Source organism: Canis lupus, chromosome 1 (genome assembly GCF_048164855.1).
Source record: "Canis lupus baileyi chromosome 1, mCanLup2.hap1, whole genome shotgun sequence".
In the NCBI taxonomy this organism is placed as follows: domain Eukaryota; kingdom Metazoa; phylum Chordata; class Mammalia; order Carnivora; family Canidae; genus Canis; species Canis lupus.
The window spans coordinates 98,368,320-98,512,498 of NC_132838.1; the positions used below are offsets into that span (position 1 = coordinate 98,368,320).

Genomic DNA, 144,179 nt, shown 5'->3' on the forward strand with positions numbered 1-144,179 from the left:
CTCCTGTCATGTCTGGGTAACGTCTCTGCTGGTTGTTGCTGTGAGTCCTTCCTGGGACAGGACAGGAGATGGGTGACCGATCCGTGCCCCTGGTGACCCTGAGAGAGCTCAGGCCCTGGGATGCACTGAGAACCCTGCCCGGCAGCCCCGCCTCTGCCTTGCGCTGGGAGGTGCTTCCCCAGAGCCCACAGGGGGCCCAAGCTGTGGATGGCAGCGCCAACACCCCGGGGGGGGGGGGGGGATCTCGCTTGGTCTCACATGCACACAGGCCAACCCAGAGCCCCCCAGGGAAAGTCTGTGGATCATGAGAAAACCGTGAAATTGCTGGGCTTGCTCATCATCTTAATCGTCATCTTAGCGACACCCGGCACAAGGCTATGACCCCAGAGACCAGAGGGCACCCGCTGTTAAGGAAGATCCGAGTCTTCAGTAACGAGGTCACAAGTCTGCGTGCATGTAAGTTCTTGGCCAGAGACATCTCCCAACCTGGGCGCTATAGGGCCGTGGATGCACCGCTCCTGCTTTGATTCTGTAGCTCACCTTTGGGTTTATGATTTTCCTGTAAAATATGGAGTTGTCCTAATACGAACAGCCACGCGACCTGACCCAGGTTGCCAAGCAGTGCTGCTGCAGCAACCTCCGGCCTCGGCCTCGGGTCCCAACCACTCGCCGGCTTGGGGCTGTGGGCAGGGCCGGGGGTCCCTCGGGTGTCGGCGGCCACACGAGGAGGGAGGGTACAGGGCAACTGTTGGGGCAGACGTGACTGGAGCCAGCACGTGGCGCGCGGCCTGGCACACTCCGAGAGGAGGGCACGCTGCCTCCTTGCAAGCCTGTCAGGCCGGGGACCTGCTGGGATACAGTTCCATCCCCAGGTACAACTGCTGAAATCTGCTTACCTTTCTCATTTTTATAGAGAAATCGCACAGCAGCCTTTGGTTTGCCGCTGTGAGCCTGCGGCTAGGGATGCCGGCTAGGGGCAGTGTCCCCGTCACACAGCGGGCCTACTGCTGCCGCGTGCAGCCTCCGGCTGAGCAGGTCACAAGCTTGCTGCCTCTGAAACCGTCTCTCACCACAGTGGACAGGGGCTAGGGGGGCACTGGACAGGTCACCCCCGTTGAGTAGCCACAGAGGATCCCACACGGAACAGGAACGCAGGTCACTGGAACACCCACAGTCGTCCCCTCCTCCCCCCAGGAAGCGCTGCAGGACCTTCCTCCCCGCGCTGGGTCTCTCCTGTTTTCAGAGCAGCCCCCACATGAGCTCACACACACACACTCTCACATGAGCTCGCACATGCACGCAGACGCAGTCACACACAAACACACACACGCAGAGCTCACACACGAGCTCTCACACATATGCATACCCACATGCACATGCACGCACACGGAGCCTCAGCTCTAAGGAAGGTGGGCAGCAGCTGCGTCTGCAAGGGCAGAGGGGCTTCCCTGCCAGGATAAAAAGCATGAAAACACAGGAGACACTGCCCTCATGCTACCAGCTGAAACAGGGCAGCTGTGCAAACCCAAGCGATTGGCTTCAGGGCATGCGTCCAGCTGGCCCTCTGGCGGGTGTGGGGCCACAGCAGCAGCGGGGCCTCAGCGGGTGAGCTGCTGGGGAGCCTCCAGCAGGTCCTGGGAGGAGGCCCTGCAGCCGGGCTCACTGAACACCCAAGAACGTTGGGGGTGGGATGGTGGGGAGGGCCGCCCTGGCCACAGGCCCCCAACAGCCACAACCCACTCCATGTCCCACAGGACAGAAGACCTTCCTAGAAGAGGAGAGACACGCCCCCTCCACAGGGGACTCTCGGGGTCGCCAGCCCCACCCCCCTGATGTGCATACACACCCCCTGGACCACCTGTCACCGGGAGGCAAAGATGCTGCTCCTCAAGGTCGTGGGGTACCCTTCTGCCCCACAGTTACGGCCACCACCTTCACCCAGAAGCCTCCTGCACCCAGCGGCGGGGTCGGCCTTCCTCACTCTGCCCCACGGCGTGGAGCCCACTCACCGTCTAGTCTTCCCTCGTCAGGACAGGCACGTAGGCGGATTCACAGGCTGCGATGGCCTCCAGGTGCTCCCCCAGGCTAGTGTCTGTGCTCCCAGGCTGCCTGGCATGCTCCGGCCGGCAGGAACATGCCCCACATCCCTCTGGGGCCCACAGACAACATGCCCACACCTGGCTCATGGGTTTTCTGCACACGAGTGCCTTAGGTTGTCTAGTGGATTCCCCAGGAACCTCCCATCGTCCTCTGTGTGAAGTCTGTGTTAACGTCCTGGGAATGAGCTACAGCCAGCCCAGCAGCGGGCAGCCGAGGCACAGCTTTCACCTGCCCTTCCCTAGTGACTCGGACGCCAAGCAGCTTCCCTGGGTTTCCTGGCCCTTGTGGACCTTCTCCAGGAGACCGTCCACGGCTCCTTCCCTTTCTCACTTGGGTTGTCCTCTTGTTGGAGCTCCTTCCACATTCTGGGCACCAACCTTCCACCACCCAGACATGGCCGCATCTGCACCTTCCCTCACTTTATCAGCAGGTGCTTACGAAGTACGCACTTCAACCCTGATGAAGCCTTATGTGACGTCACCTGCCTTTGTGGACTGTGCTTTGGGGGTCCCACGGGAGGTTCCACAACCCCAGCGTCATGAAGACTCTTGCCTAGGATGTCCTGTGGGTTTCCATGCTGGCTCTTACTTCCAGGCTCACCCACAGTCCACTCTTTAATATTCGTATATAAAGGGTCTAAATCCACGTTTTTGCATGTGGACATCGAATTCCTCCAGCCTGGCATGCAGGAAGGACCGTGAGGTGCCGTGGCACCTCTGAGCAAGGTTGGCTGACCATGAGTGGTGGCAGGTTTTGGGACTCTCCTGTGTTTCTGAGTCAGAGCCTTATACCAGCACCACCCTACCTTGGGCCTATCTTACCACACATTTACAGAAAGCTCTGACATCAGAACTTACCCAGATTTTCACTTTTCAACAGTCTTTTGAGTATTTGGAGTCCTTTTGTACATCCATAAAAATTTTAGGCAGCTTGCTTACTTCTGCAACAAACTGGCCAGCTTTCCGGGAGAGATGGCCACAGTAACGAGGACTCTTCCAATCCACAAACATGAAATTTCTCAGTGTTCATCTTCGGGGCATAATCTTGCTTTTATTAAATTTATTCCCAAGTAGTATAGCCTTTCTGATGCAGGAGTGGAGGGAATTAACTTCACTTGAGATCACTCGTACTGTACATAGAGACGTAGATGACTTCTGCATAGAGATCTATGGAACCACTTTGCCGAGTTCGTTAGATCTCAAGTTTTGTGTGTGTGTATCCCTTGGGATTTTTGACACAGAATCATGTCACCTGCAAATAAGGATGGTTTTATTTCTTTCTTTCCTATCTGACTGCAGCAGTACAATGTTGAGAAGTGATGAGAGTGGAGGCCCTTGACATTCCTAATCCTATGGGAAGCCAGGTACAATGTCACCTATAGATTTCTTATAAAAAAAAAAGATTTTAAGTCATCTACACATCTGACACGGGACTCAAAACTCACGATCTTGAGATCAAGAGTCACCTGTGTTCCCTACAGAACCAGCCAGGGGCCCCGGCTATAGATTCTTCTCAAGGAGGCCCTTCATCAGGTTGAGAAATTGCTTCCTACTCCATGTTCCCCGAGTTTTTGTTATAAACAGCTATCACATTTGGTCAAATAATTTCTTCCCACCTCTAGAGCGGATATGCACCTTCTGTCCTCCACTTGCTAATGTGGTGACACATACATTGGTTTTCCGATATTAAACCTCACTTGGCTGTGCACCTCAACTCTTCTATAGACACACCTCATTTTATAGCACGTCACAATTATTATTATTTTTTTTAAATCAAAGGTTTCTGGCAACCTCAGAATGTAAGTCTGTCGGCATTTCCAACAGCATTGGCTCATTTCCTATCTATGCAACATGCTTTGGTGATTCTTGCAGTATTTCAAATTTCCTCATTATATTTGTTACAGTGATCTGTGATCAGTGATGAGGCCTCCTTCAAAACTCAGATAATAGCATTTTTTAGCAATTAAGTATTTTTCAATTAAGGTACATACATATTTCTAGACACAATGCAACTGCACATTTCACAGACTAGGTGTAGTGCAAACATGACTTTTAGATGTACAGGAAACCAAAAAATTCACCTGATTTGCTGTACCGTGACACCGCTTTCTCTGGGAAAGCAGCCCACAGTGTCTCAGAGGTGTGCCTGCGCATTGCTGGATTTGTTAACGAATCTCCACGTGTCCCCAGAACTTCCGAAGGACACTTCCTGGTCCACGGTCCCCTCCTCCTGGTTCTGTGTGGCTCAGAGCACACAACTGGCAGGCATCCCCCATTCTCTTTCCTGACACCATGAAAGACACACATTACTTACTTCTGTACACGTTCAGTGGCATCACCACCAAAGCCATCCACTCTTTGGCTTTTTGTTTCAACATCTCTCCTTGTCACAGGCCTTCTGATATTCCCCACTGTGTCTGCCCACCCGTCTCGGCCATTTGTACCCAAGACCTTCCCACCTCCCTCGAGTCGTCCGGCATGTGGCATGAAGCTGTGCACGTATTTCCTCACAACGCTCATAACTTCTGTAAAGTTGGTGGTAATGTCTCCTCTTTCATTCCTGACGATGGCAATCTGTGTCACCTCTGTCATTATAGCTAAAAGTGTGCCAAACTCATGTATCTTTTCAAAGAACCAACTAGTTTTTGGTTTCATTGATTTTTTTCAATTGTCTTTGCTTTCCTGTGTCATGGTTTTCATACTAATCTTTATTCTTTCCTTCTGTTGCTTTGGATTTATTTTGTTCTTTTGCTAGTTTTTTAAAGGTAGAATTTTAGATTCCTGACTTGAAATCTCTTCAGTATTTACAGCTGTAAATCTTCCTGTGAGCACGGGTTTGCTGCATCTCATAAATTTTGATTACACTGTGTTGTGATTAACACTAGGAAGTAATATTCTATTTACAAACACCTCTTTAATGACCAATTACGGTTTTTGCTTAAGTCAAACTCCAAGAAAGTATCAAGGAGTTCAATATAAAACATAGGTTGTCGGTTAACTAATCCAAGCTCTGTAGTACATGTACTGAAAGGAAATAGGAAGCATCTCAGTCTCTCTTCCTTTTTCTCTGCACATAGTCCCAGAAGCCGGCTTATGAGAACTTTGTGCAAAGTACACAGGGATATGCTTGGTACTAAGCCGCTGCACAATCTATGTTATAACCCAGATGGTCTGTGGACTGAGTTCCAGCCTCTTAAGGACAAACATGAATTCTGTGGAACACACAGCTGAGATGGTTACTCGGTGAAACTCCAAGACTACACAACAAATGCTCTGTGATACTATTATTTTGTTCCCATAATTAAGCAGTGGTTTCTTGTAATAAATAATACGTATCTTCCAAACTTACAAAACATCATCTTCCAAAGTTGCATTAACATGAGGATGCAAGAGCATCTTGCAAGTAGAAGTCATTTTGTGCAAAGTACTGCTCAGGCCTGCAGGTTTCCCTCGTGTGTTGCTCTAAAACGTAGTGGGTGTCCTTTCTGGAAGAGAATGGAGCTATCTAGGAGTTACATTTCATTTCAGCATCATTAGGGTGCTGACACTGGAGGGCCGAACTTCGCCCAGAAGGCATTCCTGAAAGGCAGCAGGAGACCAGGGCCACCTGGCGGAGGTCACAGACGGCCCACGGCCTGGCTCGCAGATGGCAGAACAGACATGCCACACACTGACAATCTGAGCAACCAACCACAGAAAGCATTCCTAGAACTCCAAACGCAACTTTAACCATCTCCAGGATCCCAACATCCTCTAAGAGTAAGATTCTTGTATTGACGTAAAACGTAATCTGGAGGTTTAAAACAGAAAACTCAGGTCACAGTCAATAGAAATGTAAAAGCTATTTTCTCATCACCCCAGAAATCCAGCTCTGCAAATAGGAACAAAAACCCCACGACTTTCATGAAGCCCTGAGCCCCAAGACAGCAAGTCTCCGAGGTGAGCGCAGCACACCACCCTGGGTTTGGAGAGGCGTTTCCTTAGACTACAGTTTCCTGGGCCCAAATCAGCGCCTGAAGCCCAGGAACCTGCATTCCCAGTGCATCTCGCCCAGGCCTCAGCACATCCTGAGGCCAAGTCTCACAGCGCACCCAGGAACACTAGCCCAGGGGGTTAGCATTTCATTCCTCTTACCATTAATGATTATTCACTTCTAAGGACTCTCAGACTGACAAAATCTGCAGGCAGTGAATTCCTATTTCTTGGCTCTCATCCCAGAGCCATGTCAGATGCCAAGGAAAGGACATAAAAGCCACCTTTTAGAGACAGAAGGTAGCCACAGTTTTCTAGAAGGGCTTAGCTAGGCTTCTGACAACCATGTTCAGTGGCCTATGGAAAAAGTGCGTTTGGCATGGACAGCACGAGGGAGATGAGAGCAGCCCCATCCACTGGCACGCCGCTGCCTCGCATGGTGCTGCTTGGCCACTTGCTCTGACATGCAGCCTGGGGCCCACTGGCCACTCTCTGCGAGCCCTGGTCAGCACTGCGTGGTGGCGAGGTGCGGGGGCAGTGAGACCCCCACCGCTCCCCAGGACCCCTCAGAAAGAAGCCCCACGTCACAGGGTGGACACGCTCCCACGTACCACAGCAAGCCACACCTGCACACACTGCTCCACAGCGACAGGCGCAGATGGCCATGGCCTGCAGCTCTAAGTCCAGCACAGCCACATGGGGCTGGGATCTGGTACTTCTCCTCGTAGACCCCGACTGCCACCAGCAGGGCCATTCTAGGGTGAACAGCCATGTTCAGGAACAGCACCATGTGTGCAGGAAGCGGTCTGTCCTGGTCCTCTCTCCGCCCAGCAGCCTGAGCAGAGGCCATACGGCAGGGCTGAGGCAGGTGGACCTCATGCCTTCTGGGTCTGCGCCCCTGCTGACCACACAGCCATTATCACCAGGACTACACTCATACTGGCCGCTGGGCTGCAGCAGAGACTTCACGACAGCAGTGCCAGGTGACCATGCCAACACTTGGGTGGCCAGGGACACTGGTCACGATGTTATGGGAATGCAGGCTGGCAGCCAGAGCTCCTGAAGAAGAACAGAACAGCTGGGGCACCTCCCGACTCGGCTGAGCACTGAGCTTCGCAGGAATGCCAATGCGCTTGAGGCTGGCGGGCAGCTGATGGGAGCAGGGAGCCGTTAGGATGGGCTCTTGGGTGACCCCGGGGCACACTTGCTCCAAGCGTTCCACCTCGGTGCTGCATGGACGACATGCCTCCTCCCGCCAGAGTGCTTCCAGGAGGATGCTCTAGACAGAACTTCCTGTGAACTAAGTCGTAACCATCTGAAAACATCCATTACACGAGATTCTTACAATCTTGCCTTTAAAGGTCATAAAAAAACACATCCATCAAGCATAAAATTCCATTACCATGATCCTTAAGAAGGATCCCTATTAAAGGCATGATCGTTTTACTTTGATTTATAGACCTTATTGGTTTCACAAAGTGCAGAGGAATTTCAGCAGGATGTTTAGTTACATAAGGAACTTTATTGTCTTGAAAAGATTTAGCAACTAGCCTCAAACTAAAGCGGCTGATTATAATGGCCTCTCAAATCAATTCTGAAGAACTTCTACTTTACCTTCAGCTCCGTGCTAAATCAGTATGTGAACTATTCAGTAAAACTCAGCTTTCTTTCCCAGAATAAGGAAAACATTAATGTGCCTTGGTTTTCAAAAGTCCTATTTTAAGTTTCTTTCTTCCAAATATTTAAGCTTTTTGAAATCCACCAAATGGAGCGATATCCCCACCCGAAAGGGAAGGCTGGTCTTTTCCTCCGAAGGAGGCAGAGGTAACGATAGAGGGAAATTGGGCAGCTGCCGACAGGATGGGTGTCCAGCAAAACCACAGGCAGCTAGGTCTTCAACCCGCGGCCAGCCTGGCACTGCAACCTGAAATGTGAAAACATGTGACACAGTTTTAGGATGTTTAAGATAACAAAGACAGAAAAACTAGGGAAAAAATTTCAGGGTTTTCTGCCGGTAACGGGAAACGAGGCGATGGCAAACAAGGCGACGGCTGTCTCTGGGATCCACGCTGGGGCTGCCGGAGCATGCACGCATCCTGCCCCGCATCCCGTGGAAGGTCTGGGCCTCGGACCCACTGGACTCCACACTCCCAACACGGGGTTGGCTCCTGGGCAGCTGGGAGCAATGCCAACGGAGGACACGCTGCAATCTGTGCCTTGCTGTGTTCCATGCTGCTCTCTGGTTTCAGAGAAATGAAATGTTTACATGGCAGTCGGCATCTCCTCCGGAGAGCATGGCACAGTGGGGAAGACATCAGGAACAAATGTCCCCGCGGCCCTGTGTCCATCAGCCAACGCCCAGGCACAAGGCAGCTCACTGGGCAGGGGGGGCACGGACGGCCTGATGCAGTGACACTGGGGCCAGCACCAGCTCCACCGCCATACACACAACATGGTCTACCACCTTCTGAGCTGTTTTTGTGAACACTACTCATCTTTCCCAAGTGCTCTAAAGAAATGGGAAATCGTATTCTGGATAAAAAATGAGAAGTTTGGAGAGGTTAAGACAAACCCTGCAAGGAAAGACACTGGGACATAGAGAGGTCTGCAAATAGAACAAAGACCAGATTCCACAGCCTGCCAGGGTGGTTTTCTCGGCCCGGGGAACCGGCCCCACAGCACGGTTCCTGCAGCTGCTGTGTAACCACGGATCCGGTGGCCACAAAGTTTAGGAGTAGTTCTGGAGGACTGCCCCCCGAGGTCAGACCACAGCGGGGGCACCCCAGCACTCCCATGTGTGGTACCGAAGAGCAATGTTCCACGGCTCTGCTCACAAATCCACCACTCAAGGATGCAGAACTTTAAGGACAAAACTAAATACACCCGTTGGCTCCGTGACACGTCCTGGGGGCTAATGGAATCATGTGTCCATGTCTATACGTACACAACAGACCAGAGGGTGTGTGTTTGCTGCTGTCTGAACAGCATCAATGCTCAATCAGGTCAGAACGGACTTGGTGACGGATCAAAGATCCGTTGGACAGCAACACCGGGGACTCCCCCATGAAGTCTCATCAAACCCTCACCTCCAGTTTTGACAGAGACTGAGGTCCAGAGCATCCCCTATGCAGCTGTCCCTTCATCTCTCTGCTTCCACAAAACCACAACGACGTGCCCTGGGAGCCCATGCACTCGGTCTCCCCGCCTCCCATAGAAGACGATGCTCTTACACACCAGCTTCCAGTCTCTCCTGTGAGAACCTTTGTGTTTGTGTCTCTGGAGCAAACACATCAAAACAGAATGAGATTCTGCAGCATTTTAAGTAAAGCAACAGGCTTTACCTAGAAACCATGAGGAGGGGGCGCCTGGGTGACTCAGCAGTGGAGTGTCTGCCTTTGGCTCAGGGGGTGATCATGGGGTCCTGGGATCAAGTCCCACATCGGGTTCCCTGGATGGAGCCTGCTTCTCCCTCTGCCTGTGTCTCTGCTTCTCTGTCTCTTCTCTGTCTCTCTCACAAAGAAAGAAAAGAAAGGAAAGAGACAAACCATAAGGGGATGAATATTTAATGCCCAAACCAGAGAGGCACCTGGTGGCTCAGTCGGGTTAAGCATCTGACCCTTGATCTCAGCTCACAGCTTGATCTCAGGGTCATGAGTTCAAACCCCAAGTTAGGCTCTACACTGGGCACTGACCCTACTTAAATTAAAAAAAAAAAAAAAAAAAAATCCACATCAGGAACTTAATGAACAACGGAGGCCACAATCACGATGAACTTTAACACCTGCAAATTTCTCGTCCCCTAGAAACCTGGTCAACTCTGACAACTTCTCTAAGAGGGAGCAGTGTCAGACATTATCAGAAAGGGGAAGAAAAGCAGCCACTTGGGGGATGGCAAGGTCCACTCTTGCCATCTTGAGCACATCTGCCCCTTGCCGGACATCACGGCCTCTTCTAAAGAGCACGACCTCCCTGTGTGGCAGCCACCATCCCTGAAACAAGACCTGCTTTGTAAGTAACAACTCATGGGGAGCCAGTGGCCACCACATCCTCCACCACTGCGTCTCCAAGAGCTGTCAGGAGCAGCGTGAAGCTCAGGGCCCATGACAACATGAAAACACACGAAGATTCCCATACACACCTTTATTCGTGTCTACTTCTCAGTCACCATAAAACAAACTGCAGAACACATTGCCAACACCTCCACGGTGCTTTATGGCAACGAAGTGGGCAGACGCTAGAGTTCCGTGAAGGGTACCGATGACAACTTGCCCACTGTTCCAGGATATAGGACCTGTGAGCCGAAGCCAACCATGGAGAAGGGAACATGGCAAGGCCTGAGGGACAACGCAGCCTCTGTGAGGGCAGCAGACCATCCCTGCTCAGTGGCTGGTGGCCTCCACGTCAGGTGCATGCTGCCCTGGACCCAGGAGGCCGGCCAGGGCTCTCCCAATGCACAGGTGAGGGCAAGGTCAAGGGCAAGCTGACCTGCCTGGAAGTGCTGGCGGCCACACCTAGAACTCTATGATTTCTCGCTTTTCAGTGTGTGACATCTACCCGCGCCCCTTTTATACCAGAATAGAACCTCAGTTATCACTCAGAAAAGTCTGTCAAAAATAACACCCCACCAGTGAGATTTCTTTCCCATTAGGTTAACAGTAAGAAAGCCCAACTAAATGTGGACATGGGCCGTGGGCTGCAGGGTGCCCCCCAAACTACACCCCAGGACCTCGGACCTCAGAAGGGGACGGCGTGTGGAGATGAGGTGCTAAGGAGATTGCTGAGGTTTAATGAGATTAGACGGGAGGGACACGATGCAGTATGACTGTGTCCTTATAGACAGAGGGAAGGCCACATGTCTACACAGCCAGGAGAGGCCTCAGGGGAGCCAGCCCTGCCCCACCTGCATCCTGACCTCCAGCCTCAGCCCCAGGAGAGCACCTGCCGTTAAAACCACCTTGGCCTGATGCACACAGCAGGAGGGTGCTCTCACCATCGCCCCCCATGGCCCACTGTGTGGTCAGAGCACGGCCCTTAAGAAGGCCGGTGAGGGCAGCTGAGACACGTCTGGGCTTCTGAGTACAAGTGCGAGTCCAACAAAGGGCCCTCTGGGAACAGGGCCAGGACCCCGAGTGTGGACGTGACCCCTCCAGCTGCTCAGGCAGGAGTCCCAGCTGCAGGATGACATGGACAGGGCTCCATCCCCTCAGACATGCTCCTCAGCCCCTGACCACTGCTCCCCTGCACAGGGCCATTCTGGAGATGACGGAGACGACACGATCAAGGGGTGAAGGTGACTGGACCCGAGCATCACAGGGCAAGCCGAAGTAACATTCTGCTGAAACGAGGCCCCCAGTCGGTGACACGCACACAGTCCCCAGTAAAAAACTGCTGGGACAGAGCCCTGCTTGTCTCCCTGGTGGGGATGCCCCCTCTGGTCACACGTACACACAGCGCCTGAACAGAAGCCACCAGATGGCTCACACATCCGGCAGGACACAAATTCAAGGCAAATCTCTAAAGCTACTTCTGCCGTCTGCAGCCGAAGTGTCGGCTCCGAATTCGGGATTTCAATCCAGGGCAGCCAGCTCTGCGTTTGCACCAAGGTCCATAGAAGGCCTGCCTCTATCCTGTTTGCTCACACCCGCCACAGCCATGCCAACACAAAGACAGTTTCCCAGGTAGGTGTAGGTGCTGATCCATGAAGGGCTCTGGTAGCTCACCTGGGGCTTCGAGCCCTGTGCTGCCCGAGCACCCAAGTCCACAGCGTGGAGCTAAGGGGCACGGGGACTCACCCACATGGCACACGGCGCCCTATCAGCCGCTGGAAACAGCTAGCAGAAGGAAATGTGAGCCAGGGCCTGCACCTCAGTGTCACCATCGCCTGGGCTGGCAGGGACCAATGCACCACCTGGTCTAAGCAGAAAGACGCAGGCTCACTTTTAGCAAAATGATATGCCAAGACAAAAGAACCCAAAACCATCTGTCACAGAGATCTCTAAGCTGAAAGATTTCACGGCTAATACAAGGGCCGAGAGACTCTAAAACATCCACAGAAATAACGCAAAGACTCCCCTAACCCTGAGGCTCAGCAGCCTGGGAGCTTACAGACACGAGGTGAGACCATGTACGTGGGCTCAGAAGCCTCAGTCTGACGAGAATACCTGGACATGTTCAAAGTATCTTTGAAACAGAAAAAAAAAAAAAGAAAGAAAGAAACAGAAAATAGTTCCTACAATCCTGTAATGGAAGCATACATTTCTTCAGCATAATTTGAAAGTAAGAAAACACAGTTTGCCATTGACTTAGGAAGGAAGGTCAGAGAGGTGTCCAGAGAGATGGCTGGGCTCTGGGTGCCCCAGGACCCCACAGCCCTCTCGTGGGCACCTCCCACCGACCTGGGGTCCCACACCATGATGGCCGAGGGCTGTGGAGTACCTCCCACACCTTACTCACCACCAGCGCTGTGGCTGCGCCAAGGACAGTGGAACCGGCTGGCTCACCCACAATCCTCCAAGCCGGGACTGCTTCAAACAGACCCACTCGCAGGCTTGTGGCCAGCGGCCAGCGATCACCCATCCTGGGAAACCTGCCGCCCCTCTCAGGGAAACACTTCCCCAGCTGCGCCTGCGGTAGCACAAGGGTTGGTGCATGTCAGGAGGACATGAGACCTGCCCTCCACCGGCGGTGCCAGTCCGGCCCCCGAGTCCCCAGCACTTGCCTGCAACTCCACACAGCCCCGGCACCCGTACCCAGCCACCAGCATAGCAGGAAGGTGGCCTGTCCCGCCCCAGCCTTAACCACGTGATCCGTGGGCCCAGCTCAACAGGGAAACATCAAAAAACAAATCTAATTAAAGGCACATCATGAATACTCTTTAAACCTGATTAAAATTATACCCAGGAAGATAAAGCACAGAACACACATGCCGTTTGCGTCCCCGTCTGGAGATATGGAGCTCTGCCCCTGCACTCGCACTGGTTGGTACTAAAGTATTAACAGCATTACAAGCAATATACAAAGCAAAACTAGATGTGAAAGTACAAAATACGCATTATTTAATTCTATTTAAAATAATTAAGTTTAAAATTTTATGATAAATTTCTCATGAATGGCAAATCACAAACTTGATTATTTTGGACTACGCATCTGGAGTGTCGCTTCCTGCCCGTCTCCCCTCGGGGACTGCCAAGTGTCCTCACGCAAGTAGGAGTTCGACTTCTTCCCGTTTCTGCGTGCGTCGGACAGTTGACACGTGGTGAAAATGGGGAAAAGGTTACTCAGAATCATATAATAAAACTTTAGAAACTTTTCCAGAAGCAGGTTTAACACATCACATTTTGCTCATGAGCACAAAATTTACAGTCAGAAGTTGCACATAAAGGGTTTATTTTAAATGTTTTAAGGATAGGATAGAGTTACATCATAATTATAAAAATTACTTACAGAATTAACAGATTTATATTGTTTATACTTCTAAATGCAGAGAACAGGGAACTGTCTACACATCGTATAAAATAAAATTAAAATTAAAAATGAATTCAAGCCTGAAAATGAGGTCATTTACCTAATTGCAAGATGCGAACACGACGACCCCTGAACTATACACATCCGCTCACACCGCACTAATGGTGGAAATACAAAAAGCGCAGCATTTCCAAGGAACCACAGACATTTCGACCATAATTATTTTGTTATAATAATTGTTCCTGTTTTGTCTTTGGAGAACTTTCTTTTTTTTTTTCTTTTTTTTCTTTTTTTTTTTTTTTTTAAGACAATCAGCTTAAGAATGTTTTCAGGCACTACAATTTGTGACAATCAGAACAGTCCTCTAATGGGTCCACAGCGTTCAGAGATTCAAGCCCAATGCACTTCGGGGTTTGGCACGTAAAACAAGGACAGGAATGAACTCTGGCTTAGAAGTAACTGTGAGGCTTCGAGAATGCACAGTCCCTTCAAATGCTGCACGACAGAGCTGGGAAGTCACCTGCTGCTGGCACTGCATGGCTTCGCCAGTGCACTTTCATCCTACGACCACTAAAACGGCACAGGAAGCAAATATACAGAAAACTGAAAACAAATAAAAACAAAGATAGAAAACAAAAAACCTAAATATCTTTCACATGCAAGTTCAGTTAGTTACATTGAACATCCTACTTAGAATAGAGCATGCAAAAAAGGATGGTCTGCGTCTAAGGTTCTCCTCGGAAGCTTCACGTGGCAGCCGGACGTCACACGCACACGACACGAGAACACTAGAGCAGGTCAGTGAGGAAGGCCGGGACATTTTATACAGGTTCAGGTCTTGTGTGGTCACAAGTCCCACGATAATTTTGGAAACTCATGTTGGCCTCCTAGAACAAGGAACCAACATTCTGATAGCAGGAAAAGGCAAGCAATGCATGCAGATCTGAAACGTGAGCCTAGAACGAAGCCTGAAATACCGGGCGAGGGAGTGCAGTCAGTCACCGCGCAAGTGTGGGCTGAGCCACCAAAAGTAAAAAGAATGGGGGGAATAAAGAACACAACAAAAAAACCCCTTCCCCTTCCTTCCACCCTAAAGGCAACACATGGAACACTGATTAACATAACGGTGATCGTCACGCGTCACGTTCGTCTGGGGAGTGGCACACCACGTAGTACTGAAGCTGCTACAGGTACTTGCAGGAAAACCCCAATGCAAGTCACCAAGTGACCCAACCCTCAGGACACTTCCCAAGAACACTGGTTTTCAGCCTGAAGCCACCTCATCACGTCTGGGTGCACACGCTGGGCATACCCACTCTCTGGGCACACGTGTCCACATGCGCTTGGGAGCTGGGCCCAGCCTGGAGATTCGCATGCAGGGACTGTGACGAGAGCCTCCAGGGAAGGAGGTGACAGGTGTGCAGCATGACCCCTGTTCAAGCAGGAGGAGCGTCTGAGACCAGGTGCTCACCACAGGGAGACAACCTACACAGGCCGGGCGCTGCCCTGCTAGAGCGCGCGAGGTCACCACCCCACAGCACCACAGCACACAGCCTCGCCATGCAGACATGCATTCCGAGGCCACAGCTACAGAGTCTCTGAGGCCTCACGATCTGGGAGCTGACTCCCAGAACTCAGGCAAGTTTTCCAATCTCCACAAGAGACTGGTCTGACGTCCTGCCTCTCTCCTGGCTTTCGTACGGTCAGGGCTCATCCAAAACAAAGGGACAGATGGCCGTGTCGCTGGCACACTAACTACCTCTGCGGGTCTATTCCGGTGAAGCCCACCTTGTGGGAATCAGCCACGAGAGGGTCGTGCAGCCATGGGCTGCTTCCAGGCACACCCGGGGGCTAGCGCAGTGACCGGCCCTGACGTGGCAGGGCCCCTGGATGGGGAGAGCCCACATCAACAGCACTCGAGGAGCAAGACCGTGCAGCACCACAGAAGGCGGCCGGGGACCTGGCTGTTGTGCATCTAGATCCTCTTGTGGGGAAAAGCCTTCTGACCACAACCATGTACCAGTAAGAACAGTAATAAAAATAAGTGTTCCAGAGAACCTGCTGGCAGGCGGCAACACCATTCTGAAACTTGTATTTCTAATATAAAAGCACTAGGTTCTGCCAGGAACTTACCACACACACACAAACCACTGATGCACTGCTGCCTCTCAGATCCACGTACTAGAATCCAGACTGATTTGTACACATGAACGGACCGCTTGGGCCACCCAAAACACACCTGCACCACTGTGTGTGCACAAGTACCTGGGCTTTGCTTTAAAACAGAAAGAGGATTTATGATTAAAAAATATGTAAACAAAAATTTACAAAGCTTAGAATTAAAGGCAGCTTTTGACCCAGATTTCTAATGTTTTGTTGAATTCTAATGTGGGTCCAGCAACTGTTCTCAAGGGATTTATATTTGGACTCATGATTTAAAGCCTCCAGACTGAAACAGTGTCTGAACTTCCGACTTCCAGAACATGCTGAACATCCTGATGTTGTCTCCTGTGCCCACATTTAATTTTAAATAGACAGCAGTAATATACAAAATAGGACTGACTTAGGACAAGCACTCCTGTTAAACTGGAGAATATTATTGAACCCCCACCCCAATCCACAAAGAAAGGACTGCCAAGGAAGAGTGTGTGTGTGTGTGTGCGTGCGCGCGTAGTGCATATGGACACACACAGAGCTGGACAGGTAGATAGAGATACATACACGTCTCAAAAAAGAAGGCAGTACCGACAGTACCAAACTACGCTTGCAGTGTGGCAGCAGAGAAGGAGAGCTATGGTGACGGGGAGCTGGGGACGATCCAGTACAGTTCTATACGACCGCAATGCTAGCTTAACTTGCACCAAACTTGCCTTAACTCCCCTCCAGACACACAGACTTCTTTTAAGAGGAAGGAGTTCCTTACACAAAATGCTTTGTGTTCACATAAATCTGTACTATTCAGAACAAAACCAGTTCTGCTGGCAGAGATTGTGGGTTCGCAGGGACATTTAAGCTTTCATTAAACTGGAAAGCAATCAAGTCTTTATGTCTACAAATTATACATTTAATAGTTCCACAAATTTGGCAAAGTTCATGATGACATCTAGGATGTTTTCACCAAATCGTAGACATAAATATGGAAATCGTCATCAAACTTGATGAAATAGACAGACGGTTTGGCCTCCACTTGATGAATGACCATGCCAGTCCTTTTAGAGCCGTCCTCTTTGGCATATTCCACTTGTTTGCCTACCAGGCTGTCCACAACTTCTCCTGGTTCCCTTTCTGCTGGAGGAGAATCATCTGTGTTAAAGAGGGGAAAGAAAAGAATTTAAAGTCAAATTTTAGGTATGTACCAATTCACATGTCTATTTTCATAATAATTTTTTAAAAACTTCACATCCCTGATTATCTAGGGCAAGAGTCGGCAATGTTTTCTTCAAGGGCCAGATGGTAAATATGTGAGGCTTGAGGCTGTACGGTGTCTGCACAGACTACTCAGCTCTGCCAGTCACAGGGGAGCAGTCGCGGGGGTGCCTAAATGAAAGGTGTGGCTGTATGCCTGTAAAACTTTATTTATTAAAACAGTGTGCCGCCCCCCAGGACCAGGGTGGGTAAAGGATTTTGAAAATCATAAGCAGAAATTCCCATGGCTCCTGTGTAGTAACAGCTGAGAATGAGAGGTGAGGGCTCAGCAGGGCAAGACCAGGGAAAAGCCGAGCCCCACAGGACTTGCCACTGGTAATAGCGCCCCCTGGGACGCTGAGAAGACACACCCTCCTGGGCTTTCCCAGGTCACCCCACCACACAGTCTCCCCCAGCTCAGCTTCTGAGTAAGAGTTCCCGTGCTCTGATATGAGTTCCCGCGCTCTGAACACAGGTGCCCAGCGCCACCCTCCGGCCCAGACCAATCACAACGGGTCCCCCGGGTCCCCCAAGATGACAGAGGTCCCCTCTGCCCGGGGCCTGTTGGGTGACCCTGGCAAAGCCACGCCACGCCACCCTGGGCGAGAACGGCTCGGAGCACAGCAACAAGCGACCACCGGCTCCCATGGCGAAGCTGGGAGCAGCAGGGCAGGTGCGGCGAACTCTTCAGCCAGGAGCAGCACCGGCCTCCCACCCCAGGCGCCTTGCTCACACCACATGGAGCACCCTCAGTCTCGCAGCCCTGAGCCTGCCACCTCGACCAGCCCACGCCCAGCCTTGTTTCAGCGGGTCTCTGAGCAAGGAAGCCTGGCCAAGCCACAGGGCCAAACCACACACTGTTCCCTTGCCAGGCAGTGGCGCCAAGCCCACCTCACTTTAGGAACACCTCCAGTTTAGAGAGCTTTGGGAGCTTACAGAGCTTTAGGAGCTGGGACGGCCGCCACCTCAGCAACCCCAGCAGGATGTCAGGGCCTCTCGCCGAAGCCCCCCGCACAGAGGCCCCTGCACAGCACTCACACCGGAGCATCATCACTGTGGGCCAAACACTTGCTGAAGCAGTGTTTGGGATGGGAGGAAAAGACTGAAAGGGCAAGGGGGTCTGGGGGACACCACACACAATGCAAAGGCCCACGCTTTCCAGCAGTGAGGCAGCAGTCCTTACTGTGGGTCCTTTTCTACAAAAAAGTTAAAAACCCAACTTCATATAGGCTGGAGAAGTGCTCTTAAGGAACACTCTCCTGATAATTAAATTCCTGCCCATATAAATATTTTCCATTACAGACTTATGACAAACCCTAAGACAAAGAAGGTAGAAAGTCAGGGCCAGATGAGCACAAGTGCTGGAGGAAGAACCCAACGAGAACAGACATGCTGTCACCCCATCCAGGCCTGGGAGCCCAGTGCTGGAGGCAAGGCTATGGAGCAGTTTAAAAAAGAACAGGCTTACCACCCAAAAATGAAATTAAGAGAATAATTTCATTCATAACAGTATCAAAAAGAGCACAAAATTCAGGAATAAAACCTAACAAAGAAGTACAAAACTGCTACTCTGAGAACGTCAAGACACTGTTGATAGACATCTGTAAATCTCAGCAAAGCGGAGAGTATTCCTGTGCTCCCGGGTTAGAAGGCTTCATATTGTCAAGATAATCAGATTCAATCCCCCTCTGAGTCCCAGCTGACTTCTTTGCAGAAACTGACAAACTGATTCCAAAATTCATGAAATCGCAAGGAACTCAGAAAAATCCAAACAATCCTGAGAGAGAACATAGGATTCAGCACTGCCCAACATCGTAACTTACCCCAGAGCCGGGTAACCGAGTGTGGCACATGTCCCCCGAGGCACAGGCACACAGAGCAGCACCCAAAGCCCAGGAACACAGCTGTCCATCCACAACCAGCTTCTTTCCACCACCAGCAGGGAAACAAGTCTTTCCACAACATGGTGCTCAGACAACACGTAGAATGAAGGTGGACCCTCCAGCACATCATGAAAATTAATGCAAAACATTTCAAAGATCTAAATGTAAGAGCAATGCCTACAAGACCCGTAAAAGAAAAGAAAGAGGTAGGTCATCATGACCTTGACCTTGGCCTTGGCAAAGACTGTCAGACACAACACCAAAAGCACAAGGTACAAAAGGAAAACTAAAGTGGCCTTCGTCACAATGAAAAACTTCTGTGCTTTGAACACCACCAAGACCGTGAAAAGAAACCCACCGAATATGAGAAAGTGTCTGCAAATCCTACACGTCAGGAGATCCGCACCAAGACCCAGACTTGATAAACACAGCAACAGAATGGCGGTGACGAGAAACAGGCAGACAGCACCAATAGGCTTCTCCAAAAAAGACATAGAAACGGCCAGTAACACACAGAAGGCCGCCTGGTGTCTGTAGCGGTCAGGGAAATGTAAACCAAGCCCATGGTGAGGTAGTGTTTCGCAACCAGGACAGTTAGAGCCAAAAGTCAGGTAACACGAAGTGTTTGTGTCAGAGCCCTCAGACACAGTTGACGTGCATGGAGAAGGGTACAGCGGTCTCGAAAACCAGTCTGGCGGTTCCCCAAAGATTCAGCAGTGACCACACACCCAACGGTCCCAGTCCTCAGCAAGCACTCAGGGGAACTGAAAACAAACGTCCACTGAGAAACCTGCACACAAAGGTTTACAGCAACATCCTTCATCATCACCAAGAGGTGGTCTACAACACACGTGCCCATCAGTGGATGGGTGAATAAACGTGCATACAGTGCAATTGTACTTGGCCATTAAAAGAAATGAAGCACAGACACTTGCCACAACACGGATGAGCCCTGAAAATGCTGAGCTAATAAGGAAGTCACTCACGAGGAGTCTACATGACACACTCCACCCACGGACAAGTCCACACCCAGGATAGGACACCCAAATAGAAAGCACAGGACTTGAGGCAAAAATGCAAAACTTCACAACCTATGCTTGGTGCATGACTAGAAGAATAATTTAACCCTCAAATTAAAATAAAAATCAAAATAAAATAAGATACATGTACAAAAATAGATCATCAAATATCTCATTCTAAAATTCAAGTTCCTTTGGAATTATCAGAAACAAAGATTGCCAATGTACACTTACTAGAATCGGGCATAATGCGAAGGTCGCCTTCTTTATAATCATCTAGGAGCTGGTACATGTACAAGACGGGATCCTTCTCGTAGGTGATGTAGAACCACGTGTTCATGATAGGGGCGCGCGCTAGGACCATCCCCCTCCACTCGTCCTTGGAGCCATCCTCCGTCTCAAACATGTGCTCTACCGCCTTGCCGATCATCGTGTCGGCCAGGTGTGCATCACTGATTCGAGAAGTCGCTGTGGACAAGAAGCAAACAACGGTTCACATGGGGGTTTTACAAGATCCGTACTGTGGAGACTGAGCTCCGGCAGAGGGACAGCCTGAGACGTGGTCCACGCACCACAGTAGTGGCACAAGGGCCAGCAGGAGGCAGCAGGGGCCAGGCCCACAGTACTGCTGGGGGCCCAGAGCACGGGCTCCCATGGCACCTCCTGGTTCTGTCCCCAGGCAGCTCCTGGTTCTTCTCCTGCACTCCTCTGCCCTACACTGATTCTACCTGGAACTTCCAATGGTTTTATTCGAGGTATAAAGTGTTTAGTGTTAATGGTTACTTTATATACTGAGTAATCACAGCCTCACTCTAACTGCAGAGCAGGAGCGGTCACATACACCGTCACCCCACTTCCCTTTATTAACACCTGGGTAACACAAGCCAGGGGATGCAAGCTAAGAAATTTCACCCATGCCAGGCCAGAGAGGGGACTCTCATATGCATGGTGACCAGACTGCGCCTGGCATCAGTCACGGCAGCCAGCGCTTTGGCTTAAAATGCCCCAGTGCTTCCACCTGGTCATGTGAAAATCAAACCATTTCCCTGGGCCTGGCAGCCTCCCTTCTTGGCCTGTCCCTCTGCCCCCATGGGCCTCTCTCTCCTTCCCACCAGGCTCCTCTGTCTCCAGGACCACAAGGTGAGATCAGCCCCACACCAGCCACCTGTCGTGTCCTCCACTTTACTTATTCCCTAATGACACCTGGCATCACCTGCAGTGATCCTGTTCCTGGCTCAGACAGCGTCTGCATTCCCACACTGAGACCCCAGGGCGTCAACAACTACCGTACAAACTAATTCTCAGGCCTGCTCTGTGTGAAGAGGCAGGCGGACAATCACAACCTTCCTTTTATTAATAGTGGGAAAATCATGAAGGATCCTAATGATGCAAAGATTTCTCTTGTCCTCACATTTTAGACAACTGTCATTAAAAACAAATTAGCACTTCTATTTCATTCATAATCGCTTCTATTTCTGTTAAAATTCAAAGGAACAGATTGTAATTTCTTGCTCAAGATACTGTTACCTAATTTTATTAGAAGGACACTCCAAGCACATATGGTGGTTCTCTCCACTTACACATGCAGGAATTCTCCAAAATTACACAAAATTCCCCACCGCACACTAAAACAAAGCCTACTACACTCTTTGGGCCAGAAGTTCTCAAAGTTCGATCTCCAGACTCCTATATTCTTAAAATATTTCTGAGGATCTAAAACTGCATTTTAGCAAAAATAAATAAATAAATGAATGAATGAATGAATAAATAAATAAATAAATAAATAAATAAATATTAAAAATGCACTTTAGCATATGGATAGCTATCAGAATCAGCTGTTGGAAATTATAAATGACAAATCTACAGAATTCATTTCTAACAAAAAATAACTATATCTTCTTATAAAAATGTAGTAGGAAGTGTGTAGCTTCACATCTCTGTACACCTCCTGATACCCAGCTCTACAGGGCAGCCAGGTTGTCCTATATGCTCCAGTAATCAGTCACATGCTCTTCCAGTGGACACACAAAATCCAACCTCACAAAGCCCTGCTGCTGAAAAGGGGCTTTTCAGGAAACCAGATGCTCCCCTATGATGCTACTTGACAATCAACATGTGGTAGCTCCTTCATGGTTAAGTGTGGTGCAGAATCTGGAATTGTTATCAGCAAACCTGTCACAGTCACAATAAAACTGTCTCCAGAAGAGATAAAGAACTTCTACAACTCAGCAGCAAAAAAAAATAATCTGATGGAAAATGGGCAAGGATCCGAATAGATTCTGCAGAGATGACAGACAAGTGGCCGAAAAGCATGTGAGAAGATGCTCAACATCACTAAATGTCAGGGAGACTCACATCAAAACTGACAGAGAGGGGGCAGCCCCGGTGGCGCAGCGGTTTGGCGCCGCCTGCAGCCCAGGGCATGATCCTGGAGACCCTGGATCGAGTCCCACATCAGGCTCTCTGTATGATGCCTGCTTCTCCCTCTGCCTGTGTCTCTGCCTCTCTATCTCTCTCTCTCATGAATGAATAAATAAAAAAATCTTTAAAAAAAAAAAAATGACAGAGAGGGACGCCTGGGGGGTTCAGCAGTTGAATGTCTGCCTTCGGCTCAGGTCATGATCCCAGAGTCCTGGGATCGAGTCTTGCATTGGGCTCCCGGCATGGAGCCTGCTTCTCCCTCTGCCTATGTCTCTGCCTCTCTGTGTCTCATGAATAAATAAAATCTTAAAAAAATAAAACACAAACGAAAAAAAAAAAAAAACACCCAACAGGGCACGCCAAGGGTTGGGGAGGACAGGAGAGAAACCAGAGCCTGTGCCTGCAGCTGGGAACCCAAGATGCTACGAGCGTTGTGAAGAACAGCACAGGGACACCCCAGCAATTCCACCTGGGGCACTGTCCTCGAGGGACAGGAAAGCAGGGGCCCACCACCTCCACAGCAGCATCACCCCCCGCAGCCCCACAGAGGGCGGGAGGCACAGAAGGGGTGCACGTGAGCACGGAGGCATGGTGCAGCCCTAGAGAGAAGGGGGTGCTGCAACTGCAAGGGCACAGTGAGGTCACAAAAACACAAATACTCTACAATCCCATTTAGGAGGCATTTCAGGTGATCAACACCACGGAGAAGGGGGGGGTGGTAAAGAGGGACAGAGCTACAGGCCAACAGGATGAAGACTTTCTGGAGACCTGCTCCATGACTGTGTGGACACAACTAAACACTCGCTTAATTATGGACACTTAAGAATAATCAAGGTAGCGAACTGCAGGTCACATGTTTTCTCACCACCACAAAACCAACCTGTTGATCGTCCAATGGATCCTTTACCAGCACATGATCTGGTCCCATAGAGAAGATGCTGTGTTTGCTGAGTGATGCAGACCATGAACACTGCCTCCTTCCCAGTGGAATGAGAGTGACCGCTACACAGCTTTCCAGACTGAGGTCCACAGGGAATACCGACATTAACTAGCAATTCAAGTCAGCACGCGATACCCTGGCTTGCATAGCAGCCTTTGTATTTCCTTGGTAAGACTCTAGAAAAGCAACCCTGCCTCCTGCTGGGAACTGCCAAAAAAACAGGAGGCACTCTGAGTCCATCACCATAAATACTTAGAGATTTGGGGCTATTTTGGTTTGCTCAAACCATGTTTTTACCAACATAAAAGGACTTCCTCTGTCCTACAATGGCAGAAGAACTCAGGAGATCTGGCACAGGCCACGCAGCAGAATGCAGGTAATCTCACGTGGGCTGGCAGCCTCGCCCCAGGAAGGAGGGAGACTAAACTTCTGGGTCACAAGAATATGTGATCACTACCCAGCACAGACAATGGATATAAAGGTTTGGACATTTTCAACACCTGAAGGTAAGACTCTTTGATGTTTGTGTCCTACATTGGAAATGGGTGCACATGGGGATCAAGAAGAAACCATGGCATCCTACGGGGGGGTGGGGGGCGCTCAGGAACAGGTGAAGATATGACAGGTGCCGAAGATGCAACACCGCTCAGTGAGGTACCTTGAATAAACGGATAAGAAAGATGGAAAGCAAGATCTCTGTGAGAACTGAGCTGTCCTGACAAAGACAAATACACAGCACTGCTATCCTCAGGGAACACCAACAAGAAACCTGCTGACCTGGCAAAGAATTAACTTGGTGAGGGAAGTGTGTGTCCTAAGAACACAGGGGCAAGAACAAAGGGGACAGGGGACTGAGGAGCGCCATCTCTTGACAACCTGGCCCCTCCAGGTCCACCTCTGCTGGGATGGGGTTTGTTAACACGGAAGCTTCTAAAGACCATTCCAAAAGCATAAACAGATATATGCTCGTACACGAGTAGCATCACTGTAATAAGGAAACATTTCAAAGTGAACACTCTGAAGAAAGTAAGGTTAATGCAGATGATCTTAACAATAACATTTTACTTCATTCCTAAGGATAAAATCAGTCATTATTATTTAACGGACACCTTGTGTCTTGAGGAACACATCAGGGGGACATTTAAAGACTCCCTCCCACAGTCAATGCAAACAGGGGGTGGCTGCCTCAGGTGTGGCTGCAAATGCAATGCCACTGACATTACACGATGAAAACTACACTTCACATAAGGCTTCTAATAAAGGCATAAGCTACCACAGTCTGATGAAACAAGTACACAGCATAGTTGAGCTAATAAAATATTCTTACCCATCAGAGTCCACATGAACAGTGAGCAAAATGTAGGAAATAACCATGTTAGAAATGATCAGATTGTCAATTTCTTCACCAATAACCTGATACATCTTTACATCCCTAACAGTTCCCTGGACTGTGCTTTCAGTGACTTAACTGTGTACCGGGAGTGCCTGCACTCCAGTAAAAATAAAAACACCAATAATGCAAAAGAATCATCAAAAAGCATCCATTTCGATAATCATTTTTAAAGCATACAACGCACAAATAGTAAAGAGAACTTACCAACTCTATCAGGGAGGACTTCGAGCGCAGAAACTCTTTCATCTTTATTAAGTTCTAGTCCATAAACACAGTCAAATCCATCGTATTTTATAAGATACAAAGAAGGATTTACAGGCACCTGGTCCAGAACGGTTCCTTTCCACTGGGTGACAGGGCCATTCCCCTCCTTCCACCCATGCTGAATCCTGCAGCCTACGATGTTCCGCCGGGGCTGGGAAACAGGTTTGCTCGGCCCCACACTGCTCCGATGTTTTCTGCATTCACACATATACACACGTAAGGGATCATCTCAGAAGTATGCACCCCTCGATCCAATGCTACCGCTAGCTAGCATGCTCTCCTCCAGGTAATCCCAGGCCTGCGCTGGCTAACGGTGCCATGTTCCCGGTCCAGGTGCCTACAGGTGAGCCCCCCACCCCCATGGGGTGCCATGTGCACATGTGCACCCCATGTGCACATGGCATGGCAGCCACAGGGCTCCCCATGTACCCACTGTGGACAGGCAGCAGGGCACACTGCCCATCAGCCCTCGTACTGAGCATGAGCATCCTGTTGTCAGCATTCCGAGTCCCCTTTAATGCAATCAATTCACAACAATCCCAGTTAATCAGAGGAAGAGAAGGGCTGACCATGTGAATTATGTAAACATACACATGGCTTTACAGAGCATGAACCTGTTCCTTGTCACACGAAATGTGCAAACGTTCAGTGTCACCCACAGTGGTGGCCACATCTCGAGCCTCCACCACCTGAAGCAGTGAAAAGACACTAGACATTGAGTTTGTCCCTTCTCCCTGGCCAGCAGTCCAGGCTGGCTGGCATCTCGCACCGTCAGACCCCCACACGGTACCATCAGGACATCTCCAGAAAACATGCGATCTTACACACTGAGATTTGGGACAAATACTTAATGTAACGTTAAAAAGTGTTAGAGCAACATATTCTTCCCAGACTAAAACTGAAAACTCTCCGCATGGTGTTTACAAGCAGTACATGTGGGTCCTGGGATCCTGGTTCTACCTAGCTCTCCGCACATAAAGGACGGCCCAGCCCTGCCCACGCTGCAACAAGAACCTTCAGTAGACAGAAAGCTCTTGCTGCGGCAGCACGAGCGCAAATGATGAACGACTGGCACACACACAAACGTTGAAAAGGAAAACCATTTATTGGAGGCTGTAACATTTAAAGCTACAGAGGTATGTATTTCCAGTAGAAGAGTCTGGCAAGCCCAGAGTTCTGTGAGACGGAACAGGTGCCAGCAGAGCACGGCTGCCTGAGGAGACCGCGTCAGCTGCTGCAGGCTTCACCTCAGCCAGAGGCGCCGGCCTAGGAGAAAACCGTCTCACGCTGGGCTGGAGAAGGGGTCCTGAGGTTCCGAGGTTCCGTGCAGGGCTGTGAGGACAGCAGCAATCATAGGTCTGCCCCCGACCCCAAGAAAGCTCGGCAAGCACCCAGCAAACCTGCCTCCCAGGAAGGTGGGGCTTGCCGTCCTCTCCAGCAGAACAGCACCATGAGAGACAAAGAGACAACGGGGACACGTCACAGAGACCTCACAGAGACACAGGGGCTCTGAGCTCGACAGCAAGGACAGCCATCGAGGAGTAGGACCCCAAGGGAAGCATACCCCCAAAGGTATCTGCAACCATCAGACATACAACAGAGCCCAGAAAGGAGGACTGAAGCGTCCAACAGACACTGGGGGGCACACCTGGGAGAGAGGACAGAGGACAGTAACAGAGAGACAGTGACAGACACCAGTTCCAGCTTCCAAACAACAGGACGACACCATATAACTCTAGAGAAATGCCCCAAATCTGTGAAGGCCACCCTGGGAAAGTGGGCCCGAACCACAGACACTGACATTCTAGTAAGACAAATGGACCTCAAGGAACAGAGCATCTTGTGGGCATCTGGGCAAAGGGACCACAGCATGTATAAGCAAACAAACTGGGAACGTTGACAGTGACACTGGGGCCACCAGACAACAGAGTGACAGGGGTCAGATTCTCAGGACAGAAACATGAGCCGAAGGCTCTCCACTGACCACTGAGGCCCAGGAAGACCGTCCTCACCAGCACCTCCTGAGAAGTCACAGGAGCACCACAGAGGCCAACCCCAGGCGGAGGTCAACCCCCAAAACTGTCAACTTCAGGCCTCTTCACAACCCCTGGGAGCATGCCGCTGTACCTGATGGGCCCCATGTGGGGTGGACGGGGAGCAATCCTGCTAGCATGGCATTTCTTCTCCATCAGTCCATCACCTACTTCTTGTGACATTTAGGCAGAGATCCCAGTGATGCACTGTATACAGGGTCAGGCTTTCTGCACACAAAGGCAGAGGCTTGCTCCCAAACCCCAGTGAGGAAGGAATGCAGTCCCACGCAGCATTTCAGTGATCCACATCAACACTCTGCAGTCGCTATCAAAATGAGGGCAATACAGCATCTGCACCAATGTCATGGTTTAGCTAACTCTGTCAAGGTGGCTGGGCCACAGTACTTGGGTATGTGCTCAACCATTACTGTAAGTTTTTCTGTGAAGGCACTCTTCTAGAAGGACATGTACATCAGCAATGTAGGTGGGCCTCATCTAGTCAGTTGAAGGTCATAAGAAAATGTGGTCTCACAGGGAGACGCAATTTCCCCCCAGACTGGAGTGGCAACACCAGGTCTTCCCTGGGCAATAATCTCTGTCCTTGTGTGCATGTGTACCTGTACACACACACACACACACACACACACACACAATCTCCACTGGTTCTGTCGGCTTACAAAAAGAAACTACAGCCAGCAGATTTCTATTCTAGATTCAGAGGCACGTAAGGGATCATCCTCTGTTCCTGTGATTCTCAACAAAACCAACCTAAACATGGCCAAACAAAGGGCAGCTGGAGACTCAGAGCAGCACATATCAGCTTGGCCACGCGTCCCCCACGTCCCCCATATGCTCACAAGTGGTGCTGTGCTGTGGCTTGCAGCCATTCCTGAGGGAGCATGCCACGGCGCATCATTGCAATTCCAAGCAGAAGACCCTTATCCTGCTGTGTCCAGCAGCAGCGCAGGCCCTCTCCCTCATGGGGAGCTGCTGGGTAGTCCTCTCCAAAGGGGCTCCTGCACCCGTCACCCCGGAACACGGCAGTCCTTTCCTCCGCCTTCATTATGGGAACTGGAAGCACCAAGTCCTGCTGCCGTACACAGGAAGCCTGGGCGGGTCCCACATCTAGTTCTGTGTCTGTGCAACACGGTGCCTTCACTTCCTTCCGTGGTATCTCCTTTTGTCCGTGTGGCTGATGACGGAGGCTTCTGAGCCCCGTGTGCAGCTCTCGCTGGAAGCCACAGAGCTTAGCTCTGGTCTTACAGAAGCTACCTCTAACCTCTGAAGTGCTGCATTTAGATTTAACGTTTTCCTACTAAAACCTATAATTAATCAAAATCTATGCTTTCTTTCTTTCCTAGCTCTACCAAGAACAAAAACAAGCAAAAAATTCTTAGTAAAAGAATGAAAATTACTGAAAAACACCTTGGCACATAGTAACCCCACCTGACATGCTCAAACCTGGGCTGCTATTCTAAATCGTTATTTTTCATTTCATTCTTATCTGAATAACTTTTTAAATACATTACCTTACTTAGAAACAAAGAAGGATTTTTGTTGCTTCTGGTAACATTCCCATCTCATAGACGTTTTATCTTTCTAGATACATCCTCTGGTGAAGACGGGTTCCCAGAGGCAAGTACACGTTCCCGCAAGCCTCCCAACGCTGTCCTTGCACCCGTGTCTACACGTCCGGCTCAAGGCCCTCCTCCCTCAGGACCTGTGTCAGCAAACACTATGTTCACTGTCTCCCATCTTCCAAGTTACAGAGAGCAGGCCAATCAGTCCTTCATTTTAACCAGATTTTCTGAGTTGCTTTTAGAATTTTCTCTGTTCCTGCAATCAGAAATGTCAGAACTTGTGACTTGTGTTTTTAATCACCCCTCAACTAGCACTTGGTCCATATAAGATGTGCAGAATATCTACCCTATTTATTCTTGATCCTTCCCCCTCCATCCCTTCCTCAGGAGAGGTATGCAGTGCTTCCAGGTCGATCCACCATCCACCTTCCTGGGGTTGCTCATCTTCCTGAAAGCCTCAGAACCAAGTTTTCCTGAATCAGGTAAAATAGGCTTGAAATTCAGCCTATCCGTTGAATACCTTACATAGTATCTTTAATTTCTAGAAACTGATTGCTTGATCTCCTCTTGAACCACTAGTGACTCTAAAGTTAACAAGCCTTCTGACATCAAGGGTAAGGTTCACGTCCTTCCTGATACCCTATGAACTCTGCAGGTGGGCCCTGTTCATGCAGGTGGGTGCAGTGTGACTCTCCTCCATCAGTGCTCCTCAGGTGCCTGGTGCTTCTGTGTTACATGCAGGCCCAGACCAGAGCATCTGTAGTGGGAGCACTTCCCTCAGGCCCGGGGGAGCCCTGTGATCTGGGGAGGGTCTGATAAGCAGCTGTGGTGCAGGGGGCTGCAGAGTAGTGGGGAGGCAAGGGAGCCGAGACCTTGGGGAGGGTGGCCAGGGACATCCTGGGCATCTAGGCAAGCTGGATCCCCTTTCCGGCAACCTTGGCTGCAGCCAGCCCTGGTGGTCTCTAACCTACACAGATTCCAGGGCCTACTCTGGTCGTCACTCTTTGGAGTCCTCCTTTTCACCTCAAAGTGGCAGAGTATTCCTCAGCTCACATTTTTATATAAATCTGCTCCAAAATGCTTTAGGTCTCCCAGAAATTTCTAGTGTTCTGGCCTCCCAGTAGAATAATGTAGGATGAACTTTCTAGTTCATTAGCAACAAAAATTCAAAGTTTGAGGAGTTATTTTAATGTGAATTATGGCAAGGCAGGTCCTCTATCTGCTTATGGTACAGATACAGTTCTCCTAGTGATTCCACGTGCAGGAATTTATCTGCAGAAGGTAGTGGGCAGACACCAGGTCATGACGGCAGAGCAGAGAGTGCGCACGTTCGACAACAGCCCCCCTGATATAGCGGCTTGCAGCATGTGTAAGAGCACTCTACAGAGAATGGAGGAAATGGGACAGGGAAGCCTTGGATACATAATTACATAATTATCCATACAAATATGGAGAAATAAAGACTTCTAAAACAGTCACTAAAGTACTAAGAGCTGTGAGTAATCCCTGGATGGCATTAGAAATACTTGTCTTCCTGTGTCTACCTGTGCTTTTAAATTTTCCTACAATGACTTAAAATCAGTTCATTTTTACAGGCAAATGAACCGCAATTTTTAATTTAATTACTGCCAAATTAATGCAATGAATATCTTAATTCTGCAGGAAACTACATATAAAAACAGATTTATGCATGTTACCGTTACCAATTCCGAATCTCACTCCTAGTGCCTGCATCTAAGTCACAGATAACTCTACCTAGAGAGCATCACTTCAATGGCTCTGAATTAATAAGTAAATAAACAAGAATCAATAGCGTGGCTGAAGAAGTGACAGAGATGGCTCTCCCTGAGGGAGCCCCAAAGACAAAGATGAGTAATTAGAACAACACGCTTGTGTTTCAAGCCAGAAGTCAAGCTCCCCACCTACCGGGACATGACTCTGCAAGCCACCTGACTGCCCCTGCAGCCAGTTTACAGAACAATATTCTAAAATATTTTTATACATGTTAAAATATCAAATTTAAGAGTGCACAAATATACATTGTTTATAAACTGATTTAAGTTCTTCCAATCAGCATCGATCTGGCGACAAGTTTGGGAACTTCCCTGGGTAACAAGCTTCATGCTCACATATCACATTAGTCTATTATGGGCCAAAATGCCAATAGTTGCTGACGCTGGCTGACAGGGTGCAGTACACGTTACTCATTTTTGTGTATGTTTTAAATTGTGCTTTTAACTAGAAAGGTTAAAAATTGTATCCTAACCAAGTTGTTAACTCTTATTTTAATTGCTAATCGCTAATTTAGATAAAAATCAAGAACTGTAATAAAAATTAAAGCTTATTTTCACGAGCTGAGTACCTATAAAAGCAGACTCAGAGGCTGATTCCTGGAGAAGGTCCAGATGCAGACACACCCTTGGGTCATCTCTGGGTAGTTCAAAGAGCAGCACACAGGTGGGATATTATCAATGGAAACAACTTTAATTTAAAAAGAGAGCTCCCCTGGACACACGTTTTTAACCGCCCTTAACCTGCTGTATGTTCTGGGGAACGAGCCAGCCGCTGCCAACTGGTGCCTAGATGTTTCACTCTGGGCAGAAAGCTGGGACTATGGCTGAGCACAAGGGAAAAGCCACCCCAAGTCGGGATCCAAGGAGTAGAGGATAAAGTGGAGAGAGCAGAGGTAAGCACGGATGACTACTTTGCTCGCTCCTGATCTCCAGAAGCCATCTCTGAAACAATTGGTTTCAGGCTCTGGTGTCTGGCCTTGGGAGGGACGAGCTGCCATGTGTCCCCACAGCGAGGACCGTCAGGGAGAGTGGACGGGGGCTAGCCCCTTGGCAGACAGCCACTCTCACTGCACCAGCAACACCTATTCCATGCTCTGATGGGCGTCGAGGAGCCGCAGCCAGGAACAAGGGCACCAGAGCGCATGTGGTAGGCCCACGCTGGCCCTGACTCCATGATCCCACAACCTTCTAACCTAACAGGCTCTGCAACCTGGGGGAGCACAACTCGGAACCAACACAAATTTCTATGCACTCGTGTTCGGAAAAAGTACACCAAGACCATAGGGGGCACTTCTGTACCTTGCTCAATGCTTCAGGTAAGTTCTGAATCGACCACTCCACTTGTTCTGTCATCCAGAGAAGAAATTCTGTGTTGGGAGACCTTCCACTTGTTTACCTAGGCTCCCTCCATGCCTGAGACCCACCCTGAACTGCCCCGAACTGCCCTCCAGGACTGGAAGGTCTTATTTCAGTAGCCAGTAGTAAAGGGCTCACACGTCCTAAATCCAAATTCAACTACCACAGCACTGAACCAGTAAATGCCTGTCCCACAGTATGGACTTTGTACTTTGACATATAAATTCATGACACTCTCTCTTTATTCTACTTAGTACTGTCCTAGAAAAGCAGCTCCCTTGCTCTGTATTCTAGCAGAATTCAGAAGAAAATACCGATTAAATCAACACGGCTGTCTTTTGACAAGATGCACAGCAGCACAGAGAAAGAAGACTGCTTTCCTGTAGCCGTTGCTTTAATAAAAGTTCCACAGCTGCTATGCCACTGCCGGCGTCACAGGACAGTATCAAAACAGGACAGGGCAAGTGCATCTTCCACCCAAATTGCTATGAGTTCTGTGGCTGTTTACATGCTATGCTATGGCTCTAGGAACTAGCCCTCCCACCACTGAGGGCCTTCCAGCACACTCTCCACCTCACTGGTTGAAGTGGTGATTCACAAGCAGATTAAAAAGTCTTGTAGGTTTTGATCAGTTCAAGGCCCTCAGCACCATGTGGGCTCCACCTAGATGGCTGCTCCACTGCCCCTGTAGTCCCCGCGTTTATGATGGACACCCCCACTCTTCAACGGGAGGCAGGAACACGCTCCCCATGGAAACACGGTGTGCTCGCTGGGTACTCCGTGCGGGAGCCCGGACTGGCCACTCAGCCTCTGCAGGAAAGGACTCAGGGTTCCCCTCGAAGGGAATGCCATGAACAGTGCCCAAGGCCACCCAGGGACTCGAGGAAGAGGAGGGGGAGTTTCTGTCATTGTCACTGTCAGTGACCTAAATCTTAACAAATGGAACAGCACTCCCTGGAAATACCTCTACTTAGTATGTGACAGCTCTGGTCCATTCTCTAATGTCCATTAGCGGAAAATATACCAAAACCCTGGAAGTGGAAATGCATCCACTCTTCAAATTAGGGAAGAACCAGATGTCCATTTAAAAACTGAAACAGGGACGCCTCAGTGGCTTAGCAGTTTAGCGCCTGCCTTTGGCTCAGGGCATGATCCCAGAGTCCTGGGATCGAGTCCTGCATTGGGTTCCCCACAGGGAGCCTGCTTCTCCCTCTGCCTGTGTCACTGCCTCGCTCTGTATCTCTCATGAATAAATAAATAAAATCTTTAAAAAAAAATAAAAAAGAAGAACTGAAACAAAGAACAACTATAGCTAAACTCACCTTAGACGCGCCTCAACTGTACCTTCCCTTCAAAAAGTACTCCTGAGCCTTGAACAAAAAGGGATTGGGGCACTGACCCCCACATGGTCAACAATCTGGATAAAACTCCTGACCTACTCAAAATGGAACAGCTTGACCAGAATCCTTACTGGTAACAGAACTATCAATTAACACCTATTTTTTATGTTAGCTGTATCATATGCCACATTTTTACAATCACGTAAGCTGGGGAAAAAGAGACGGTTGTGAAGACAACCATAAGGAAGAGAAGATAATTTTCAGCGCCGTCCTGTGTTTATGGAAAGCAGCCCAGTCCACGTAAACCCATGCAGCTCTAGGCCCAGGCTGTCCTAGGGCCACCCGCACTTTTACCGTGGGTGGGGCCGGGAGACGCCTGTCACCAATGTGCTCCTAGAACACCATGAGAGGACTGGCCAGCAGTAGGCACGCACATTTGTTCCGTAGCTCCACAAACTTCTGGGGGCAGCAGTGCTCCAGCACAGACCTGAACCCCTGAATCCTGCTGGTACCCACAGGGACAGGGGCCCCACCGTACTCGTCTGCTGGGTGTCTCTGTGCCTCTGTCCAGCAGTGGGGTGTCTGCTCAATCTCCCCCAACCACACGGGGTGCGGCGTGGCCACAGATCAATGGGTTGCGTGCTGGAGGGCAGCAGTGCAGGAAGCACAGGGCAGAGTGAGGCTCCGGGTCTGCTTCTCTGTACGTGGCTTCCACACACATTTTCCTTGTGGAAAGGGACCATCCTGGTCCACAGGAGGATTTTTAGGTATAGAAAGTGGTACGAGGCAGGTGGAACAAAGTGCCGAGGCGCCCAGCAGAGCCATCCAGCATCCCGCTTCGAACCAGCTCCTGGCCCAGGGCTACTCCACCAGTGTTCTGGCCCCTCCAGAGGCCACTTGTTGTGAAATGTGTACACTCGTGCATCGTCCCTCTTTTCTCCATCTTCAGATGTACGCGGCAATTAGAAGACACAGGCATATGGGACCGCCGGGCTTTCCTTTCTTCCTGGCTCCCTCTGGCTACAAAGTACCTTGGTCATAGCCCTCCACTCTTTCAACTGGAACAAGCACTAGGCCAAGCTAGTGCACCAAAGAGCACAGGGGACCAGGGCTTTCAGCTGGCACATATATAGACTGCAAAGCTTTAATAGGTAGGTGTTTATTCCTCGTGCTCCAGGGCAAGAAATAATCAGCACCTCAGAGCCAGGAGTTAACAAACGACAGTGCTTCCGACGGGGCTCGTGAAATCCTTGCACAAACCCAACAGGACCCAAAATCCTGAGTAAAGGATCTTCTAGTCACAGACACCCAGGAATGTGTAAAACAGGATAAAACTGAACGCACATTACATTCTTATAGCCCAGTATTAACTGACTGGCAAAATCTGTTTTGTGGGAACTGTTCTGGCCTTCCAGAGTTAACATTGTGCTCTGCTTCTCTCCCCTGCTGTATTTATGTTTCTGTCGTTACCTAATACTTAAGGCTTGTGTTTGTTTTGTTACCTTCTACTTGGGTCAAGGGATGGTTTACCATTTCCAGTGATGCTATGGTTTGATCACGAAGAGCAATTTATTAGATGAAGTAGATCACTGGACGTGACAGAACGATGAAGGTAATGGGCAAATCCACGAAATCTGGGAGGTGCTTTATCAAACCTCCAGGACACACGTACTCACCTCAACATCACACTTTATATCCCAAGTCATCTGCTGACCCTCGCACTACAGATATTTACATGTCCACGAGGAAGCACGTGTGCTCTGACCACCGAGCGTCAGAGAAAAGCACGCTTACACATCCAGAGCCTCTGCAACAGCCACAGTGTCTCGTGTTCTTCGCCCACAAAGGGTGGTGACTGAGGTGCTTCACAAGCCTTTCAGTATGAATAATTTGGAAAGAACTGCTGTACGGAGAGGCTCCGGAGGTGGTAGCTAGGACCCAAGGGTTTCTTCCAGGGTTAGGAGTCTACAATTAAGACTCAAACAATCAGAACTGGATCGTTAAGAGTGGTTTCCGTGGGGCAGTAGCAACGACCAGAACCTGGTGGGTTCTGTGAAACTCATTAAATGTAATTCAGTACAAGCACGGTATTTTCATTTAAGAGAGGGTCTCAATGTTCTTTTTAAATGAACTATGTTGTATGCAAAGACTTGAGGGAGAAAAGTGGCTTTTTATTCTAGTACCTATAGAATTTAGGATTTATGACATACCAGTCACTTAAAATACAGTTTTTTCATTTGTCTTTCAACATGCATATGCCTTTTCTAAATTACAAGCTTTTCATTTATTTGGAGACATTATAAAGCAGTGAGCAAGTGCCTGTCAGCATGCTAGGCAGGCCCTCAAGCATGAGTTCAGGCCTCTGTCCCCAGGGAGCTTCTTGTCCAGCAGCAGATCTGAGAAGAGACCCCACATGCCAAGAACGTGCAGCCTTTCCGAGGACAAAAGCAGAAGAGGTTCACAACACACCTGCCACCCGCACCACAACAGTCTAGCCCCATGGAGCTGGAGGGGAAATCATGGGCCAGGGGCTTTAAGACAGGGAAGGCCAGGCCAAGGCCAAGGGGCATGACTGCATGCCTGTCCCCAACATGCAGCGGGAGACGGCATCACACTGGTGTCTCAAACTCTATGCCACCTAAGGCCACACCTGCTAGCTAAAAGCAAGTTTCAGAGTTGCTTACTTGTGGGATGTCCTTTTCTTCATCATGCTTGCAGACACACCAGCATGGCCTAAAAGAGAAGTGAACATAAGTCAATAAAAACTGGACAGAAAAGACTTCAGAACTTGGGAAAAAATAAATTCTGAAAAGCTGCTATATAAAGCATGAAATGAAAATAAACCATAAACAGCCAACATATAGAAAGCCATTTACGTATCTAACTTTTAAAAAGGAGATAAGAGGAGTTCTGGGAAGATAAAATGACAAGAACAACAGCTTACCTCCCTAAATCAGCCACGAAAAACCACCCAAAATCACATGGACAGATATTACAAAAGTGAATAAGGATCCTGCGTGAAGTTAGCAGGTAGAGAAACTGTGTTCTTGCTACCAGCCACTATGGGTGCAGCAGACAGACCTGGGTGTCGGCCATTGGGACGATGGGCAGGGCAAGACCCGGGATGAGAAGGCCATACGGGGCCCCATGCTGACCCAGACCGTGTTCCCAGGGCAACATGCGGATGACAGGAAGAGAAGGAAACCAGAAGCAGTTGGTACGCCAAGCTGAGAGCCAGAGCTGGGAGGACAGGGGGCCAGGGGGTCTCAGAGGGCCTCCAAACACCTGGAGGTGGGGGGAGCAGGAAGTTGTTCCAAGTCCAGCTAGCCACCTATTTGAACCTGTGGGCCATCAGTAAAAGCCACAAAGAGATGGCCCCTCAGCAGGAAGGCTGAAGGAGCCCTACGAATAAAAACTGCTACTGCCCATCCTGGCATTTGCTGACCCAACAAACTCAAGAGGCCAAGGGGATCCCGATGTGCCACAACACATTACCAATGGGGAGCGGCACCATGCACCACACCCAGTCAGTGTAAGTAACTAGCAGAGGTGCTAAAAGTGCTGTAATAAATACTCTCAAATACATAAAGGAAGATACAACTTAAAAAAAATATGAGAAAAGAAAGGACGGGAATGACCGGGTGGAAAATAGATGCTCTGAAATGAAGATGAGCAGATGTGGTGAGCCACAGGCCAGGCCCGACAGACACAAAGACCAGTGCTGCTGTCCAGCAGCGGGGAACGGCCCTGGTAGCCTGCGGGCCAGTGTCGCCTGGCCCCAGGTACAGCGAACTGCACCAATGACACAGGGGGCTGCATGGCAAAGAAACAACAACTCTGGAAGAAGGGAGCCCTCTCGATGCAGTAAGTGCACAACCACGTGGCCAGCAAGCTCAATGATGCCAACGATGACCAGACGAAGGCACATCCTAAATCACGTTTCTAAAAACCAGCAACCAATAAAATACTTTTAAGACAGCCAGCCAATGAAAGAAGCATTAAATGTATGGACACAAAGAGAATCCTGGCTCCAGATTCACTGTCAGAAAGAGCGGAGCCAGGACAGAAGAGTGTGTGTGGGGCTAGCCTGAGGAAGCCCTGTGCATGGACTTAGCAGCCTCCAGCCCCAATGGAGCACACAGTTACAGCACACATACACACACCAAGAAGCCACATTTAACCACAGGCTGCGTGTGAACCTTGTCCCAGGACACTGAGGTACACGCAGCAAGACCTGACAACCCCGGCAGGAAAAATCCCCCGTTCCCTGTACACACTTGAATTCCTCTCTCGGTAACGGACATAGCAAGTGGGTAGAAAATTGGTGGGGACACAGAAGACCCGAACTCCATAAACAGCCAACGTGCATTTTTTCGAGACGTTCACCCCGACACACCACCTGCTCCTAACACAAACCCTCCATACACTTAACCTGAAATCATAAGAAGTTCGTGCTCTGACCACATCAGAATTAAACCAGAAATAGTATCCGCAAATACCTGTTTTTTTGAACATTAAACACCAAACTTCTAAAAGTCCATAGTTCAAAGACAAAAATCACAATGAAATCAGACCTTGAAGAAAACTGGAAACACAATCCATGGGATGCAGCTATCACAGCAGGTACTAAGGTCATCAAAATTCATGCTGAGCAGCAAAACTATACAGAGAACAAAGAGCCTCAAGACCACAAGCTCAGGATGGTGGTTCCCTGGCTGAAGGAGGAAGGCTTGTGGGTTATCCCCAAAGCATTCTCTCCTTGGCCTCATATTGAAGAGTGTGTTTTAACACACATTTCCTAATACTACATTTATAATTTTAAAGTTAAGTAAACAGGGAGACAGACGGCCGACCGGTCTGTGCAGGACTCTGTTACTGTTCATAGGTGACGCCAGAGGGACATCCTCCCGACCTCGACCCAGTCCAGCCCCCCGGGAAGACACAGCCCGGAAGGAGAGCAGATCTCCCTGAAGCATCCCCAGAACATCTCAAGGCCTGGGGTGGATGGGCTGAAGAGAGCAGGTAAGCAAGCAGACATGAAGGATCGCCCAAGGTCTGTTGGACCTGCCACAGGCATCTGCACCCTCCCCTCCCACGTGGAGCACTGCAGGACAGGGCAGCTTAGCATCTGGGCTGTGCCATCTGCATGCCAAGCAAAGCTCCGGCCCACAAGTCACCACACACCCCAGCCAGAGGAGGACCACGGTGGACACAGTCTTCTCTTTATCACTCAAGAATCCCCCACCTGTATGCATGCTCTAAGACGAGCAGCTCGCTGTTCATGGAATGATCTCAGAGCTATACAGATGAAGTGAAAGAACTGGTATCCTCAAGAACCCTGAGGCCATCACAGTCACCACATGGGAATAAGAGGGAAAGCAAGAGCTCCTGAAAACCGAGCGTGGTGGGCAGAAAGGACGGTTCTGAGGTGGCACCTGAGGAGCTGAAGTTTCCCTGCCCCCTAACCAGCAGAAAGCTGAACAAGATGAAGAATCAACAACTCTTCTTCGACTGGCCAGAGAAGCGAAGTCACAGGGTGAACCACTGCTCCCCAAAGCAGAGACAGACCTGGGGATATGGACAAGGAGACAGAACTAAGAGGCAGAAGCTTCTGCGGGAACCAGGGCAGGGACGCCCGAGCGACAGGCAGCTGGAGCCTCTGTGTGGACAAGTCTGGGACAAACCCTCCAGCCACCAGTCTTGCTGAGGGAACGCAGGGCTCCAAGCTTCTGCAGGTTTCACCCTGGGAGCTCCACCAAGTTCTCAGGAAAGATCAGAGAAAAATCTCCTCCTGCTTCCAGCAGAGGGAGGGGAAAGTACACATGTAGAACTCAATGAAGCATTCAAGTCTTCACAAGGCCTGCCCTCAAGAGCCTAACCTCTGGGGTTCATACCCAAGCCCAGCTGGCCTGAGGGAAGGGACATGCAAAGTCCAGCTGCCTGCTGTCCTACCCCACAGGAGGAGGTGGTCATCCAGTGGCACAACTCACAAAAGGAGACGGGATCACAGCACCACAAACTGTGCAACCCACATGGCCCGTCGTCACATCACTGCAGACTGATGGGCTTCCTTCTTCCGTACATTGTGTCTTAGTCAAAAAATTATAATGCACATTAAAAAGCAAACAACGTGGTTTGAGGAGAAAGCAAGCATTCAAACTAGACCCAGGGATGACGGGGATGGTGGAATTATCAGACCAAGAATTATAAGTAACTATCAATAATAAGCCAGGGGCTCTAACGAAAAAAAATGTAGACAACACGTTAGAAAAGATGAGTAACGTAAACAGAGAGAAGTTATCAGAAAAAATTAAAAAGATATGGCAGAGATCACACCATAATGGGAATGAAGATGTGTCTGGGGGACTCACCATGGAGAAAGTGGCATCATGGAAAGTGCTTGATTAAAACCATACAAGGCAGGGGAGAGTGGAAGGGAGAAAAGGAAGAAAGCCCGAGGGCAAGGACCAGGAGCAGTGAGAAACGCAGCCAATATGAACCCAGCAATCACTGATCGGGGCTGAGGAAGAATCCTGGAGCTTCTGGACATGCCAACAGAAACCCCCAAACCTGAAAAGCTAAGAGAAAAAGACCAAGACAGGAAAAAATAAATCAGAATATCCAAGCACCTTGGGACAACTTCAAAGAAGTAACACAATACAAGGGGAATACGAGAAGTAAATGAAGTGACTATTTCCCCAAACTGATGTCAGACACTAACCCAGAGAAGACCAGGCAGGATAAGTGCCCCGAAACCACAGAGAAGTGCGTCATATTCACACCACCGCAAATCAAGGACACAGAAAAACTCCTGATAAAGCCAGAGAAAAAACATCTTACGCGTGGAGGAAAGGAGCAAGAATCACATCCAATGACTCCTCAGAAAGCCCACATAGAGCAGATTGAGAGACCTCAAGTGCTGGGATAAAATTAAAAACCTGCAATTTTATATTCTGCTACCCTTCAAGAGTGGAGCTGATGATGACCTGCTCAAACAAGCAAAAGTTAAGAGAATTTGTTGCCAAGACACCTGAGCTACAAGAAATGTTAACAGAAATTATTTAGAGAGAAGAAAAAATGATACAACTGAGAAACTCAAATGTGTAGAAAGATCATTAGAGATGGAATCAGTGAAGGTAAAACAAAACCTTTTGTTTTTATTCTTCTTACTAGAACTGGTTAACATTTTTTTCAGAATACTAACAAGTACTTATTATAGTAGCTTACCTGTAAGTGAATTGGATTAGTTATAAATGTATCCTGCAAACTATAAGACAGTCTCTTAAAAAATAAAAGAACAAAACAAATATAGCATATTAATCCAATAGTCACCTTAAGTATGTCTAAGTACACCAATTAAAAGACCAAGACTGCCAATGTGGAACAAAAAACAAGACCATACTATATACTCTCCACAATAAATCCACTTTAAATATAAAGACATATTTAGATTAAAAGTAGAGAGAAGGAAAAAGATATACCATGCTAACACTGATCAGAGAAGCGAGAGTAGCTACATTAATTTCAGAGAGATTCCAGAGCAAGAAAAGTCATCAAGGAAAAAGAGAGAGATTATGATAAAGCAATCAATCCTCTAGGAAGATAGGACAATCCCTAACATGTGTGCACCTAACAACAGCACATCAAACCACATGAGGCAAACTGTCAGAACTACGAAGAGAAACTGAGGAAACCACTATCATACTTGATGCTTCAATACCCCTCTATCAAAAATGGGCAGACCCAGCAGGCAGAAAATCAGTGAGGACAGTCAAACCCAACACTACCACAAATCAAATGGATGTGATGGACATCAACAGACCAACAACAGCAGAATATACATTCTTTGCAAGCTCCCATGAAGCATTCATTCCAGATCATAAAACAAATCTTAACACATTTAAAAGAACAGAAATCCTAAAACTGCTCAAAAACAATAAAATCAAAATAAATTCAATAAGAGAAAAGTAGCTGGAAAATCCCCAAATACTCAAAGATTAAACACACATGTAAATACAAAGTTCAAAGAAGAAATCACAAGACAAACTTAAAAATGTTTTGAACTAAATGAAAATGAAAATACGATTTACAAAATTTGTGGGATGCAGGGAAAACAGTGCACGGAAAGAAATTTATTTATTTATTTATTTATTTTTTCGGAAAGAAATTTATAGCACTGAATACACGTATTAGAAAAAAGGAAAGATCTAAAATAAAAAATCTAAGCTTCCATCTTAAAAAACTAAAAGAGGAAACCATATTAAATACAAGCAAAAGATATTATAAAAATTATAACAGAAACCAATAATATTTTAAACAAGAAATCAATAATATCAAAAGTTCATTCTTTGAAAAGATCAAAACTGATAAATCTCTAAACAGGGTAACAAGAAGAGAGAACAAATTACTAACATGAGAAATCAAAGAGGAGACGTAACTACAGACCCTATATACAAGATAGATACGAGGAAAACTATAAAAGTGGTGAAAGAAATCAAAGAACTATCTAAATGGAAAGATACTAAAAAAAAAAAAAAAAAAAGGAAAGATACTCCATATTCAGCAACAGAAAGACTCAATATTGTCAAGATGTCAGTTCTTCCCAACTTGATCTATAGATTCAAGGCAATCCCAACACAAATCCTAGCGAGTTATTTTGTGGCTATCAATAAACTAGTTCTAAAGCTTATAGGGAGAAGAAGATCCAAACAGCATACACAATACTGAAGGAGGAGAACAAAGAGGACTGACAGTACTTGACTTTAAGACATATTATAAAAACTACACTAATCAAAACAGCATGGTACCTGCTAAAGAATAGACAAATAGATCAAACAGAAAACCCTGAAAAAGACCCACATATGGTCAACTGATCTTTGACAAGGAGCAAAGGCAATACAACAGTACGATACAGAAAAGACAGTCTTTTTTTAAAAAAAGACTTTATTCATGAAAGACACAGAAAGAGGCAGAGGGAGAAGCAGGCTCCCTGCACAGGAGCCTGACACAGGACTCAATCCCAGGACCCTGGGATCAATGCCCTGAGCCAAAGGCAGATGCTCAACCACTGAGCCGCCCAGGTGTCCCAAAAAGACAGTCTTTTTAAATAAATGATGCTGGAACAACTTAGACATCGTGTGCAAAAAAATGAATTTAGACACAGATCTTACATGCTTCACAAAAATTAATGCAAAATGGATCACAGACCTAAATGCAGAGTGAAAAACTGTAAAACTCCTAAAAGTTAACATTGGAAAAAATCCAAATGACCTTGGTTATGTTGATGACTTTTTAGATAATACACCAATGGCCTAATTTATGAAAGAAATTAATAAGATTATGAATTATAATGAAATTGGATTTCATTAATATTAAAAAACTGCTGCTCTGTGAAAGACACTATCAAGAAAATGACAAGACAATCAGAAGAAAACTGATGTAGACTGTTATCCAAAATATACAAAGAATTCTTAAAATTCAACAATAAGAAAGCCACCTGATTAAACATGGCCCAAAGAGCTTAACACTAAAAAACAGAGATGGCAAAAAAACTTATATGAAAAGATGGTCTATACATCATATGTCATGAGGGAAATGCAAACTAAAAACAATGTGATACCACTACACATCTAATAGAATGGCCAAAATCCAAAACACCAACATCAAGCACTGGAGAGGATGTACAGCAACAGGAACTTGCATTCATGGAGGAAAGAAGGCAGACTGGTGCAGCCGCACTGGAAGACAGTTTGGTGGCTTCTTACAAACCATACTCTTACCATGTGATCTAGCAATTATGGTCCTTGATATGTACCCAAAGAAGCTGGAAACATGTCCACACAAAAACCTGCCGATGGATGTGTACAGCAGCTTTATTTAGAATTCCCTAAACTTGGGATCCCTGGGTGGCGCAACGGTTTAGTGCCTGCCTTTGGCCCAGGGCGCGATCCTGGAGACCTGGGATCGAATCCCACATCAGGCTCCCGGTGCATGGAGCCTGCTTCTCCCTCTGCCTGTGTCTCTGCCTCTCTCTCTCTCTCTCTCTGTGACTATCATAAATAAAAAATAAAAAAAAAATAAAAAAAAGAATTCCCTAAACTTGGAAGCATCCAAGACATCCTTTAGTGGGTGACTGGATAAATACACCATGGTACGTCCACAAACGGAGTATTACTCACTACTGAAAAAGACAAGCTATCAAGTCATAGAAAGACATGGAAAACCCTAAGTGCATACTGCTAAGTGAAAAGAAGCCAATCTGAAAAGGCTACACAGAATTCCAACTCTATGACATCCTGGGAAAGGCAGATCTATGGATACAGTAAAAGGTCAGTGGCGGCTAGGGCTTAGGGGGAGAGAGAAATGAATAGCTGGAAAATAGGAGGATTTTTTAGGAAGTAAAACTACTCTGAATGATACCAGAAAGGTGGATGTGAGTGATTATACATTTGTCAAAACCCCACAGAATATACAGCACCGAGAGTGAACCTTAAGGTAACAATGGACTCTGGGTGATCATGACATAGCACTGTAGTTGCATCAGCTGTAACCAATGTACTATCAGCTGGGAGATACTGCTAGTAGGTGAGGCCAAGGGAGAGGGCACCAGGAGTATATGAAAAACATATATTCCGCTCAATTTTGCTGGGCAGTTAAAACTGCTTTAAGAAAAATAAAGTCCTTTTTAAAAAGTCTTTTTTAAAAAAATAAAGAGGTACCAGACATACTCTTTCATCATCAACCAGAAAGCAATACCCACAAAATGGAGGCAAAAGGACTTTGAACCCAGACTTCCATACCTTATGTTCACATGTGGCCTCAAAAGTTACATCTCCCACAAATCTCTGGAAGTCACTGGAGGATATTCTTCAGAAAACAGGAAAGAAAAGATTCACAAAGTAACCACAGACATAAGCTAGGAGTGCAGAAGTCCAGCATGGCTTCTGTGACGGAGGCTGAGACCCACGTAGATGGGAACAAGAGGCCAGGGACTTAAGCAAAGTCCTCTCCAAGGAGCCAGCGCCACACAGCGGCAAGGGTTAAGAAATAACTCCTATCACAAAGGTTAGTAACTGACTTTAAAAGAGCTTCTAAAAGTAGAAGAAAATCAGGGGAGATAAGAACAGAAAAGGGAAGGGAGAGAGGTGGGGGATGGGGTAACTGGGTGCCGGGCACCGAGGAGGGCACTTGATGTTATACTACGTGTTGGCAAATTGAATTTAAAGAAAAAAGAAAAAACAAAACAGAAAAGGGAAGGCCCTACAGGATGTGATATTCACCTCATACATGAAAGTAGAGATTCCTTCCTCACCCTTCTGACAACACACTACAGCACCAAGCCTGGGGGAGACTTGCTTCGACTGCCTAAGAGGACAAAATGGTACAAAGTCCACAAATACCTTACAGAATTGCATATGCATTTAAGATCTGAGTCCTTCTCTCTCTGGAAAGCTATCCCAATGACAACACACTGGCAGGACAAACAGACAAGCCTATTTATTGTAGTCATCACGTCTAATAAGGAAGAGCAGAAAGAACCTTGATGTCCAACTAAGTGGCCTCCGAACAAATGAGTGGGAATGCCCGAGCTGTGAAGAGCGGTAAGGAGGCACTCTCATACTGCTGAGGAGTGTCATCAGCACACACCATGCAGGGGACAAGTAACAGAGGCGCCCTGGTGTCAGGGTGGCATCAGTCACTTGATCACAGATTGTCCAAAAGAAAACAGAACAAGATCCTTTACTAGGTGCTACATCTATTTGATGATTGAAATGTGAAAACAAACAGAGGCATAATTTACAAAATAAACTGTTCTAGTAGACTCAGAAAAGTTATTGAAACTGTACTAAACTGTGACACCTAAGAAAAACTACATTCACTCAAACTGCTTTAACAGAAGCTCATTTAGGGATGGATGTTCCAAAAACACTCACGCCTCTTATTGAGCCTCACTTTACTGTGCTTTGCAGATACTGTGCTTTTTACAAACCGAAGGTTTGTGGCAACCCTGCATGGAGCAAGTCAGCGTCATTTTTCCAACAGCATTTGCTCCCTTCGTGTCTCTGTGTCACATTTTGGTAATTCTCAGAATATTCCAAATCTTTTCATTATTACAATATTTATTACAGTGTTCTGTGATCAGTGCTTAAGACTTGCTGAAAGTTCAGATGGTTAGCATTTTTTAGGACTTGACTTTTTAAAATTAAGGTATGTACACTGTTTTGTAGACATAACGCTATCAGGGCAGCTGGCTGGGTCAGTCTGTAGAGCATGTAAGTCAGTCTCTGGGCTGTGAGTTCAAGTCTTACACTGGGCATGGAGTTTACTTAAAAAGGGCGGTGGGGGAGGGGGGCCTGGGTGGCTCAGTGGAGCATCTGACTCGGTTTCAGCTCAGGTCACGATCCCAGGGTGGTGGGATCAGCCCTGCATCGGGCTCAATAGTCAGTGGGGAGTCTGTGTGATTCTCCTCCTCTCTCTGCCTGTCCTTTCCCCCTCCTCATGCACTCTCTCTAAAATGGATAAATAAGAAAAACAGACATAACACTACTGCACACAGTAGACTGCAGTAGAGCATACACATAACTCATATACACACCGAGAAACCAAGAAATTCATCTGACACATAGTACTGCGATATCTGCGTTATCATGGTGGTCTGGAGCTGAAGCTGCAACAGCTACCAGACAGGCCTTTTACTAGTTGTAAATTTCGAGTGGACTCAGATTTCCCAAAGATAAAAACCCTTTCTGTTCCAGCACCTTGTTTAAATTAGGAATCCTCACCAATCTCATCCACATCACATTCAGTGTCTCCAACTCTACCAACTCACACAGTCCTCCCTGGGAACAGCTCTGCATCTTGTGAAATCTCCCTGGGAGGCTGAGGCTGTCAAGGGCACTCTCCCTGCTGCTGAATAAATCTAGTAAGCCCAGTTTCATGTGACAAGAAGTGGTCTCTGGTGGCAAGGCTTCAACAGATGTAAAGGTACAGGACTACAGAGGAGAAATCAGGGTATCTGAGGGTTGATCAATATTCTCTCCTTAAACTGTCAGGAAATCTAAAAACCTATCTATAGAGAAAACACCCCCAAATATTGACACTGGGAGGCCCCAATAATGTAACTGAAGGCCACCAAGCACCACTTATACACACAGCTTCCAACTAACTTTTTTGTGCCTTGCTAAAGGATCCACCTTGGAGCTCAGGAAATTTGAGGAAAACCTCCAAACAAAACAGACTAAAAAGCAAATAGATACAAAGACACTCCTAACAGGCCAGGCTAATTCAAAAAAGTCTTTTTAAAATTACAATTTACAGCCACAGAATACTTGCATCAATGAAATTATAGGAGAACAAAAAAGGAGCTCATAGAAACTTAAAATGCTCACTGAAATCATTTTTAAAGGTTGGAAAATAAAGTCAGTAAACTTCCTAAGAATGAGAAAATGGAAATGAATAATTGGAGAGGTTTAGGGAAAAAAATAGAAAGCCCAGCCTCAGAAGCAGAGGTCCCAGCATCATGCATTCCAGAGAAGAGGAAATGAGCACATAAAAGAAGTAACACAGAACTCCCCCCACAGGGGGACAGACATGACACGGAAAGCCCAAGCACCGAGTCAGAAAGGCCCACAGAGACACGCACTGTCATACATTCTCAAGCAAAGGAAAAATCCAGCCCAGAGGTTTTCAGAGGAGAGGGAGAAACCCCTGGACACACACACACAGGTTCAGAAACAGCATCCAATTCCCCAACAGCAATGGTGGGGTCTCAGAGACAAGGAGGGCAACAATGCCCGGAGATTCTGAAGCAACAGTGATTTTCGACCTAGACCTTTGGCCCGACCAAAGACTGGGCAGGAGAGAAAGAAGACAATGTTGATGTGAGGTCTCAGAAAGAACCTCACCTAGGTGCACTTTCAGAAAAGTCTATTAGAGACCATTTTACATAGGCAGAAAAGTAGAGAATATGACCAACTACACATTCCACTTGTCATTTTAAAGGTTTCTTAAAAATTTATTTGAAAGACAGAGCCAGAGAAAGAGCATGAGCGAGGGAAGGGCAGAGGGAAAGGCAGAAGCAGACTCTTAGCTGAGCAGGGAGCCCGATGTGGGACTTGATCCCAGGACCGAGCCGAAGGGCAGATGCTCAACCACTGACAGGTGCCCCTCCACTTGTCACTTTAACCATGAATTCACTCACTGTCTGCTCTGGAAGCTTCTTGACTCTGTACCTAGGCAAGCATACACACCAAAAACAGGAAGGGCACAGCAACCAGAAATGAGGAGAACCCAGCTGCAGACAGGAAACAGACGTTCCAAGAATGACAGCACAGCCGTGGGGCTAGAGGACGCAGCTCACATGACAGGCCGGAAAACGGGAGAAGAGTTCCAAAGGAAGCACGGACAAATGGGCTGTCTATGGCGTCGGCCATGTGGCATATTATACTGACAGTTCTATAAAGCTGTTGGGAGTATTTAAGAGACTTCAAGTTGCAAAGAAATTTAAGCAAATAGAAAAAAACAAGAAATCGCTAAAACTCCAAGAAAAAAAATGTACCAAAAAAAGAAAAAAAGAAAGTCATCTCATTGCCTTACTTGGTTCAGCACTGTCAGATTCAAGAGAAATTTACCTACTCATATTATTTACAAATGGTAAAGGTAAACATCAGAAGGGACAGAGTGCCTGCTTTTTGTTGTAAGTCTTTTGACACTAACTTAACTTTTTCAACAATGAATTTTTATTAATTTTTATTAATTTTAAAACCAAAGTTTTAAAAATATTTTAACTAAACACAGCAAAAGTAGTTGCTAAATCTCAGTATTAGACACATGGGTATGTATTACTGTTCCTTGTACCTATCTGTATGATTCAAGTATATCCTGAAAAGGGAAAAACTGCAACCTTGGATAAAGTAGTAAAAATGGAGACTAACTCTAGGAAAAAAACACATGAAAAACATTGTACCATATAATAGGATTTGGTGCCTGTCTTTAAGTGTATATAAATTACTATCTTAGTAACCAATTTAATTCCAACATAATTATATAGATAAACCTAAGTTATTTTAAAATAGAAATTCCTGGGGCGCCTGGGTGGCTCAGTTGGTTGAGCCTTCGGCTCAGGTCATGATGCTGGGATCTGGGATCAAGCACTATCGAGCACTTGCTGAGCAGGGAGCCTGCCTCTTCTATTCCCTCTGCTGTTCCCCCCACAACTTGTGCTCTCTGGTTCTCTCTCTGTCAAATAAATAAATAAAATCTTTCAAAAAATTAAAATAGAAATTAAAAAAAATTCCTAATATGTTGAACTAAATATATAAAGAGCAAGAGCATGCAAACATTTGTTTTTCAAGTTTTTATTGATCACCCACGCTCCATGTCAACCATAGAACCCAGTACTAGGGACTGCCTACTGATCTACTTACCACGGTGGCACATTTAAGGCATGGCCTCAAATTCCTCACCCTTCTCCCATCAAGCATGGTACACGCTCCCTCCCTAGTGCCTGGCCTGGCTATTGGCTATGCAGCAAGTCGGCCAGTCAGTATGAGTCCCAGGGCCCCAGGCTCCACGAGGAGAGCCTCACAGCTGTGCCTATCTTGGGGGGGGGGGGGGGGGCGGGCTTTGTGTTAGTCCAGCCCCAAGAGGCCCAGAGAGGAAAAGAAAGGTCCCTCCACTGTAAGCTGAGATGGAATCCGCCTACAGGCATAGCTGAGCCACTGTACCAATCCTGGAATGCCTACCCAGGCTTCTTGCTCCACGAAAAAAAGACACCTCCCTTTTGGGTGAATTTTTTTTATTTGTAAATGGGCACATTCATAACTGACATAGGGATTTAAAAGCAACAAAACCCTGGTCTATGTAAATTGGAAGAATGATTTAAGACAATTTTATAAACAATACTGATCAAGGGGTCAGCAATCTTTCCAAAATACGATCTGTCACACAACAGTGGGAAACAAGGGACTCCATGATCTCACACTGAAGTATCAAACAACGGGCCGACGAGAACTTACAAGAGTACCTGCTTTGTCTTTAGCCGTATGCCAGGTGCTCTTAGAAATGTCCAGGAAAAAGAAAATCTAAGATCAAACAAAAGTACTGGCTGTATGAACAATCTCTCCCTTAAGAGCAACAGCATCACTTGGTTTAGATCCTTCAGGCATTTATACCATGGGACATAATCAGTGTAATTTGCTCGCTCTCCTGACCAAAAGGACTTAAAATCAATGAAGAAAATGGGAGAAAGAAAGAAAAGAAAGAAAGAAAAGAAAGAAAGCTGAGTGCACCTTCTGCACTCAGCTTCAGAAAGAAAGGAAGGAAGAAAGGAAGGAAGAAAGGAAGGAAGAAAGGAAGGAAGGAAGGAAGGAAGAAAGGAAGAAAGGAAGAAAGGAAGAAAGGAAGAAAGGAAGAAAGGAAGAAAGGAAGAAAGGAAGAAAGGAAGAAAGGAAGAAAGGAAGAAAGGAAGAAAGGAAGAAAGGAAGAAAGGAAGAAAGAAAGAAAGAAAGAAAGAAAGAAAGAAAGAAAGAAACGGGACTGCTGAATTTGAAATGGTGTGCATAAAAAGAACCCTGGAAAATTAATCACTATTTCAAATGACAAACATGGGAGGTTTCACTAATAAAAAAAAAAACTTGACAGCTTTTTGCAATCAACAAGATAAAATTTAAAATATTTTATTGTAAATAGTATGATCATAAATAACAATGCTTTCTGTAGGACAGCTATTAATGCACCAGGCACCCAACTAAGCCCCACCCCGCCCATCCCGCTTCTCCCAATAACCTCAGCAGGTCCATACCACAGCACACCCCTACTTAAGTGACAAAAACAAAGGCTTGAGAAGATGTGCAGCGTGCCCATGTCTATGTGGCTGAGAGGGCCAGGATAAGATAACGTAGTCACAGATGGCTTACACTTCAGTCTGTCATCTCTGGCCCAACATATCTTACTGACAAATCCTGAACACTGAAATCAATATTATCTTCACAAAAGAAGAGCTAAAATAAAGAAGAGACAAGGGGAACTTAAAAATCTTAATCCTTGTGGATCTTCTAAAAAGGAGTTCCAAATAAATGTAAGAAAGAGTTCTAAATCAAACAGCAACCATTTCTGTAGTATTATTTTACCAGCAGAATTCTCTCATTTATCATAGAATCTTAAAATGTTATGACAGACTTTTTTCAACATTCAAATGTATTACTGGAGAAGAACTTAAGGCCTAAAGGAAATATCACTTACCTATTCCAGAATGTAAGCCTGTAAGATTTTACCTTTGCTTCTGGGGTGAGTAAAGATGATGCAAAGTCTAACCTTCTATCTTGTTGTAGTAGCTGTGTGCCACAAGAGTTCGTGTCTAGTAAATATTTGTCTCATTTCCACCCATTTCATCCCAATAAATTATTTCAAATAAACATACAAAAGCTTTTTTCCTTAAAATCACTAAATAGCCTAACACTCATACTGTTCTAGTCAAATCACTTTCATTTCTTTCAAAAAGAAATGATAAATCCTTCATTTTATAATCCCATGAGGTAAGTATTTATAATTCACTTGCTGTATTTAGCAGACATCTGTATTTACCAGAAGGTGAAAGACCACAGAAAAAAATATTAACATGCTCCCTGCCTTTCAAAAAAGGGACCTATTATTTCCCATGTATGTGCCTGGAACCCTGGAAAGCACAAAGTTTTAAGAACAGCCAACCAGTAGGAGCCATGTGAGAGACTCCTGGATGTTCATGTTCCACACGTAGTAACGAAGGCAGGGGCCGCCTACCTGCATCCGCTCTGGACCGCTGGCCAGGTGTCTTCCCGAATGGGGTCTTCATTCATCTGTATTTAAGTGAGCAGCACAGCTGCTGGACTAGGGTGAAAAGTGGATACTCTCCGATTTGAAACTTTTCACAGAATCTCAATGTTCCTGTTAATCCATCATCCAAGTGCCTTTTTTACAAGTTCAGCAAAAACATGTGAAATCATAAGGACTCTGTAAAACAGTGAAGTAATGGTTCGTTACTAGAGCATCACAAAAGCAAAACTACCCGAGTGAGCCACCAACTAACGTAAAATTTTAAACACATCAGCCACAAAGTGCTCTGCCCAGAAGCAATTAGCCTGACTTCCTCAGACCTGGGCACCAGGGGCTGCACCACCCACGGAGGCCGTGGGATCGCCCACACTGCATCTGCCTTCTGCACTCAGCCCAAGACCCATCCTGCCGCCACAGCCATAAAGGGAAAGCACCGGGGTGGCAGTGAACAGGGTTCTCCCTCAGAGGAAGGGGGCCAGCAGGTCAGAGAGAGGAGCACAGCCAACAGGACTCAAGTGCCCTATCTACTCCCGAGCTTCCAGAAACCAGAGGGAAGAGCAGCAACTCCTGTACCCATGCAAAAGTTGGTCATCTTAGGGAAGCAGTTTATCCCTTAAGGTAAATCTGATTCCCGCTGCATCCAGAGTAACACATATGTGGAGACAACGCCCCCTGCGTATCTCACAGATGTACAGCACTACCCTGGGCCTCGTGGGGTTAGTCTTCATGCAACCACGGCCACGTGTTCACAGGTTCAAGAACTGAAGGCAGTGCTGAATTAATTTTCGAGACAAAAATGTAACAGAATAAAATGATTAAAAAGCCTTATTAATCATTAAGCATTAATCAGGAGAGAAGAATCCATTTAACGGATGAAAATTCTTAACTATATTAAACTTTTCCATATTCAAGGCAGACTTAAAAATGACCAGATGTTAGAACTCACTCAGCGATTATGGCCCCCCACTGGGGCTCAGGAGCAAAGGAGGCAGCACACACCTAAGTGAGAACATGCCGCGCAGGAGCAGCACCTCTTCAGGACTTGGCTCTTCCCCCTTGAGGTTCTAGGGCTTGCAGCCTCACCATCCAAGGCCTGGGGAGCCCCCGCAGAGGCTGCCACCCATCTCCCAGGTCCACCCGCAGCCACTCCAGCAGCCACTCCAGCATCCTACACAATGCCCCCACCCTCTAGAAGGCCACAAGCGGCCACTCCTGCCCACAGCTCCCCATCTGCCACCCACAGGGCCACCAGGCCACAGCGCGGGAATATCGTACATGCCAGCCTGCCGCCTGGGCCTGGGGTCGCCCGAGGCCCCCATGCCCAATCCCCTCCGCCGTGCCACCACGTTCACCATGCCCTCAGAACGATGCACTCCTGCAGTCTGCCCCCAGGTCTCTGACACCCTCCTTTCAAGACTGCTGCCCCCACCCCAAGCTCCAGGGTCACAGCTCACACCTTCTGACCACCAAGCCTACGAGAGCTCTGGAATCCTCACCGCAAGGACCTCATCTCAAACCACCTCTGATCGTCCCCCTCCCCTTGCATGGATGCTCTACCCCACACTTCCCTGGTGCGCCGGGGCCTCAGCACTGTCCCACAGTTCGTGGGCATCATCGGGGCCAACCTGCCCCCTGCAACTGCTCCAACTCCTCGGATATCACCCATGAAAGCTACTCCCCTGCTTGCCTCCATTTTCTCACCCCTCTTGTCCTGTACCCTTGGTGGCAAAGCCTCCAGTGCCCACGGCTCATGCCACCAGGTATGGACAACCAATGGAGCAAGCAGGCAAGCACGTGGCCACCTGCCAGGGGGACAGCCCTGCATGAGAGAGGACAACCCACCCTCACACCTCCGACCCCGAGGGCGACGTCAGCTCTCTCCTGCCTCCCCTACTGGCTCCCCCTTACCGCCAGAGCATCCTCAGTGGTACTTGACAAACGATGCACCATCCCCCAACCAGAGAACATCCACCCCTTCACGGAGCTACCCGAAGACTGAGGCAGGTTTTCATCTATACAAATACCAATGTATCCTCCCTGGTGAGTAAATCTGCTCTGCACCATGAGAAACCCAGCTTCCTGGGGTCCTGAAGTGCCCACCCCTCTCCTGAGCACACTCAGGGTCTCCCGGTGACATTCCCTACTGCACAGATCACCGGGATGAACCTGTCACCCCTGTTCTACTTCAAAACAGTGCAATGCCCGAGGTGAGAGAGCCATTGTGGGGAAGGCTGCAAGGAGCTTTCTGAATAAGCTAAGAGTGCAAAATTTTAGATCCAGGTAGGTTTTCCCCGTTTTTTGAGACACAGTCAATATCCCAACTACCTCATCTACCCAGACGCCTGCGAGTCCAGAAAGAAAGGAGAGCCTGAGTGAGAACACTGCCCGGCGCCGCCTCGCGCCCCTGGCTTTGCTCTGTTCCAACAGCTGCCACAGAATGCTTCGAAAATCTCTCCTAAAACAAATCTCACTCTTCTGTCTGGAAAGAGACAAATTTAATTTGTTCAAAAAATTTTTATTTTATTTTTTTACCTTAATAAACTTTCCCTTGAGTTACTCTATTAAGTGGTTAATTTAGTCAACAAAACAAAAAAATTATTTTTAAGAACTTTAAATGGTGACAGAGTAAAAACCCCTTATTTCTAGGAGAATGGGAATTCTAAAAGTTTTTTTCCAAGTATTACAGAAAATGCTGTCCCAGGCCACAGAAAGGCAGTCCTAGGTCTGGAGAGGCCCAATGCTGTGGCCGCCACAAGGGGAAGGGTGCCACAGCGCCACAGGGCCAGGTGGCTTTCAGCTGCAAGGCCACTCAAGCCAGTGCCCCTCACATGAGCTGGGCATCCCCCAACAGCCTCCAGGGGCACCACTGCTCACACGACATTGTCAGAAACCCTTCCTCAAGCCTCTGGACCTCAGCCCCAGTTTACGGTGAACTTGGGTGACACAGAAGCCACACGCAAGTGTCTACAAGGCAAGCAGGCCCCACTCTGCTAGACAGCCACATACAGCTCCAGCCTGGACTACAGGAGCCGTGATGTGCAGGCTGGAGTGGAGAATCTGATGGACACTCGGGCATTACTGACGGCCCCCTGCACACACTTGTGACGCTGGGGTTGCACAGTCATTCTCAGGAAACACACATGGAGATTTCAGAGGCAGACTCCCATAAGGTCTGAAAATGAATTTCAAATGGTTCAGGAAAGAAAATGAAATACACAGAAGAAAATGAAAATAACATAGTACCAATTCTCAAATCTAAGTGATGCGTACCAATGCTATTCTTTGAACTCTTACTTCAATTTGAAATTTTTCAGAATAAAAAGCTGAGGAAGAAAGGATCCTGGATTTTCCTTTGCTAAATCCATCTTTGCTAAAATAAGGCCAACTATCCAGGTTTGCAATCTTGCTAAACAATCTTTAAAATGTGTCATTAATTTAGTTTTCAAACTCAAAATCCTCTCTCCGTAATAATGGGGACAACATTCTCACAAACAGTTTCACAGAAAAAATATGTCCCAAGGCACACACTGTGCGTCCACACACTGCTGTGTGTGCATCTGCTCAGGCACCTCACAGCCACCAGGAGGCACAGACAGTGACCACACTGCAGCACAGAAGCTAAAGCAGCTTGCACATGATCACACAGACTGCAAGGAGCACTGCTTAGATAATTTCCTATTTTAACAATAAACATATAGATTGTTCCCATAAAGGAAGAGTGTGCCACAAAATTCAATGCCACTAAATCCTATTTCCAGAAAGCATAAAAAATGAGTGTTTCAACATTTCAGACAAAAAAGAATAAATACAAGAAGTTACATTATCAAAGTATTTGCTCCCAGCTACCATCAAGCCGTGCTGTTCATAAAAAGAAATCTCCTCAACTGTTTAAGCAAAGATGTTAAGTCTCAAAAAGGTCTCGATACCCAGACCACTACTGGAAAAGCACAGGGGAGCACTAGTGGCCAAAATACACCAGGGTGAGTTGAAGTCTGAGCTGCCCCCAAGTTGTCTTAAAGCTACTGTCACAGAGGATTCCACATGGGTGGGAGGAATGCGTATTACCACGAACACGTAAAAACTGACATACAGCTATAATCTCAACAGGGCCTAAATATTAAATAACCTTTTTAGTTAAAATATTATAGGGAAAAACATCCCTAAGAAGTGTTGTGACGTCTGCAATTTACCATGCAAGCTTTCAAAGGGCTCAAAAAAAATTAATGTAGCAAAATATTAGCAAAAGAATCTCAATGTAGGGCATATGGATATAACTCAACTACAGTTTCAACTTTTATGTGTATAGAAAATTTCATTTACGAAGTCTAGGTGGAGGAGGCCTGGGTGGCTCAGTGGGTGAAGCATCTGCCTTTGGCTCAGGTCGTGATCCCAGGGTCCCAGGATGGAGTCCCACATCAGGCTCCCCTGAGGGAGCCTGCTTCTCTCTCTCCCTGTGTCTCTGCCTCTATGTATCTCTCATGAATAATCTTAAAAAAAAAACAAAAAAAGAGGAAAGGAAAGGGAAAAGGAAAAAGAAAAGGAAAGGAAAAATTTACTTCCTAAAATGTACTAGAAAGTCCAATGGAGGGGCACCTGGGTTGCTCAGTCATTCGGGAAGCTGGCCCTTGACTTCAGCTCAGGTCGTGATCTCAAGGTTGTGAGATCAAGCCCCACACTGGGCTCCACACTCAGCACAGAATCCTCTCCTTGAGGATTCTCTCTCTTCCTTTGCCCTTCCCCTGTTCACTTGTGCTCACTCTAAAATAAATCTTTAAAAAATAAAGGAAAGAAAGAAAAGTTCAATGGATGGCACCTAAAGACCACATTACAGAGGCTTCTAGTACAGGCTGTCCCTTTGACCCAAACCTCAGGATGAAAATGAAGGCTGTTGCACACCCAGTGTTCAGCTAGAATGCCAAGTGGGTATCTGAAGGCCTCCAGAGCCCCACACTCTCATATACCAGTATGAGCAAAATTACTGAACAGCCAAAATCCCTACACATCTAAATACCATGTCCTAATATGGAGCTCTGAACCACGGACCTAATGCATGGGAGCCAAATCTAGATGGGGAAAACCTGTCTTCATTTTCCTAACCTTCCTCTAAAAGACAGCATCTCCCTCCACCATGAATGTATACAACAAACCCCAGTGTTACTAGGAACTCTGACTTCTTCAATGGGAAACAGTATTTCCATCCCACTGAATGTGTTATAGATACCAAAGTCACTTTTTAGCTCATTAATACTTTTAAATGATGTCACGTGCTGCAGAACAGACTGGACCAGAGCAGACCAGCTGTTGGGTCAGCAGTCCTCCAAGTGTGAAAACAGAACTGGTGATAGTGTTAGACAAAGACCTGGCCAGCCCTGGTCCAAATTCCAGGGAGAATCCCTCTAAATCCTTGGAGCTTCTAGAGTGACGGGAGTCTCTATGATTCATGGTGGCCCCTAGATGATTTGTGCTCACAAGATGTCTCAGAATGGGGTTGGTCACACCAGAAAGACCAACCATGGGCCTGGAGGACTGAGGCTCTGAATCCCATGATGGCAGCCCTACTGCTAGATGTTCAATTCAACCTGACGGCCAATGATCCATCAATCATGCTCACATAATGGAACCCAAAAGAAACTGGACACAGAGTTGAAGTGGGCTCCCCGGTCAGCAATGCTCCCAACTCCACGGAAGATCACTGCAAGCTTCTCATCTGGACCCTCACAGACCTCGTCTTGTGTGTGTGTATTTCCTCTTAGGATTGTTAAGATTTGGATCCTTTTCTGCAAGTAGATATATACCTCGGATCCTGCACATTTGGGTTCCAGACCACTGCAAGTCAAGTGAATTTTTTGTTTCCCAGTGCATAAAAATGCTATGTTCATACTCTACTGTAGTCCATTTAGTATGCAACAGAATTAAGACTAAAAAAAATACCACCTTAATTTGGAAAGTTTGTTGCTAGAAACTAACCATCATCTGAGCTTTCAGCAAGTCATAATCACTGATCAGATCACTATAACAAATAATGAAAAAATTTGCAATACTGCAAGAATCACAAAAACAGAACACAAACACAAAAAGTGAGCAAAGACTGTTGGAAAAACGGTGCTGCATGCTTGACAGAGCTGCCATAAACCCTCACCCTGTAAAGAACACAGTATCTGCCCAGCACGATGACGTGAACCCACTAAGGTGAGGGATGCCTGCATAGTGCAAGACGTTCCAGTAAATCCTCAAATCTAAGGGGGCCGTGGGAACCCTCACATTTATAGCTGGCTGGTCATAACTGCAGGAGGTTGGGGGCCCCCAAGCCTGGGCTGAAGTCTGCAGTGAGGGCAGCTATGTGGTCAGGGACGTGTGACCTCACCCGAGAAGCTGGTGTTGGAGGCTGTGCTGCAGGCACCACACAGGTCTGCACTGCTCTCTAGTTCCTTCTCACTGAATACCTGTTGACCAATATGTGAAGGAAGAAAAGGCAAAGACCACCTCAATTTACTTTTTTATGAGTGTCAAAAAGCCATCATTCAAGTATCTTAAAATATAAAACTTTAATGATGCATATATTAACAATACCATCCTGTACTTAAAGTCATAGTACCATTAAATTTTTTGTATTTTTATAACCATTTAAATATAACTGACTTCTTTTATGGTCCCTTTTATTTTCTCTACTGTATTCAGAAACACTGCCAGAAAGTATCCACAGGTTTCAGCAGACTGCCAAAAGGACCACAACACAACTAACCCTGTCTAAACCACTGGCAATAAGCAACTCTGAAACCTTTAAAGGTCACCTGCAAGCACCAGGTAAAGAATGGACAACTCCTGGTAGGGAGGACTAGTCACTGAGAACACTCCTCTGAAAGCTAGAAAATCAAAACAAAATCTGAAAGCAATTACTATCAGGAACCAGGGTTTCTTACAGAAATGGTTACTTCCAGGGGCATCTGGGTGGCTCAGCAGTTGAGCACCTGCCTCCGGCCTAGGGCGTGATCCTGGAGTCCTGGGATCGAGTCCCACATCGTGTTCCCTGCTTCTCTCTCTGCCTGTGTCTCTGCCTCTCTCTTGGTGTCTCTCATGAATAAATAAATAAAATACTTAAGAAAAAAAAAGAAAGAAAGAAAGAAAAGAAACAAGTTACTTCCAGGTCAGGTTCAGGACCTAGAGGAGCAGCCTGGAACACCTGGAGGTATAAGAAGCCAGGAAGCTATCGGAGCCAGGGAGACATCCCTGGAGGAGCGTCAGACAGGTTCCCTTAACCATTAAAGTTCTGAATATGACTGAAGACTTCCACGACAAGATTTGGAATGCACAGTTTGAAGGCATCGAAGGACACGACTGTTGCACTCACAATGGCAGGATCTGGGGAGGTAAACCCCACATATGGAACGACTCGTATCCCTGAGAGCAAGGGGTGGCAAAGGCTGACAGCTCTGCAAGGAGCTGAAGACCAGAAGCCCAGGATGATCAGGGACCAGCACACAAGGGGAGGCTGTGAACCTAGGCTGTGGTGACCAGGAGATGGTAGGAAGGCAGGCTAAGAACTGCGGTGTGCCTGTAACTCATCTGCACTCCGAACACGGCGCTGGGGGAAGCACTAACTGCCCACTCCCTCAGGTGTCTGGCAGGAGCAAGCATCAATCAATCTTCCCTACGAATATCATCCCAGACTCCAGACTATTTCAAACAATTTTAAAAATGTAATCTGCTGATACACATATGTGCACACTTACAAACTGGCCCACAAGGAGACAAAAAACAGGCAGAAACAACAAAACAGAATGAAAAAAGGAGACCCACAGAGTTGCTGGGTACTTGGAGTTGCAAAATCATACTTTAACGTATGCTAGGGGGAAAAATACATAAATATAATTACTGTTAAATGAAAAATAAAACAGCTGTCAAGCATCATGCTCCAAATGGTAAAATCTAAGAGAAAAACTGGTAGAAAACTTTTGTTAAGATGCAGGACAGCCGGCACCCAGCCTTGAAGTTCCCCTGAGCAGATGGCACCAGTTTAGTCATGCAGGCAAAACTCAATTTGGCTTATTTATTTTGCAAGACTGACTGGACCTGGGTCATCCCTTGGTGGGGCCTCTGGACATCATGAGCAACACGTGAAGTGTTTTCCCAAGACTGGTATGAGGTAACCGCTGGCCAGTTCCCGATCACTGGAGATCATGCTAGCATCGTGACCAATCCCCGGGAAGAAGACACAGTCACGGATGTCTCACCAGAGAAGCTGCCCCCGAGCCTCACTCCACATGCCAGCTTGCAAACTGCTATTGGAGTGTGTGCACAATAAGCTGCATGATCCACTGTCTGCCTTTGGCTGTTGTGAGCCTCTGACCTTTCACAGTATCAGGAGTGGAATGCAAGTGAGGCTCCCAGAGCTCTGGGACCCTCAGAGTCCCCTCCCACCCAAAGCCCTCCCTCCCCACCTCCCCACTCCTAGAGGCTGGAAGCTAAGTCTCTCTGGGCTCCAAGCTCTCCCAGCTTCTTGTGCACTTGCTTCCTGTCCCTGCGCTGCTCTCTGGTTTCTATTTCCCTTTGTGGAAACTTCTGGGTAAGTCACCCCTCCTGTTCACAGGGAGGAAACACGTGATTCCCGGTGATTTGGAACAACTGTCAGAAACTAAGGCCCTCATAGCTCAGGCGTGTTAGGGAATCCAGAGGCAAACAGGTTCCACCTCGTCCCTGGACCAGGCTCTCCGCCCTTCCTCCACAAACAGGTGAACTGCAGTGGTCACTGAGGGAACCTTTCTTTAGGTGAGTCCACCTTAAGAAACACCCTTAAAGAGGATCCCAAACCTCCATAGATAAATGGAATGCTCTGTTTGACTGGTATGCAGGAGCTTCTAAAACACAAAGATGACTTCAAAACCAGTTCTAAAAGGATCCTTACAGCATAAAAATAAAATTGAGTAAAATCTCTGGCCATCTGAGCAAGTAACCTTTAACCTACTCCATCTGCCAAAAACAATTTGGATCCAACTATTCTTTTGAGTTTTTTATCTGGGACATGACTACAATTTATTGAAACAAAAGCTGTAAGATCTCTGTGTCTATCTGGAGATTTATGATGCCTGTGTATATGCTGTAGATGTGATTCATTTTCACCTCTCAATGATACTGCCAGAATTAATTTTAAAGGCTCTATTCAATTGGCTTAAAGAAAATTGGGCATTTCTATATATTAGGTATACCCCTAGAAACACAGATACTGGACAGCCCCGATGGCCCAGCAGTTTAGCGCTGCCTTCAGCCCGGGGTGTGATCCTGGAGACCTGGGATCGAGTCCCACGTTGGGCTCCCTGCATGGAGCTTGCCTCTCCCTCTGCCCGTGTCTCTGCCTCTCTCTCTCTCTCTCTGTCTGCCATGAATAAATAAAAAATTTAAAAATTTAAAAAAAAGAAACAGATACTAACCCAAACATTCTTCAAGTTCATCAGATCTGGATAATCTCTGATAAATAAAAGGTAGTTGAAGTTTCTTGGTTTAACAAAAACAGGCATGTCTTGAGAGTGATCAATACTGAATGTGATACAAACAGGAAACTTTCCTATCCAGGTTTACTGATCAGGTAAGATCACAGGGTCGCCAAGGTTACAGAATGTATCCACAAGAAAAAACTTAAGATGATGGTTATTTAATGTATAACCCAAGCCTCGTTAGACGCAGGCAATTTAAATAAATGTAAATGGGAACAAACTCTCTACTGTTAAACTAATGGATTTTCACTGAATATCTAAATCATTTCTATATTAGATAAACATTAAATGCTGAATATCGTTAATTCTGGCTTTTGAATTTTTATAGAGACAAAAAAAATTTGTTTTTAGATGTATGCCTGGGTGGCTCAGTGGTTGAGTGTCTGCCTTTGGCTCAGGGCATGATCCCAGAGTCCTGGGATCGAGTCCCACATAGGACTCCCCTCGAGGAGCCTGCTTCTCCCTCTGCCTATGTCTCTGCCTATCTCTGTCTCTCATGAATAAATAAAATCTTTTTTAAAAATTTGGCTCTATTAATAAACATGTTTCATACCACACTGAAAAAAGTTGAGACAAAATAGATTAGAAATTTTGGAATGCATGTATCGGTTTGCTCATCTACTACTAGAGGATGCTAACATATGACAACTGCTCACAACACCCACCTCCTGGTTTTCCCTGAAAGCAAGGTTAAGATCTGTTAAAAGTTGCAATAGAGGCTGAAAGTGCAAAGTGCACCAGAGAAAACACGAGAACACTTAAAGTACTGGCACAAATTAACTCTGCACACGCTATGTGCACACAAGGCAGCAGATGCCCTGTGCAAGGGGGGGCAGCACCTACTGTGGAGTAGTTACTGTAACTTCCTGTTTCTCAAACTGTGGTCACAGACCTTTGGTGAGTTGTCATTAACATTTATTGAAACAGGAAATAGAGGGGCACCTGGGTGGCTCAGTCAGTTAAGCATCTGACTCTTGGTTTTAGCTCAGGTCGTGATCTTGAGTCCCTGGATCAAGCCTCTTGTCCGACTCCCTGCTCAGTGCAGAGTCTGCTTGAGATTCTTTCTCCCTCTTCTCCCCTCATCTGCCCCTCCCGGGTCTCACATGTTTTCTATCTAAATAAATAAAATCTTTTAAGAAATAAGTAGGAAATATACACATTATTAGTAGCGACCTATATAAATGGATTATATTCAATTTATCTATGTTACAAGTGAATTATAAACTTATCTACAGATAATTGAAAGATTCTCAAAGAGTGCAAGAGTACATGCATAGCATAAAATAGGAAATACATGTCAGTTTATTAAGCTCTTATTTAGTTACTTACATGGTATCCACATACATATTTAGTATGTGCTGGGCCAAAATATACCTGTATTTTTTGTTGTGTAATTATCCAAAATGTTTTAAAGTCACTGCTTTCATGCGGTCTACTGAGCAACAAAAGGGTCTACACAGCCAGTTGGAAAGACCAATACAAGAACCACCACTCCTGCTGTCCTGCACAGTGACAGCCCCCCAAGGACAGGCTGCGAGCACTGATAGTCTCACATGTTCTTGCCTTCTTCTCAGCCAGGCAACAATCCGTATTTTAAAAAACTTCTATTGCTTATAACTAAAATTCACCCTTAAACAACACTGGGGTTGGGACACAGACTGCCAACACTACTGAAAATCCACATATAACTTATGACTGCGAAAAACCTTAACCAGTGATCACCACCATTGACTGGAAGTCTTAGCGATCACATAACACATTAACACATTCTGTAAGTTGCAAGTATCATATGCTGTATTCTTACAATAGAGAAAAGATAACATCTCTAAGAAAGTCGTAAGAGAGGATATTTTTACAACACTGTCCTGTAGGTGAAGGGCCCATGTGGTTCACAGTCCCTGTTCAAGGGCCAACTGAACTTGAGGGCTGTGAGTTCCAGGGGCAGATCCACAGGATTTACAGCTCTATCAATTTAGAAGCCAAGTCTCACCTTTCAAATCTTGATTCTCCCTGTCGGCAATAATGAGGGATCTGCGGCCCCCACCTGTCCTATCACATCCACCCTGGCAGAGAGATGTCAAGAGAACCATACACAGTCTCACACTGTAATCTCCAGAAGGTATATGGTTCACATTAATTCTGTACAGGGAACTTATACTCACTCAGTGTACTATACGAACACTTTTATTATCCTCTACCAATAAGCCTGTCATTTATTCTGTAACAACTGCCTTGCGAATTTCTTTTCTAGGTAAGAGTCGCAAGTTTTAGAAATTAAGATCTGAACTAATAAAATTGCAACTGTCAGCAAAAAATATTTATCTGTTTACTTATTTATATGATTTTCATTCATCATGATAAGTGAACTCCTTAATCCCCACCACTTATTTTCCCCACCTCACCTCCCCTCTGGTAATCAACAGTGTTCTCTGTAGGTAAGAGTCTGTTTCTTGATTTGTCTATCTCTCTCTTTTCTTCTTTGCTCGCTGAACTCCCACATGAGTGAAATCATGTGAAATCTTTCTCTCACTCATTTCACTTAGCATAATACCCTCTAATTCTATCCACATCGTTGCAAATGGCAAGACTTCATCCTTTTTATGGTTGAGTAATATTCCATCATATTTGTATATTTACCACACCTTCTTTACCCATTCATCTATGGATGGACACTGGGGCTGCTTCCATAATTTGGCTATTGTTAATGCTATAAACATTGGGGTACGTGTACCCCTTTGAATCAGTAGTTTTGTCTTCTTTGGGTGTTTACCCCAGTAGAGCAATTGCTGGATCATAGGTTTTTTTATTTCTGAGGGACCTCCACACTGTTCTCCACAGTGGCTGCACCAGTTTGCATTCCCACCAACAGTGCAACAGGGTTCCCGTTTCTCCACATCCTCACCAACACTTGTTTCCTCTGCTTTTTTGTTACTTTGGTGTTGAGCTGTATCAGTTCCTTATATATTTTGAATACTAATCCCTTTCTGGATATGTCATTTGCAAGTATCTTCTCCCACTCCATAGGTTGTTTACTTTTATTGATGTTTTCCTCCACTGTGCAGCAGCTTTTTATTTTGATGTAACTTACTTTTGCTTCCGTTTCCCTTGCCTTAGAAGACTTATCTAGAAAAATATTGCTATGGCTGATGTCAGAAAGATCACTGCCTGTGTTCTCTTCAAAGATTTTTATAGTTTCAGATCTCACCTTTAGGTCTCTAATCCATTCTGAGCTTATATTTCTATATGGTGAAAGTGGTCCAGTTTCATTCTTTCCCATGATGCTGTCCACTTTTCCAAACACCATTTGTTGAGAAGGCTTCTTCCCACTCCCTTGTCCCATGTAGCCCTCTTTTGTCAAAAATTAATTGTCCACATAATTGTGGATTTCTGGGTTTTAAAAAAAAAAGATTTTTATTTGAGAGAGAGAGAGAGAGAGAGAACAAGTGGGAGGGGCAGAGAAAGCAGCAGACTCCCTGCTAAGCAGGGTGCATGACTTGGGGCTCGATCCCAGAATCATTACCTGAATTGAAGGCAGATGCCTAGCCAACTGAGCCAGCCAGGTGCCCCTGGGTTTTGTTTTATTCCATTCATCTATGTATTTTTACATCAGTACCATACAGCTTTAATTACCACCCACGTCTAATATAACTTGAAATATGGAATTGTGGTACCTCCAGATTTCTCTTCTTTAAGACTGCTTTGACTATTTGAGGTCTTCTGTGGTTCCACACAAGTTTTAGGATTGTATGTTCTAGTTCTGTGAAATATGCTGTTAGTATTTTGAGAGACTGCCATGAATTGGTAGACTCCTTTGGGTAGTATAGACATTTTCAAAAGATTTGTTCTTCCAACTTATAAGCATGGAGTATCTTTCTTCCATTTCTTTGTGTCACATCTTGAATTTCTTTCACCAATGTGTTAGTTTTTAGAGAACAGATCTTTCACCCCCTACATTAAGTCTACTCCTAGACATTTTGTTGTTTTTGGTGTACCTATAAATGGGTTGTTTTCTTAATTTCACTTCCACTGCTTCATTATTGTTTTATAGGAATACAACAACTTTCAATACATTGATTTTATATCCTATGACTTTACTGAACTCCTTTATCAGCTCCAGGACCTCCCAGAGGGTCTCTAGGTTTCACATGTATAGTATCATATATATACACATATACTAAGATATATATATCATTTGCAGTCACCTACAAATAGAGCTTTACTTCTTCACCAATTTGCATGTCTTTTCTTTCTTCTCATCATCTAACCTCTGTGGTTAGTATATCCAGTACTATGGTGAATACAAGTGGTGAGAATGGACACCCCAGTCTTGTTTCTGCCATCAGGGAAAAGCTCTGTTTTTCCCCTTTAAGTATGACGCTCAATGTGGGTTTTTCATACATGGTCTTTATTACAATGAGGTATAATAGGTTCCTCTAAACCTGCTTTGTTGAGGGCTTTTTTCATGGATGTTGTACTTTGTCAAATGCGTTTTCTGCATCTGTTGAAGTAATATTTTCATTCTTTCTCTTACCAATGTGATGTACAACATTGTTTTGCAAATACTGAGCCACCCTTGCATCCTAGGAATAAATCCCACTTGATTGTGGTAAATAATTCTTTTAACATATTGTTGGATACAGTTTGCCAATTTGTTAAAGATTTTTGCATCTTTATTCATAAAAGACACTGGCCCTTCTTTTTTCCTGGTGTCTTTAACTGGTTCTGGTATCAGGGTGATACTGGCTGCACAGAATGAATTTGGAGGTTTTCTTTCCGTGTTTTTTTTTTTTTTTTTTGGGGGGGGTAGTTTAAGAATAGATAATAGCTTCTTTAAAAGTTTGACAGAATTCACCTGTGAAACTGGTCCTGGACTTTTGTTAATTGGGAGATTTTTGATTACTGATTCAATCTCCTTGCTGGTAATCATTCTGTTCAAATTTCTATTTCTTCCTGCTTCAGTTTTGGGAAGTTATAGTTTCTAGGAATTTTTACTCATCTCTTCTAAGCTGTCCAATTTGTTGGTATATAATTTTTCATAATATTGTTACAATTCTTTGTATTTCTGTGGTGTTGACTGCTATTTCTCTTTTATTTATTTACTCATGAGAGACAGAGAGACCGGCAAAGACACAGGCAGAGGCAGAAGTAGGTTCCCTACCGGGAGCCCAATGTGGGACTCAATCCCAGGACCCGGGGATCACACCAGGTACTGGAGGCACTCAACCACTGAGCCACTCAGGCACCCTGCTATTTCTCCTCTTTCATTAGTGATTTTGTTTACTTGGATCCTCTTTTTTAACAAGCCTTGTACAAGTTTATCAATTTTGTTGATCTTTCCAAAGAACCAGCTCCCAGTTTCATTGATCTGTTCTCCTGGGGATTTTTTAAGTTTCTATTTATCGTCTATTTCTGTTCAAATCTTTATTATTTCCCTCTATTTGTTGGGTTTGGGTTTTGTTTGTTCTTTTTCTAACTCCTTTTAAGTGCAAGGTTATGTTGAAATTTTTCTTGCTTCATGAGGCAGGCCTGTATTACTATAAACTTCCCTCTTAAAAAAGCTTTTGCTACATCTCAAAGACTTTGGACCATTGTATTTTCACATTTATTTCCTTGCATGTAATTTTTAATTTCTTTTTTGAGTTCTTGGTTGACCAATTGTCTAGTAGCATGTTGCTTAACCTCCATGTATTTGTGTTCTTTCCCTATTTTTTCTTCTGGTTGATTTCTAATTTCATGGTGTTGTGGTCAGAGATGTATGGTATGATTTCGATTTGAATTTCTGAGTTGTTTTGTGACTGAATATGTAATCTATTCTGAAGAATATTCCATGTTGCACTTGAAAACAAGGTGTATTGTTTTAGAATGAAATGTTCTAAATGTGTTAAATCCATCTGGTCCAGTGTGTCATTCAAAGCTATTTCCTTGTTTTATCTGTCTGTTGATGTAAGTAAGGTGTTAAAATCTCCTACTATTATATTACTACCAAGTAGTTCCTTTATGTTATTAAAGGTACTCTCATGTTGGGTGCATAAATATTTATAGTTTACAGTTGTTATATCCTCTTGTTGGGTTGTTCCCATTGTTATTATATAATGTCCCTCTTTGTCTATTATAGTCTTTGTTTTAAAGTTTGTCTGATATTAGTATTGGTACACTGGCTTTGCATGATAAATGCTTCTCTATTCTCTCACTTTTAATATTCATGGGTCTTTAGGTCCGAAATGAATCTCTTGTACACAGCATATACATAGGTTTTGTTTGTTTTTTTTTATCCCGTCACCCTATGTCTTTTGACTGGAGCATTTAGTCCATTTATATTTTAGTAACTATTCATAGGTATGTATTTATCAATGCTTTTATTTTATGGTTGTTTCTATAGATTTTCTGATCCTTTCTTCTCTTGCTCTCTTTCATGGATTGTTGGTCTTCTTTAGTGATATACTTGGATTCTTCATATCTCTTCAGTCTTTGCTTATCTGTGACTGGTTTTTGATCTGTGCTTACCATTAGGTTTGTATGTGACATCTGCATATAATAGTCTGTATTAAATTAATGGTCACTTAAGTTGGAACCTATTCTTGACTCCCTCCATTTTAGGTATATGGTGTCATATTTTACATCCTTTTATGAACCCTTTGTTTTACAGAAATACTCATTTTTACTACTTTTGGCTTTCTCTATTTTCCATTCTCTCCCTTATGATCTTCTCTTTCCATTCAGAGACCCCTTTGATATGTCTTGTAGGATGGTTCAACGGTCATAAACTCCTTCAGTTTTTGTCTGAGAAATTCTTTTTCTCTCCTATTCTGAATGACAGCCTTGCCAGATAAGAGTATTCTTGACTACAGATGTTTCTCTTTCAGCACTTTGAATATATCATGCCACTTCCCTTAGAGCTTGCAAACTTTCGGCTAAAAAATCTACTCACACCCTTTTGTAGTTTCCCTGTATGTAACTGTCTTCTGCTTTTAAAGGTTTTCCTTCTACTGCTACTTTTTGCAATTTTAATTACTGTATCTCGGTGTGGACCTCCTTGGGTTAAATTTTGGGGTGGGGAGGGAGATCTCCGTGCCTCCTGGATCTGTAGGTTTCCTTCCCCAGATTCAGGGAGTTGCTGGCTATCATTTCTTCTAATACATTTTCTGCCCCCTTACCTCTCTCCTCTCCTGTGATCCCTACAATGCACATGTTATTATATGCTTGATGCAGTCACAATGTTCCCTAAGACTGTTCTCAATTTGCAAATTTTCTCTGCTCTCCTTTGCTCAGCTTGGTTACTTTACTCTGTCTTCCAGGTCATCAATTTCTTCCTCTCTTTCATTTAACCTAGCTATTTATTCCATCAAATGTATTTTAAATGTCATTTATTGTGTTCATGATCTGATCAGTTTTTTAATCTCTGTATCAAGGGTCTCACTGATGTCCTCCATTCTTCTCTCAAGTCCAGTGAGTATCTTTATAATCATTACTGAAAATTCCCTATCAAGCATATTACTCCTAAGCATTTCACTTTGGTATCTTGCTGTGGTTTGATTCTGTTCTTTCAGTCTGTGAGGAAAATCAACTATTTTTCTTTCTGATAATAGCTTTGTGAAGAAGTCTTGTAGTGCCCTGCAGTGCAGTGTCCCATTCCCCCAGGGCCTGGCACCCAAGAGAGTGCCTCCTGTATGTATTGTATGTGCTCTGTTATTAAGTCTCAGATGCTTATTCCTTCAGTCCAGTTGTCCGTAGAGGTTCTCCTTGCTTACTGTTTGCAGTATTTGGGGCCCAGGGACTGAGGCTCATTTTAACAAGGTATGCAGTGCTCTGCTAGCAAAATGAGGCCTGTGCCCAAACTGACATCTCGCAAAACGTGCAGACCAGGAGATGTGGTATTGGCAGGGTTTGTGCTGGCCTTCTGGGTGAGGGGCCCACAGCACTAGGACTGAAGTAGCATGGCTGGAAAGGGCAGATCTGCCAAAGCAGAGGAGGGGTTTTGGGGGAGAGTTTGCAGCGCAAGTGTAAGCAAGTTAGGAGTGTCAGCATCACACTGGTTCCCATGGGAGGGAGGAGGGACCCTCCCTATGATCCCTCTCTGGACCACACTTCAAAATGAGCAAATCACTCTCCCAGCTGGTACCAGCATTTTTCAAACTGCTAGTTCTATGCTGCATCTACTCAGGCTATCTCTTAAGGATGGGGATTCACCTTACCTATGCCCTCACGCTCTGGGTTCTGAGTCGAGCCTGCTGATGTCTTAAATTCTAGGCTTTAAGTCCTGCTGATTATAAAAACTCACAAATTCCTCTTCTTTTCAAAAGCAAATACTATGGGGATTTGTCCTCCCCATTCCTGGGCTCCCTGGTATAGAAGTCTGTTTTCTGACTTTTTCTCTTTGCCACCAGCTCCCTCCCCACCTCAAATGGCCATAGTCTGTTCTGCACCCAGATCACATCTTCACCATTCCCTTCTTTGATATGGCACTTTCACTGTCTTTAGTTGTAGAGCTTGTTCTGCCAGTCTTCAGGTCATTTTCTCAGTTATTTGGGCTGTTATCTAGTTACATCCATGGGACAAGGGAGCTTAAGGTCCTCCTACTCTATCTTGCCAGCAAACCACCAAAGTAGTATATTTTTCCACATATTTATACTATTAGAAATAATAAAGATGAAAGAAAAGGACTGTATACAAAAAATAGGATATGTAGTTTCTGTTAAAAAAAAAAAAAGACAGGGATCCCTGGGTGGCGCAGCGGTTTAGCGCCTGCCTTTGGCCCAGGGCGCGATCCTGGAGACCCGGGATCGAATCCCATATCGGGCTCCTGGTGCATGGAGCCTGCTTCTCCCTCTGCCTGTGTCTCTGCCTCTCTCTCTCTGTGACTATCATAAAAAAATTAAAAAAAAAAAAAAAAAGGCCGGAATGAAGATGCATTTTTGCTGAAGGAAATAAATTATCCTTAGGTAAAATAATTATCCCAAAATAAGGGAAAAAGAAAAAATTACACAGAAAACCTAAATAAAGTTGTAGAAGACTGGTGGAAAAAGGAACCTCAAAAAAAACTTTTGTGTGTGATCAAGCTAAGGTTAGGATGGGCCTATTTAAAAGGAGGAGGAGCGAGGAGGGGGAGGGAGGGGAAGGGCAGAGGAAAGGAAGGAGGAGGAGATGCTAATTTATTTTCATCTCAAAAGTACCCTAGTGCAAAATTAGAATTTGGTTTTCTAGAAGTTAAATGGACAAAATTCTTTGTAGACTACTGGTCTGCTCTTAATAAGAAATTATAAACAAAGAGTTTTCATGGCCTTTAATGTGATATCTTACAAGAATATTTCCTGTTTTCCATTGTCTTCAACAGATCTTTGACTTCTTAGAAAAAAATAACAGAATCTTCTCTAAATTTGGGTTTTGGATTTTTTTGTTTTTGTTTTTTTTTTTTTTTTTTACATGTACTTATTACCAAAATCTTTTCACTATCACTTTGGTTGAAGAGATAACAAAGTATTGTTCACAAAGGCCTGTGGTCCTATTTGATCAAATGCTTTAAAGCTAGACATTTTTAATAAACTTCCCAAATCAAATTCTAAATAAAGTAAAAAGAAAAACACTAACTTAATGATGTAATCTTTTGCTGGTGGAGGATCTTGCCTCAGTGTTGATGGCTGTTATCCATTAGGGTGCTGGTGACCAAAGGCTGGGTGACTGGCCATTTCTGAAAATAAGACAACCCTAATGTTTGCCATATGGATTGACTCTTCCTTTCGTGAATGATTTCTCCATAGCCTGTGCTACTGTTTGGTAGCGTTTTACCCACAGTAGGACTTCTTCCAAAATTGGAGTCCCTCTTCTCAAACCCTGCCCCTGCTTTACAGCTAAGTTCACATGATATTCTAAATCCTTTGTTGTCATTTCATGGCATCTTCACCAGGAGTAAATTCCACCCCAGAACCCACTTTCTTTGCTCATCTAGAAGAAGCAACTCATCTGTTCAAGTTTTATCCCAAGATTGGGGGCAGTTCAGTCACATCTTCAGACCATACTTCTCATCCGGTTCTCTTGCTGTTCCCATATCTGCAGTGGCTTCCTCCGCTGAAGTCCTGAATCCATGAGAGCCATCCATGAGAGCTGGAATCAACTTCTTTCAAACTCCTGTTGATGTTGCCATTTTGGCCTCTATGAATCACAAATGTTTTCCATGGCATCTAAAATGGTGAATCCTTTCCAGAAGTTTTCAGCTGACTTTGCCCAGACCCATCAGAGAAATCACTATCAATGGCAGCTATAACCTTACAAAAATTACTTCTTCAATAAGACATAAAAGTCGAAATTACTCCTTAATCCATGGGCTGCAGAATGTGGTGTCACCAGCACGAAAACATTAATTTCATTGGACACCTCATTAGCACTAGTGGGTGACCAGGTGCACTGTCAACAAGCAGTTATTCATATTGTGAAAGAAAACTTCTTTCCTTCACAGTAGGTCTTAACAGTGGGCTTAAAATATTCCATAAACCATGTTGTACGCAGATGTGCTGTCCCCAGACTGTTGTTCCATTTCTAGAGCACGAGCAGAGTAGATTTAGCATACTTCGTAAGCTCCCTAAAATTTTTCAGAATGGCAAATGACTTCAACTTACAGTCATCAGCTGCATTAGCCCGTAACAAGAGAGTGTCCTTTAAAACAAGTTTTGAAGCTATGCACGGACTTCTCTCCAGCTGTGATAGCATCTTTCACTTTAAGGCTGTTTCATTTACACTGAAAATAGGCTGTTTAGTGGAAGCATCTTCACTAATTCTCTCAACAAGACCTTCTGAATCACTTGCAGCATCTACACCAGCAGGTCCTACTTTACCTTACACTTTGAAGTCATAGAGACAAATTCTTTCCTGAGAACCCATGAACCAAGCTCTGCTAAGCTTCAAACTTTTCTTCTGCAGCGTCTTCATCTCACTTAGCTTTCTGAGAATTGAAGAGTCAGGGCCTTGCTCTGGGTGAAGCTTTGGCTAAATGGAATGTTGTGGCTGGTCTGATCATCTATCCAGACCACACTTCCTCCATAACAGCAAGGAGGCTGCCTCACTTTCTTATCATTTGTGTGTTCACTGGAGTAGTACTTTTAATTTCCTTCAAAAACCTCCTTTACAATCACAACTTGGTTAATTGTTGCAAGAGGCCTAGCTTTCAGCCCATTTCAGCTTTCAATATGCCTTCCTAAATTCAATCATTTCTAGCTTTTGATTGAAAGTGAGAACCATGTGACTCTTCCTCTCAGTTGAGCACAAAAAATCATTATAGGGTATTGTTGGCCTAATTTCAATATTATTGTGTCTCAAAGGAGAGCAAAAGATGGCAGAACAGCCAAACAGTGGAGCAGTCAGAACACACAAAACATTTATCGATTAGGCTGATCATCTCATTTGAGCATGGTTCATGGTGCCCCAAAACAATTACAATAGTAAAATCAAAGATCAGTGGTGACACTTCACCACAACAATTATCACAATAACGAAAATGTATGAAATATTGTGAAGATTATCAAAATGTGACAGAGAGAAAGTGAGCAAACACTGTTAAAAAAAAATGGCACAAGGCACCTGGCTAGCTCAATTAGTAGAACATGGGACTCTTGACCTTGGGATTGTGGGTTCAAGCCTCACAATGGGCATAGAGATTACTTTAAAAAATAAAATCTTATAAAAAAGGAAACAAAAAAGAAAAATGGCCCTAACAGACTCAATAAAAGGCTGCCACAAAAAAAAAAAAAGGCAGTATCTGCAAAGAACAATAAACTGAAGTGCAATAAAACAAGTATGGCTATATGAAATAACATGGCAAGCATTATCAAATAAAAAGTAACACTCTTCTTTATGTTATATTTACATAAATATAAGTATTCCAGAAATTATATGGAAATCTTAAAAATCTCTAATGTCCTAGCACGTTATAAGTCATAATTCCAGCTATTGTCTTAAAATATTGTATTATACAAAAATAACTAAACCTCTTTGTCAATTAGATTATAACAATGTCTCATCTTTTTTTTAAATCTGAAGTTTAACCATCCCCAAATTTTAAGTCTTTTGTCACAACTGTTCTACTCTGATGCTTTCACAAAACCGTGCCTGCAAAAATGCTTCATCTTCAAGGAGATCCATGGGAAAAACCCTGACAAATACTCTAGAATAAAGATTTCTGAAACTCTTAAATGGTAAAACTGAACCAGGATAAGAATTTCTAAGACTCTGATGCAAAAACTGATGAATTCATAAAACTGCTAACAGAAGACAAGAATTAATTACAGAAGACTGAATAAGCTGATAAAGATGATTACGATTTTTATGCCTTCATTTAAAACATTGCTGGCTCTTTAATGTTTAATGTTTTGTTTTCCCGATTTAAAGGACGCCCTTTTTCTTTCAACCTATCTGTGATGTAACAGCAACTTAGTAAGGTATAGCTTTATAACAAAGGTTGACAATGTACGTTTCTGCATAAGTTCAATAAGAATCTGTTCTTCCAGGGCCCCTTGGGTGGCTCAGTTGGTGAAGCATCTGCCATCAGCTCAGGTCATGATCTCCCAGTCTGGGGACTCCAGGGATCCAGCCCCACATCAGGTTGCCTGCTCAATGGGGAATCTGCTTCTCCCTCTTCCACTCCCTCTGCCCTATGCCCCTCCCCTGCTCAAGTGTGCTGGAGACCCTCTAGTAAGTAAATAAGATATTAAAAAAAAAAAATCTGTTCTCCCTATAACAGGAAACAATTAGACAAGGCTTGACTTTTTAACCAAAAGAGACTTTTAAAGTCCAATCCAAGATTCCTTATGAAAAACTCCTGTGAACTAGATTTAAAAAGAGTCTTTATGGTCAATATGCTATTCTTCTGGCACTCATGTAAATAATCAAGGCAAGTTTATCAAATCTAGATTTAATCTGCAAGAACAGTCTTATGTTCTTATTTTTAATAGAAATGGAATTGATATAAAAAATTATATCAAGTAATACACCTTTTATAGCTATCATATTAGTATGTTAATTGTTTTTTACCAGTGAACTTTACTGGTTCCTGAATTTAAGTTTCCTCTAATATTTGGCTAGAACTCTAACATTTCCAATTTTCTCTCACCTTTTTTTTAGATGAAATCACCATGAAACTAAAAATTGACTTTTCCCTAAAGCCATATAAGCTAAATCTGGACAATCTGATAGAAACTTCAGAGGAACCACACTGCTCATGTATGGACAGTCTTCATGCATGCTGCTGTATGTGGCTACTCAGAAAGATCACCAGGGACATTCATGCTGCAAACCAGGAAAATCCGTCCGGTTGCCACTACCTGCCCTCACTCCATCTGAGGATACTCAGAACCCTACTTTAGAAATGTCAACTGGCTGCTCATTAAATTCACAAAACAGAATTTATAGTTTACTCGAACTATTAACCTTTGTTTTTTCTTTATTTCCATAGAAATGCCTCGTTAAATTACCTGATAGCTCCCTTCTTACAGAGGCCTAATTTACATGAAAGCCTATCTGCAACACCACCTTCTGATATCCAACAGCCTCTCATTCACCCTATCCGACGTATTTTGAACGTGTTTGCTTACACGTTATGTTGTGCTCTATGTAATCATTAAAAAAAAAAAAAAAATGTAAACTATCTTAGCTTAAACTTGAATCTGGTTATAATCCATTTGATTTATTTGAGTGACTAAGTCTTAGCTCCTGGGAATCCTCACCCTGGGAAATTTTTCAATCCTCGGGTATCATCCTCCTCATAGTCATATTAACCCATCTGGTGCACTGTCATCTCTCGGAATTTTTAACTGCCTGTCAGCAGCCACTCACATGATAAATGGCACCCACCAGGATAACCAACTGGAAGATATCAACAATAACCACAAAAATGATAGCATGAACTACATGGACCTCCAGCCTGGTGATGCAACTCATGGAAACAGCAAGTATGTTTATTCTTCTGCCTGACTACATCAGCAGTAGTAACCAGAAATACCATTTAATACTCTCAGCCTAAGTGAATGACCAAAGAGGGAACTGTTAAATCAAGGACAGGCAGAGACAGGCCTTGAAGATTCCCTGAGCAGAGATAACCAGTTTAGTCATGCAGGCAAAGCCTAAGTCAGCTTACCTGGCAAGGTTAACTAGATCTGGATCATTACGTTCTTGTGCCTCTTAAAATCACAAGCAAAACTTGAACTGTTTCTCAAGGTCAATAAGAGGTAACCACTGACCAATTCCATATCGTCAAGAAAATTCTAACACTGTAACTAATCATTGTGAAAAATAAACAGTCACTGTCTTCTCACTAAAATCATTTATAACAATATACCCCTAAACCGCATTCTATATTCTGATTTGAGTGCTCCTAGTTTGCAAATTGTATCTCTGGTGCGTGCATAACAAACTTCTACTAATTACTTCAGTTATTCATTGGTTTTATTCTGGCTATTTTGAACCTTTGACAGTATCAAAGACCATGATTTTCCAGAAGTGAAAAAAATTCAATAAATTCAATGGATGACATTAACAGTAGGCTACTCTTGTTAAAAATTAGTGAACAAAGTGAGTTAAAATATCCTGGGCAGCCTGGGTGGCTCAGCAGTTTAGCGCCGCCTTTGGCCCAGGGCCTGATCCTGGGGACCCAGGATCAAGTCCTGCATCAGGCTCCTTGCATGGAGCCTGCTTCTCTGCCTGTGTCTCTGCCTCTCTCTCTCTCTCATGAATAAATGAATAAGGTCTTTAAAATAAAAAAATATCCTAAACGAAGCATGGAGAGGGTAAGAAACAGTCTTATATGCTTTCCAATGGATTCTGAGAAGGGAGTGGGAGGCAGGCAGCAGAAATACTCTTAAAGATGGTGCTACGAACGTTCAAAAGAATGAAAAGAACTTCATTAGATTCAATTAGAACCAAAAGAAAATACACATAAAAACATACCTACACACATAAAACTGTTGAAAAACAAAAACAAAAACAAAACCATAACAGTCTTAAATAAGTAAGAAAAGACAAATTCCACTCAGGAGAGCAAATATTAAACTGATAGTTTACTTCTCAGAGAGAAGAGAAGCTAGGTATATCACTCAGTAACTTCTTTCAACATCTTAGAAGGAAACCAACCAAAGTTAGGCAATTCAATATACATCAAAATTATCCTTCAAAAAAACATCAATTTGTGAAATTTTTAGCTAACACAATCAGAGAATTCACTATTAGCAGTCCGGCAACAGGTGAGAAACAGAGCGTTCTCCAGGAAGAAGAAAAATGTTCAAAGATGGAGAACTAGAATAACATAAGTGAATGAAAAAGATAAATCTAAATGGTTACTGATTATATAAATTAATAATTTCTTAAAACAGATACAAAATTAAAGGAGCACAACAGTGGCATATAAGTGAAATGAGATAAATGGAGTTTAAATACCCAGAGAGAAAAAAAAAAGCAAATATTACATTTTGAGAAGTCAAGATGACATGTTTTAAATAACTTCCAACTTAAAAAAAAAAAAGCAAAGAAAAACAAAAAAAGAGAAAAAGCACATTAAACAGGTATAATAAAGAGAAAGCAGTTAATATAAAATCTAAACCCTAGGTCAGTCATTTTCCTAAATGTCAACTATGTCAGTTATTTTGTTAAATGTCAACAGACCAAATGTATGCAATATTGTTAGACTAAATTTTTTAAATTCCAACTACACATTGTTGACAACAGACTCATTCAAAACACAAGTATGTAGAAAGTATGAACATAAAAGGTAAAAAAAAAAAAAAAGACATTGCATATATTAATCAGTGAAAAATAGTGCAGCTACATTACTACTCAGCTAACTAAACTTAATCTCTAACAATACTTTTAAAAAGAGATACTTAATGATTTTTCAAAACTCAACTGATGAGGAAGATGTACAATTCTAAACATGTATGCACCTAACAACGTATCTTCAAAATATATAAAGCAAAAACCATCAAAACTAAGGAGGAACAAATTCAAGATCACAGTATTAACACATTTCTGTTGCTAAGCAATACAACCAGTAGACTAAAAGGAAAAAAGAGCAAGGATGTTGAAGTTAACACAACTAATCAAGCTAAACTGACATATACAGACATTGCATCCAACAAATACAGAAGCATTCTTTCCAAGCACACACTGGATGGACATTAACAAAAATTCATCGTATGCTGGGCCATAAGGCAAGCTTCAAAACTTACATAAGCTTTTAAATAGTGTTCTGGCCACAGAATTAAAACAGAAATACAGAGCAGAGAGGATTCTTAAGAGCAGTGAAACCACTGTGAATGATGCTATAATGATGGATACATATTGCATATTTATCAAAACCCATAGAATATACACCATCAATAGTAAATCCTAACATAAAACTATGGACTTAGAATGAATGGCAATGATGTGTCAACAAACGTTCAGTGATCCTAACAAACAAACAAAGTACAATCTGGTGCAGGATGTCAACATGGTGGAGACATGGTCAGGGGATCAGGAGGTGCAGGAAAACTCTGCACTTTCTGCCCAGTTGTGCAGTGAACTTACAACTGCTCTTAAAAATAAAGTCTACTTTTTAAAAAGGTTTAACTGTCAGAATATGTTAAGTATGCTCTGGTTACAAACCCCAGATATCTTAGTTAAGAAAACTTAACTCAAAATAATTCCCATTTCCCACCTCTGCCCTCCCACTCCTCCTCCTCTTTCCTCCACACCTTACTCCTCCTCTACCTCTTTCTGCTTCTGCTCACTGTGGACACATAAAAGACCAGCACTACAGGAAGCTCCATTTGGAAACATGATCACTAGCAGGAGGAAGGGAATGTGGCAAATCTCACCACTGTTCTTAAAGTTTATGAGATGTATCCATCAAGAACTGACCAAGATAAATACACGGCCACCTCTAGTCCAGGAAGTAGGAACCAGAGACTACCACACACCCACTTGAAAAGTCTAAAATTACAAATATCAACAATACCAAATACTGGGTGAGAATGTACAGTCACAAGGATGTATTCACTGTAATAGGAATAGAAACTAGTATATCCATTTTGGAAAAGTTTGGCATTATCTACTAATATTGAACACACACCTAATATATATGATCCAGCAATTCTACTCCTAAGTGCACTGAACAGAAAAGTATGCGAGAAACACGTACCTGAAAGTTCACAACAAGTCCACTCATGTAAGCCCTGTGACAGCCATGAAAATGAGCCTGTTGGGTCACCTACTACGAAAAACTTCTGCACTCTGAACCCAACACCCTGCACACTAGCACCAACCACAATGGTGGTTTCTCACCAAAGACCAGACACAGAATACTAACACAGGCTGAATCCTACAGGACAAGGGATTCCTGTAATCCCCGACTCTGGCTGGAAGACTCCTCACTGGCCTTGCTTAAACTTTCTTACACTGCACTGTGGTCATCAGGCTTTGCCTCCTAAATATTCTCTACGCCTTCCTCCTTCAATGTAGCACACCTCCAAGTTACTGACAGCACCCACACATGTATTTCCTCCACTACATCTAAATATGATCCAGGGATGCCTGGATGGCTCGTCAGTTGAGCGTCTGCCTTCAGCCCAGGGCATGATCCTGGGATCCCAGGATCAAGTCCCACATTGGGCTCCCCGCAGGGAGCCTGCTTCTCCCTCTGCCTGTGTCTCTACCCCTCTCTGTCTCTCATGAATAAATAAAATCTTTTTAAAAATTTAAATTAAAATCAATCTGATCCAAAGTTGGGGTGCCTGGATGGCTCAGTCGGTGAAGCATCTACCTTTGGCTCAGGTCATGATCCCAGCATCCTGGGATCAAGCCCACATCAGGCTCTCTGCTCAGCAGGGAGTCTCCCTCTGCTTGTCTGCTTGCACTGACTCTCTCAAGTAAATAACATCTTCTACATAAATAAATCTAATCCAAACTTGCTGTCCTCTGGTTCTTGGGTCATCTGAACTAAAGTCTCAAACTGAGAAGGGCCCAACGTTTATCAATGAGAGGATGAAGACCCACAATAGTATACACACAAATAAACTATAACTCTAGTGACCACATAAATGAAATTCATGGTAAGTAGTTCGTTAGTGTGTCACAAACCATGAACATGCCACTACTATACATTACACACACACACACACAAAATTTAAAAAAAAAAGCAAGATTCTGAGATATCAACAGTCCTCAAACCAAAGGTAAATCTGCTACTATTAATTCAGATTAAGCTATTTAGAGCCTAATTGTTACTATGGTAGCCATCACCCTCCTCACGCCTTCCTCCATCAACCCACCCCCAGAAGTAACCAATTATAAAACACTGCTCTGAATCTGACATACTATTATACACACTTAACAAACAGATACAGGGCCGCCTGGGTCGCTCAGTGGTTGAGCATCTGCCTTCAGCTCAGTGCATGACCCTGGAGTCCTGGGATCAAGTTCCACATCAGGCTCCCCGCAGGGAGCCTGCTTCTTTCTCTGCCTAGATCTCTCATGAATAAGAAAAAAAAAAAAAAAAAAAACTTTAAAAAAATAAAGCATACACACAAACACAAACATCTTAAAACACACAACCAAGAATACAGTTCTACAACTTGCTTATTAAATGTCTTGCTTCCCACAGAGCTTTATTTTTACTCCTCTCTTATTTTTACTAATAACATGCCAATGTATGGGCATAAAATTCTTTTATTTTACCCTAACCCCAATATTGGACAAGTATTTCATAGTTATAATATCACAAATACTCCTGTCATGAAAAATCTTACTCAGATTTATACGATCCTGCAAACGCAGCTATACAACCAATTCCTAAAAGTGAAACTGCTAAGCCAAACAGTATAGGTATTTAAAAATGTCTAAGTACAGGGGCGTCTCAGTGGCTCAGTCAGTTAAGTTTCCGTTCAGATCAGGATCTCAGGGTCATGGGATCGAGCCCTGTGTCAAGCTTCACGCTGAGCAGGGAGTCTACTTAAGATTCTCTTCCTCTGCCCCTCCCCCACTCTCCCTCTCTAAAATAATTTTTTGAAAAGACTCTATACTGAAACTACCTTCCAACAAGGCCCCAACAATGACATAATGTACTGATAAACTATGTATACTTTAGATGAATTTTACTATATCAGACTAACACCTCAGAAACTATGAAAAATAATTACAAATGGAAGTACATAAGATCACTTCTATCTTTTACTAAATCAATTTAAAGGAAAAACTTTATAAGATTAAACAATATCAGGGACGTCTGGGTGGCTCAGCGGTTTAGCTCCTGCCTTTGGCCCAGGATGTGATCCTGGAGTCCCAGGATCAAGTCCCGTATCGGGCTCCCTGCATGAAGCCTGCTTCTCTCTCTGCCTCTCTCTCTCTGTGTCTCTCATGAACAAATAAAATCTTTAAAAATAAAATAAAATAAAATCAGAGCAAGCAAAGAAATCACTGGTAGTTGCAACCTAAAAATTAATCCTAAATTTAAATACAAATTGAAACCACAATGAGATACCACCTCACACCAGTGAGAATGGTGAAAATTAACAAGATAGGAAACAACAAATGTTGGAGAGGATGTGGAGAAAGGGAAACCCTCTTGCACAGTTGATGAGTGTGAACTGTACAGCCACTCTGGAAAACTGTGTGAAGTTTCCTCAAAGAGTTAAAAATAGAGCTACCCTATGACCCAGCAATTGCACTGCTGGGGATTTACCCCAAAGATACAGATGCAGTGAAACGGCAGGACACCTGCACCCCAACGTCTATAGCAGCAACGTCCACAATAGCCAAACTGTAGGAGGAACTTTGGTGTCCATCGAAAGATGAATGGATAAAGAAGCTGTGGTCTATGTATACAATGGAATATTACTCAGCCATTAGAAACGACAAATACCCACCATTTGCTTCAACATGGATAGAACTGGAGGATATTATGCTCAGTGAAGTAAGTCAGTTGGAGAAGGACAAATATTATATGGTCTCATTCATTTGGGGAATATAAAAAATAGTGAAAGGGAATAAAGGGGAAAGGAGAGAAAATGAGTGAAAATATCAGTGAGGGTGAAGAACATGGGAGACCCCTAACTCTGGGAAACAAACAAGGGGTAGTGGAAAGGTGGGTGGGGGATTGGGGTGACTGGGTGACGGGCACTGAGGGAGGCACTTGACGGGATGAGCACTGGGTGTTATGCTATATGTTGGCAAATCGAACTCCAATAAAAATATATACAATAAATAAATAAAAATATGTTCATAAATACATGATACAAAAGGAAAAGAAATTAATCCTAAATTAAAGTAAGACCATTTCAGGGCACCCGGGTGACTCAGTCAGTTGAATGTCTGACTCTTGATTTCAGCTCAGGTCAAGATCACAGGGTCTTGGGGTGGAGCCCCACATCAGGCTCCACAACCAGCAGGGGCGGGGGGAGCTACGGGAGATTCTTCCTCCCTTTCCCCCTGCTTGCTCGCTCGCTGTCTAAAAAAAGAAGTGAATAAATCTTTTAAAAAGTAATAAAGTAAAATAAGATCATTCTACAGACCTGCCACCCCAGTCATCACTGCATTTACAGTTCCTGTGGTTCCCACTGTGATTTCTGACCTACAGAGAAAAGTGACCAGACCTCTCTAGGATACTGGGGCTCCCCTTATAACTGGAATATAATGCATGAGCTCTGAATCCTCCCAGGGTGGTGAGCAGGTCTTTTACAACAAAGCCACTCGGAACGTTCCAATCTCCCAAAGCCTTTAGCTGTCTCCTTCTTCCATGGTATAGCAAGACAGTTCTGGCATCTCAGCTTTGCTCAGACCACCTCTGGATTTGTTTCAGGCAATCACCAGCACTCTAACCCCCTCAAGGTACAAAACTGATCCAGAATGCCTGCTTATGAGCCCGTGTCAACAAATTCATCCTAACGCACCTTCGTGTCCCTTCCACCATTATCCCATAACCCTAAGATCCATTCCCACAAATATCCCTCAGGTCCGACCTATAATTTAACGGCAAACCAATCTTTTGGAACTCCTCATGGGTCACGTTCTATACCTCCCACATTGGGGCCTGCTGGGATGATCTTTGGGGAAGGGCAGGCAATTACAGTTTGCCAGGCAAACAGAGATCAAGTTCCCCACACGGGATGGAAAAGCTACTTCTACTGGCAAAGACAGCACAGCAGAATTTAGGTCTCCAGCTTAATCAGAATCTGACCATACATCTCTAATCCAATTTTTAGGATCCCACTCCTTACCAATCAATGCCCTGGCTTACAAATTTAGAATTCAATTTGCATTTTTTTAGGGCAGTCACAGAAACTTTCCGGTCCTTTATGTGGAACCTGAGTAAGGAATATAAAACCCTGGGTTCATCATTTTGCAATGTAAGATTTTAACTTGGCTAGACTGAACCACATTCCCCAGAATTTCCTTTCCCATTTGCTTCTGGTTTGGGTGGGTCACAAGAGACGTTCCTGTGCAGCACATGTGGCAGCACATCTGTACAGTCTGCATCCGCTGGTCTTCTGGTTCTCCTCACTGATGCCAGGCAGGGCTGGCCTTGCAAGGCTGCTGCTGCAGTGGCTCAAAAAGAATCTCATGAAAAAAATGATGCTTGAGACAAACTCTATAGAAAGAACTGAAACAGGACCAAAACACAAACAAACACACCAATAACACATTCCAGGCAGAGGAACAAGAACCAGTGCCACGTGCCCTATGAAGGAGAAGGTGCTGAGCACAGAAGACAGAAGAATGACAGGCGTGGCTGGAGCAAGGGAAGGGGAGACATGTGGCCAAAGTCCCAAAGGATAAAAGTTACACGTATGCCCCTGAGATCATGTTACGAAGTTCAGTACTTAAAGCAGTGGGAAGCCAATGAGAGCTTTAAGTAAAAGGGTGACATAATCAGATCTGCTTTTTTAAACTCTAAGTTTCTGACACTACACAAATTTCAAACATGTTTATCTTTTACCCAAAAATCTACCTTAAACCTACACATGCACAAATACAAAACAACATATCTACAAGGTTATTCCCTGTAGCAACATTAATAAGAGCAACAGAATATAAACAACCCATGTTCATCATTAAAAACTACAAGAACGTAAAAATAGAAAAGAGCTTATATAAAGCAATCTGCAGACTATACTAAGGGGAAAAAATAACAGCATTGAAGTCTACTTTCTTTCTAAAAATGAAAAGGAAATAAAAATACGTATCCATGCTAGTATTTGCAAAAATGAAACACTGGAAAAATAAACCAGAAATAAAAGGGGGGCACTATGGGTATGTTTGATGCAGGCAACAGCAGTGGAAGGACTATGAATATACCTTTGTAACACAGCTTTGACTTTTAAACTACATAAACATTTTACATAATAAAATTTTTAAAAATACATTAAAAACGTAATACAACCCTTAAACCTTAAGTATTTCATACAAATAAACCAAACTAATAATCAAACTGGCAACATCATCAGAAAGAAAAGTATCTTCAAGTCATTTTATAATTCAGAATGTCAACTACACACCCTTACATGGATATGTTTTAAGAACAAAAGAACTGTAATGAAATATAAGCCAGCATTTTATTATCGGTGTTTTCAAATATCATTTATATACTGCAGGACAAGGGAACTAATGTTGCAAAGAATGCAAATTTTCAACGTTGGAGAAAAAAAAATAAACTCAAAGTAAAAACCCTGCAATGTTAAATTTAATTGAAAATACCAATACAGGGACTCCTAGGTGGCTCAGTTGGTGAAGCGTCTGCCTTTGGCTCAGGTCATGATCCCAGGGTTCTGGGATGAAGCCCCACATTGGGCTCTCTGCTCAGTAGAGGCTCTGTTTCTCCCTCTCCCTCTGCCTCCTGCTCTGCCTACTGTGCTTTCTCTCCTTGTCAAATAAATACATCAAATCTTAAAAAAAAAAAAAAAAAAAAAAAATCGAATTTTATGTATTTCCCGCATCTGCCCAATGAAAGTAGAGGCATTCCAGTAGCAATACAGACACGAAGCACCAGATTTCAGTATCTAAATTCCATCCCCCAATAAGAGGAGCTGAAAGAACCAGCTGATCATGAAATCTTAGACATCTAGTATCAGAAAGCAAGAAATGGTTCAAAGATTAATGGGGTGGCATCCCAGGGAAGAGATCCAGCTTGAAGGGAGTGCACCATGCCCAAGTTAGGGCAAGCTGCGGAAAAAGAACAAGAACTACTTGATTAATAACACCGAATACACAAAACTTTATCAGTCCACAGTGGTTTCAAGTGAGAAAAAAGCAAAAAGAAATTCACAACCCAACCCTGGACACAGGAAAAAAGGACATTCTAATCACCTGTCAGGGCCTAGAATGATTAATATTAACTAAGAAATGGGACTAGTTAATATATAAACATACATTCACATATACAACTATAAACATGGATTCGTTCTCATTTGTTGACAAACATACAGGCCACCAACAGGTACAAAAATTGCTTTTACGCTCTGTGGATGTAACTATAAGCAAATTGAACTTGCTATAAACAAATACAATCTAAGTTTTTTTAAAAAAGTTGTTCCATCTTTTTAGTTTTTATGTATTTATTTTAAGCAGTCTCTACACCCAAGGTGGGGTTTGAACTCATGACCCTGAGATTAAGAGTCACATGCTCTTCCAACTGAGCCAACCAGGCATCCCTGCTTTTTAAAAAATAAAAAAAAATTAAAAAACTAAAAACACAGGTTACTACAATTGAAAAGTATCTAAAATGGTATAAAAAATGCTTGAGTAGTCTCTTCACTTACACTGTCAACATTTGAATAAAACAACACCCGTGTTGAATGGATCCTTCTCCCTCCACCCCTTCTGCCCGAAAAAATCAACACAGTCAACATTGTAGTGGCTCCAGACTGATCCCCCTCGTCCCAAATGACTTCATCCACCACCACCCCCAAGTCTGGACTACACAGAGATCCTGTGCTGGCACATTCCTTGGTCCACCTTTCATGCTGCTTAATGCCTTCCAATGGCTTTCCCCACATAGAGAAGAAACCCCAACTGCCTTGACATGGTATGCAGATCAAGTAAAACCTGGCCCCAAATTCATGCTACCCAGACCGGCCCTGACAAAGTACAGGTGGTGTCAGCAGTGGTGACCTCATCATCATTGTCGGTACCCACAGGGCACTTACCACAAAGCCCTAGAAGCTTACACTTGATGAGGTAGGTGTCATCCTGTTTAACAGATAAACACACTCTTAGAAGTAAATGTTAACATGGGGCAATCTTTGGTTGGGATTCAAATCCAGGATGGTCTCAAACACCCTCTACACGCGTCTGCTGGCACTGTCCTTCCACCTGGACTTCTTTGCTCTCCTGCTCTACACTCCTGACCCTGCTAGAGCATTGCCTTCTCTTCCAGATGCCCTCATCCTGTGCATGCGTATCCTCCCTACCAGACCGGAAGGTCTCCAAGGGCACATCTTTGTGCAGTACGCCCATACAAGACTCACTGCATTAAGAACTTATGGCATTTTTTAAATGCCTTAAGCACCTAATAAAGAACTAAAAATCACACTGAAGGATCAGCCCGGGTGGCTCAGCGGTTTAGGGCTGCCTTTGGCCCAGGCCATGCGTGTGTGATCCTGGAGACCTGGAATCGAGTTCTGCGTCAGGCTTCCTGCATGGAGCCTGCTTCCCTCTGCCTGTGTCTCTGCTTCTCTCTCTCTGTCTCATGAATAAATAAATAAAATCTTTAAAAAAAAAAAAATCACACTGAATACTAGAGCACAACGAACCAAATGGTTCACTTCAACATTAACTGCAGCAAAGTTCAAAAGTAGAAGGGAAGGAAATGAACGATGAATGGCAGCAGCTATTGCATTGCAGGACTGTGCTGGGAACCCTACAAATTCATGTAGTTCTCGAAAGAGCCTCATGTGACACGTCTCCTCCCAGTTTACAGGGAAGAAATGGCAAGTTCTAAAGAACACAAGGGGTTTGGGAAGGGAGATCAGCTGTGTGGCTTCAGATCAGGACCCAGTAGGGCTTGATTTCCACCCAGACTCTCCAGAGCTGAAGGCCACGCTCTCTCAGTGGCCAACTTCAGAGCCCAGAGCTTTTTCACAACACCACAGTGTGTGTGCCAAATTGAACAAAATACCTGGGTAAAATAATTGATTCCCTCTTCCAAGTTCTTCTCATTCAAGGAACGGGGTGGGGAGGGGTGGGGGACATTCAAGCATCAATAAATATTAAGAAAGTGTTTATGTAGATATGTATCAATTGCTCTGTCAGCAAATTAAGATCCTAACAGCTAAATCAAAAAAACACTCAACACCATTACTTTTAATCTGTAAATGACCGATGTGATTAATTCTTCAGAAACAGTATCTTTTCCACAAATTTTTAATGTACCAGAAAAAAAACGCTAACGATTAAGGAGTGCAGCAAGACAAGTTACGAGTGTGTGGGCATTCAAGTAAGTCACTGCGAAAACGCTATTACGTTTCTCCACTTACAACTTCAAATTAATAATTCTCATCTGAAGACTAAAAGCCACATTTGAGATCCTGACCACGAGATGCACAGGCATCACAAAGCACATGAAGGCGTGGGTACCGTTACCTAAGATGCACTCTGAGGACAGCAATGACCAACGTTTCAGTGTTACCTGGATTTCATGGGCGCTGAAACAAAACAAAACAAAGAGATCTGCAGCCAACTATGGAAACAGCACAATATTTCTCAGAGCCCTTAATGGAGGCGGTAAACTCCGACCCCAAGGGAGGACAGAACACAGCACTATTTCCCAAACTGAGGTGACCAAGGAACCCTTTGTTTCTCCAGCAGCATCTAAGACTAGTTCCGCACTACCTTCAGCAGCACCGCTTCAGATATTCCAAAACTAAGTCGGTACTGTTACTGTAGTCTGGATTGGGAACCGGAAGTACTGTGGAAGCACTACTAGCCAAATTCCTGGGATCAGCCAAAGTTTCTGGAAAAAAAAAAAAAAAAAAAACCTGTAGGTCAAATGTAAAGAAATGACTAGAAGGCCTTTGCTTGCCTTAGCCATTTCACAGCATCTTAACGTCTACTCGCTACTCTAAAAGAAAAATAAATTCTGTCTTCCCACAAAAAACTAATACCTACTATCCATAAATTTGTGACATATACCAAGTGTGCGACGTTTACTCGCTATTCTCCAGTCTAACAAGGACCGTTCCGCGAATTCCCGGCGGTTACAACTTGGGGTGTGTGCCCACCACGCCAGGCTGGGGCAAGGCCCCGGGGCAGCCGCCCCTTCCCTCTGACCCCGCCTGCACGGTCAGCACCCGGAGGGCCCTGCCGAACCCAGCCCGCCCTGGAAACACCCCCAAGCGCACGCGGGATTCTCGTCTCCTAACAAAAGCTGTGCCCTCTCCCTCCAGCTCTTCGGCCTGCAGGGCTCCTTCCAGAAGATTCCAGCAGAAGAAAGTTACAGGTGTCGGCCCACGGCGGCCCACGGCGGCGCGCGTCCCGCGCTGCCCCCCGAGGTGCCCGCCACCGCGGCCCCGGCGAGCACGGACACCCCCGTGCACCCGGCCCCGGGCCCGGCCCCATCGCACGCAGCCGCCGCGCCAACAGCCTCGGGGCGCCCACCTCCCGGCCGCGGCCACCGCCGCCCCCGAAACCGGCTCCGGGCAGGCGCGCGAGCCCACCCCGGGCACTGCGCAAGCTTCCGCGTCGTGCGGCTCATCCCCGCGCCCCGGGCGCAGCGCGCTCAAGGTCACCCGGGATGCGGGGGCGCGCGGGCGAGGGGCAGACCCCAGCGAGGGCCGGGGCCGGGGGCGCGGGGCGGGGGCGACCCGGGCCCGCGGGAGGGACGGAGGCGGGAGGAGAACGGCCGCCCCGCCCCGCCCCTCCCCCCCGCCCCGCCTCCGCCCGGGGGTCCCGTCCCCCGCCCCGCCCGGCGGGTTATGCAACGCTCCCGCGCCCCGCCCCCGCCGCCCCCCGCCCCCGCCCCCGCCCCGCCGCCCAGGCCTGCGGAACAAAGCGCGGGGCCCGCGGCCCGGCGGGCAGGGCGGCCGCCATGTTGGCGGGGGCGGCGAACAAAGGCGCGCGGCCCGAGCCCGAGGCCCCCCGCCCCGCGGCCCGGCCGGCAGGGGGCGCTGTGCCGGCGCCGCCCGCGCCCGGACAATGCGCCGCGGCCCGGCCGCCGCTCCCCCGCGCCCCGCCGCCCCGCCGCGCGCCCCGCCCGCGCCCCCTCCCCGCCCCGAGCGGCGCCCGCTCCCCCGCGGCCCGCGGGTCTCACCTGCCGGCCGCCTAGGCCGCCGTCCTCAGCCCGCGGGCCCCGCCGTCCCGCGCCGCACTCCCGCCCCGGCCCGACCGAGCCAGACGGCGCCGCCCCGCCCCCGCTCCGCTCCGCGGCCGCCGCCGCCCGCCCCCGGCCGCACGGCGCACGCGCACTGCGCCCGCCGACTGCGCCGGCCGCGCCGCCCGGCCCCGGCCCGACGGGCCGCACTGCGCAGGCGCCGCGGGCGGGAGGCGGGGCCCGCTGGGAGGGCGGGGCCTGGAGCACGGCGGGGCCTGGAGCTCGGCGGGGCGCGGCCCGAGCCCGGACTCGGTCCCGCGACGCTCACCTGGAGGCGGGGCGGGGCCCGGCGAGGCGGCGGGAAGAAGCCTCGGAGCCGGGCTGGCTGGCGGCGGGACGGGGCCTGGCGCGACCCAGCCCGCGGCGACGCAGGTGGGGCGGGACCGGGCGCGACGGGTGCGGGCGTCTGGGTGGAGCCTGGGGGCGGCGGGCGGGGCCCGGGGCTGCGCACCTGGGGGCAGGCACAGCCGGGCGGGGCGGGGCGGGGCCTGGTGGGTGGCCCAGCGGGGAAGGGCGCCCCTCACCTGGGGGCCGGGAGGATGAGGGGGGACCGCGTGGGACCGGGCCTGGCGGTAGGGCGGGGCTTGGAGCTGCTCCCCTGGGGGCCGGGAGGATGGGCGGGGTCGGCGCGGGACAGGGCCTGGCGGGGGGGCGGGGCCTAGCGGTGCTCACCTGGGAGCCGGGAGGAAGGAAGGGGACGGCGCGGCGCGGGACAGGGCCTGGTAGTGGGGCGGGGCCTGGAGCTGCTCACCTGGCGGTCGGAAGGACGAGCGCGGACGGCGCGGGACGGGGCCTGGAGCTGCTCACCTGGCGGCCGGGCGGGACAGAGCAGGGCGGACCCGGCGCGGGCCCGGCCAGGTGGCGGCGTGGGAGGCTGGGGCGGGGCCGAGGGGCGGGGCCTGGCGCGCATCTCACCTGCCGGCGCCGGGGGCGACTGGGCGGGGCGGACCGCAGGTGCGCGCGGGAAGGGGCGGTGTTGGGGCGCCGGAAGTCAGGCATCCTGGGAAGTTTCGTTTTCGCTCGGTGGGAGGACGCTTGCTGGTGGAGCCGCCCTGCTCATTCTTGGGTTTAAGCCGCCAGACGTCGTGCCCGCGCGCCGCCGGGGGATGAGGCCGGGTACGGCGGTAGGGGCGCCCGCGGGCGGAGTCGTGGCCGCCTGGACGCAGTCCGCACGCCGGGCAGGCCGCCAGCCGCCAGCCGCCAGCCGCCAGCCGCCAGCCTCCTGCGCGCGGACCCGCCGCCGCACTGCGCCGCCGCCCCGCTCGCGGGTCGGTGTGGACCCGGGCCTCGCCCACCCCTCTGCCCTGCGGGGCGGGGCGGGGGCGGGGGCGGGGGCTGGGGCTGGGAAAGGGGCTGTCTGCAGACCCGGGCCCCCACCCGAGCCTCCCTCACCCACCCCCCTGCCCCGCGGAGCAGGGGAGGGGATCTCTGCAGACCCGCGGACCCGGGCCTCGCCCACCTACCTGTGACCTTGAGAGCCTGGCCCCCACCACACATGGGGGAAGCCGACCAGCTCCTCTCTGAGATCGGGAGCCAGGCATTCCCACGGTCCTTCGTGAACTCGTTTGACTCGTTTGACCCAAAATGCCCCTTGAGTATTTTGTGAGTTGTTTGCGGGAGGAAGGGGAGAGAGGAAGGCAGTGAGAACAGTTTTGACGTCTGCTGTGTTGAGTGCAGGACCTGTAGGCTGAATCCTGAGTCTAAACCCCAGCCCCCCACCCCCCGCACCCCTGGCTGGAGCTCTGCGCGCTCCGCCCCCCTGCACCAGCCTGGTGTCCAGCAGGTCACCGAGCAGAGGTCGTTCCTCGAGTGCAATCGACCTCTCAGAAAAACGCCTCCGCGGTGTTATCGGGTCAGATGACAGGACTTTGGAGAGCGCACTAGGCTCTGGCGCCGCACGACTGCTAGTTAGCAATGCTCTGCAGGATTTTACTGGCACCTTGTCCTCTTCTCCCAAATGAGATTGATACGTGCCTGCTCCAGCAATTAAAGCTCGTCTCAGGTGACACACTTGGCAAGACCTGGGAGTTCACAGGCCAAGTAGAGAGCCAATTTAGACACGGACAGAGAAGCGAGTCACTACTTAGCAGTGAGGAAGCATTGGAAAATTGTTGCATCCGTTGTGTTTAATGTTGAAGGCGGCAGACGGCAGTGGAGCCGATCGGGGAGCAGAAGGGATAGGAAGGAGGCAGGTGCCAGGGAGTCTGCTGGTAGGAGGCTTCAGCGTTGTCTGTCCCCTGGATTTCTCCACCTTGCCACTGTTGACATTTGAGGCTGAGTGATTCTTTTTTAAAGGAAGGTGTTTGGCAGCATCCTTGGCCTCTATCCACTAGATGCCAGTAGCACACACCCTCCCCAACATTATGACGACCAAAATTGTCGCCAGACAAAGCCACATGCATTTCCCATCCTCTCCCTCTTGGAGAACCTCTGTTTTAAATTTTGCCCATAGTAACGATCACTGGGAGCTAACAACAATGCACTGGCGGGGGAGGTGAGCCAACACCCTAAGTCAGAAAGGGCCGCCCTCCCAAGTAGGCAACCACCAGTCCTTCCCCTAGAAGTATCTCCCCTCCCTCCCCTCAAAAGCTTTGCTCCTTACCGTGCTGAATGTCAGAAATGGGCATCTACATCACCAATGTAAATCTGCCAAAAAAATTCTTAAATGAATCTGTTGGGAGAGGAGGCATGGAGGAGGGGGGAGGGGAATCAGACAAATCCAGATTGAGAGACATTGTGCGAAACAGTTCCACTGGACTTTTCAAAAACTCAGTATCAAAAAAATACACAGAAAAGCTAGGGAATCAGGCCAGACATAGAAAACCACAACCAAATCTATTACATGACCCTTGATCTTACACCACTTTGAAGGAAAGAAGCTGTAAAAGATTTGGGGGACAGTTGGAATATTTTGTATGTGGAATGCATTTCAGAGAGAGTACTGCTGAGTGATCATTGAATGTTTCAATGTGATGACATCTATTTATGAGAATACTCTCGTTCTTAGGACATGTGTCCTGAGTTGTTGTTTGTTGTTGTTGTTTTAAGTTTTATTTATTCATGAGAAACAGAGAGAGGCAGAGACAAAAGGAGAAACAGGTTCCATGCAGGGCATCCAATGCGATACTCCATCCTGGGACCGCAGGATCATGACCTGAGCCAAAGGCAGATGTTCAACTGCTGAGCCACCCAAGCATCCCTTGTCCTGAGTTATTTAAAGTGAAGAGTCCTAGTGGCTACAACGTATCTCAAATGGTTCAGAAACAGATGTATTTTATACAGAGATAAAGCAAATATAACAAAATGTTACCAATCAGTACATTTAAATGATGGGGATATGTGTGTTCATTGTCCCATTCAGCTTTTCTGGAAAACTGAAATTTTCCAAAATAAATTGGAAGAGTGAACCCCAGTTATGTCTTGAATTTCTAGGATGCTAGGTCAGCAGTCCCTGCCCTCTTCCAACTTGCCACGCATTTCCAGAAACTGAAATATATAGTGTCTTTACAGTTTCACAACCACACTTGATTTCTGGAGACTAGGTTGGAGGAGCCTGTGTATATTTTTTCCTACTGCAGGAAATTTATTGCCAGTAAGCAAATAGGCATGTTAACAGTTCCAACCTCTCCTAGATCTATGTCTCTGCCTCTGTCTCTCTCTTTTTTTCTTAAGATTGTATTTGTTTGATAAAAAGATTGAGCGAGCTTGGGAGAGAGTCTTAAGCAGGCCCCATGCCCATTGCAGACCCCCAGCACAGGCTCAATCCCACAACGCTGAGCATGACCTGAGCCAAAACCAAGAGTCAGATGCTTAACCAACTGAGCCACCTAGGCGCCCCTAGGGCCATGTCTCTTCTTGCTGGGTCCCTGGGTTCCTACTTGGAGAGATGAAATTTCTGCCTGGAGATGTGTGGTATGGAGGTAGGATGAGCTGGACCCACAGTGAACTGACCTTGATATGTTAGATGAAAACTAACCTTCAGAAGCCTTTTCAAGTTAGTTATAAAATAATCCAGTTATTCAACACAGCAGAAAGTATTCAATATGCATCATACACACCACGCACGAGGATAATTCTTTGTATTAGCTTCTCCTCTAGGTGGATGAGTTTGATGGGGGTACCAGTCTTCTTGTAGGTAAGGATCCTCTTTCCCTGTTGGCTACCTGGGTCATCCTCCAATTGGCCCAACAGCCTATTCCTCCCCACCCCCCACCCCAGGTAGTGGGGGCAAAGGCTGTTGAGCTGGGCACACTCAGGCTTTTTTAGTCTCTAATATGTTGGTCCTTTCAATTGGAGCTCAGGCTGGCCCTTCCCCTCCTGCCTGTGGTCCAGATTTATGGCTATGTTAATTAGGCAGCCCTAGCACGGGAATCCTGATAAGACAGTGGCCGTACTGGACAGAGGCATCTGTTGTCTGCTGGTCCTGATAAGGCACCAGGGCTAAATCTCTAACTGAAAGGCACCCTGATACACACTCTGCAGAAGGATGTGTGAGGTCTAGGGCTGCCATGCAGTGCAAAGGAGACCAGAGCTTGTTTGCCAGGTCAGCAGTGGGACCAGAAAAAGGGAGAGTGGTAAGGAGAGCACAGGAAGGGGCAAGGTCAGCCCTGCCTGGAACTTCTCCAGGTATTGACCCCACTCAGGGCTCCCGGAGGCCGGAGTGGGTGGGGATGCATTCTCCAAGCTGCTTCTCACCCTCCTATCACCTCATCTCTTGTAAGACCCTTTCTTACCATTCTCTGCTGTATCTGCAGACTAGAGCAGAGCGAGGGGTTCACTGAAGGTCCTGCACACCATCTGTGGTCTACAGATGGCTTCCCCAGGTTTGCTTCACCACTTGAGTACAGATGTTATACTTCGAGGGGAAGTCATCCTCCAGGGAAGAACTCCGGTTCATGGGAGATGCTAATGCAGGCTCTGGAGGGCCACACAGTCCCAGGCCTAGACCCTGGCTGCTTACCCCTCTCCCCATACCCAGTGCTCTCCAGGGTCCACCTCAACTGTCCACTGTGAGTGGGGGGGCCTCAGACCTGGTAGATCCCACACTGAAGCTTCTTCCTGGTGGAGTGGGAGGGAGCCAGCCTGTTATAATCCTCTTTCTCCTGGCAGCAGTGGGTCAGGAAGGGCCAGGAGGACCACATTCCTCTCAGGAATCCTTTCTCCCAGAAGGCACTCTCTCCAAAGGCAATTCTGATTTTAATAACTTGCTCCTGGAACTTCAGCAAAGTCACAAATTAGAGCGCCCTGCCCCTCCAGTTTTCTCTCAAACAACAGAAACCATCACGGCACTGCCCCATGAAGAAGTGAGCCAGAAGAGCCTTTCCACTCCCTGCAATTGTCAAAAGCACCCTAGGGAACACAGATGCAGCATTAGCCTCTGAAGGAGGCACGTCTATAGCCACAAGGCGTTTACACTACACTTCGTGAAGGGAACATCTCCTGGTGCTACGGAAATGCTGCCTGAAAGAATGACTCTGGTAGAGACTGCAGGAGCAGAGTTCAGCCATCTGGTCCACCACACAGCTTCCTGCCCTGGTCCACTCTGGCACTCCTTGAGATCATTCTCTACACAGCAGGCAAATAAGCACTCTCCCACATCTGCTCAGAAGTCTCCCATGAGCACCTGCACAAGCTGATTGTTCTCTACTCTTTGATGTGCATCCTTATTTATTTCTCTTTGGCTTCTGTTTTGTAATCACAGTATTGAGTCGTTTATGTGTGTATTGCCTGTACCCCACCTCGTTAAAAAGTCCAGGTGGCAGGGCAGCCCCGGTGGTGCAGCGGTTTAGCGCCGCCTGCAGCCCAGGGCGTGATCCTGGAGACCCTGGATCGAGTCCCACGTCAGGCTCTCTGTATGATGCCTGCTTCTCCTCCCTCTGCCTGTGTCTCTGCCTCTCTCTTTCTCTCTGTCTCTATGAATAAATAAATAAAATCTTAAAAAAAAAAAAAGTCCAGGTGGCAGAGACAAGATTGGTTGTCCTTATCAATCTACCTCCTAAAGGACAGGAAGGACTCAGAAGCTGTCTATTATAAATGAATATATGACATGTTCTGAGAATACTGGATCACGTGGATTTATTACGACGCAGGGCTCAAATACCTGGATATCAGGCAATTTAAATTCTCATTACCTACTCTTATAAGGTTATGTCAAAGATCAAAATAGATAAAATCTAAGAAAAAGGGGGGCCACCTGGGTAGCTCAGTGGTTGAGCATCTGGCTTCGGCTCAGGGCGTGATCCCAGGGTCCCGGGACCAAGTCCCACATCAGGCTCCCTGCAGAGATCCTGATTCTCCCTCTGCCTGTCTCTGCCTCTCTGTGTGTGTCTCTCATGAATAAATAACTAAAATCTTAAAAGAGATCAAAATAAATTCTGTACAGCCCTACACAGGCACAAGGGAGTTTCACTTCCCAGGAAGACACAACTAACACCATTCAGTCGGGTTAGTACCAATCTGATGCTATCTAGAGGAGGATTTAGAGAGAGAATCATGAACTACAGGAGACCATGAAGAATATGGTAATAATGTTGGGGGATGGATTGGACTGAATGGAGTGCTCATGGAAAGGGTAATAAAACAATGACTTCCAAACAGCACGCACAGTGGACACTTGATGGTAGGGGGAAATTACTGTTTTATTGGATGGCCTTATGATCAGGTTGAGAAGAAGGAAATCCTCATCATTTAAAAAAAAATAGTACCTGAGAATTTTAATTAAATGTTATGATGATAGTACAATTACGCTGATTTCTCTCAACAGATTAGTTTTTCCTGTGTTTGAACTTTATATAAATGGAATCAAACAGTGACATGCCTGCATATCACATATTCCTTCAATATTATTTACACATCCCGGAGATACTGTAGACAAGCTGGAAGACGGCTGCTGTAGGATGTATTCCTACAAGTGGGCTTGATGGAGCCTATATGTTACTAGACACCACATCTGTACGATGGTACCAGAATTTTATATCTTTGCCAAGTTCGTAAGTGAGCAAAACCATATCCTATGATAGTTTGCATCTGCATTTCTCACACTGTAAAAGAAACTGGTCTCTTTTCCGATGTTTAAAAGTCATTTGATCCTAGGGAGTCCACTAAAAACTATTGGATGTAATAAATTCAGCAAGGTTGCAGGATATAAGATCAATATACAGAAATCAGTTGTGGTTTTGTATAGTAGCAATGAACAAACTTAAAGTGAGATTAAGGAAACCATTCCTACAATATGGATGGACCAGAAGGTATCATAAGTCAAATATATGATTTCACTTATATGTGGAATCTAAAAGACAACATAAAGTGGAAACAAACCATAAAGACAAAACAAACTGGTGGTTGTCAGAGGGGTGGGGGGCCGGGCACAGTGGGGGAAGGAGCAGGAGGTCCCAGCTCCCAGTTATGGAGTGAGTGAGTCCCGGCGATAATGGCACAACATGGGGCGTCCAGCCAGTGGTTCTGTGATGGTGTCATGCAGTGACAGGTGGCCCCTACACATTTGGGGAGCACAGACTTGTGGGACTTCTATGCCATGCACCTGACACTGATGTAACATTGTGTGTCAACTAGACATCACTTTTTTTAAAAAATGAAAAAAAAAAGTAATTCAAAAGAAATTCCTCTTAGAGTAGATTTCAAAAAATAAAATAGGAATAAATCTAATAAAAGAAGTGCAAATTTTATATCCTGAAAATCCCCAAACAGTGTAGAAATTATAGAACTAAGGCATTGACTAAAAGACTTCATACTTACTGGTGGCAATACTCCCTCGATTGATCTATGATGGATTCAGTGCAATCCCTGTCAAAATCCCAGCTGACATTTTTTTTTCCTTTTTGCAAACATTGACAAGTTGATCCTAACATTCGTATGCAAATTTAAGACATCCAGGATGGCCAAAGCAATATTGAAAAAGTTTGAGCAATCACCCTTCTCAATTGTAGAACTTCCTACAAAGCTACAGTAACGGAGACTTGGTGGTCCTGCCATAGGACTAGCTATACAGATAGATGGAATAAAACAGCCCAGAAATAAACCCTCATATTTACAATCAATTTTCGACAGGGTTAGCAAGACCATGGAATGGGGTGCCGGTCTTTACCATAAATGATACTGGGACAAGTGTATTTCATACATTAAAAAAATGATGTTGGATCCCCCCCCAACTCCACTATATGTTACATATTGACTCAAAACATGTCAAAGACCTAAATGTAAGAACTGTAGAGTGCTTAGAAGAAAATATAGGTGTAAATCTTTGTGACCTTGGATTAGGGCAGTGGTTTCTCAACTACAACACCAAAAGCACAAGCAGTAAAAGGAAAAATAGATAAACTGTGGATCACCTAAATTAAAACCTGAGCTCAGAGAACACCTTCAAAAATGTGTAAAGAGGGGAGCCTGGATGGCTCCCAGGGTCCTGGGATGGAGCCCCACGCCAGGCTCCCCGCTCGGCAGGTGGGAAGCTTGCTTCTCCTTCACCCTCTCCCTCTCCCCCGACTCTTGTGCTCACTCTGTCTCTCCAATAAATGAATATAACCTTTTTTTAAAGTGTGTAAAGAAAACCCACAGAATGGGAGAAAATATCTGAAAATCACATATTTGGAAAAGAACTTGCATATAGATCATGTAAAGAACTTACAATAATAAAAAAAAAAAAAAAGAACTTACAATAATAAAACAACAAACAATCAAGAATGGACCACGTGTTGGATCAGATAATTCTCCCAAAACGATAAGCAAATGGTCAGTAAGCCCAGGAAAAGACACTCAACGTCATCAACTATCAGAAGGGCCACAGATGGTGTGATTCTCTTTAGACAAATGTCCAGAAATAGGCAAATGTATGAGAGAGAAAGTAGATTAGTGGTGGCCCAGGCCTGGGTACAGGAGTACTGCTCGTGGTGATGGGTGCACAGCTATATGAATACACCAAACACCATTGAATTGTACACGTTAGTTGGGTGGACTGTTTGCTACATGAATTCTGTCTCAAAATAAGTTGCTAAATAAAAGAATAAAACAGAATAATGTCATTGGGCGGCTATTTCTTGCAAATTGTCCATGGCCTTAGTCTTCTCTTCTACTTGGATTTTTGCTTTATTTTTCTCCCTTGTTTGTAGGCACTCTTTACATGTTGCAAAATATTAGCTTTATCATATGCTAACAAAATTTTTATCTGATTTTTTGTCTGGCTTCTTATTTTGTTTCTGGAATTGCTTTTTTCCTGCAAAGGTTTGAAAGTTTTATACAAGTGGGGACGCCTGGGTGGCTTGAGTGGTTGAGCACCTGCCTTCGGCCCAGGGTGTGATCCTGGAGTCCAGGGATCGAGTTCCATATCAGGCTCCCTGCATGGAGCCTGCTTCTCTGCCTCTCTGTGTCTCTCATGAATGAATAAATAAAATCTAAAAAAAAAAAAAAAGAAAGAAAGAAAAAGTTTTATACAAGCAGCTTTGGTAGTCTTACGTTGCCTCTTTTTTTTTTTTTTTTTTTAACCATGTTTGGAAAGACCTTCCCTATCAGGAGATAATGCATTTTTCCCTCCCACATTCAGAAACTTTTTTTGTTGTTTTTTTGGTTCTTTAGGAACTTAGAATTATACAATATAACTTTAAGCACTAGAAGAGAGTCGTTTTGACTTTGTCTTTAAACATTTGCCCATGTTTTTAATGTGGATTTCATTGTCCAATAACCAACATCATCGATTTTCATCTTCTATCGTGTTTAAATATTTGTCTGGGGCAGCCCCGGTGGCGCAGCGGTTTAGCACCGCCTGCAGCCCAGGGCCTGATCCTGGAGACCCTGGATCGAGTCCCACGTCAGGCTCTCTGTATGATGCCTGCTTCTCCCTCTGCCTCTCTCTCTCTCTCTGTTTCTATGAATAAATAAAATCTTTTTAAAAAACTTTTTTTAAAAATAAATATTTGGATCATTCACAGATGATGTCCCTAGAAATCCAAAACAAGATTTCCCAAGGGTCACGAGAGAGAGAGAGAGAGAGAGAATGAGATTGCCCTTGCTCCGAGGGGGCACGCCGTTTTTACTGTGCTAGAGCCAAGAGCCTGCACCCCACTCCCATGTTCACCTCAAGAGCATAAAGGCATAAAAGCTCACTTCTTTGATTTGAAAAATGAGAATAATTAGCCCACAGTGGGAGAGATTACATCTGTGAAGCCAAAGTGCATGCGAAGTGACCCTGGGCCACAGCTTTTCACAATGTCCCTTCCAGGCAGTGGACCAGCTTCAGTTTGGGTGCGTGTGAGGGTGGTATCCCAACGAGGGTGATGCTAGGCCCCAGCACACCTCCTCCGGGTGTGAGGCTGACGTGGGCAGAGCAAAGCTGAGGTCCGCGGGGAGCACCAGCATTCCAGTGGACCACACACGTCCAGGGCCCCCCTGCTGCGCAGCCCGTGATCAGGACCAGACCAACACACAGGCCGTCTGCTGAGACTCTAGCCCGTGGCCTACATGGCGCAGGGCTGAGAGCCTCCTGCCGTGGGCTTCGCCAAGCTCCGACTCAGGCCCCGTATCTTTCCGGGCATTGGCAGACTTCAGGACCTGGGAGGATGAGGAGAGCATCCTGACCTCAGGAGGGCAGGGCCGGCTGACCTCATCTCCAACCCCTGTACCCCCAGGTCCCTGTGTCCTTGAGGTCGGCTGTTTGAGTCTGAAGCCTGGCCTGTAGGGCTCCCATTTCTGTCTCAAACCACCACCCCTACCCGCAAAACTTGGAAGCCCACTCTGTCCATCAGATGGCAAGAGTTGTGCTCTCTTTCATTCTTCTGACCCCCCTCCATTGAGGCAGGGGTGTTCACAGGTTCTAAACAGTTGGATTCCAAACATGTTTGATCGGCAGCTAAAAGCCCCAGGCCTCCCCACGTGGAGTGGGCTTCATGTGAGTGTCCAGGCTGCTGCACGTCAATACGGGAAAGCTGGGGTGCCTGGGGGGGCTCAGTTGGTGGAGTGTCTGCCTTCGGCTCAGGTAGTGATCATGGGGTCCTGGTATGGGGTCCCTCGTTTTGAGCGGGGGCTGGGGGGGGGGGGGTCCTCAGAAGGGAACCTGCCACTCCCTCTGCCTCTGCCCCTCCTCTTGAGTGTTCTCTCTCTCTCTCTCTCTCTGAAATAAATGAATAAAATCTTAAAAAAAGAATAAGACTGGCAAAACACAGCTTTCCCCGCTGCTGTGGATGTGAGTTAAATGCAGCGTGGGTCAGCCAGCCAGCCAGCCAGTGCACGGTGGCACAATGCTGATGGTGACACTGGTGACTGACGTGCTGATGGTGACACGCGTATCACTTACATGTATTCCCATCTGACTGTGACTCCATCTCCCCTGGAAATGTGGCTCCCCAGCCACTCAGGAAACGTTTGCTTCCGCAGCGCGGGGGGCGCCTGCTGCCCAGGCCTCCTTATCCCAGAAAGAAGAGCAGGTCACCAGCGTGGTCAGACCCCGAGCTGTCCACACACAGCCCCCTTTCTTCCACCGTGAACTTTCTTGCTCCCACCCTCCAACCTTCCATGCCACACAACTCCCCACACCGCCTCTCCACCTGCCAGGTAGGGGGGTTGCCCCTTCAGGATTCACCCAATAAAGCCAGTCAGATCTTGAGGTTTGCTTGGTTGAGTTTTGTGATTAACTAGTGAGAGGGAGAGCTTTCAGTATGCCCAGGCTGCTGCCGTCAGTGGACCTGGTCTCCAGGTCGTGAGTTCAAGCCCCATGTTAGGTATAGAGATTACTTAAAAAAAATAAATCTGCCCAGGAGAGATGGATTCTGGTTCTCAAGGACAAATGTCAGCTGGTCCCTACAAAGGGCAAATGACTCCCCAGCTGCCCTGGGTCACCACCTGTGCTGCAGGCAGGCAGGGAGCAGGACCCTGGGTGGGGGAGGCTGCTCCCAAGCCCTCCCCCTGGATTGCAGATAAACAGCTGGACTTCTGAGTCCAGCTCTCCTGTGATAAGAAAGGACAGGTGGCAGCATTCACTTTTTAAAGCACTTTCTTATTGGAAAAGTGATCTTGCTTGTTGAGCAATACACAAGGAATACCAGAGATGTGTACCATGAGCTCGCCTCCACTGCTCAGGGGCCACTCCTGTTGACCTCTGGAGGACTTCTTTCATCAGAAAAGTCACTTCTTAGGCAGCCCGGGGGGCTCAGTGGTTTAGCGCCACCTTCAGCCCAGGGTGTGATTCTGGAGACTGGATCGAGTCCCACGGAGTCCCACGTAGGGTTCCCAGCATGGAGCCTGCTTCTCCCTCTGACACTCTCTCTCTGTGTATGTGTGTGTGTCTCTCATGAATAAATAAATAAAATCTTAAAAAAAAAAAAAAAAGGAAAAGTCACTTCCTTTCAAAGCACAGGTTTGGATATCCTTGAGAGTGGCTCCCTACACACACTCAAAGCTACATTGTGGGGCAAGCTTTGTTTTTTAAAGTCAATATTCGCTTTGCCAAAGGGATGAATATAAAGTTCATGAATTTTAAAAATGTAAAAACCCAGTTCTTCAAGTTAAACTTATAATTCTTATTACTCTATTTAGTATCTAACAGTTACACTAGTTTTTAAAAATATATTTTATTTATTTGACAGAGAGTATGCACGAGCGGGGTTGGGGCAGAGGCAGAGGGGGGGAGCAGGGTCTCTGCTGAGCAGGGAGTCTGATGTGGAACTAGATCCCAGGACCCTGAGATCATGACCTGAGCCGAGGGCAGACGTGTCACCAACTGAGCCCCCCAGGAGCCCTATTTACACACTTTAATTTGAAATCATGAGACTATTGTGCCCCAAGTCCTTAAACTTTAAAAATGCCTAAAATACCAAGCATGTACAAGACTGTTAATACTGTGTGTGTCCTCGGATCCACATCTATGTTTAAATCTTGAAATCCATTCACACAGCAAAGACAGGAGAGGGGTAAGGATGCCCTTCCCAAGCAGAGGTGATCCCTCCACCCCAGAAAACCTACATGACCTTCTCAAAATGAGGGACATGTTTCTGTGCCAAAGGGCCTCCCGGCCCATGTTCCCAGGACTCAAGTTAAACGATCTGCAGCCTCCCCTGTAAGGCAGTAGCTGGCCTCTTTGTGTGTGGTGTTGTTGCCTTTTGCGGCTGTAAGATATTATGTGGCATTTCTTGGATCCTGTATGTCTGGGGGCCCTCATTCTGCACCCACAAATGCTGAGGTCTCTAGAAGGAGTTCCAGACATGCCATCCAGAAATATGCCTCTTTGGTATATTGATCATCTTGAACTGAAGGCACTTGAAGAGCTAAGGCGGGAAGAGGCCTTCTCTGAAGTCCCCTCATCAGCCCCAGAGGGCACCTTGGGTGTCCTGGATCCTGAGGGTTCCGGGCACCAGGAACCCCAGCTCTTGTCTAAGCAGAGTCGCCCAGAGGCTGCCACCACTGCCAGACACACTTTGTCCCTATCTGTTGTCAAAGACTAAAAGTGCAGTCATCGCTGTGCTCCTTCTGCTCCGGGTTGTCGAGTTCTGCTTTTTGTTCTTGCCTGAGCTGTGGGTTTACAGTATTCGTCCAATCCCCCCGCCCGCCCCCCCCTACTCGGTACTTCTGGGCTCAAATCACAGAATTACTGGGCAGCATTTATGGTGTGCAGCTCACTGGTGCGCTTGCACTTTGGACACTTGTTCGGTCGTTGCTAACCTTTCTTCCACATTGTCTGAGTGGCCACAAATCCCATCGGTGCAGTTTTCGTGTTAGATGTTGTGTTTTCATTTCTCAAAGGTCTTTCTGTTTGGGTCCCTTTTTCTAGATCTGTTTTGTACACATGCATTCCCTGAGCTCCCGTGCACGTTTGGAGTCTATCAGAGTGTCCACCGGTTCTTGCACTGGTGTCCTCCTGGATCTGTCTCCACTGACTCATTTCTCTAATAATCATGAGTAATATCTTCCTCCTTCTTTGCATATTTGGTAATATTTTATTGCTTCAGAGATGTGGTAAATATGCCCCTGGGTGCAGGATTATTTCTTTTATTATTATTTTTTAAATCCCTTGAGATATTCTTAGCCTTTTCTGTGGTGTTTCCTGAAGGTGGTGGAAAGGGCTTGACCTTCAGAGGCTTATTTATTCTGGAGTCGCCAGCAGGACAATACCCTTTTGAATACCTTCCTCAACACGTGGTTTCTTGGGAGTCCTTCCAGGCTCGCTGGTGGACCATGAATTAGCCCTGGCCTGAGTGAGCCTGGGGACGGCTCCCCAGGGCCGATCTCTCTCTGGCCTTCATCCGCTTGTGCACTCACTTTTTAGAAGCGGTGGAGTCTGCAGACAGATTCCTGGAACTGGCTGCTGCCATGTGAAGCCGAGCCCCTTGGCCGCCCTCCCTTAGGGGGGCCGCTCTTGGCTCTTTGGCCAGCAAACTCTCCAGGTAAGAATCCAGGGGCCACCGTCTGGCCTACCTGCTCCCCAGTGGCTGACTCAGGTGCTTTCCTATACTTGGTATGTATTCTGGTTGGGTGAGGCCAGGGACAGATTCTATGCCTGTTACCACACTCTTACTAGAAGAAGAACACTCCCTTTGTGGCCTCTCCATGGCCAGTCCTCCAGGACCCTCAGGCTGGCTGACTGTGGGGCCATGGATGACCCCCTGCAGCCAGCCTGGGGGGCTACCCACCCTCCAGAGGCACACTCTTCCTCTTAAACTCGTCTCCCTGGTGCATCATACACAAGCTGTGTGCTGCCCCAGGAAACAAACTCAAGAGCAATACAATCCATACTCTAGTTTAAATAAAAGCCACAGGAATATGAGTTCATTAACAATCCTATCCATGGCGGGAACAAATGCCATGTTGCTTAGCTTGCCTTTGGTCTAGAAACTCACAGAAAAATTATCATTACCATAGGATTCTTGATCCCATATTCATTTTATTGCATTTGGCAAAAGATCCTCCTCTTTGTTGGTATCATGTTGGTATTCATGTAAAACCATTCTTACTAATAAATCTTTGTTTTTTAAGTTTTTTTTTTTTAATTTTTAAGTCATCCCTACATCCAAATCAGGGCTCGAACTCACAACCCCGAGATCAAGAGTCACCTGCCCCACTGACTGAGCCAACCAGGCACCCCTAGTAAAGCTTTTTTAACCCTGTGGTGAGCCCAGCACTGGGCTGCAGGTGTCTCTTTATTTCGTCATAGCAGACAACCTGCTTCCCACTTGGGCATGGAAAACGTGTGGTAAACATGTCAGCCACTCATACAGTACTTCAAGTGAACCAGAGGCTCATTTGTGGTAGAAAATTAAAAATTACCTGGCTGTCAAGAGAACAAAGGGACAAGGAAGGGTAGAAGATTCACCGGAACATGTTCCAACAGCAGGTGTGCTTTTTACGAAGGTGAGTAGCCAAAGCTCTCGTCTTTTAAAGCATCTTGTCAGTACATCCAACAAAATGTCAAGACAAGATGAGTGTATGAATGTGGGGAGGCCACTTTGGATCCATTTTAATCATTAATCCATTTATGTCCTAAGGGCGGTGCTCCTTCTGATACAATCCAACTCATTCTGAAATGTGATCCCCACATTATAGCATAATAGGTGATCAAATACTTTGGACCCCAGCCACCCCAGCATTCGTCGAGCATCTCTGTTGTGTTCGGTTCTGATAGATGTGTCCTTACATCCAGGGGCTTCTGAGAGACAGGCAATGAATGACCAGGTAGGTTGTCCATCCACCTACAAGAGAAAGCTGGTGAGCTTCCAGGTCTAACAAAACACTCAATAATGTCCTCCAAGTTTCCACCCTGTAACGAGTACGTTTTTTCACAAATTTCATTACAATAACTGTAAAAGACTTGTCGACAAAGCATTGTAAGTATTTTTACTAATGCTGTCCGTATGCTCTTCTGTGTAACTCCTGTATCTCTGGTCACTGCATCTGGAGACGGATTGTGCTCATCAGGAGGAGACAATTACAACAGTAATAGGAAGCCTTCAATGGGGCAAATACCACCCTGGCCAACCTAAAACCATCACAGCATGTAATAACAGTAAAATACAAACAGTGTTCCAAAAGAAGCTATAAAAATTCCGGCACAATTAAACAATATCATCCCCTAGCATGCAGATCCCTAGAAGATGTTTGCTGCCTTTTTCTTTTTGCAGGAGAGGTAATCTTTTATGCCAAAGGAATAGAAATAACAGAGTCTGCAATATACTTCTACCAGGATCTCTTCCTCTGCCCTCATTCCTTCAATAAGTATTTACTGGGTGCCCACTGAGTGTCCAGCCCCTGTTAGGTGCCAAGGATGATGGCGCTTAACAGGATGCAAATAATCCCTGGAAACAGTGAAATGCAGCTACAGCAAAAAGCACAAAACTGGGGCGCCTGGGTGGCTCAGTGGTTGAGCATCTGCCTTCAGCTCAGGGCATGATCTCAGGGTCCTGGGATCAAGTCCCACATCAGGCTCCCCACATCGAGCCTGCTTCTCCCTCTGCCTGTGTCTCTGCCTCTGTCTCTCTGTGTCTTTCATAAATAAATAAATAAAATATCTTTAAAAATAAAGTGTGCGGTTCCATATTCTTGCTGTATTCACAGAGTTGTGCAACCATCACTACAATCAGTTTACAATCTATTTATAGCATTAGCAGTGTCTCCCCGTTCCCTCCTCCCCCTGGCCTGGGCAACCACTGATTTACTCTCCATATCTGAGGATTTACCTGTTCTGGACATTTCATATAAACAGAATCCTACAAGACGTGGTTTTCTGTGACTGGCTCCTCCCACTCAGCGTGTTTTCAGGCCTCATCCACGTGTTAGCAGGTGTCAATGCTTCCTTCCTTGTTATCATAGAATAATAATAATTCAGCCTACACATCACACTTTGTCTATTCACTCATCAGTTGATGGACATTTGCATCATTCTCTTTGGAGGCAATTATGAAAAATGCTGCCCCGAGCATTTGTGTACAAGTTTTCACGTTGTCTCACACTTGTATCTCTCTGGGTTGGTGCCTAGGAATGAGCTGCCAGTCACGTAGTACACCGCGTTGATCACTTTGAGGAACCACAGAAGTGGCTGGTTCTGTTCCATACTCCCACCAGCAAATTTATCATTAACCCATGTTGAAGTTTCTCCGAACCTTTTTCTGCAATGCTTGACATGATCATGTGATTTTCCCCCCTCTTTTTTCACCGTTAGTTTAGTGGATTACGTTGATTGCTTTTCAAACATTGAACCAGTCTCACATCCCTGGAACCAACTCTACAGGTCATGGTGTGCAATTTTCAATACGCTGTCAAATTCTACTTGCTAATATTTTAAGGATTTTTGCACTTCTACTCAAGAGGGAGATTAGTCTGTGGTTTTTTATCTTTGTTTGTTTGTATTTTCTTTGTCTGGCTCTGGTATCAAGGTGATAATAACTTCATAAAATGATTCAGGAGGAGTTCCCAGCTCTGCTATGTTTCTGAAATAGACTGTAAAATTGGAGTTCATCCTTTAAACATTTGGTGGAAGTCTCCAATGGAACCATCTGGCCCTAAATATTTCTTTTTTGAGAGTTTTAAATTACGGACTCCGTTTCTTTAGGGGTTATGTGGCTCTTCAAACAATCCGTTTCATGATAGGGGAGTCATGGTGGTTTCCCTAACCCTGGTTTCCCTCACTAAGTACAACGTGTTTACTGGATGTTGAACGTGAAACAAGCATGACGAGACTCTGAAAGCTGCAGAGAAGAAGGCTGATCGCCAAGGGACCTGGGGACCCGACGGGTGGCTCCGTGGTGAGACCCCTGAGTTTACTTTGCCTTGTAATCGACCAACTATAGTCTACACTTACTTCATTACTTTTTCTATTTCTTTCTTTCTTTCCTTCTTTCTTTTTTTGGCTATTATTTTATTTCAAAGAAATATATGTCTTTGTGTTTAATTACATTTGAGAAACTACTCGGGGGTCAGACACCATGCCAGGTGTTGACACTATACAAGGATCTCTTCCCACAAATAGTTGACAATCTAATCATAGCAATAGTCACATAATGTTTTAAAATCCAGTGTTTTAAAGAAAAGTTGGAATATAATAAGATCAACCGATCAGGAGGGGATTCTGGCTAAACTGGCCCCATGTGACAGGTGACCCACACATCTCCAGCATCTTTGCTGCCGAGTGCCCATGTCCAACAGTCTGGACACCCGTCCGACTGTCCCATTCTAAAGAGTGTCAGAATAATCTTTTCTTTAAAAGGGCCGTGGTCTTAAAAAGTTTGAATTGGATTTTCTAAGCTTTGAGAGGTTAGGAAAAAAATCTAACGCATGGTCAGATTTTCATTATAAGGCTTAGACTAGTGATTCCTTCTCATGGGATTGGGGACATCTTGGCACCTTGGCATATTGACTATTTTAAGTTGAAGGGATTTGAGATATGGCAGGTGCTGGCAGAGTTCTCTGAATCCCCCATCCCCCGCCTGAAGCTGGGCATGAGGCCCTTGCATTAGAGGAGCCCTCCGTACGCCTGGAGGGGGGGGTTAGAAGGTCACGGGCAACTTTCTTCTTCCTTCACACTTCCTTAGGAGAGCTATATTGGGTTTTCTGTTATGAGCCAACAAGTGAAATTAAGTTAATGGCAACTCATTATTCCCCAAATAGAAAGTAGACTAGAGACCCGGCTCCTTTACGGCCCTGCTGCAGCTCCAATTCCTGCTAGAGTTGGGCTTATTTGTCTCCCAAGGTGGAAATACCAGCAGTGCCTGCACCTCGGAGTCTCCTGGGAAAAACAAGCCAAACATCTGATTTCCCAGCCCTGGCCCAGAAATTCCGATTGCTGGTGATTGGCCTGGGCTCCCGCTGGAGCACCCCAGTGGTGCTTTCGGGGAGGCAGAAAAGGAGCCCTGGCTGGGGCGGGGGCCCAGAATCTGCACCCATCTGCAGGTTCTCTGGGGCAGGTGCAGTGGGGGTTGTCGGGGGCCAGAGATAGGGAGATAGAGCTGCAAACAAAATCCTCTCACACCCCAGAACATCACTCCATAAGAATAGAAGAGAAAGAAAACAATGTTGCTCAGATAATCATTAAACCCACGACCAACAGACAGCCACTAGCAGCGCCCCAGGGACAGAGGGAAATTGCAGACAAGCCACACTTGGGGCAGGTTTGCCATTGGAGTCAGGTGAAAAGTCCAGCCTACCCCCTCCCAGTGCTTCCTTGGCTGTGAAAGACTCTCATACATTTACTTTTTAAAAGATTTTATTTTTTTTTAAAGATGTTATTTATTTATTTATGAGAGACACTGAGAGAGAGAGAGAGAGAGGCAGAGACACAGGCAGAGGGAGAAGCTGGCTCCCTGTGGGGAGCCAATGTGGGACTCGATCCCAGGACCCCAGGATCACACCCTGAGCCGAAGGCAGAAGCTCAACCGCTGAGCCCCCCAGATGCCCCAGACTTTTGCACATTTAAAATAAGACAGACAGAGGCATTCTGAAAGAAAAGGGCAGGGAGAATGTCTCCTCCCATATTTCTCAGGACCTTGAAGCCTCTTCTTTTCAGCCTGTGCTTGTGTCACGGCCTGGGTAAGCCGTGTGGCAGAGCTAGCACCCTGGCTGGCAAGGCCCTGTCCCTCCTGCACCTGCTGAGGTACAAGCTCACCCAGTGCTCCAAGACAAGGGCCATGCGGGCATCCTCCACCAGTCCACCTGTACCCCCAGCCAGCAGGACAGCATCGGTGCCCCAGGAGGACCAGCTCAGCCTCTGTCCTAAGATTTGGCAGGGTTGGGGCCTGTGGTGAGGGTGGCAAGCAGCCCAGGACTGTGCTCACAGCAACTAGCACCCTGCCTGGTTGGCCTTGTGTCCAGGTGAGAGCTTGCGGGAGAGGATGGCAGGACCCCGGCTACCAGACTTCACACGCTGAGTGACTCTGTGTCACCCAGAGCATCGTCTGCTGGCCGCGGTTGGGCTAGTAGGTAGGGATATTTCCCCTGGGCCCAGTGCCCTGGACGGCTTCCCAGCAGCTGTGGGCTTGCATCGTCCTCGGGGGGAGGTCAGGCTCAGCAGCAATGCTCAAGTCAGACACTTGGCTGTTTATTTGTTTTGTTTTTAGATTTTATTTATTAGAACACAAGCAGGATGAGGGGCAGAAGAAGAGGGAGAAGCAGACTCCTCGCTGAGCAGGGAGCTTGATGTGGGACTCCATCCCAGGACCCCAGGATGGTGACCTGAGCAGAAGGCAGATGCTTCACTGACGGAAACCCCAGGTGCCCCAACACTTGGCCTTTTCATGGAAGCAAATATCGAGTTCTCACATCTAATAGAAGGACTGGTAAGAAACTCCTAGTGTCGCCGTGGAAGGTGGTCCTGTCCTTAAGAAATGTCTCCTCAAACAAGCTAAGTGGCACCACTTACCTAATCCGGCCATTCGGGAACACCAGTTCTACTCTCAGCTGCAGAGAGATCTAGAACAACCCACCCACCGCAGCAGGAAACCTGAGGAGGCTTTTCAACATGCTTGTTTCTTCTGCGTCTTCTCGCAGAGTCTGGAAAACCTGTGCCCTGAGATGTGTGTCCTTCGGGTGGCTACCCGTTTGCTCCCTGCCTGGCCCGGCGCCCGGACCAGCTGAGGGCAATGAAACTGGCACCTGTGGCCGGTAACCGAGAGTGAGGGTGGCCCTGCAGGTGTCTCACACACACACGTCAAGCAGAGGGCAGGTCTACACATGGTTCTCAACACCCTTGTCTTTCCTTCCCGTTAAATTCCCCTCAAAACACTGCCTTCTGCTCTTCTGTCTCCTGTTTTGTCACAGGAGCTGCAGATCGAAGTGTGAGAGCAGCTTTATCCACATTCCTATGACCTTTTTTTCTTTTTATTTATTTACTTTTCCAGTTTTGGTGGGAAATAATTGACATACATAATTTTTCTTTTTATTTATTTACTTTTCCAGTTTTGGTGGGAAATAATTGACATACATCACCGTACACATTTAAGGATGCACTGTGATGGCCCGATTCACCGTATTCTATGAAATGATTACGATAGGCTCAGGGGACCCATCTTCCCATACAGGCACGGTAATGTTTCTGACCCGCACCCACCTTGCCGGCAGGAGCACCAGCTATTTGTAAAACTGCTGTTTGTTGGAACGTTTTATTGCCAAGAAACAGTTTCACAACTACGAGCCGATCTCTTTGCTGGACCGTTTGTCCTTCTATGTCTCCGGTGTATTCTATGGAAGCGGACTTACTGTTTGAGAGCAGCTGTAGATTCTCAGCAACATTAAGAGTTAGGTGCAGAGATTCCCACCAACCGCCCCATGCAGCCTCCCCATCGGATGGTCCTCCTGGTGCCGAATAACATTCCATTGTCTGAGACACTAGCTGCTTCCAAAATTTCTCTACTAGGCGCTACCCGTCACGCTGCAGGGCAGGGAAGTGTCACGCAGGGATGAGGATGCTAGAGTTGGGCTGCGACTATGCTCTCGTTCTCTTCCTCAAGGTGTGTGGAACCCCAACACACAGGGGGTAATTTAGGGGGTGTCATGTGACCTCCTGGCAGCAGAACCCTAATTGGCAATCGGCAAAAGAAACAAGTTTCCTCACTGTTTTTTCAAAGCTCTTTTCTATCCCCTTACCCTTCCTTCTGGCCCATGCAATGCTCTCTGCCTGGGACGGACTAAATTTTGTTGAGTCTTTCAACATTCACCCCAAAATTCACAGGGCTCCTGCGGGTGCAGATTATTGCTGAAGGCTTGTCGTAGCTAAGTAATAGAAGCTGGCATTTATGGAGCGCCTACTGTGCGTGCCTGATGCCCTAAGGATTCCACACCTGCTGACTCATGGGCTTGTCACTGTGGTCTCCGCTGAGTACTGTGTGGATGGAGAAGTCGCTCCCAGCTCCTCAGCCGGAGCCACACAGCCAGAAACTGCCATCCTGGCGCCACATGGCTCCCTCCCGCCACAACTCCCTGGAGGGCGGGGTCGTACTTGGCCACCTTCAGAACACACCACCCCCCAAGAGGCTACTTTGACATAAGGATTGAGCTAAAGACAATTGAGAAAAGGCAGATGCCAAATAGAGTTCCTGCCTTCCCGCCCTCCCACCCTCCCGCCTGTAAAATCCCCAGGTGTGAAGGAGAGTCTACATGACAAAGCTGCTCTACAGCTGCCTTGGGAGCCAGCTTGGGGACACCTGTTCCTGAGCCTGCACCCTCCCCACAGATGGACAGAGGTTTGTTCGGTTGCCACAAGGGGCCCCGCAGTACCGCACACCCGAGTACCTGTGTGATTTTGTCTTGCAGGCCTGGCTCCCAAGGGGGTGACGCGGGCCCAGTGGTTGAGCCAGAAGGGAGCCAAGGAAGCGCTGGTCCTGCCCCACGAAATGTGCCTTCCTCACAGTGGGGCTGGGCATGACGTGGGTGGGAGGGTGACCCTGGATATGGAAGAGCAGCTGCAGAGAGGAGGTGGTGCTATGGGCGCCCCAGAGCTCGGGCCAGGGTGTCTCTGTGCACATCCTGGGGCTGAAAGCGCTTGTCCAGTCACCAACCCTAACTCCTATTACTGAACATCTGATGTGATTTAGGGCTCCATCAGCACATATGGGTTACACATCAGGGCAAGGGGACTGGTCCTGGGTCCGGAAAGAAGGAGGAAGGTCAGCGAGGGCTGCCGACTTCTCAGAGGGTTCCCTGACACCCCCGCTTTGCCCCAGAGCCCTGGAGTGCCACAGCCCTGCCTCCCCCTCCATGTGCCTACCCCACCAGTGGACTCAAGGCCTGGCTCAAGCAGGAAGGCCGTGCAGTCTAGGGGTCAGTGTGCAGACACCCCCGCCCTCAGGGGACCCCGTGGGGATGGAGCCATCCTGCAGGTGGGAGCAGAGGAGTGGGCGGCCCACCATGCCCTCTGCGCCCTCCTCCCTCCCAACCCCCCCAGCCCCTGCCATGCCCTCTGCGCCCTCCCCCCAGCCTCCGGCCGCTCCCTCCTCCCCCACTGCTCCCTCCTCCCACCCCCCACTCCTGCAGCCACCCCCCCCCCCCCCCCGCTGTGCCCTCTGCGCCCTCCCCCCAGCCTCCCCCCCCCCCGCTCCCTCCTCCCCCACCACCCCTGCAGCCCCCACTGCTGTCTGGCTTCCTGCACTCGTCAGGCTGGTTCATCCCCCCCGAGCAGGTTATGTGGCACTTGTCGCCCATCCCAGACAGAGGCAGGGACAGACACCCCAGCAGAGCAAGAGGGACCCTGTCATGTACAAGAGAGCTCGTTTCTGCCTCTTTTCTGCCTCTTCTGCTTCCATAATTGAACACGTGCAGGCACGCGCACGGCCACACTCGGGGCCCCTGCTTAAACCTGCTGCTTCACAAAGATGCTTCTGGCTCCAACGTCACACGGGCTCTAGGTCTCGGCTCCTGAGGACATCTCAGCAAAGAATCCTGCCCAGCCAGTCTGGGGATTCCGACCCTGATAGGGATCAGACTCCTCCTCCCCCCCCAAGGTCTGACAACGCACAGCCTTCCCCTGGAAGCCACCCCCCTCTTGGTTCTCTATCCTCCGGCCCCACCCAGTGTGGGCCCCACCCTGAACGCCCCCCACCCTGCGCGGCCCCCACCCTCCATGGCCGCAGACCACACACCCTACAGGGCCCCCCACCCTGTGCAGCCCCCACGTTGTGTGGCCCCTGCCCTACATGATCCCCCCACCCTGTGCAGCCCGCACCCTGCACCACCCCCACCCTGCACAGTCCCCTCACCCTCCATGGTCCAGTCAGCAGCTCCCTTGCTGCGCGGCAGTCAGGTCCTCACTGTCCAAGGCCTGAAGGTTTTGAACAAAGAGCCTCACCGTTTGATCAACTGCCAGGTTCCCTTCAGCTTGTTTGAGAAGGAAACAGAGAAGGAGCCTTGTTGTTCCTTCTCATCGTATCATTCCTATGATGAACTGGTCACAGCCAGTGTGACGCTGGGGGGCGGGCATTCTGTGTTTGGTGGGAAGAGGGGGCTGCACCTCCACGTTCCTTCCTTTTTGCTTCCAGGCCCAGGAGACCAGGGTGCCCGCCAACTGCCCTCAGGAGGCAGACACAGTGGTTTCTTCTTCCTCGGACCTGAGTGGCCTCTGGTGTTGGGGGTGTCCTCACGGGTCCACGTCCCCAGAGCTCCCACTGGGGCCTCCTTCCACCACAGCCTACATGCTTGGTGCTTGTCGGCTCCCCCTTTATTTATCCTTAACAAAATTTTCTGGAAAGAGACAAGGAGGAAACAAGAGCTAGACTGGTTCATGAGCAAACACAAATCAGATAGGAACGTGTCACTGCTGGTGAAGAGATGTTGAGTTTCGGAGCAAGAGGTCAGGGGGGAATCCTTGTGGCGTCTTTGGTGCAAAAAGGTGGTTTTATTAAAGCAGGGGGACAGGACCTGTGGGCAGAGAGAGCTGCCCTGGGGTCACGAGGAGTGGCTCCCCCATTATATGCTCTCAAGTTGAGAGGGAGTCAGGGGAAGGATCAGCCTCCCAGGAATTTTGGAAGCAAGGTCTCCAGGACCCTGAGGGGACCAGCTATTGTTGGGAAAGTTCATTTGCTACCGTCTAATAAAACGGAGTCAGGAGACCCTTCAGGTGTACATTGGTGGGTCCTGTACTTGGGGGACGATCGCCAACACGTATCTTGGGGGGTTTAGAGATAAAGGGAATTTCTAAAGGAATTTTTATATATTAGAGCAGACTCCCAGGGTCCTGGGAGTTGGGCTAAGGTTCCCGTCGCCCTCAGCAGAGTGTCCGCATCGAGGCAGCTGAGTTCCTAGAGGAGGGTCCCCCTGCCTGTGTCCAGGACGGTCAGTGGGCAGTAGGGAGGAAGGGAATCTAATAACTCCTCTCCCGCCTCAGTTGTCATGTGTTCACTTCACCATTGGGCTGTAGCAGCGCCACTGAAGAAGATCCTGAATTTGGTTTTCACCCTGTGTGGACGGAGACAGCACGCGGGCCAGCCGTGCAGGACTTGCATCCCTTAGGCGCGCCCCGAAAACACGAAAGGCCGACAGCGGGTCATTCCTCCAGAAGGGTTGGTGGCCCCTGTTCACGGCGCCAACCCAGCTCCACCCGCGGGAGCCGCGAGTCTGGTTTACGCGCGCGCACACACACACAGGCACATGTACACACACACACACACACACACACACATACACAGAGCTTCTACACGCTGCTTGCTCCGCTTCTGAAGGAAAGCACCCTAAGGCACCAGGGCCCCATGGTAGGCCATCCCTACCTTCTGGATGTCAAGCAAGGTTTATAGAAAAAGGGAATCACAGGTTAACACAAGCCTGTGTCACAGACACAAGGGAGTGCATAAAGCGCGAAGTCACGGGTAGAAACCACAGAGGTGAGCTGCCTGTGGGGACACTGTTTGCTGCAGTGAGGGGATCACAGGGAGTGACTCCTGAGCTGAGACCCCAAGACAGGGAGGGTGGGCTCCTTTTTACTAGGGTTTAGGGTAAGGATGACACTTAGGCCAGGAAGCCTCGTCACGGCGTGGAGAGGCGGCCGAGGCCCTGCATGCACCTGCACTGCCCCCAGGAGGGCATCCTAGTGCCACACGGAGGTAAAGATAACTGTCACCTAATGGGTCACTGGGGAGCTGAGTGGGGATGACCCTGGACCATCAGGGTGGCCCAGCACTGGAGCTCTTCCCCAGGGGCAGCATTACTGCTTGAGGGCTGGGTTCCGGGTCCAGATGGGGCTGCTGTGCAAGGAGGTCCCTCCCCTGAGGGGACAGAGAGCTGGACCCAGAGCTGGAGGGGAAATGTGGGAGGAAGATGAGCGGGCCTGAGCACGTGCACCATGAGGTCAGCTCTCAGGGTCTGGTAGGTGACACCAACACATCTTACATGGTGGCTTACCAAGTTGTCCATAAAACCCAGAGGAGAATAGGATAATGTTGTAAACTGACATCTTAGCTCGTCTCTCCAGTGTATGACTTCTTCTCGGCCTGGAGCTTGGCAGCAAGGGGCTCGCCGTGAAGGGAAACCAGGAGAAAGGGGACATCGCGGTGTGTGCGGCAGGGGGGTGGGGGCCTCGAAACCACAGCCTTGGTTCCCTGGGGAAACAGCTATAAATACCAGGTCAGTTAGAAACCCCCAGAAAACAAAATACAATTTCTTTTCAAAAGAAAACCGCAGGCCCAGGACAGACTCCCTCACAGCAAGTGCCAAACATCAGCCAAGACTTCATATCTAACCCGGCAGCACTTTCAACCTCCCAGAAGTGGGACCTGTCCACGCAGAGCTCCCTAGTCAGCCCTGGAGAGTCCGAGGTGGGAGGGCCACTCACCAGAGCGACACGTTCTTTGCTGACAGTTTCCCCTTTCGGCTCCCCCTCTGCCTTTTTTTAAAAAAAGATATTATTTATTTAGTCATGAGAGACACAGAGAGAGAGAGGCAGAGACACAGGCAGAGGGAGAAGTAGGCTCCCTGCGGGGAGCCAATGCGGGACTCGATCCCAGGACCCCAGGATCACACCCTGAGCCAAAGGCAGATGCTCAACCACTGAGCCACCTCGGGAGTCCCTCCCTCTCTGCCTTTAAAATCCTTTCTGCAGCCCCGCAGAGCTCCCCTCTGCTGCTGGGTGGGGTGCTGCCCGAATTACAAGTCATTGATGAAACCCAATTTGGTCTTTTTAATTACTCAGCTGAATTTGTTCTTTAACACAGAGAAGCACCTAGATTTTCTTTGTTAACATTTAATTTTTAAGTCATCTCCACACCCTACGTGGGGCCCAAACTCATGACCCCACAATCAAGAGTCACATGCTCCAGGGGCACCCGGGGGGCTCAGTGGTTGAGCATCCAACTCCTGGCTTAGGCTCAGGTCGTGATCTGAGGGTTGTGAGATCGAGCCCCACATCAAGCTGCACGCTCAACATTGGTGTCTGCTTGGGATTCTCTCTCCATCTCCCTCAGCCCCTCCCTTGCTCATGCTCTCCCTCTGTCTCTAAAATAAAAAAAAAAAAAAAAAAAAGAATAGGTTCTTCCTTCCCATTCTGTGCATGTTACTAATCTTCACAGTTGGTGCCCGTCTGATTCACTGATGTGCTCTCTCACTGTTCAATTTACGTTTCTCTAATAACCACTGGGGGAGAGCGTTTTTATTAACCATTTGTCTTTCATTATGTAAGCCGCCCACTCACAGCCTTTGTGTCTCCCTGGTTCCTCACCTGTGGTCAGAGAGGCAGAGCTGTGGAGTCGACCAGGCTGCCCACCTGAAGATGGAGCTGAGGCCATCCCTGCTTCCCCAGATCCTACACGTAGAGATGACGTGGATAGTTCCTCAGTGACCCTGACACTGTTTGCAGTCACCGATTGCTCACTTTATTTATTTTTATGATTTTTTTAAAAAGATTTTATTTATTTATTCATGAGAGACACAGAGGGAGGGGCAGAGACACAGGCAGAGGGAGAAACAATCTTCCTGCGGGGAACCCAATGCAGGACTCGATCCCAGGACCCCAGGATCATGCCCTGAGCCAAAGGCAGACACTCAACCACTGAGCCACCCAGGCATCCCTATGTTTTATGATTTTATTTTCAGGTCATCCCTACACCCGATATGAGGTTCAAACTCACAATCCCAAGATCAAGAGTCACCTGCGCCCCACCCCCCCGCCCACTGCTACGCTCTCTCTTGGCGCCCAGACACAAGACAGAACCTCCAATTAGAACCTAGATGCGTTTTTCTCCATGATACATTCAGTAAAGCCTTACGCCCTCAGGCAAAACCATAATTGTACCCTCACTTCTTACCTATGGTTCCTGGACGGCCAGACTACTGACAATTGGAATGGATGAAACACGTCACAAAAGGCGAATTATTAAAGAGTGCAATCTAGATCCTTTATTTCTTTTATATTAAAAGCATTTTTTAAAATCCTGCATCTCATGGAGCAGTGGTGTAGGTGGCTGTCGTGGCCCAGGGAGCGCGGGGCAGGAGCCGGGGCCAGTGGGGTGAGGCCCAAACCTGCTCAGCTCCCGCGACACGGCCAGCTCTCCCGGGTAGGGCCTGTTTGCTCCTGCAGCAGCTCTCCCAAGGTAAGCCTCACAAGATTTTGAGGGGAAGAAAATGAGCTCCCTCTACACATGTCAGGTCCATCCGCTGGGATGCTCGGTGTGGCTGACACAAGACAGATTAACCAGAGAGAGGACCCGCCAGAGGTTGGTGCCCCAGGAGCGCCCAGAGACAGGTGACGCAGGGAGGTAATGGGCCTACCCAGCACGTCCACAAGCAACAATAAGTCATGGAGAAGTGACAGGATGCAGGCAGGGAGGACATCAGGGGTCCGGGGCTGGCAAACCGTGGGGAGGCAAGCACGCAGGGAAATCCACAGACGGGAGAGCTAGTTGTAGCGAGTCGATTCCTGCCCTGGGTCTCGGGGCGCGGGGGGCCCAGGGCTGTCTTCTGATCCCCGTCCGTCCTTCCCCGTAGACAGGGCGGCAGGACTGTCTCTACAAATTTATGTCCTGCTTTTAAACAAATGGGGGAAGAGCAGAGCTGTTTCTTGCACCTGCTGCCAGGTGGCCTGTGTGAGGTGGCGTGTTCTGCTCCCCTTCACCATACAATTCATGCCTTCAAAGAACATAACTCAGGGGCTGCCTGGGGGGCTCAGTCGGGGAAACATCTGCCTTCGGCTCAGGTCGTGACCCTGGGGTCCTGGGATCGAGTCCCGCATCTGACTCCCCGCAGGGAGCCTGCTTCTCCCTCTGTCTGTGTCCCTGCCTCTCTCAATCTGTGTCTCTCATGAATAAATAAATTAAAAATCTTAAAAAAAAAAAAAAGATTGAAGGGAATGCTTTTTTTAAAAAAATAATAAAATAAAAATAAACTCTATAGTGGGCCCGCGAGTACAGGAAAGATGGTGCACACAGGGTTGGGTATCATCCGAGACCTTGGGCATCCCGTGAGGGTCGGGGGCCGTGACCCCTGCAGAGAAGGAGGGACCACAGCCTCCTTGGAGAAACGTCCCTTCATTTTCAGGTTGGGTTATTTGCCTTTTTCCTGTCAGGCTGTGGCTATTATCCGCTCTAGATTCACGTCTGTTCCCGAGCATACATCTTGTTGACACCTTGTTCTGGACTCTGAGCTCTCTTCACCTGCTCGACGACCTCGTTCGTGGCACAGGAATTGCAAATTTTGCCGTGGTCCTTCTTCACCTATTTTTCTCTTGCTGCTTGTGTTTCTGGTGTCATACCTACGAGAGCGCCACCCAAGATGAGGCGTGAAGGTCCTGCTCTGTGTTCTCCAGTGGTTTTACCACTGACACTTAGGTCTGTGAATCATTTTGGGCGAATTTTTGTAGATGGCGTTAGGTAAACATCCAACTCCATGTTATTGCATATGGAACTCTAGTCATCCGAGCTCTATTTGTTAAGAAGATTATTCCTTCGGGAACACCTGGGTGGCTCAGTGGTTGAGAGTCTGCCTTCAGCTTAGGTCATGATCCTGGAGTCCTGAGATCCAGTCCCCCATCGGGCTCCCCGCAGGGAACCTGCTTCTCCCTCTGCCTGTGTCTCTGCCTCTTTCTGTGTCTCTTGTGAATAAATAATTTTTTTTTTAAAGAAGACTATTCCTCCTCAGCTGAATGCTCTTGGAATCCCCCATGAGGGGCCGTTTCCGGCCCATCTTCTATGGGCCCGCCATCTGCGGGAGCCGGACCCTTCTGTCCCTGCAGGCACAGACCCGTAGCTCCGAGGCTGACACCCATTCTGATCCTCCATGGGGTCTGTGGGCACTGGCCCTCCAGCTCTGGGAGGCCAACCTTGTGTGTGCTCGGGTCTTTGACCTCGGTACCTGGTTCTGCTCAAGCTCCTCTGCCTCTGCAGCTAACGCCCCGGGTGGGAACTCCTGTGGGCCTTCTCTGCCGTGACGACTTCAAGTCATTTCTGCACCATGGGCCCAGCATGGGGAATGCTACCCTGGTATGGCTGGTGACACAGCCACTCAGGCTTCACCTCCCGCCATCGGTGCTCAGATTCCCCCCACACTGCTCGTTGTCAGGCTGCTGGGACCCCAGCCACATGGGGCCACTCGACTCTTTCACTGGATAACAAATATGCAGAGATTTGGTGACTTAGGGCAGCAATCATCATTTGATTTGTGCAAAATTCTATAGGCCAGGAGCTGGGGCTGGGTCCAGTGGGAACTTCTGCTCATGTGGTGTCAGGTGGGAAATCTGCTTGAGCCTGAGACCTCAGGGGCTGACACTCAGAAACCTGGCCACACCCAGGGAGCTGAAGCCTGGGAGCTGGCTGGTCCCCTGTCCCCATGTGGCTCTTTATGTGGAGCTCAGGGCTGGAGGGCCCAGTTGTCCCGAGTCCCCATGGGTCCTGGCAGCCACACTTTTGTGGTTGGAGTCTGTCCATGGCCAGCCCAGATGTAAAGGGGGCACTTGGTCACGCCGCAGAGGAGCACCGGGGGTCTGGACACTGCATGGCCTTCTCCAGAGACCCTGCCTACCCCCTGGGCCCACATGGACGTCCCCTGGTGGCCCTGTGACTGGAGCCCTGGCTCAGCCTGGCACCCTGCTCACTCCCGCTGTTGAGTCCAGGGTGAGGAACGTGAGGGTGCCTTTCCCAGACTGAGATGGGGCACACGTGCCTCTGGAATCACGAATAAATCTCTGCATGAGACTGTCCCTATGTAGCCTTTTCTATTCTTCGTGGAGAACAATGATCACTGCAAAGATTTCATCCTGGTCAGTGTGTTTGTCGAGGCTTGTGATTCCACGTGCACTGCGGGTTCACTAGTGCTGTCTTCGTGGCAGGAGTAGGGCAATCCCTGAGAGCACCTTCAGATGGGCTGTGTGCAGCGGGGCATCGCCTCCCTCAGACTGGAGGCTTTGGGGACTTTCAGACAGAAATTCAAGGCACACAAGAAATAAGGTTGTTTGTTAGAACCAGAAAGGTGCCCCCTCTGCCCCAAAGAAAGCTCCGAATCATACAGAAATAAATCCTTTTATTTTTTGTGTGAAGCGATGAAAGGCAAGCGTGACAGCAGGACCTGCCAGCGGGCGGAGGGCAGATCCCTGCTAGTGCGGTGGCAGGACAGGGAGGGGTCTGTCCCTGAACCGAGCCCCGCCCCCCTCCAGTCAGTCCAGGTAAAGCATCTGAGCAGTGGCCGCCGGCCCAGAGCTTCTGGCCTAACAGGAAAGGGTTGGATTTCTTCTTGGGTCATTGGATTAGCTACAGTAACGCCGGCGTGAAGGGTGGGCCGGGTGCACGGGCTGGTGGACACCCTTGGGGCGCCCAGACCCTCGGGCACGCGCCGACCCGCCGCGTTTGGGGAGAGCCAGGTGCCAGCAGGGCCGGTGGTTCTTCCTGGGCGAGCAGGGGGCGCTCCCCACTTTGAGTAAAGGCTTTGGTGGGACTGAGGGTCAGCGCCCCGTCCTCCAGCAAACACACAGGACTCTGCACGGTGAACACCCCGGCGCCTTCCCATCAAACGGCAGTCGTCACAGAACATTCTTACGTAGAAATTGAACAAGAAATTAAAAATTAGGCTGCATTTCTGCATCTGTAAGCATTCTTCCTTCTAGAGAAGAGATCACTTTTTCTGCGTAAAAATTTGCAGTCTGAGGGCAACAAGGCTGTTGTTGGAGTCTCTCCCTCTGGAATCCTCTCTCTCTCTGTTGTCCAGGAGAGGCAGAGGGGAAGCCGAAGGGGAAGTGTCTCTCCCAGGGTCCCACCTCCAGGGGGCCCCGGGCGTCAGAGAGGCCCACACGCGAGCCTGGAGAGACCAGCGTCCACTGCACGGTCAGGAATCCAAGCTCAGGCCCGTTCAGTACCTGGGCACCCGGGTCTCTCCCTCCCCACATTGTCGAGTGCATGATTTATTCGTCCAAAGGGGGAGGAGTCCCTCCTGGACACAGAGGGGCAGGCCAAGGGCTTATCCCTCTAAGAGCACTTGGGGAAAAGAAGGATCTTAGGTAAAACTCTGAAAAAGGCCACTTGTCCCTCTCCCCCTGTGGCCCCATTCACCTGAGGGAGCATCCTGTGGGGTGGAAATGCCTTCTTTCTCCAAAATGAGGGAAGCCACGGCCTCGGGCACAGGCTCCACCTTCCCTAGCTGGACACAGGATGGACACTCAGAGTTCACTCTTTCTCAGAAGAAATAAGGGGAGGGACATAGTCCCTACAGGGATATCGGATGTTCCAAGACCCCAGAACAACCCCTATGGGGGGTCAGAGAGGGCCACAGACACACACCCCCAGCAGCCCCGTGAACCCCTAGTGTGCCCAGGATGGCCAGCCAGACCCTGGCTGCGAGTCTGTGCACGGGAGGGCACAGCCCTGCCCCGTACCTGGAGAAAAAACCAGCTCAAAGCCTCTCTGAAAACCTCCATGCAGGGTTTTGAAAACTTGACATGGAAAACAGAAATAGGACTGTAAAAAAGAAAAGAAAAAAAGCCATAAAATTCTGTGGCTAACTTTTCATTTTCAACCTCTTCTTTTCTTTCCCCCAAAATAAAATTTCTTATAGGTCATTTTAGTGTCTTAGGGCTGCTTTGACAAAGCACCACTGAACAGGTGACATAAAGGCACAGACATTTATCCTGTCTCAGTTCTAAGGCCAGAAGTCTGAGGTCCAGGTGGGGCAGGGCCACTGAGATCCAGGCAGGGCAGGGCCACCCTCCCTCCTGAGCTCTAGGGGACGGGCCTTCCTGCCTCCTCTGCCTCAGGGCCTCTGGGCTTCCCTGGCTCATGACCCTGTCCCTCCTATCTCTGCTTCTGTTTTCTCATGGCTTCTTCTCTGTGTCTGTGTCTCTCATCTTGTTTCTAAGGATGCCAGTCATAGGATTTAGGGCCTCACTCATCCAGGAGGATCTCACCTTAAGATCCTTAACTTAATTATATATGAAAATATCCTCTTCCTAAACAAGTCACATTCATACATGAAGAGTGGGGGTAAAATCTGGGCATATCTCTTGGGGGACCACCACTCAACACATGACATAGATAAAATACATCCTAAACATCTGTCAGATTAAATACAGTGTGAATTTAGTAAACTCTTAAAATACAAATAAAGATTTTTTTTTAAAAGATGTTATTTATTTATTCATGAGAGACACACAGAGAGAGGCAGAGACACAGGCAGAGGGAGAAGCAGGGTCCCTGCAGGGGGCCTGATGCAGGACTCGATCCCAGGACCCCAGGATCATGACCTGAGCTGAAGGCAGATGCTCAACCCAGGTGAGCCACCCAGGTGTCCAACAAATAAAGATTTTATTTGTAAGTAATCTCAGCACCCACCATGGGGCTCAAACTCACAATCCTGAAATCAAGGGTCATGCACCCCACTGACTGAACCAGCCAGGTGCCCCCCAAGAAATGCATTTTAAGAACCATTTCCAAATAACTATTATTTGGCTATTTTGAACTTAAACTTTTATTTCCTGGTATGTTTGGTTTAAACAAAGGTTTAAGACTGCAGCCATACTCCCGCTCAGGTCAAGGAGAGCAGGGGCTGAACTGGGTGGGTGTCCAAGAATGGTTTCCCGTCCCCACTGCCCTTGTCAGTACATCCCCTGGAAGGTCTGCAACACCTGCCTGGGCCACCCCAAACTTATATGCACTTCCCTCCTGCCACCCCCAGAATCGGCAGGTCACTGTCGCCTTGTCCAACGGCCAGCCACCAGACCCCGCTGTGTTGAGGATCACATGAGCACATCGAACCCTCCAGAACTCAGCTACCAGCCTTCCCCACGCCATAGACACTGGCACCTGAGGACACCCTGACAGGAGGAGACTCTGGGAAGAGACCCCTTTAGAAAGCCAGGGGCGCATTCCCTGGGAGGAGATGCTCCTTTCCCGAGTGAGTGCAGCATAGATGTCCCAGTCACTGTTTTCCCACTTCTTAGAGCCCCTCCAGTTCACAAACAAGTCACGCTTGTTGAGGTCGTGTTTCTTGATTAAGCCAACCCGTGAGCTCACTTTTTCCCTCTGTGGTGAGCAGTGACCTACATCTTGCAGTCGGCCTGGGTCGCTTGGGGTGCCAGGCGCAAGCTGGAAGCTCTTAACGGAAATAATCTCCACAGGCGAGGGGACCTGGTGAGTCAAGGGGAACATTTGGTTTAGTTTTTCCTTTAAAACCTGCAGCTTTGGACAAAAATAAACCTAGCTGCCTGCATGCCTGCTGTTTGGAGGGGGGAAAATTTGGCTCATCTCTGCCTTGCAAAATCGGGTACTGCGCACCCCATCTTCACACCCCATATTCATCTGCACCATTTGCTGAGGACCTGCTTTGTGCCAAGCATCGTGCTGCTGCGTCATGGGAGGTAGGTAGGAGGCAGGTAATGAGGCTGCCGCACTGACACACACCGGGACGGGGCTGTGATGGCATCGTGGCCTGGGTGGCAGCTGGACAGTGAGGGAGCAGGCCCAGGGAGCTCTCCTACACCTGGGGAGTGGACAGAGGCTGCGTGGAGACTCTTCTCGTTCTACTTTCTCTACATGCAGAGACCTCATGGGATTGATCCATCAGCTGATGTTTATTGGCGACCAGAGTGCAGGACAAGGGGAGAGCAGCACAGGTCCCAGGAGGGGGCACAGAGGGTGAAGGAAGTGTGAGCTGGAGGCCCTCAGGCTCAAGGAACCCTGCAAATGCAGTCCTGAGAGACACCGCGAAAATGGGAAAAAGAAAGAATCTGGGGTCTACTGAGTAAGCATCAGGGTCACAGGGACTTCCTACCTCTAGGTCGGAAGGACCCTTGGAATCCAGACACTGAGCACCAACGGGTTAAAATGGGAAGCTGCTGTCGTTTGCAGGCTGCAGCCCAGATTTGGGCTCTGCAGATGTGAAGCTGTATGATCCTCAAAATCAGGACGGACAAAATGCATGGTGGCAGCCGGGCCTGTGGCCACATGAGGCACTGAGACACATCCCCGACGAGCCGCGGCCCAGGGACCCCAACGCCCAGGGGCGACCCCACTGCAACCCGGCGGCAGAGAACGGGAGGCAGGCGTCTGCTCCCTGTGGCCGCCTGACCACTGCCGGGGCAACCTCTGGTTAGTGCGTGTGTCACAGGAGCTTGGGCCTGGTGCGGGCAGCGTGCTGTCCGGCTGATGCTTGGGCAGGGGGCAGGGGCAGCGGGCAGGGAGCAGCCGCTGCTCACATGCCTGTCATCCACCTGTGCGCACAGCTGCTGGTGGGGTCCTGCTTGTCACATAAACTTGTCCAGCTACCTCGTCTCCCCCTCAAGGAGGCAGTGGCAATAGTGCCATCCCCAAGGGCTACCCAGAGACGCAGCCCAAAGGTCAGGCCCGTGAGCAACAATTTGATCCCCTCAGCTCCACTTATGCGGGGGCTTTTTTTTGGGTAAATATGGTGCAGAACTGCAGATGCGTTCTCTCTTCCCGATGGTTTTCTTAATGACGCTGCTTTTCTCTGGCTGATTTCATTGTAAGAAAACAGGACGTAATACATACAACACACAGAACATGTGTAAACCGACTTTCCCATGCTTGGTTATTCTTCCGGGCAGCAGGAGCTGTGAGTCACTAAGTGTTTGGAGAGTCGGAAGCCATGTGTGGATTTTCAGTGTTGTGGGGTCGGCACCCCTAACCCCAACGTTGTGCAGGGATCAGCTTTCGGGGGGTGCTTTTGTCTCAGATTCTCTGCTTAGAGCACACAGACGAGTTACTGTTAAAACCTCCCGAAGGGTGTTCTCCAGTTGTCCAAGCAGCTATTTCCGAGTGTTTTGGGAGTGCCCCGCCCACCCCCCCAAGGAGGGCGGCGCGAGCCTGACGGCGACCACGTGCTGAGAATGTGATGTCGTCTCAGCAAGGCCTGCACGTGTGCATGGCAGTCAGGCCCTCCTGTCTGCGGAGGAGAATGTGTGGCGAGCGCAGCTCAGATTCCCAGGGCTGTGGACGTAGGTGGGAATAACCTCACCTTCTTTGCTCACCGCTAAACCATCGCATGTGGTGACACGATCAGATCCAAATGTGCAGCGGTGTGGACACCGTGGAGATGAGCAAGGACAGCAGCACGGGGGGACCGCATATAGACCGCCAGCACCGCTGGCTGAACCTGGGACGTGGGCACAGGGCACGCATGGACACTTGGCGTTTTCCTCCCCTAACCCGTGGGCACCACAGCCGTCTGGTTGTGCCACCACTGCAGGGGAAGGGAAGGTGAACAAGCAGGGGGCTCCTGGGCAGCACCTGGCATCTGCTCTCTCTGGGCCTCAGTTTACCTCTCTGTACTGTGAGAGGAGTCACTGGTTTATAAGCTCTAGGATGCTCAGCCCCAGAGAACCTCTTTGCTTGTGGGAAACCTTCCCTTGGAAGGCGAATCACTAACAGGGATGAAAGCCACAGCTGTTCTGGCTGCAGGGTGGGGACACGGGGCAGGGGGGCTCAGGGCAGGGGACATGAGGCAGAGGGACATGGTGTGGGTGACACACCATGGGTGGGAGGACATGGGGCGGGGAGCTCGGGGTGGGGGATAAGGGGCGGAGGATATAGGGTGGTGGTCAGGTGTCCCCTGTCCCTGTCCATCCGTGTGGCCACGAGTGACAGAAGAAAGCAAATCCTCAAACCCCAGGTGATGACGGAGCGTCGGCTTCCCCAGGGCCCCAAGGGCACACACAGCTCCAGTCCTGCCCTGTGGTGACCTGCCCCAGCCAGGTGCCCGGGGCGGGCCATTTGCGATGCTCAGGGTGCCATGGGGTAGGGTTTGGGTGGGAAAAAAAGTCTGTCCTTGTACCTCAGGGGGCATCAGTGGAGGTCACCCAGGGTACGTGGCTGAGCTGAAGCCCAAGGGAAGAGCCACAGAGCTCCTGGAAAGAGCGGAGACGCAGGTGTAGACAAGCACCAAGTGAGGCCTGCTGAAAATGGTGGGGGGTTGGGGACGGGCCGCTGGGGGTGGGTAGAGGCCAGGCGGGCTGGGACCCCTGGGGCACGGCGGGAGGGGGCTCGTCAGCTGTGAGCCAAGGGCAGGGAGCGCGGGGGACGACAGAGGAGGAAGGTCGCCCACCGCGCTCCCGAGCTGTGCACTCCTGCCGAGGGGGTTGATTTGATCCAAGGACTGCCCCCCCACCCCCCGCGCTACCACCGCGGCAGGACACGAGCCTCGCCAATATCCTTTGCCACGGCACCAAAACATGGCAGGTGGAAGTTCTCTTAGAGGACACTTGCAGTGTGGACTCTGAGGCTACATCAACATGCTTCACAGTAAACTCGACTGGAGTATCTTGCACTTTGCATGTTTTCTTTTTAATCTATGCATCACTTTATATCATGGTACATTTGTCATTTGGAAAATACAGGTTCGCCCAGGTAAGCAGATCTTTGGAAAGTTGGCACATTTCATTACGCTGCATGAAAAAATATCACATTAATTAATAGTGCCACCCATCTCATCAGAAAAAGTCTTTAAGTTTGGGGCTGCTGTAAGCTCACGATGGCAGAGAGAGATCTTCCAAAATCCTAACATGTGCCTGCAAGCTCCACTTTTATCATTGGTAATACACACGGTCAGTTCTCTTCCTGCCGCGGCGAAGCTCACTCTAATTTCTGAGAAAGCGTCAATCCAGTCCCCGGATCTGCATCCTCATAGCCTGTCGTCCGTTGTTGTTTTGGGTCACAGGGGTTGTTGCCTGAAACAAGCATCTAAGTCAGCCCACGAGGTTTCCTCAAGATGCCAGCCAGGCGCGGGCTTCCCTTCTCCCGCCAGGCTCCCAAAAGACATGTGCTTGACAGTTGAGATTTGATAAAACATTAGCTTTTACAGTTTCTTTCTTTTTTTTTTCCTTAGATTTTACTTATTCATTTGAGAGAAAGCGAGCGCAAGCAGGGGGAGGGACGGAGGGAGAAGCAGACGCCCCTCTGAGCAGGGAGCTCAATGTGGGGCTCTATCCCAGGACCCCGAGATCATGACCTGAGCCCAAGGCAGACCTGTCACCCATGGAGCCACCCAGGCGCCCTTACTAGTCTCTTAGGGCTGCTCCTAAGTGGCACCGAGCTGAGGCTGAGGCAGACATGGTGCCAGTGTCCCAACCCGCATCGTGGCACCAGTTGTGTTAGCCTCTGTTGCTGTCCTGCCATCGTGAAAGCAGTAACTGGGTGCAAAAGGCGAAGGATGCCCTGGTGTGACCGTGCACATAGTTTGGAGCTCACGGAGCCCTCTGAGACGGTGCCAGGGGGTGTTCCAAGCACATCTGTGCACGCCCACACACACACGTGCGTATTTACACGGATCTCGACATTTGTACACACTGTGCTGTACTTTATACCTTGTTCCTCTCTCGCTCTCACTCACTTTCTCGCTCTCTCATGACCAGCTTCTTTCATTTACCATGTTTTCCAAGTTCACCCATGTCGTAGTTTTTATCACTTCATTCCTTTTTATCACTAAATAATTTTTCACTGTGTATTACCATATTTTACTCATCCATTCATCAGCTGATGGATATCTGGTTTATTCCCACCTTTCAGGGGTTGTGACTATCACCCTCTGAACGTGTGTGTGCAAGTGTTTGTGTGGCCCTGTGCTTTCTTCTTATCCTGAACATGCGGCCAGGACGGAATGGCTGGGTTACACCAACTGCACGATTAGTCTTTGCTGGAGCAATCTGACAGTTTTCCACTTAAACCAGTACTGTGTGAGGGTTGCTTCCAGTTTCTCCACTTTTTGACCATTTTTTATATCTTCTTTGGAGAAACATCTACTGAGTTCTTTCTTTACTATTGAGGTGTAGGAATTCTTTTTCTACTCTACATACAAGACCTTTCTCAGAGGCATAACATGCACATTTTTTTGCTCATTCCACGAATTGTGCTTTCACTTTCTTGATGGTGTTCTTGGAAGCTCAAGCATTTTTCATGTTGGTAATGTCTCATTTGTCTTTTTTTTTTTTGCTTGTACTTTGCCATCTAAGAAACCATTGCCTAATACAGAGGCATGAAGATTTATCCCTATGTTTTCTTCTGCAAGTCTTACAGTTTCAAGGCTAATATTTTGATCTTTGATCTATTTTGAGTTGATTTTGGGGTGGTTTCTTTTAGTTTTTAAAAAAGATTTTATTTATTCATTTGTTACAGGGAGAGAGGGAGAGAGAACACAGTAGGGGGAGCGGCAGAGGGAGAAGCAGGCTCCCTGCTGAGCAGGCAGCCTGATGTGGGACTCAATCCCAGGACCCTGGGATCAGGACTGAGTTAAGCTGATTTTTGTATAGGGTGTTAGATAAGGGTCCAACTTCATTCTTCGCATGTGGATGTCCAGTTGTCCCTGCACCATTTGTTAAAAAGCCCGTTCTTTCTTTCCCTGCCGAATTGTCTTGGCTCCCTTATTGAGAACCTATTGCCCGTGATCACAAGGATTTATTTCTGGCTTCCCAATTCTATCGATCTATGTCTTCCTTCCTTAAGCATGACACCATCTTGATCACTGCAGGTTTGTAGTAAGTTTGAAACTGTGAAGCACGAGTCCTTCAATGTTGCTTTTCTTTTCCAAGGTGCTTTCAGCTATTTTGGGACCCTTGAATTCTTTTTTTAAGATTTTATTTATTTATTCATGAGAGACTCAGAGAGAGACAGAGAAACAGGCAGAGGGAGAAGTAGGCTCCCTTCAGGGAGCCCTATTTGGGACTTGATCCCAGGACTCAGGGATCAAACCCTGAGCCAAAGACAGACACTCAATCACTGAGCCACCCAGGCGTCCCTAAGGACCCTTGAATTTCCATGTAAGTTCTAGCATCAGTTCACTAATTTCCTCAAAGAAGTCAGTGGTGATTCTGACAGGAATTGTCTTGAATCCGCAGATCCACTTGGCCGGGAGCTGGACCCTCCCTGCGCTAAGGACCAGCTGAGAGGCAGGAAAGTGTTGCTGTTGGATCAGGGGCGTGCCTGGGGGGAGCAGAGGATCTCACAGTCAGGCCTTTGGGGCCTGTGAGGCTCAAAGATGTCAAGGCAGCCTTGAAATCTTAGGCCAGACAATGATGTGCTCCCGGCTGAGGGTCCTAGGGGACTCACGTGGCAGACAGACAGGACTCCTGTTCCAGAAGACAGGGCGGATGCACAGTGGCAATGTGTTCTCTTCCAGTCCACCTACCCACGGGAGCAGCTGACTTGCCACGATGCCCTCCAGGAGCCTATCCCCACCTACTCTCTTTTCTGTGGTTTGTTATTAAACAGAGGAAGTCCCTCCGAGAGAGTTAACAACCTCTGTCTTAGATATTTTAAATAATTCCTGGGATTGTTAGTAAAGGGGAGACATGTTGATATGTGTGTTTTCACACCATTTGTTCAACCATCCATGAACATGGTCTAATTACATTGGGTTCCTCTCTATTTTTAAAACCCGACTTACCAGTGTTGAGACAAACACATACTCTGACTCGTAATCCTTCGTGGACACAGCACATGTCTCTCTCATCCATTTACTTGGTTTACAGTCTTTTGTTGTGTGAAAGTTTTACATGTGATGCACCACAGTCACCATACACCATACTATCATGTCTGTAGGACTTCGTGTCTTTCTTCAGAAGGTTTTCTTTTTCTGTTGTAAAGTGCACTTTTGTGCACAATTTGGAGTATTTTTTCCTGTTTCTTGTACAACGTGAGATAAGATCTAACTTTCCGCTGTAACCGTTCCAGGATTCTCTATTTTGTCCCATGGTTTCCTGCATCAACTCTGTGCCAACATTTCAGTTGCTAGGATGTGTGTAATGTATCATGTAAAATATATATCCATACGGTTATTCATGCTTTTATATCTGGCAGGAACATTTTCTCCCTCGTTTCTTCTCTTGAAAACTTTCTTGGCTACTTCCTTACATTTTTTTTTTCCTAATCAAATTTAGAATTATCTTGTCCGGTTTCATGAAATATCCTCATGGGGTTGTATTAAATTTATGAATTAAGTTACACAGATTTGAAATTGTTCATGAACAAGAAATTACCAGGGAGAAATATCTAGATGTACTTTCCCTAATTCTCCAGATAATTTATAGTGTTTGTATGTTGGTAGAGTTCTAAGTTGGTGTGTAGGTCATGACAACGTAGGGGAACAAATTCAATATTTTACAGCAAATAGGAAATCCCTGGGTGGCTCAGTGGTTTAGCGCCTGTCTTCAGCCCAGGGCGTGATCCTGGAGTCCTGGGATCGAGTCCGACGTCAGGGTCCTTGCATGGAGCCTGCTTCTCCCTCTGCCTGTGTCTCTGCCTCTCTCTCTCTGTCTTTCATGAATAAATAAATAAATAAGTAAATCTTTAAAAAAAATATTTTACAGCAAACATTTTTCCTAGATTTCAATGAATAAATATAATTTGTATGTGTATGTAACAAACATCCTGACATTCCAGCAAATACAGTTTATGGATCATCCTTGAATTTTCTTTGAATTTATAGATTAACAACCTATTTAGTTATAAATTGAATATCACAGGGTCATTCTACTCTTACTTATTAAACATTTAAGAAGAAATATGATTACACGTAAGTTTAAAATGAAGAATCTTGTTTCTTTGCTCTATAATTATTTGTCGATTTTTCGAGACCATGAAATGAAGATCTTCTCAGTCTTCTTTATCTTAGTTACTGGCTAAATATGGCCTTTAGATCAAATACAGAATGAACTGATTCTTTCTCTCAAGGTTTCTTACTATATACCCTCACATATATGGGATACACATCACTTACAGTTTTAATTATCATTTTAAACAAAATGAATTTACATTTGGCATTTTTTCTGTTTCTACAACACTGAGTCTTACTATGTGGATCATTAATCCGTTTATATAGGCCATAGGAGCCAAGAATAGGCTGCCCCAAAATGCACCACTTTGGTATATTGATTATTTTCAATAAAAGTTACTTAAGAGACAGTCTGTGCAAGAAGACCCAGACCCTTCCCTGAAAGCAGGAAATAAATCTCGCTGCACCAGGAGGGAAGGAGACATCCTTGTCACCAGAAGGGAGACATCTGGAGCCCAGAAGGCTGTATAAACAACCTTGCTACTTTTACTAATTTACTATCCCAACCCGAATTCTGCTTAGGATCCTTTAGCTCCCAAAATTAAGTGTTCTTTGTACCATCAATTCCTCACAGAGTTATTATCTCTTTACCTCAAAAAATGTAAAAACTGCCTGCCCTGGTCATTTCCGTAGGCCTCAATTTCATTACTAGGCCTCTGTGTGAACCTAATCAAACTGGGCTTTTCGTCTGGCTAATCTGTGTCATGTCAACTTAATTCTTAGTCCAGCTGGAGAAATATGATAGAGAAGGGGAAGGTTTTTCCTTCCCTTCAAAGCCTTTTGTATTTTGAGTAAACTATAATTTTTCATATGAATCTTGCACATTTTTTATGAGGCTTCTAGGATTTTGTAACTTTTGTCGTTGTGAATTGGGTCCATTTTATTCCCAATGCATTAAAGTGTACATAAAAACACTACCTTTATACATATATATTATTTCAATTATCTTGCTGAGTCTTGTTACAACCTATAAAGGTTCTTCAATGAGTCCCCGTGACTTTCTAGCTGGATGATCACGGACAGTAAGCAGGTGGCTCTCTTCCTCTTAGCTTACAATATGGATGCCATTTCTCTTTCTTCTTCCCCTGGCGAGGACCTCAAGTACCCTGTGGAATGGTTGCAATGATAGCGAACGTCCTTGTGTTCCAGAATTTAATGAAAATTCTGGTATTTCTACGTAAATGTGTAGAGATTCCTGCCAGATACATTTGTATCAGGTTAAAGGTTTTTCTAATCTAAGTTTGTTAAGAGGCTTTCCTCCCCAAATCTTAGATATGTGTTGGATTTTATTTTTGTTTTTTTAACAGTTAAGATGGTCATTTCTCCTTTGCTCATCTGCTGGTTTATTACCTTAACAGATAATATCCTTGCAATCTTAGGATACAGTCTACTTGGCCAAGATATATTATTTTAGTACACACAGGTTTGATCTGATAGGATGTTGAGGCCGCAGGGCAGAGTGCTGCCGGATAAAGACTTCAACAACTGTCACTTCTCACATTCCCTGGCTACAAGTGGTCTGCGGCCACACCTATTTCAGGAGAGCAGAAGGGCAGGGGCTGGATATGGTTGACCATTAGGAATGTCTGTCCTTCAGGTGACCTTACCAATTTTCAGCCCAGTTGGTAAAAAAGGGGGGATCTATTCATAATTATGCCCAGATGGCAGGTATATTGAGTTTTTCATACACGTCTTTATTCATGTTAGCCTGAATGCTTCTGTGCTGGGATGAATAATTACCCCCAAATTCAGGTCCACCTGGAACATGCAGATGTGCCTTCTCTGGAGAGAGGGTCTTTGCAGATGTGGCAGGCTAGAACGAGGTGGACTGCATTAGGGTGCGCCCCACTGTAGTGGCCGGTGTCCTGGTGGGTGTGGGGGAGTTCGCACAGGGACATGCACAGCAGGAAGATTGCCCATGACGATGGGGGTGGGCGGTGTCATACAGCCACTCTGCACGAGGCAGGGGTACCACAGGGGCCAGAAGCTGACAGAGAAGGAAGTGTCCTCCCCAGAGTCCCTGGGGTCTGCGTGGCTGCTGGGCCCTGACAGTACCCCGGCTTCACTCTCTGTTCACAGGAACACAACACAAGACATTTCTATTGCCTAAAGCCACCTGGTTTGAGGAAGGGAAACCTAACACAGGGCACACGAGGTTCTCTACACCAGAGACAGGGCTCTCCTGGGAGCCCACAGGAGCATCAGTGTGACAACACGACTGCACCGCCAGGTCCAGGCCTGCACCCAGGCACACGTGAGGCAAGCTGGTGGGAGGTTTTCCTACACCAGCAGCAGGACACTCTGTGCAGGAGGGACGAGGAGCAATGATTTATTTTCTCTGCTTAGAAAGGGAGGAAGGCACCTATTCCCGCCCCCGCTGGAAGGGTCTCCTTGGAAACACAATGGACCTGAGTCCTTAATTCAACACTTTGATGTGTAAATAAAATCTCCAGGAGCCGGATAGTCATGCGGCATGTGTGTGGTGTGATACAAGCATGTATATCTGAACATATGCATGTGCGCGTTTGTGTGTGTGATGTGTGTAGGTGTGTGTGCATGTGGGGGTATTTGTATGTGTGTATATGATGTGTGCATGTTAGTGTATGTGTGTGCATGTGTGTGGTGTGATGTGTGTGACGTGTTCATGTGTGTATATGTATGTGTGATGTATTACATATGCATGTGTGTGTGGTGTGATATGTTTATGATATGTGGTATGTGTGTGTTTATGTGTGTGATATGTGCATGTGTGTGTGTGTGTGTCTCAGCTTTAAGACTTGGAGTTCTCTCAATGCTGAGGCTCACCCTTCCTTGAAATGTCCCCCCCAGGGAGATGGCTTCTCGTCTTTTTGCGCGTTGAGGGGTCTAACCCAGGGACCTAGGTTGGGCTGTAACATTGGAGTTTTGGGGAGACAAGGGAAGATTTATTATCCTTCTGTTATCCTGGCGGCGTGGGAGGGAGTACAGGAAGCAGGGCTCTGTAGGAGTGCCAACAAGTCCAGGCGACTTTTACTTCCCTACAACATGTAACTGGGGGGGTCCTGGAAAAACCGGGGCCATGGCTGCCCTCCATCATAGTGGATATAATGCTGGAAATTAGCTACGAACACACACACACACACACACAGGCACATACATACATGTGTGCATGCTCACTGAAGATTCAGGAATTTATAAAACCCTCAGTGGAAGAAGTGTGTCAAAGAGGAAAGTGAGCCAATGTAGAAATCCTTTGCCAGGAGAAACTGCAAAACAATAATAACAACCTCCAAGTATTTCATTACGGACAATAATAGTAACCAAAATTGATCCAAGCAAATTTTACTTTAAAAACACTGTCACAAGCAAAGCGCCCTAGGAATACAAGAAGACCAGGAGTACTCAGGAGAAATGATGCTGGCCCCCAACCACACAAAACAATGCATATGTAGCTTGCAGAAGATGAAAGAGAATTGCAGTCATCAACATTAGAAATGCAAAAGGGGTTATAAAACCAGATTAAGAAGAGAACATTATGTGTACATCTGTACTAATAAATTTGAAAGACCTTAATAAAATGAGTAATTTTCCAAAAAAAAAAACCTGACTCAGAAAGAAATGTCTGAATATATTCAGAATAGTTTAAAAATTGAAATAATGAGTTCTTTTAAAAACAAAAACTTCCATTCCTGAATGATTTTTGCAAGCGCTAATTTGAAAGTTTAAAGGAATAAATCATTTCAACATAGAAAAATATTTTCAAAAACTCCCTAATTCGTTAATGATGAATAATACTGTATGTACCAAAAGTTAAATAAGCTCGTTCCCCCAACTCCAAAACCATAGATCAATTTTACTTGTCTATTGTAATATCTATCGCCACATAACAAATTAATCCCAAATCTGGTGGCTCAACACATTCGTTAACTGAGGGTCCCTGGAGGTTGGAGTCCAGGGTGGGTGGTGGGGGTCCTCTGCAAGACTGCAGTCAGGGTGCTGGCTGGGGCCGGAGTCGTCTCAGGGCTCGAAGGGGAGAGGGTAGCTTCATGCTCATTCACGCTGCCGTCAGCCTCAGGTGCCGGCTGGCAGGCAGCAGAGACAGCAGCTTCGTGTTGGCCTCTCCAAAGGGCATGTCTCGCAAACACAGCCGTGGGCTTCCTGCAGAAAGGGAGAGAGAGCAGAAGGAGGGTGCCCAGAAGGGAGGCTAGAATCTCTTTAGAAACTAAGACGGATGACTCCATCACCACCTGCCAATTTGTCCCCTAGCAGCATGAGTCCTCGAGTCTGGTCCCACGGAGTGGAGGGAATTACACGATGGTACAAATACAGAGGGTGGAAATCCCTGGGGTGTCTTGAAGGCTGCCTTCCACAGATTAGCTAATTTCTGCCTACAGAACAAGTAAATCAAATTCAGTTCATGTGACAGTAAAAGAAGAATCCAAACAGGACTCTTGCCAGAAATGGCATGAAATGAAGAACCTGTTCACATGGTACCTCAGGTCATTGGGTCAACTCAAGCACACATGGTGGGATCAACACTCATCGTAGTGGCTGAAAACCTCCCCAAAGAGGTGGCCCCGTCAGACTGACGCCTGTCTAGTGAGAGCTTGGGATGAACCTGAAACATCACAGGACAGGGGTGGGCAAGCCGGCAACACACAGTGTCCCCTGGTCTCTGCCATCTCACGGAGAAGGCACCGGGCATCTCTGAGTGTTAACAGAGGTCCTAGAGCGTGGCCACTCCCATGCAGGGTTTCTGTCCTGTGGGCAGGTGTGAAATGGGACATCTGTGTGACAGGCATCCACAGGGGCGCTCAGAGATCCTAGGAGCAGTGGTGAGAAAAGAAAAATAGAGACTCTGCATGAGTTGAGTTCCCAGGTGGGCAGGAAAAAAGACCTAAGTGAGGGACTCGAGCCTGTGGGATTAGCCTCAGATGCATGGTCAGAGAATCCCCAAGAGACAGCAACCCTTTACCATGACACGTGGTTTGTCAGCCCAAGCTGCGTAACAAGCACCACAGGCAGTGGCGGACACAGCTCAACCGTCCCCCAGGCCAGGAGGTGGGCAGTCCGAGGTCCAGGCACGGGCAAGCCAGTTTCCCCCAGGCCTGTCTCCCCGCGGGTGGATGCCGTCCTCCCTGTGTGTCCTCACTGGTCGTCCCTCCCTGTGCTTGTCTGCATCCTTTCATCTCTCCTTCCAGGGTCACTGTAACTATGCATTTTAACTTAACTCCTCTGAAGACGCTACGTGCAATCACAGTTACATGCTGCAGTCCTGGGAGTGAAGGCTGCACGGCACACATTCGTGGGGGCCGGGGGGGGGGGGCACAGAGGTGAGCCCATCACAGCACAGCAGGCAGCCCCCACTTCCAGGCCAGTGACACCCAAGTCCAGGGCCAATACTTCCTCAGCAGGACAGGATGCTGACCTGCTGTGGAGATTACAGGAGGACGAGCAGAGCTCTGGATCAGCGGGCCACCAGTGCATTTGGGAGAGCTTCCGGGGGGCCAGGGGAAGGTGCAGGCAGCCTCTGGCAGAGGCAGGGGACGCGGGACGCTGGGCAGGCTAGCTGGAGAAGGACAGGCTGTGGGACTGGGTAGGGGAGCACAGTGACTTCCTCTGGTCAGTCTTCAGTTGGATTTGGGCAGGAGTCAGGGAAGCTGCCAGTTATTGATCAAGTCCTGGCCATGGGGTCCAATGGTTACAGAAATGATCAGCTTCCTGGCCCAGTTGTTGGATATGGTGGGCAGGTTCCTGGCGCTGGAGCCACAGGACACCAGGCTTGGCTGGATCTGCGACGTCATCACCAATAGGAAGTCACAGGTCGGTGCGTATTAAGGTTGTGGTCGATGTTTCAAAACATCATTCAAGCTCATCACGACCTTCAAACCAGTAATGAGTGGCAATTAGACCCGCCGCTCGATCCTGTTTCCAGCGTGTCCAGGCACGTATTTCACTGTTCCACAAATTATGCTTTTAAACTGCATTCCAGTACCATTGGTTTCCTTTGTAATTCCAAGTACTTGATTTACTCATTAAAAACACTATTCTGAGGTGGGGACGACGGCGGATTGTATTTCCCAAAGACAAGGTCTCAGAGGAGTATCTTCAGCCCGCAGCTCTGCAGGCAGCTGCGCCGGGACCCACGCCAGTGGCATCTGACTCCCGCCCCGTGAGCCAGGACAGCACAGGGACCTGCACAGGCAGCAGAACATGGTAAGCGAGTCCAGAAAAACCCATGTGGTGCTCTCCTGGGTCTCTTGTCACACTTGCTCTGTCTGGGGACACGGCCACCAGCCATGAGGTGCCCGAGCCACATACACAGGCCGCATGCGGGCCCCTGGTTGACAGTCCCCGCTAAGCACGTCTCAAGCACCAGACAACAGGGGAGAGGCTGCCAATCTGGCCTCCAGCCTCCGAGTCCAGCCCCCTTGGCCCCAGACCTCCTGGAGTGACCAGTCCATGCTGTTGGCCCGTGGAGCACTTGAGCACAGTTAGAGGGAGAAAGGCTGATGTCACCTCCATGGCCGGCATGGCGTGGGACTCGGGGAGCAGGGTCGGGCTCCCCTGAGTGGCCAGGGTCAGCTGCCATGCTTACCTACAGGGCTGCCTAGCTGGGACTGGGGCTGCCACTGGCTCGACCACAGGGCTAAGTGCAGGTGTAGACCTGGGTGCTTGGAGCCTTGCTTGGCCTGTGGGAGAAGCGCTCCAGCCACTCAGCGAGCTGTCCTCAGGGGTGGGCAGTGGTGAGGGAAGCAGAGTCCAGGTGATCTCGCTGTTCAGACCGAAGTCCGGGTTCACCCTGGACTCCTCTAGGAGTCAGAGGCCTCGGGAGCAGGGCCCGGAGTTCCCAGTGGAGGTTGGTGACTGAGTAACTGTGGATGGCCCTGCCCACAGACTCTCGATGAGTGGGTACCCTTGGTGTTTCCACACCCCAGAGGGAAACCAGAGGCCAGGGGAGCTGCCTGGGGTCACAAGCCTCAGAGATATGGCCGCACGCTCAATCACCATGATCTCTGGACCACGTCATTGGGGGATTCCAATTTCTTTTTTTTTTTAAGATTTTATTTATTTATTCATGAAAGAGAGAGAGAGAGAGAGAGAGAGGCAGAGACACAGGCAGAGAGAGAAGCAGGCTTCCTGCGGGCAGCCCAATGTGGGACTCGACCCAGGGTCACACCCTGAGCCAAAGGCAGATGCTCAACCACTGAGCCACCCAGGCATCCCCCCACTTTTTTTTTTTTTTTTAATAATTCCAATTTCATCTTAGAGAAAGAACAAGAGAGAATTCAGCAGGGCTGCATCTTCTAAGAGCTGTGTCCAAAGTTAGCATGTAATTGGAACATACATAGAGTAAAATTACTAACAAAAACCCTTGTAGCAGGTTTAAACCAGCACAAAAGCCAGGAAGGACAAGGTGACACTTTCCTCTACCCATTGTTCTGATTTTATTCTTGGATTTTTTAGGTGAAGTTTGCACATGATGCAATGTCCCTGTGGTCTAGACAGTTTAACCAAGAGGCAGCAAGGTGAACGGGCCCTGGGGGTGAGCCCACACAGCCCTGGGCAGGTGGTCCAGCCTCAGTGGTCCTGCCTAACAAGGGCTCTGCCACTCCTTGACCCGGAGTCTGTAACTCCAAAGGACACCTCCAGACCTCCCACATCCTCCTTAGAGCTGCCAACCCCCAGCTCCCTGCATCCTGCCCCACACAAGCCATCAACCCATCATGAAAGTCTTTATTCTATTTCATAAAGGGGTGACTTCTCCCAGGGCTTAGATAGTGTGTTTGAGAGAACAAGAGTTTTTAAATATTTCCTTTTGTGGCGACAGAAAGAATAAACAGGGGAAAAAAAGGACTGAAATAGAACTAAAATTAGTAACATTTCCCAGAAAACATGGAAACAAATCTCAACTTCCCTTGAAAATAAAATAATATAAATCTAAAAGTATGTAGAGAAAAATAAAATAAATAAAATTAAAAGTACATAAAGATACTATTCCACATTGTTTCAATTAGCATATTTTTTTGTAAAGAATGATATCCCATGTTGAATGTTGATGTGGTGAACTTGATAAGAGGTCACATTGCTTCCAGATAACCACTGTGCAAAGCACTTTGATGATACGAACGAACCCTTTGTAATAGAACACCTAGGTATAAAAATAGCACATAATAATCCCCAAGTGCTCTTCTGAGATAAGCATTTTTACTGTATCATTTCACTGAGTTTTCACAGGGATGCTAAGAGAGGAGCCCCTCTGTCTGTGTCATTCTACAGAAGAAACTTAGAGAGGTTATATGGTAGGAGCCCAAGGCCACCCAGCTGGGTGGGTGGAGCTGGGATGGGGCCCAGGAAGGAGGATATGGGCTTTGGTAACTACAAGCAGCTCTAGCTTCTAAACCACTAAACAGTAAAACAGATAAACAGAGGAAGTGAAGTGGTTTGGCCGTTGAGCCACTTTAAAGAGCCAGCAAATGTCATTGGCGTAGGAGCAGGATGGAGAAAGGAGAGGAGGTTTCCTAGGGGTGGTTGGAACCATTTAATTCTGCTTGGAAATATAAATGGGACCGGAAAACAAGAATGTGGAGTCAAGGACGCATCTCATTAGGACGTCAGGATGGGACAGTGTTTAAGGAGGGGTCTTTACAGAGATGATTCAGTTCAAAGGAAGCTGTGAGAGTGGCCCTGATCCAACACGACCAGGGTCCTTAAAGCAGAGGGCATCAGGACACAGGCCCAGAGGGACGACCGCATGAGGAGACGGGGGTGTGGGGGTGAGGGGGTGGGAGGACGGTGTCTGTTCACCCAGTAGAGAGGCCTGGGTATGGAGGGGACCAGCCCTGCCTAGGCTACACCTCGGACTTCCCGCCCCCAGAGCTGGGAGGGGATCCGTTCCTGCTGTTTCAGCCTCGGGCTCTGGTGTTTGTTAAGCAGCCCAAGCTGCCTGATGCATCTGGCCACTGGTATGCTGGTGACATGCAGAGCCACCTGAGGTGGTTTGTCTAGTGTCCCTGTCCTCTCTGCAGCCTTCACCCACCCCCATCTGGCCCACCGAGGCTGGCCAGCACTGCTATGGGACAGCCATGCCCTGCTGCACAAGTTCTGAAGGACCAGTATTCCAGAGAAAGCCAGGGAGCGACCCTCACGAGGCTCGGCCTTCAGTTTGCATAATACAGTGGGAATCAGGACAAGCTTCTGTTGCAGATGGAGCGCTCCACACCAGGCCGAGGCACACCTTTCCCCAGTCCTGCATCTCCCATCTTCCAGAATCCTGTGTCTGTGTAGCCAGGAAGCCAGTTGACCGCTCATGCCCCCCGCCTCGTCTGCAGCGCCTCTACATTGATATTGTGCTGCCGGGAAACCCAGGAAGCCTGCTTAGTCATCAATCAGATCATGCAAGATGTTCTCATCAAATGGGGCGCCTGTCTCATTTCTACCAGGAAAGGTCGTCCGGTGTCAGTGACGGGCGTCACTGAAGGGCGTCCACAGCGCTGCCGTGCGGACGGTGTCAGAAGGGCCGGTTGTCGATAGCGGGGTCAGCGGACAGGCCGGGAGGGGATTCTGCAGGCCCTGGCTCCGGCCCTCCCGTCCTTCTAGCTGTGTGGCTGCAGAAAGTGTTTGATGCCGGCCGCTGGGAAACCTTGTGAAAATGACCTCTTCTGTTACAAGGTCCAGGTCTGGGATCTGAATAAAGACCAAGGACCCGCTCACACATCGGGCACTCGCTTCAAGTCCCTGTCCTTGCCCGGGGCGGGGGCCGCGGGCTGCTCACTTAGTGCCCTGCTGTGGCCCAGTTGAAACTCTTACTAATTTTGAACAAGGGGCCCTGCTCTTTAAGCAGGAGATAGAAACAGTGCCCCCCAGCCCCCGCCAGCAGTGCATCTCCCCCTAAGTGAAAGAAAGTGGTCTGGGAAGGGTTTGTCCTCAAGCTTCCAGCCATGGCACTTTCTGGAAGAGGCAGGCGTTGGGGAAAGCTCAGACATCAGTAGACAGGTGGATGAGTGGACACAGGTGACTGCTAGGGCAGCGGACCTACCTGGACAACAAGGTAACGGTGCATGCGTGTCTTTTTTTTATTTTTAAGTTGGCTCCACATGCAACACGGGACTTGATGTCTCAGCCCCGAGATCAAGAGTCCCCTGCTCCACTGACTGAGCCTGCCGGGCACCCGTGGACGCTTGTTTTTACATATTTGTCAAAATCCACAGAATGTATTGCAGCAAGCACGACCCTAATACGAACTGGACTCTGGGGGACGAGGCATCAGTGGGAAATCCCTGTTCCTCCCTTCAGTTCTGCTGTGAACCTAACGCTGCTCTCAAGAAGGGAATCTACTAAAACACAGAGCACGGTACCAGCGAGGGTCTGCAGTTGGCAATCTGAAGGGACTACCGTGTAGATTTGCAAAATCCACTCCTGTCCGACCAGACCTGGGGGACCAACGGGGAGGGGGGGTGTCACTGCTTCCTGGGACCCTCGCCCCAGCTCTGCAGCCACTGGGGGTGGGGTGGGGGATGATGGCGCTATCCTGTGTGAGCACTGTCTGGCCTCCTGGGTTGGAGGGCAGGTGGCACCAGCCCAGAGCCACTTCTCAGCCTGAGACGTTCCTTCCTTGAGCAGCAGGCTGAGCAGTTCTGGAAACATTTCTCTTTTTACTACAAGTTTGCCAGAGGCAGGGACGCCTGGGTGGCTCAGTGGTTGAGCGACTGCCTTTGGCTCAGGTCGTGATCCCGGGGTCCTCCCTGCACGGAGCCTGCTTCTCTCTCTGCCTGTGTCTCTGCCTCTCTCTCCGAGTCTCTCATGAATAAATAAATAAAATCTTTAAAAAAAAAAAACTTTGCCAGAGGTAAACATTAAGTGTTTAATTTATTTTTATAACTTTCTACTTCTTGTGGTTGTTCTGACAAAGGTCGCAGTCGCCCTGTTGTTGGAGCTGGTATGTGAGCGTACTCTCATTTCTCAAAGCCAAACGTACGTTTTAAGTTTTAAAACAAATCCAGACAGGCCACCATCGGAATTTACCCGTCTTTATAAAAATCCGTGATTCATTTAATGTTGATTAAAACCTGGCTTCCAGAATGTTTTCTTGGGAGGCACTCGTCTGGTCTCGGTTTCTGGAAGGGCTGCATCTCTGCAGCTCCAGCCCGCGTGCCATGACCTCACCCCGTCATCTTCCCAGGAGAGGAAGCAGACTCCAGGCCTCGGGCTGGGCTGGGCTGTGCGGCTCAGGTTTCAGTGGGATTGCTCCAAGCTCCCAGCTCAGTTTTGGCAGGAAATACACAATCAGCACTAAGAAAGCGAATGTTTCCCCCACCAAAGAGGGTGTTCAAACGGGTGGAGTAATGCAGTAGCCTCGGGGAGGAAGGCAAGCAAGCCTGCTCCGGCACCCAAGCCCCAAGCCTCTTCTCCGATCTGTGCCATCTGCACAGCCACGCAGAGGACAGGAGGTGATTCTGCTAAATTAGGGGCATAAGTAGAGGAGTAGGTGACCCGAGGGTCACACGTACACACTCCCTTCTAGGGTCTTCATCTTTACAGACCACTATGCCTCGATTGTGTGACACGGACACTTGAGGGACCGGGCACAGAGGCTCCCACAACGGTCACCGCGCTGTCTGGTGCCAGGGATGTTGGGCTGTCCCTCACTGTCACACTCGTACCCGCCAGGGAGACTCGGCTGCAGGCCAGGAGGCCGCCCCTCCACCCCATCTCACCGTGTCACTCCCGGTCCCTGTCACCCCCTCCTGGCAGGTGCTATTTCCAGAGGAAAGTGCCGGAGGGCCCGGCCTTGGCCAGCCTGCCCGGTGACCCGGGAGAAACCCCCACCCCTGGGCTCACATTGCCACCCTTGCTGAGGAAGGTGGTGCCTTCGGGCGCCTTCCTGATTCTCTAGGACTCTGGAGCCTTCAGGTCAGTGTCTCGGGGGCTTCTGGGGAAGCCCAGGCCCCCCAAGGACCCCACGGGGATCTCTAGCTGGCCCGAAGCCTCTGCACCCCCATGCTTGGGGAGTCTCCTCCACTCTCCCTGTGTGCTCACCTCGCCAGCCACTCCGCTCTAAGCACGGATGACCCCGGTGTCTGTCTGGTGCCAGGAATCACGAGCATTTCCAGGTGGAGCGTAGCCTCAAGTGGCAATGAGCTGAGGTGGGCGAGCTCGCAGAATTGCACTACACACAGAGGGGTGGGAGGGACGGTGGACAGAATTCAGACCCGGGGCCAAGGGAAATTCATAGTTCGGATAATCCACAAGGCCTCCCGCAAGGTACCGGTTCCCTGTCCTTCATCTCTGCTTCCTGCAAAGTGGGAACCCTACAAAGGCCACTGTGGGGTTTGATGGCCGTGGGCTCCCACACACCGGCAGCAGAGCAGAGGGCCCCTCGCACCCTGGGGCATGGCCACAGTGGAAGGGATCGGCTTGTCCTTGTGTAAGGTAGCCTCCATGCAGCGGAGAGCGCGGCCCCAAGCACAGGGCTCAGCGAAGGTCTACATGTGCGCACGTAGGTTTACCCAGTGCCCGGATCAGGCTGTGGAAACTTCACTGCTGTCTTCCTTCTACCCTCTTGGATTCTGGCCTCAGGGCACGCAAATTAAAGTGGCAAAAGACCGATTAACTGGAGGAAGAAAAAAAAAAAACAATGTATTTACAAGAGCAGCATGGGTACTTCTGACTCTGCTAAGCTGGGGGTCCGGCCTGGACTTGGGGTTCTCTCTCAGTTGGGGTTCACACAACCAGCAGTGTGTCCCGTGTTCTCTTCCATGTCACCTTCCCTGGGTACCTTCTTCGATGGGCTGAGTTATGATCCCCAACTCACGTTGCAGTCCTAAGCCGCAGCACCTGGGAAGCTACTGTGTTTGCAGCGGGTTTAGTGAAGTGATTAAAGCAGCCTGAGGTCACTAGGGTGGGCCCTGATCCAGTCGCCAGGCTGCGTCCTTGCTGCCGACCCCAGGGCTTCTGTCCATCAGGGTTCCAGCCAAAGTGCTGGGATTTCAGATTTCACGGTCCCCACCCTACCTCACTCCACCCCACCCCACCCAGATGGACGCGGCCTGCAGCCTCCTGTGAGCCCCCTTGCGCTCCCCGCCTGGGACCCCACCTGGGACCCCGCCTGGGACCCCGCCGGCACACCCCAGCTCTGTGCCCCTCACCGCTCCCTCCCTGCTGTTGCTCTGCTGGGACCTGGAGCCCTCTGGGCCGCTCTCTCCTGAAATCCTCCCCGGTCCTCTCCCCCAGCAGCGGCACTCCTCAGCACTTTTCCATATTCCAGGAAACGGCCACAAAACAACTCCCGTCTGGGTTCTCCCTGGGCTCACTGTGCCAGCCTCCACCCCGTGGCCCTGGTCCCTCTTGACCTTCCTCCCCGTCCTCAGTGCCGGGACCTCAGTGTCCCCTCCTAGGCTGGCCCCTCCTGCCCTGGGCAAGCTCGTCCGAGGCCACCTCCCAGCGGCCACCCACACCATCCAGCCGGGCCCCTCTCCACAGCTGGGCCGGCTCTGAAGGCCGCGGCCGCCTCAGGGGGACGTCTGACACCTGCTCCAGACTTAACTGCTGAGAACCCAACTCAGGCGTTTGGGCCCCAGCGGCCTCACCGGGCCCCTGCACCTGCTCCTCACCGGCTCCAGCAAGCTCAGACAGTGGTGGCTCTGTCTTTCCAGGGTTGGGGTCATCTCCTTGCTGTCTCTTCTCCAGAGGCCCCCCCCCGCCCCATCTGAGGCCCCAACGGCTACTGGCAGCAGCACTCCGTGCACCTTGCCCCACGCGCCGCAGGACTGGCAGGGGCTGTGCCCAGAGGCCCTTATTTCCCAGCTTGGAGGCCTCCGGTCTCTGGAATGAAGTGGCTCCTTATTGCACTTCATCAGCCCCTGCCTGGGGTGACCACTGACCTCCCTTGACCTCCATCTCCTCCGTCTTCCCCGTACAGCACACCGCCCCCATCCCTGCCCAGGGCAGCGGCACTATTCAAGGCTCCCGGTGCTCAGAGCCAAGCTCAGCACATAGGAGGCGGCGAGGCGTTTCCTTCCTTAAATGAAGAAGCTCAGTCCATGTCCCCTCGCTCTGCGGTTCTCAGGCGGCAGGCCTGCTCTGCACGCCACGCGTGTACCGCCTGCCCCTTCACACGAGGGCACCATCCTCAGGACACCCTGTCCCCTCCACGACCTCTGGCGTCTAAAGCAGGGACACTCAGATTTGTACGTTCCCTTCGTGTTCTTGTTTGGGAGTTGGCGAGCTTTCTTGGTCTCTTTCTTTCTTTTTTCTGATTAATCTTCCTCCCTCTCTCTTTCCTACATATGGGGGAGGGATTCACCCAGAGGTCTCCATGCATATCTTAACGCGGGGCTTTTATTTTTGGAGGTATGTTTACTCGTGTATGAAATGTAATCAGAGACAAACCAGGTGCAAGTATTTTTTTTAAAGATTTTATTTATTTATTCATGAGAGACACAGAGAGAGGCAGAGACACAGGCAGAGGGAGAAGCAGGCCCCATGTGGGGAGCCCGATGTGGAACTCGATCCTGGGACCTCGGAATCACACCATGAGCCAAAGGAAGATGCTCACCCACTGAGCCCCCCAGGCACCCCGCGGGCCCCATAATTTTAAACCACGATGAGCTCAATAGTGGTTCAGGGTGAAGTTGTTGTGGACAAAGCACCCAGGTGCCCAATGCCTTGTGCTGTCACCCACACTCACGGCACAGGGAAATCCGAATTTCGGTCAGGAGTTAGTGACAACACGGATGTAACATTTCCCGTGCATGTTCTTGGGCGGCTGAATTCTGCCCACGGAGCTCAGGGCAGAGCCTGCAGCCCACGCGGAGAGACCGCATCACTGCAGACACGGGCAGGAGCACCCACGCTTCCCGGGCGCACAGCCTCCCCCTGGGGGCCCCCTGGCCTCCCTCCACTGGGCAGGCCAGACCTGGCTCGTCAGCTTCCCCTGGAGCCTGCAGCCTGGAGGGAACACAGGGCGCAGGAGGTAGCTGGCAGGACCCGTGTGACAAGCGCCAGGGCACTGTGCTGGCCTGACAGGCACAGATGCATGCATAATCGAGAATTCCAGAGTGCTGGGAATCGGGGCTGGCGAGGGCGGTGTAGACGTAAGGTTGTGTGGCAGGAGGCGCAGGCAGGATGGAGTGTGAAAGTGGGCAGAAGACCCACGGACCGCCGGCTCCAGGCAGGACTCCCATGTCCA

The 144,179-nt window shown here is 47.8% G+C and overlaps 1 protein-coding gene and 2 long non-coding RNA genes across 12 annotated transcripts; 1 reads left to right on the plus strand and 2 right to left on the minus strand.

The window, feature by feature from the left end:
* Positions 1-13,440: 13,440 nt before the first annotated feature.
* Positions 13,441-88,689, minus strand: SPIN1 (spindlin 1). Of its 10 annotated transcripts, none has more exons than XM_072841578.1 (8): positions 88,326-88,450; positions 86,098-86,218; positions 85,849-85,910; positions 50,741-50,950; positions 35,647-35,695; positions 24,801-25,054; positions 20,077-20,310; positions 13,441-16,838 (listed from the first exon to the last, which is right to left on the minus strand). In XM_072841578.1, the coding sequence occupies exons 4-8, from the start codon at positions 50,790-50,792 to the stop codon at positions 16,639-16,641; spliced, it is 789 nt and encodes a 262-aa protein (XP_072697679.1). In that variant the 5' UTR covers positions 50,793-50,950; positions 85,849-85,910; positions 86,098-86,218; positions 88,326-88,450; the 3' UTR covers positions 13,441-16,638. The 10 variants fall into 10 exon arrangements, with proteins under 10 accessions (XP_072697679.1, XP_072697671.1, XP_072697685.1 ...); XM_072841570.1 differs by lacking the exon at positions 88,326-88,450 and adding an exon at positions 87,515-87,629; XM_072841584.1 differs by lacking the exon at positions 88,326-88,450 and adding an exon at positions 86,863-87,030.
* On the minus strand, positions 25,947-28,412 carry LOC140641569 (uncharacterized). Its single transcript, XR_012038168.1, has 2 exons — positions 26,988-28,412; positions 25,947-26,192 (listed from the first exon to the last, which is right to left on the minus strand). It is a non-coding gene; the product is annotated as an uncharacterized lncRNA (long non-coding RNA).
* LOC140641565 (uncharacterized) lies at positions 87,816-109,099 on the plus strand. The gene is made up of 2 exons (XR_012038165.1): positions 87,816-87,946; positions 107,617-109,099. It is a non-coding gene; the product is annotated as an uncharacterized lncRNA (long non-coding RNA).
* Positions 109,100-144,179: the final 35,080 nt, after the last annotated feature.

Coding starts and splice junctions, on each gene's coding strand:
- SPIN1 (XM_072841611.1), bottom strand. CDS start 50,792: ATGAAGACCCCATTCGGGAAGACACCTGGCCAGCGGTCCAGAGCGGAT. Junction 35,696..50,740: donor GCGGTCCAGAGCGGATGCAG/GTAGGCGGCCCC, acceptor CTTCTCTTTTAG/GCCATGCTGGTGTGTCTGCA. Junction 25,055..35,646: donor AAGAAAAGGACATCCCACAA/GTAAGCAACTCT, acceptor GTGTGAATGCAG/AAAACATCGGAGCAGTGTGG.